Here is a 104,932-nt window from a genome sequence, read left to right as displayed (position 1 = left end):
TTACATTTAGATCTTTAATCCAGTTTGAGTTGATCTTTGTGTATGCTGTTAAGAAGTGTTCTAATTTCATTCTTTCACATGTAACTGTCCAGTTTTCCCAGCACCATTTATTGAAGAGGCTGTCTTTGCCCCATTGTATATTCTTGCCTCCTTTGTCAAAAATAAGGTATCCGTAGGTGCATGGGTTTATCTCTGGGCTTTCTGTCTTGTTCCATTGGTCTATATGTCTGTTGGTGTCCCAGTACCATACTGTCTTGATCACTGTAGCTTTGTAGTATAATCTGAAGTCAGGAAGGTTGCTTCCTCCAGCTCCATTCTTCTTTTTCAAGACTGCTTTGGCTGTTTGGGGTCTTTTGTGTTTCCGTGTGAATTGTGAAATTTTTTGTTCTAGGTCTGTGAAAAATGCCATTGGTAATTTCATAGGGATCGCATTGAATCTGTAGATTGCGTTTAGTAGTACAGTCATTTTCACAATATTGATTCTTCCTACCCAGGAACATGGAATATCTCTCCATCTGTTTATGTCATCTTTGATTTCTTTCATCAGTGTCTTATAATTTTCTGTGTACAGTTCTTTTGTCTTCTTAGGTAAGTTTATTCCTAGATATTTTATTCTTTTTGTTGTAATGGTGAATGGGATTGATTCCTTAATTTCCCTTTCTGATTTTTCATTGTTAGTGTATAGAAATGCGAGTGATTTCTGTGTATTGATTTTGTATCCTGTGACTGCTAAATTCACTGATTAGCTCTAGGAAATTTCTGATAGTATCCTTAGGGTTTTCTATGTACAGTATCATGTCATCTGCAAACAGAGCTTTACTTCTTTTCTGATCTGGATTCCTTTTATTTCTTTTTCTTCTCTGATTGCTGTAGCTAGGACTTCCAGAACTATGTTGAATAATAGTGGTGAGAGTGGACCCTCGTCTTCCTCCTGATCTTAGGGGGAATACTTTCAGTTTTTCATCATTGAGAAGAATGTTTGCTATAGGCTTATCATATATGGCCTTTACTATGTTGAGTTAGGTTCCTTCTGTGCCCATTTTTTGAAGAGTTTTAATCATAAATGGGTGCTGAGTTTTGTCAAAGGCTTTTTGTGCATCTATTAAGATTATCATATGGTTTTCATCTTTCAGTTTGTTAATATGGTGTATCACATTGATTGATTTGCACATATTGAAGAATCCTTGCATCCCTGGAGTAAATCCAACTTGATCATGGTGTATGAGCTTTTTAATGTGTTGTTGAATTCTGTTTGCTAAAGTTTTGTTGAGGATTTTTGCATCTATGTTCATCAGTGATGTTGGCCTGTAGTTTTTTTTGTGTTGTCTTTGTCTGATTTTGGTATCAGGGTGATGGTGGTCTTGTAGAGTGAGTTTAGAAGTACTCCTTCTGCAATTTTTTGGAAGAATTTTAGAAGGATAGGCATCAGCTCTTCTCTAAATGTTTGACAGAATTCTCCTGTGAAGCCATCTGCTCCTGGGCTTTTGTTTTTTTTGCAGGGGGAAGATTTTGGATCACAGCTTCAATTTCAGTGCTTGTAATTGGGTTGTTCATAATTTCAATTTCTTCCTGGTTCAGTCTTGGAAGATTGAACTTTTCTAAGAATCTGTCCATTTTATTGCCATGTAGTTGTTCATAATAGTCTCTTATAATCCTTTGTATTTTTCCATTGTCTATTGTAACCTCTCCTTTATCATTTCTAATTTTGTTGACTTGATTCTTTTTTTTCCTTGACTAGTCTGGCTAAAGGTTTGTCAATTTTATCTTTTCAAAGAAGCAGCTTTTAGTTTTATTAATCTTTACTATTGTTTCTTTCATTTCTTTTCATTTATTTCTGCTCTCCATGATTTCTTTCTTTCTGCTAATTCTGGAGTTTTTTTTTGTTATTGTTCTTTTCCCAATTGTTTTAGGTGTAAATTTAGGTTGTCTGTTTGAGGTTTTTCTTGTTTCTTGAGGGAGGATTGTATTGCTATAAACTTCCTTCTTGGAATTGCTTTTGCTGTGTCCCATAGGTTTTGATTTGTCGTGTTTTCATTGTCATTTCTTTCTAGAAATTTTTTGATTTCCCTTTTGATTCCTTCAGTAACCTCTTGGTTACTTGGAAATCTGTTGTTTCATCTGCATGTGTTTGTGTTTTTTACAGTTTTTTTCTTGTAATTGATACCTAGTCTCATAGCGTTGTGGCTGGAAAAGATGCCTGATACGATTTCAGTTTTCTTAAATTTACTGAGGTTTGATTTGTGACTCCAGATGTGGTCTGTCTTGGAGAATGTTCCATGTGCACTTGAGAAGAGGGTGTATTCTTCTGCATTTGGATGGAATGTCCTGAAGATTTCAGTGAGATCCATCTCATCTAATATATATCATTTAGGACTTGTGTTTCCTTATTAACTTTCTGTTTTGATGATCTGTCCATTGGTGTGAGTGGGGTGTTAGAGTCTCCTACCATTATTCAGGTTACTGTGAACTTCTCCTTTTATGTCTTATTAGTGTTTGTCTTATGTATTGAGGTGCTTCTATGTTGGGTGCATAGATATTTACAATTGTTATGTCTTCCTCTTGAATTGATCCTTTGATCATTATGTAGTGTCCTTGTCTCTTGTAATATTTTTATTTTAAGGTCTGTTTTGCCTGATATGAGGATTGCTTCTCCAGCTTCCTTTTGCTTTCCATTTGCGTGGAATCTATTTTTCCACCCTCTCACTTTTGGTCTATATGCATCTTTAGGTCTAAAGTGGGTTTCTTGTAGGTGGCATGTATTTTGGTCTTGTTTTTGTATCCCTTCAGCCAGTCTGTGTGTTTTGATTGGAGCATTTAATCCATTTACATTTAAAGTAATTGTTAATATATGTGTCCCTATTGCAGCTTTCTTAATGGTTTTGGGCTTGTTTTTGAGGGTCTTTCTCTTCTCTCGTGTCTCCTGACTGTATAAGTCCCTTTAACATTTGCTGTAAAGCTGATTTGGTGGTGCTGAACTCTCTTAACTTTTGCTTGTCTGAAAAGCTTTTGATTTCTCCATGAATTTTGAATGAAACCCTTGCCAGGTAGAGTAATCTTGGTTGTAGATTTTCCCCTTTCAGTATTTAAATATATCCTGCCGTTCCCTTCTGGCCTGCAGAGTTTCTGCTGAAAGGTCAGCTGTTAATTGTGTGGGGTTTCCCTTGCATGTTACTTGTTGCTTCTCCCTTGCTGCTTTCAGTATTCTTTCTTTGTGTTTAATTTTTGTTAGTTGATTAGTATAAGCCAGGGGTGAGCACAGGGTGAGGATGGAGAGCCAGCAAGTGGAGTAAGGGCCACACAACGGTCATTTTTCCCCTGGAGTCAAACACATCTGTCTGAGAAGCTGATGCTTCTGAACTATGGTGTGTTTCTCCTTGCGTTTATCCTGTATGGGACTCTCTGCACCTCTTGGACTTGATTGACTATTTCCTTTTCCCTATTGGGAAAATTTTCTACTATAATCTCTTCAAAATTTTTCTCATACCCTTTCTTTTTCTCTTCTTCTTCCGGGATCCCTATAACTCAAATGTTGGCACATTTAATTTTGTTCCAGAGGTCTCTGAGACTAGCCTCAGTTCTTTTCATTCTTTTTACTGTATTCTGCTCTTCAGCAGTTATTTCCACCATTTTATCTTCCAGCTCACTGATCTGTTCTTTGCTTCAGATATCCTGCTACGGATTCCTTCTAGAGTATGTTTAATTTCAGTAATTGTATGTTTGTCTCTCTACATTTATTCTTTAATTCTTCTGCGTCTTTGTTAATTAATTCTTGTGATTTCTTCATTCTGTTTGCAAGGTTTTGATCATCTTTACTATCATGCTTGTGAATTCTTCTTCAGGTGGTTCACCTATTTCCCCTTCATTTATTTGGACTTCTGTGTTTCTAGTTTTTTCCTTCATTTGTTCAATATTTCTCTGCCTGTTCATATGATTATTTTTAAAGCTTATTGTGTTTGAAGTCTCCTTTTCCCAGGCTTTAAGGTTGAAATCTTCCTTGCTTTTGGTTTCTGCCCTCATCAGGTTGGTCCAGTGGTTTGTGTAAGCCTCGCACAGGGTGGGATTTGTGCTGAGTTTCTTTGTTTTTCCTCTGATGGGCAGGGCTGAGTGAGGCGGTAATCCCGCCTGCTGATGATCAGGTGTGTATTTTTGTCTTATTTGTTGTTTGGATGAGGTGTCCTGCGCAGGGTACTACTGGTAGCTGTGTGATGCCGGGTCTTGTATTGAAGTGGTTTCCTTGGTGGGAGTGCTCACTATTTAATATTCCCTAGGGTTAGGAGTTCTCTGGTAGTCTCGGGTCCTGGAGTCAGTGTTCTCAGTCCAAAGGCTCACGGCTTGATCTCTGGTTTCCTGTTGCTAGCGGCTCCACATTTCATCTGGAAAGAACATAAATCTGGCAACCTCACTTCAGGCCTAGGCCATCCACCCAGTGTCCAACATTCCGATGTGCTTCTCTGTAAAAGCAGTGGGATCAGTCTTCTCCTGGGGTCCCTTTGAAGAGCCGTGGTTCCGGCCAAGATTAAGGCCGTAATCCTGGAAGACCGTCCTGGTGCTGGAATAGGGAACCCGCAGCCATGGGGCTTGTGGACAGCCAGCCAGAGCCAGGGGTGAGCACAGGGTGAGGATGGAGAGCCAGCAGGTGGAGTAAGGGGCCACACATCTGTCGTTTTTCCCCTGGTGTCAGACACATCTGTCTGAGAAGCTGATGCTTCTGAACTGTGGTGTTGGAGAAGATTCTTGGGAGTCCCCTGGACTGCAAGGAGATCAAACCACTCAATCCTAAAGGAAATCAGTCCTGAATATTCACTGGAAGGACTGATGCTGAAGCTGAAACTCCAAAACTTTGGCCACCTGATGTGAAGAACTGACTCATTAGAAAAGACCCTGAAGCTGGGAAAGATTGAAGGCAGAATGAGGCGATTGGATGGCATCACCGACTCAGTGGACATGACTTTGAGCAAGCTCCGAGAGTTGGTGATAGACAAGGAAGCATGGCGTGCTGCAGTCTATGGGGTCGCAAAGAGTTGGACACGACTGAACAACTGAACTGAACTGATAAGGAACCCTGTGGCCATTTAGCAGGCACTCCACATTTCCCCCTCCTCTCAGACCCTGACAACTTCAGATTAATCTGCTGGTTAATATCTCCATGGATTTGCCTATACTAATGATGTTGTTCACTCAGTGCTGTCGGACCCCATGGATCCCATGGACCTTGTAACCCCATGGACTGCAGCACACCAGGCTTCCGTGTCCTTCACCATCTCCCAGAACTTGTTTAAACTCGTGTCCATCGAGTTGGTGATGCCATCCAACCATCTCATCCTCTGTTGTCCCCTTCTCCTCCCGCCTTCGATCTTTCCCAGCATCACGGTCTTTTCTAGTGAGCTGGCTCTTCGCATCAGGTGGCCAAAGTATTGGAGCTTCAGCTTCAGCATCAGTCCTTCCAGTGAATATTCAGGACTGGTCTCCTTTAGAATGGACTGGTTAGATCTCCTTGCAGTCCAAGGGACTGTCAAGAGTCTTCTCCAACACCACAGTTCAAAAGCATCAGTTCTTCGGTGCTCAGCCTTCTTTATGTCCCAATAACCTAATATAGGCTATATGGCTTTCATGGCCTATTTAATAACGTATCTAAATGCAGTCATGCGATGCGTAGCTCTTTGTGTCTATTTTTTTCACTTAGCATAATGTGTTCAACGTTCATCCATGCTGTAGCATATGTCAGTGCATCATTCCTTTCTTGGCTGGATAAAATTCCATTCTATAGATACACATTTTGTTATCTTCCTCAGTTGATAGACATTTGAGTGGTCTCCACTTTTTTGGCTTATTTTATTAGAGAATTCAGTACACTTATGTTTAGTGTAATTACTGAGAAACAAGGACTTCCTTCCACCAACTTTGCTACTTGTTTTCTATTTGTCTTAAGTATTTTTGTTCTGGGGAGGAGGGAATATATACATATATTTTTTATTATCTTATTGGTTGTTCTGTGTATTACAAGTAACAATTTATAATAATCTATTCTGAATTAACATGCACAGTTTCCAAAGCTTACAAAACTTTGCTCCCACTTAGTCCCATCCCCACCCCCGTAAGTTGTTTTTGTCACAGATCACAAGTGTATGGACCATGGGGTCCTCCCAGGGCCAGGGTCAGGGTGCGGAAGGGGAGGAGGGGCCTCTCTGATGCACTTCCTTCATCTGACGTCAAATCTCAACCCCACACAGGGTCACACATGTCCATGGCAAACAGCCCAGCGCCAAAAAGAAGGCAGGACGAGGCCAGAGCTGTCAGCCCCCAGGACCGAAAGCCCTAAAGGTTGCTTGCTTCTTCCCTCCGGTGCCCAAGAGCGAAGACCTGGTTGTAATCAGGAGGCATTTATTGGGGGTTGGTTTGGGGTGTGCAGCCCAGATCCAAGCACTGGAACTGTGAGCTGCAGCCTACAAGGTGCGGGGCTAGAGAGGCAGCACGTGGCTTGCTGACAGAAAATGCTTCCCAAGGATCCGGATCGGAGCTGGAAGAAGCTAAGTGAGTATGAGTGGGGGACTTTGAAGCTGCAAGGTTGCAGATGGCCGCTGCTCACAGGTGTTGTTTTGAACAGGGCTGGTGGTGTCCTTGAGTTTGATGCAGTTCAGAGAATTGCAAGCTCTCAGCGATGCAGGAAGTGTCTGAACCACATCCACACTGGACTCCTGGCTGCACTGTGGGTGCCCGGACCCTGTGTGTGCTTGTGCTCAGTCGCTTCAGTCGTGTGTGACCCTTTGTGACCCCATGGGCTGCAGCCCGTCAGGCTCCTCTGTGCATGGGATTCTCCAGGCAAGAATACTGTAGCGGGTTGCCATTTCCTCCTCCAACCTGGACCATAGCTACTCCGTTTTTATTTTTTACAAAAATCATGCTAAATATGTCCCCTCCTCCCACCCCTCCTCCCCCTCTGCCTCCCGTCTTCCTGCCTCCCTTCTGCTCTCCCTCCCTCTGTGACAGGAGTTTGGGGTGTATGAGTGCCCCAGCACTGCGGCTCTGAAGACAGAGTGGACGGTCCTGCCTGCAGGGCGGAGGAGTGAGCACTGTCCCCACAGCAACAGCTGTGCCTCCTCCGGCAGGGCTCATCCAAAGGGAAGGAAAGACTGTGTTTCCTAGTGAGGTGGTGTTTGCAGAGAACTGGGTGGTGGCAGCCGAAGCAGGGGCCTCCTCAGAGCCCAGCCAACCTGAGTCACCAGGGCCTCGGCTCAGCGAGCAAAGCTCCTCTCCCAGCACAGGTGCCCCAGGAACCCCCAGACCCACCGGGGGCGGGAAGCCGGTTCTCCCCGGGGCCACAGGGTGGCCCTGCAGGCCTGGATCAGCTCAGGATCTCCAGGCCCAGGAGTCATCGGGAGCAGACTGTGGTGCAAACCCTCAGGCACAGAACCAAAGGCAGAGAGCTGCCACGCGGCGGGGGGGCGGCGCAGGCACAGGCAAAAGAGAAAGAGCGCAGACCGCAGGAGGGGGCGGGGGTGACGGGGCTCGGGGTGCGGGTTCCAGGCGGTGTGGAAGGCGCTGGCTCACACCAGAAACTCGCTCTGAGAGGGACCCAGAATGACTGGTGTGCGTGGACCTGTGTCCTGCCCAAAGGCATGTTCTACCTAACGCCATCTGGCGGGTGCAACCTGCTTTGGAAGCAGGGGTCTCTGCAGATGTCAAGTTAAAACGAGGTCCTTAGGTGGGCTTGAGCCAAGCTGACAGACGTCCTTATGAGCAGAAGGGAACGTGGACACAGACACAGAGAAGCCACATGGCGAGGGAGGCGGAGACAGGAAGGCCCTGGCTGCAAGCCCAGCACTGCCCCAGGCCGCCAGGCACCTGGAAGCCAAAGGACAGGAAGGGCCTGCCCCAGGGCCACTGGGGGCCGTGACCTCTGGGCTCGGGGCTGAATGAGCACCCCCGCTGCGTGGCTTTGCGCGGGGAGCCGGCCGAGAGCTCACCCCACTGTTGCCTTTCATCATCTTTATTCTTAATTTGGAGGGGCTTTGGGGAAACAAGTATCTCTTGTAGTAGAAAACCCACATCTGCCTTTCACCAGTCTGTTCCATTCTCCCTGCCTTTTTTCTTCTGTTACTTTGATGGAAAACGAAAATGAATGCTATGAAACTAGCGCCTGCCTTGCCACAGCCTTGTGATGGAGTCACTTCTGTTTTTATCTGCCCCTTCATCCTCCTGTTTCCTCAGCATTACTCGCCCCCTGAACATGGGCTCTCAGTTCAGTTCAGCTCAGTCGCTCAGTCGTGTCTGACTCTTTGTGACCCCATGAATCGCAGCACGCCAGGCCTCCCTGTCCATCACCAACTCTCGGAGTTCACCCAGACTCACGTCCATCGAGTCAGTGATGCCATCTGGCCATCTCATCCTCTGTCGTCCCCTTCTCCTCCTGCCCCCAATCCCTCCCAGCATCAGAGTCTTTTCCAATGAATCAACTTCACGTGAAATGGCCAAAGTATTGGAGTTTCAGCTTTAGCATCAGCCCTTCCAGTGAACACCCAGGACTGGCCTCCTTTAGGATGGACTGGTTGGATCTCCTTGCAGTCCAAGGGGCTCTCAAAAGTCTTCTCCAACAGTTCAAAAGCATCAATTCCTCGGCGCTCAGCTTTCTTCACAGTCCAATTCTCACATCCATACATGACCACTAGAAAAACCATAGCCTTGACTAGATGGACCTTTGTTGGCAAAGTAATGTCTCTGCTTTGGAATATGCTATCTAGGTTGGTCATAACTTTCCTTCCAAGGAGTAAGCGTCTTTTAATTTCATGGCTGCAATCACTCACCATCTGCTGTGATTTGGAGCCCCCTAAAATAAAGTCTGACACTGTTTTTCCACTGTTTCCCCATCTATTTCCCAGGAAGTGATGGGACCAGATGCCATGATCTTAGTTTTCTGAATGTTGAGCTTTAAGCAACTTTTTCACTCTCCCCTTTCACTTTCATCAAGAGGCTTTTTAGTTCGTCTTCACTTTCTGCCGTAAGGGTGGTGTCATCTTGATTCCAGCCTGGACTTCTTCCAGCCCCGCGTTTCTCATGATGGACTCTGCATAGAAGTTAAATAAGCAGGGTGACAATATACAGCCTTGACGTACTCCTTTCCCAATTTGAAACCAGTCCATTGTTCCATGTCTGGATCACAACACACTGTGGAAAATTCTTAAAGAAATGAGAGTACTAGACCACCTTACCTGCCTCCTGAGAAACGTATGAAGTTCAGGAAGCAACAGTTAGAACTGGATGGATGATACCACTCCAATGGCAGAAAGTGAGGAGGAACTAAAGAGCCTCTTGATGAGGGTGAAAGAGGAGAGTGAAAAAGCTGGTTTAAAACTCAACATTCAAAGAACTAAGATCATGGCATCTGGTCCTATTGCTTCATGGCAAATAGATGGAAGAAAAAGTGGAAACAGTAACAGAGTTTATGTTCGTGAACTCCAAAACAGACAGTGATTGGAGGCACAAAATTAAAGGGTGCTTGCTCCTTGGAAGAAGAGCTATGACAAACCTAGGCAGCATATTAAAAATCAGAGACATCACTGTGCTGACAAAGATCCATACAGTCAAAGCTATGGTTTTTCCAGTAGTCACATATAGATGTGAGAGCTGGACCGTAAAGAAGGCTGAGCACCAAAGAATTGATGCGTTTGAACTGTGGTGTTGGAGAAGACAACACCTTGGACTGCCAGGTGATCAAACTAGTCAATCCTAAAGGAAATCAGTCCTGAATATTCGTTGGAAGGACTGATGCTGAAGCTGAAGCACCAATACTTTGGTCACATTATGTGAATATCTGACTCATTGGAAAAAACCCTGATGCTGGAAAAGATTGAGGACAGGAGGAGAAGGGGACGACAGAGGATGAGATGGTTGAACGGCATAATTGATTCAATGGACATGAGTTTGAGCAAACTCCAGGAGATAATAAAGGACAGGGAAGCCCGGCGTGCTGCAGTCCATGGGGTCACAAACAGTCTGACATGAGTTAGTGATTGAACAACAACAGCAGTGGTAATGCCAACCTAAAAGAGAGATGGCCAGACATCTGTGCCTCCTGATCAAAAGCAGTGTCACCTAAAAAACCCAAGCTTAATCCAACTGCAGCAGGTGCTCTGTGCCTCACCCCACGCCCATGTGTCCACTGCTGACCACCCCCGTGAGCACCCTCAAGTGGGCAGCACAGTCTGTCCAGTCTCTGTCCCAGGTCGTCTCCAGCAAGGGGGAAGAGGAGCCCCCGTGAGCCCCTGAGAGGGAGCCAGGCCCCCAGTGGTGGGGCCTCAGTGGGTCTATATGTCTGGGAGCCAAGGTTTGAAGGGGGCAAAAGACCTGAACAAACACCTCACCAAGTGACTTACCGATGGCAAACAAGCACGAGAAAAGAGAGACCACGTCATACGTCACCAGGGAAGTGCAAACCAAAGCAGCGTTCTGGTAGCACTGCATACCCAATAGAACGGCCCAAACCCAGAACGCTGATGACACCAATCGCGGGTGAGTACACGGACTACCAGGAGCTCTCATCACTGCTGGTGGGAATGCAAAACGGTGCAGTCGTGTTGGAAGACAGTGTGACAATTTCTTAGAAAATAAAGATTTTCTTACCATTAGATTCAATAGTTGTGCTCCTTGGTATTTACCCAAAGAAGTTGAAAATTGCACAGAAATATTTATAGCAGTTTTAATGATAGTTGCCCAAACTGGAAGCAAGCAAAATGTCCTCAGTAAATGGATAAAGTGTGGTCCATCCAGACAATGGAATATTACTCAGCATTAAAAAGAAATGAGTTATCAAGCCATAAAAAGACATGCTGATTCTTTACCCTCTGAGCCACCCTGAAAAGACATGGAGAAACCTTAAATGTGTATTTCTAAGTAAAAGATGCCAGTGGGAAAGGCCACGTACTATATGATTACAACTTTATGACATTCTGAAAAAGGCAAAACTGTGGAGATAAAGGCAGGATGAGTGGTCGCCAGGGGTCTGGGTGGGGAGGGGTGAGCAGGTGGAGCACAGATGGCCTTCAGGGCAGTGAGACAGCTCTGTGTGAGGCTATGATGGTGGACACACGTCATCACACATTTGTCATACCCACAGAATGTAAGCTGTGTCAACTACGAACTTTGTGTAGTATCAATACATACCAGTACATACCAATGTATTGATATTGGTTCAGCAATTATAACAAACATACCAATGTTAATAATAGGGGACATAATGTGTAGGGGCTGGAAGACATGGGACATGTGGGAACTCTGTATTTTGTGACCAATTTTTCTGTAAACCTAAGTCTGCTCTAAAAAGTATAGTGTGTTAATTAAAAAACAAATTACTAATCAATGTAATGAAAGAGTATGATACTTACATTCCAAAAGCTAGGAAACATTTTTGAAGGAAATTGAAGACGACCTGAATGAATGGGGAGACATCCATGTTCAGGGATCAGAGACAAAGTTGTTAAGATGTGAATGTTCTCACAGCTAATCTACAACCCATATCAAAACCCAGATGGCTTCCTCACAGATACTCATAATGTGATCCTAAAATGTGTGTGGAAAATCACAAGACCCAGAATAGCCAAAACAATCTTGAAAAAGAACAAAGTTGGAGTACTCCCATTTCCTGATTTCAAAATTTACTACAAAGCTACAGTAATCAAGACAGTTAGTACTGGCGTAAGGACAGAAATTCAGATCAATGGACTAGAACTGAGAGTCCAAAAATGAACCCTCACGTTTATGATCAACTGGTTTTCAAAAAGGATGCCAAGACAGGTCAATGGAGAAAGCATAGTCTTTTTAAGAAATGGCGCTGGGAAAACTGAATATTCACATGCAAAAGAATGAAATTGGACTGTTATCGCATATGTATATAAAAAAGTAACTCAAAGGCACCAAAGGCCTAAATGTGAGAGCTCAAACTTTTAAACTCTTAGAAAAAGCATGGGTATAAATCCTGGATTAGGCGATGGTGCCTTAGACAGGATACAGGCACAAACCACACAGGAAGAATGGATAAGTTGAATATCGTCAAAGTGAAAGACACTTGCATTTCAGAGGACACCATCAGGAAAGCAAAGAGAAACTCAAATTTTTGCAAATCATAATCTGATCAGAGATCTGTACCTAGAACACATAAACGATATGTAAGAGGACTTCCCTGGTGGTACAGTGGATAGGAATCTGCCTGCCAATGCAGGGGACGCAGGTAGGTACCTGGTCTGGGAAGATCCCACATGCCATAGGGAACTAATCCCGTAGGCTGCGACCACCGGGCCGACCTGCCACAGCTACTAAAGCCCAGTAGCGCGTATGTTTCCTTCCTGTGCTCTGCAACAGGAAAAGCCCCCACGATGAGAAGCCCCCGTACTGCGAGGAAGAGTGGGCCCTGCTCCCTGCAACTACAGAAAGCCTGCACACAGCAACAAAGACCCAGCGCGACCAAAAAGAAATAACCCAAAATCTTCCTCGAGAAAAGAATATGTAAGAATACAAGCAATGCATAAACACTTATAACTCAACAATAAAAAGACAAACACTCAATTAAAAAAGTGAAAAATTATCTGAATAGATATTTCTCTAAAGATACACAATTGGCCAATAAGCCATTTCCCTATAGCTTTACATCATTAGCCTATAGGGAAATGCAGACCACAACCACAGATACCACTTCTCACCCGCTGGAATGGCTAGAGTCAGGGGGACAGGCAAGGGACGAACCTGGTGGTCTGGTGGTGAAGACTGCATGCCTCCACTGTAGGAAGAGGAGGGGTTCAATCCCCAGTCAGGGAACGAAGACCCCACATGCTGCGTGGTGAGGCCAAAAAGAGAAAGGCAAAAACAAGTGTTGCCAAGGATGTAAAGAAACTGGAATCCTCAGGCACTGTTGATGGGAATGTAAAACAGTGCAGCCACTTTGGAAAACAGTCTGGCAGTTACTCAAAAAAATTAAATGTGAAGTTAGCATATGACCCAGCAGTTCCACACCTAGGTACAGACCCAAGAGAAATGAAAACAAATGTCCGCCCCAAATTGACATATGTGTCTATTCTTGATAAAAGTCTCAAGGTGGAAACAGTCCAATTCCATCAGCTGGTGAATGGATAATGTGGTAAATCCATATAATGAATGAAATATCATTTGACAATAAAAAGAAAGGCAGAGCTAACGTGCAGAAACATAGATGGACCTTGACGACGTTGCTCTCAGTGAAGAGGGCAGTCACAAGAGACGCTCGTTGCTGTTGCTCAGTCCTGTCTGACTCTTGGGACCCCATGGACTGCAACACACTAGGCTTCCCTGTCCTCCACCATCTGGAGTTCACTCAAACTCATGTCCGTTGAGTTGACGATTCCAACCAACCATCTCTTCCTCTGTTGTCCCCTTCTCCTGCCCTCAATCTTTTCCAGCATCAGGGTCTTTGCCAATGAGTCAGTTCTTCGCATCAGGTGGCCATAGTATTGGAGCTTTGGCTTCAGCATCAGTCCTTCCAATAAGTACTCAGGGTTGATTTCCTTTAGGATGGGCTGGTTGGATCTCCTTACAGTCCAAGAGATCTTAAGAGTCTTCTCAGCACTACAGTTCAAAAGCATCAATTCTTTGGCACTCAGCTTTCTTTATGGTCCAGCTCTTACATCTATACATGACTACTGGAAAAAAATAGCTTTGACTAGACGGCCCTTTGTCAGCAGAGTGATGTCGCTGCTCTTTAATATGCTGTCTAGGTTGGTCATCGCTTTCCTTCCAAGAAGCAAGCATCCTTTAGTTTTGTGGCTGCAATCACCATCCACAGTCATTTTTGGAGCCAAAGAAAATATCTATCACTGTCTCCACTTTTCCTGCATCTATTTGCCATGAAGCAACGGGACCAGATGCCATGATCTTCGTTCTTTGAATGTTGAGTTGTAAGTCAGCGTTTTCACTCTCCTCTCTCACCCTCATCAAGAGGCTCTTTAGTTCCTCCTCACTTTCTGCCATTAGGGTGGTATCATCTGTATATCTGAAGTTGTTGACATTTCTCCTGGCAATCTGGATTCCAGTTTGTGATTCATCCAGCCTGGGGTATTTTGCATGATGTACCCTGAATGTAACTTAAATAAGCAGGGTGACAATATACAGCCTTGTCATACTTCCTTTCCGATTTTGAACCAGTCAGTTGTTACAAGTCTGGTTATAACTGTTGCTTCTTGACCTGAATACAGGTTTCTCAGAAGGCGGGTAAGGTGGTCTGGTACTCTTATCTCTTTAAGAATTTTCTACAGTTTGTTGTGATCCACACAGTCAAAAGCTTTAGCACAATCAATGAGGCAGAAATAGATGTTTTTCTGGAATTCCCTTGCTTTCTCTGTGACCCAACAAATGTTGGCAATTTGATTTCTGGTTCCTCTGCCTTTTCTAAATCCAGCTTGTATATCTGGAAGTTCTTGATTCAAGTACTGCTGAAGTCTAGCTTGAGAGATTTGGGGTATAACCTTGCTAGCATGTGAAATAAGCACAATTGGGCAGCAGTTTGAACATCTTTGGCATTGACCTTCTTTGGGATTGTAATGAAAACTGACCTTTTCCAGTCCTGTGGCCACTGCTGAGTTCTGAAAATTTGTTGACATACTGAATGCAGCACTTTAACAGCATCATCTTTTAGAATTTGAAACAACTCAGCCAGAATTTCATTGCATCCTCTAGCTTTACTTGTAGTAATGCTTGCTAAGGCTCACTTGTCTTCATATTACAGGATGTCTGGCTCTAGATGAGTGACCACAGCATTGTGGTTATCCAGGTCATTAAGACTTTTCTTGTACAGTTCTTCTGTGCACTCTTGCCACCTCTTCTTAATCTTTACTTCTTCTTTTAGGCCCTTACCATTTCTGTCCCTTACTGTGCCCATCCTTGCTTGGAATGTTCCCTTGATATCTCCAATTTTCTTGAATAGCTCTCTAGTCTTTCCCATTCTATTATTTTCCTCTCTTTCTTTGCATTGTTCATTTAAGAAGGTCTTCTTATGTCTCCTTGCTGTTTTCTGGAACTCTGCATTCAGTTGGGTGTATCTTTCCCTTTCCCCCTTACCTTTCACTTCTCTTCTTTCCTCAACTATTTGTCAAACCTCCTAAGACAACCACTTTGTCTTCTTGCCTTCTTTCTCTTTGCGATGGTTTTGTTCACTGCCTCCTGTACAATGTTAACAAACCTCCATCCATAGTTCTGCCAGCACTTTGTCTGCTAGATCTAATCCCTTGAATCTGTTCATCACCTCCACCATATAATCATGAGGGATTTGATTTAGGTCATACCTGAATGGCCTAATGGTTCTCCCTACTTTCTTCAATTTAAGTCTGAGTTTTGCAATAAGGAGTTCATGATCTGAGCCACAGTCAGCTCCAGGTCTTGTTTCTGCTGACTGTATAGAGCCTCTCCAACTTCAGCTGCAAAAAATATAATATAATCAGTCTGATTTCAGCGTTGACCATCTGGTGACGTCTGTATGAGGCTTGTCTCTTGTGTTGTTGGAAGGTGTTTGCTGTGACCAGTGCGTTCTCTTGACAAAACTCTGTTAACCTTTGCCCTACTTTGTTTTGTACTCCAAGGATAAACTTGCCTGTTACTCCAGGTATCTCTTGACTTCCTACTATTTGCATTCCAATCCCCTATGATGAAAAGGACATCTTTTTTTGGTGTTAATTCTAGAAGGTGTTGTAGAGCTTCATAGAAGTGGTCAACTTCAGCTTCTTCGGCATTAGTGATTGGAGTGTAGACTTGGATTACTGTAATGTTGAATGGTTTGCCTTGGAAATGAATTGAGATCATTCTGTCATTTTTGATGTTGTACCAACTACTGCATTTCAGATTCTTTTGTTTACTATGAAGTGAAGAAGACCTAAAGAGCCTCTTCATGAAAGTAAAAGAAGAGAGTGAAAAAGTTGGCTTAAAGCTCAACATTCAGAAAACTAAGATCATGGCATCCGGTCCCATCACTTAATGGCAAATAGATGGGGAAACAGTGGAAACAGTGGCTGACTTTATTTTTCTGGCCTCCAAAATCACTGCAGATGGTGATTGCAGCCATGAAATTAAAAAATGCTTACTCCTTGGAAGGAAAGTTATGACCAACCTAGACAGCATATTAAAAAGCAGAGACATTACTTTGCCAACACAGGTCCGTCTAGTCAAGGCTATGGTTTTTCCTGTGGTCATGTATGGATGTGAGAGTTGGACTGTGAAGAAGGCTGAGCACCGAAGAATTGATGCTTTAGAACTGTGGTGTTGGAGAAGACTCTTGAGCGTCCCTTGGACTGCAAGGAGATCCAACCAGTCCATTCTGAAGGAGATCAGCCCTGGGATTTCTTTCGAAGGAATGATGCTAAAGCTGAAATTCCAGTACTTTGGCCACCTGATGCGAAGAGTTGACTCATTGGAAAAGACCCTGATGCTGGGAGGGATTGGGGGCAGGAGGAGAAGGGGACGACAGAGGATGAAACAGTTGGATGGCATCACCAACTCAATGGACATGATTTTGGGTAAACTCTGGGAGTTGGTGAGGGACAGGGAGGCCTGGCGTGCTGCAGTTCATGGGGTCACAAAGAGTCAGACATGACTGAGCGACTGAACTGAACTGAACTGTTGACTATGAGGGCTACTCCATTTCTTCTAAGGGATACTTGCCCACAGTAGTAGATATAATGGTCATCTGAATTAAATTAGCCTGTTCCCATCAGTTTTAGTTAACTGATTCCTAAGATGTCGGTGTTCACTTTGGCCTTTTCCTGGTTGACCCCATCCAATTTACCTTATTTGATGGGCCTAACGTTCCAGGTTCCTATGCAATATTGTTCTTTACAGCACTGGACTGTACTTTCACCACCAGACACATACACAGCTGAGCCTCATTTCCACTTTGGCCCAGCTTCTTCATTCTTTCTGAAGCTATTGGTGGTTGCCCTCCGCTCTTCTCCAGTAGCGTACTGGACAGCCTTCTGCCCTGGGCTGGTCATCTTCTCGTGTCGTATCCTTTTGCCTTTTCATGCGCTTCTTGGGTTTCTTGCGGCAAGAATACTGGGGCAGTCCGTCATTCCCTCCTCCAGGGGACCGTGTTTCGTCAGAACTCTCCACCATGACCCGTCCGTCTCCGGTGGCCCTAGACAACATGGCTCAGAACTTCATTCAGTTACACAAGCCCCCTCACCACGACAAGGCTGTGATCCATGACAGGAGAATTGACATGGGGATTATATCTCAATACAGCTGTTATTTTAAAAAAGAGGATTACAAAAGAAAGTACTAAATACTTAGAACTGATAGAAATTAAAGTGCTACATATTTATCTCCATGGTAAAAATATTAAATTAGATAACATGCCACAAATACGCACACAGATTTACATAAATGACCATCTCACACGATACACAAAACAGTTATATATCCATCTCAGAAACACATATGAAAGGTTAGATACCCTGTCCCACCATATGTATAAAAAATGAGATCTTTATTTCATGTGAGTGTGTGTTAGTCACTCAGTCATGTCCGACTCTTTGCGACCCCATGGACTGTAGCCTGCCAGGCTCCTCTGACCATGAGCTTGCCCAGGCAAGAATTCTAGAGTGGGTTGCCAGTTCGTTCTCCATCTTTATTTCATATCATATACAAAATATTAAATATTCAATTACAGCACACACTCAAAAAGATACTGTTTCCAATGTATCAGAAAATTTGATAACTGTCTCATCCCATACACAAAACATCATGCCATACAATGGACAGAAATATGAGTATGAATTTCAGTCATATAGAGAAAAAAGTTAGACATCCACCTCACACTTTAAGCAAATAAATTAGTCACTCACACACACACATACACACACACACACCCCCCCCCCATACTTTTCCAACTCAGAACACCATGCTAAAATATTCATCACGCTATATCCACAGTAAGAAAATTAGATATCCATCTATAAGTATTAAAAAAAAAAAAGATCCTAGCAGCTCTCCATGAAAATCTCATGTTTCTGTTTCTGTGTGGTCCAGGCACTCCGAGCAAGGCCATTTACAGCCAAGTCAGGAAGGTCCATCTCAGAGACATTCCAGGGTAGACAGGAATGTCCCCTCCAGGGGAAGATCTGCTTACATTCCAGAGTAAATGAACATTTCTCTCTGTCTGGAAGGCAGGATGGGAGGTCCCCAAGCCATCCCATGTGAGATTAGTCTTCCTAATTTCAAGGTCCTTCTGAAACACACACCTCTGCATGCCGGTGGGGAGGAGCTGGAGGAGCTGGTCTGGGCGTTACCACTGCTGCGAGGAAATAACACTCTTTGCCTCTGACCCGGGTGTTGCTCCCAGAGATGGGCGACCTTGCTGGGCCACCTGTTAGCTGCAGGGAGAGCTGTCCCAGACCCTTCACCGTTGCTGATCTACCTGTTCATTTTACATCGAAGAATGAGATGCCCATTTTTCCCATTCAGGCAGAAAAATTAAGTGACCCTTTTACGTACTATATACACACAAAAGACAAAACCCGTCTCACATCTTGCATACCTTAGTAGCTGCTATCCATGCAGCCTTACATAACACACCGTGCACACACACTGGATACCATCTCAGACCAGACGCACGGAATAGATGGACATCGGCCACGCGTGGCATCACTTACCTACTTCCCTCTCTCCCTCTTCCTCTGCCCACTCCAACACGATACGACCTCACACCATGCATACACAAAAAGTTTCCCATCTTGTACAGACACACACAAAAGTGAGAAAACCAGCTCTTATTTCTTCAACAGGCTGAATGTTTCTGAGAAGCACAGGTAGGGGGCCCCAGGGTCCTCTGTGGGAAGGGCTGGCAAGCTGGGTCCCAGATACTTTTGCCAGGACTTTGGGGTGTATGTGACCCTGTGCTGACCTCCCCCAGCTACACTGGAGAGAGACGGGGGTAGATGGGGGGTGGCCCCTTAGGGCTTCTTTCTGGGCAGTCAGAGCCTTTCTGCATTTAAGTAAATAAGCCCATGTTCCAGGGCAGTTTTGTAAAAAGTTCTCAGCAGACAGACCCCTGCTCGGCCTCCCACATGGAAGTCACTGTCCTTTTGAAGAGCTGGAGAATCCGGATTCTGATTTGCTTACTCAGTCCCTGCCAGGGTGGTATGTAGGTGTGTGGTATTAGGGTGTGTGTGCAGCAGGGGCTCAGATTCCAGGAGAGGGGGTGCTGTGCTTCAGGACCAGATGGTCTGGCGGGTGCTGCCCCATTGGTGAGCTTGTGGACCCCCTTGGAGAACCTGCCAGGCAGGCTAGGGCCTGGAGACGCAGGGCCTGCCGGTGGGGGACACAGGGAGAAAATGCACCGCCCCCTCAGGGTTCTCAGTCCCAGCCGCCTGCTGGCCCCATCCCCTCCAGGGCTTTGGGTGTGGACAGACTGGTTCTCGCCCTCATATAGCTGGCAGTCTCCTGAGGGGAGAAGGTAAGAAGCAAGTAAACGCCCGACAAACAAGATGGGGAGCTCATCATGTGACATGAGGCCTCTTCCCTGACTGATTACGCGGCCTCTGCTCCAGGCTGGCAGAGACCCCCTTCAGTTGCCTAATTATGAGCAAGAGGCAGTTTAAGAAAGACACGCTGGCCTGGAGAAGCTTCAGTGAATGGCTGTGTGGGATGCTGATAGGAGTCTGTCTTTGATTCAGAAAAAAAGAAATGGAAACTCAGTTTTGGTCATAATCCTGTGTGTTGAATGTTATTTTAAATAAGCATTTCTACGTAATTTTCAGAAGCAGCATGCAGGGTGGGTTTGTGTGGAGATCAAAGGATGTGTGTTTCCAAGATGTGATGGCTCCAGCCCTGTGCACTGGGATTCCACGCACAGAGAGCCACGCGTTTGCATGCTGGTGCAGCGTGAGTCAAACCTGAACAGTGGGAGTGCTTACCCTAAGAAACTTGTCCAGAATTTAAACAAACTCTCTCATTAAATGTGAGTGGAAAAAGTCATTGTTTCCAAATGAATGTACTTTCCACATTATGGAAGTTTTAAAAGCTAAGCTGCTTATTTTGAGGTAATTATAGGTTCAGATGCAGTTGTGAGAAATAACACCAAGATTCCCGTACACTTTGCCCGGTTCCCCCAGTCTAACTCCTTGCAAAACACGATGTCCACAGTTACAGCCATGACACAGACATGCATGCAATCTGCGATCTTTGCCTCCAGTCTCACTCGCGTTCACTATAAGTGTGTGCCTGACATGAGCGTGTCCAGCCACAGCCAAGACGCACGTGTCCTTTTGTGTCTTCTGTCCATGTTCTAACTGCACTTTTTTTTCTGTTGAGTTTTGAAGCCTCTTTATATATTCTAGATACCAGTCCTTTGTTGGGTGCATGGCTTGCAAATATTTTCTCTCTATGTCTACAGAAATACCTTGGATGGGAATTGCATTAAGCCTACAGATCACTCTGAAAATATTTGACATATTTACTATGCTGAGTCCTCTGATCCACGAACATAGTATATGCTCCGTTTTTCCAGGACTTCACTGGTTTCTTTCCTCACCGTTGCATCATGTGTTTAGTGCACAGATTCTCTGTACACTCTGCCAAGCTTACACCCAAGTATCTACTTTTCTTTGGTGTAACTGCGGTGAGCAGTGGCTGCGTGGTGCTGGAGCAGCGAGCGGCTGAGAGGAGATACCCCACATCCAAGGTCAGGAGCAGTGGCTGTGAGGAGCTACCCCACGTCCAAGGTCAGGAGCGGCAGCTGTGAGGAGATACCCCACGTCCAAGGTCAGGAGCGGCGGCTGTGAGGAGATACCCCATGTCCAAGTTCAGGAACAGCGGCTGCACTTTGCTGGAGGACCCGTGAGGAGATACCCCATGTCCAAGGTAAGAGACACCCCAGTAAGACAGTAGGCGCTGAGAGAGAGCATCAGAGGGCAGACAGACTGAAACCACAATCACAGAGAACTAGCCAATCTGATCACAAGGACCACAGCCTTGTCTAACTCAATGAAACTAAGCCATGTGTGTAGGGCCACCCAAGACAGACTGGTCGTGGAGAGTTCTGACAAAGCGTGGTCCACTGGAGAAGGCAATGGCAAACCACTTCAGCATTCTTGCCTTGAGAACCCCATGAACAATATGAAAAGGCAAAAATATAGGACACTGAGAGATGACCTCCCCAGGTTGGTAGGTGCCCAATATGCTACTGGAGATCAGTGGAGAAGTAACCCCAGAAAGAATGAAGGGATGGAGCCAAAGCAAAAACAACACCCAGTTGTGGATGAGACTGGTGATAGAAGCAAGGTCCGATGCTGTAAAGAGCAATATTGCATAGGAACCTGGAATGTTAGGTCCATGAATCAAGGACCTAACGTCAAGGAATCTTAGGTCCAGCGAACTAAAATGGACTGGAATGGGTGAATTTATCTCAGATGACCATTACATATACTACTCTGGGCAAGAACCCCTTAGAAGAAATGAAGTAACCATCATAGTCAACAAAAGAATCTGAAATGCAGTACTTGGATGCAATCTCATAAACGACAGAATGATCTCTGTTCGGTTCCAAGGCAAACCATTCAATATCACAGTAATCCAAGTCTATACCCCAACCAGTAATGCTGAAGAAGCTGAAGTTGAACGGTTCTACAAAGACCTACAAGACCTTTTAGAACTAACACCCAAAAAAAATGTGCTTTTCATTATAGGGGACTGGAACGCAAAAGTAGGAAGTCAAGAAACACCTGGAGTAACAGGCAAATTTGGCCTTAGAGTACAGAATGAATAGGGCAAAGGCTAACAGAGTGTCACCAACAGAATGCACTGGTCATAGCAAACACCCTCTTCCAACAACAGGAGAAGACTCTACACATGGACATCACCAGATGGTCAACACCGAAATCAGATTGATTATATTCTTTGCAGCCAAAGATGGAGAAGCTCTATACAGTCAGCAAAAACAAGACCAGGAGCTGACTGGCTGGCTCAGATAATGAACTCCTTATTACCAAATTCAGATTTAAATTGAAGAAAGGGGGAAAACCACTAGACCATTCAGGTATGACCTATATCAAATCCTTTATGATTATACAGTGGAAGTGAGAAATAGACTTAAGGGGCTAGATCTGATAGAGTGCCTGATGAACTATGGACAGAGGTTCGTGACGTTGTACAGGAGGCAGGGATCAAGACCATCCCCAAGGAAAAGAAATGCAAAAAAGCAAAATGGCTGTCTGAGGAGGCCTTGCTGTGAAAAGAAGAGAAGCTAAAAGCAAAGGAGAAAAGGAATGATATACCAATTTGAATGCAGAGTTCCAAAGAATAGCAGGGAGAGATAAAAAAGCCTTCCTCAGTGATCAGTACAAAGAAATAGAGGAAAATAATAGAATGGGAAAGACTAGAGATCTCTTCAAGAAAATTAGAAATACCAAGGGAACATATCATGCAAAGATGGGCTCAATAAAGGACAGAAATGGTATGGATCTAACAGAAGCAGAAGATATTAAGAAGAGGTGGCAAGAATACACAGAAGAACTGTAAAAACATATCTTCATGACCCAGATAACCATGATGGTGTGATCGCTCACCTAGAGCCAGACATCCTGGAATATGAAGTCAAGTGGGCCTTAGGAAGCATCACTATGAACAAAGCTAGTGGGGGTGATGGAATTCCAGTTGACGTATTTCAATTTCTAAAAGATGATGCTGTGAAAGTGCTGCACTCAATATGCCAGCAAATTTGGAACACTCGGCAGTGGCCATGGGACTGGAAAAGGTCAGTTTTCATTTTAATCCCAAAGAAAGGCAATGCCAAAAAATGCTCAAACTACCACACAATTGCACTTATCTCACACGCTAGTAAAGTAATGCTCAATATTCTCCAAGCCAGGCTTCAGCAATACATGAACCGTGAACTTCCTGATGTTCAAGCTGGTTTTAGAAAAGGCAGAGGAACCAGAGATCAAATTGCCAACATCTGCTGGATCATCGAAAAAACAAGAGTTCCAGAAAAACATCTATTTCTGCTTTATTGACTATGCCAAAGCCTTTGACTGTGTGGATCACAATAAACTGTGGAAAATTCTTCAAAGATGGGAATACCAGACTACCTGACCTGCCTCTTGAGAAGCATATATGCAGGTCAGGAAGCAACAGTTAGAACTGGACATGGAACAACAGACTGGTTCCAAATAGGAAAAGGAGTTCGTCAAGGCTGCATATTGTCACCCTGTTTATTTAACTTATATGCAGAGTACATCATGCAAAATGCCAGGCTGGATGAAGCATAAGCTGGAATCAAGATTGCTGGGAGAAATATCAATAACTTAGATATGAAGATGACACCACCCTTATGGCAGAAAGTTAAGAAGAACTAAAGAGCCTCCTGATGAAAATGAAAGAGGGGAGTGAAAAGGTTGGTTTAAAGCCCCACATTCAGAAAACTAAGATCGTGGCATCCAGTCCCATCACTTCATGGTAAATAGATGGGGAAACAGTGGAAACAGTGGCTGACTTTTATATTTTTGGGGCTCCAAAATCACTGCAGATGGTGACTGCAGCCATGAAATTAAGAGACACTTACTCCTTGGAAGGAAAGTTATGACCAACCTAGATAGCATATTAAAAAGCAGAGATATTACTTTGCCAGCAAAGGTCTGTCTAGTCAAGGCTATGGTTTTTGCAGTGGTCACGTATGGATGTGAGAGTTGAACCGTAAAGAAGGCTGAGTGCTGAAAAACTGAAGCTTTCAAACTGTGGTGTTGGAGGAGATCTTGAGAGCCCCTTGGACTTCAAGGAGATCCAACCAGTCCATCCTAAAGGTGATCAGCCAGAGTGTTGATTGGAAGGACTGATGTGGAAGCGGAAACTCCAATACTTTGGCCACCTGATTCGATGAGCTGACTTACTGGAAAAGACTCTGATGCTGGGAAAGTTGAGGGCAGGTGGAGAAGGGGATGACAGAGGATGAGATGGTTGGATGGCATCATGGACTCAACGGACACAAGTTTGAGCAAACTCCGGGAGTGGTGATAGACAGGGAGGCCTGGAGTGCTGCAGTCCATGGTGTCGCAAAGAGCTGGACACGATCGAACGACTAAATTGAACTGATGTAACTGTAAAGCATGTGTCTTCAATTTTGGTTTCCACATGTTTAAAGTTGATGTATAGAAAGGTGATTGATGATTCTGTGCTTCCTACTCCACCAGAGCCCTCTGGAGAGGGAGGAGAGCCCTGCGGCAGTGCAGGGGGTCGAGAGGAGGAGAGGAGGGAGAGCACAAGCCAGCCTCCTGCCTGCAGGGGCCCTCAGGAGGAGGACTGCAGGGAGTCAGGAGAGGTGTGGCCCTCAGGGGAGGAAGGAAGCTGGACAGGAGACTGCCCGCCCACAGGAGAGCTCTTGTGGGAGAGAGGAGGTGGCTCTTCTCTCTTTCCGGCCTTCAGTTCAGTTCAGTTGCTCAGTTGTGTCTGACTCTTTGCGACCCCATGGGTTGTAGCACGCCAGGCCTCCCTGTCCATCACCAACTGCCGGAGTTTGCTCAAACTCATGTCCATTGAGTGGGTGATGCCATCCAACCATCTCATCCTCTGTTGTCCCCTTCTCCTCCTGCCTCCAATCTTTCCCAGCATCAGGGTCTTTTCAAATGAGTCAGCTCTTCACATCAGGTGGCCAAAGTATTAGCACTTCAGCTTCAGCACCAGTCCTTCTAATGATTATTCAGGGCTGATTTCCTTTAAGATTGACTTGTTTTCTCTCTTTGCAGTCCAAGGGACTCTCAAGAGTCTCCTCCAACACCACAGTTCAAAAGCTTCAATTTTTCAGCACTCAGCCTTCTTTATGGTCGAACTCTCACATCCATACATGACTACTGGAAAAACCATAGCTTTGACTATACAGGCATTTGTCAGCAAAGTGATGACTCTGCTGTCTAGGTTGGTCATAGCTTTTCTTCCAAGGAGCAATTGTCTTTAAATTTCATGGCAGTCACCATCTGTAGTGATTTTGGAGTCCAAGAAAATAAAATCTGTCACTGTTTCCATTGTTTCACCATGTATTCGTCATGAAGTAAGGGGACTGGATGCCATGATCTTAGTTTCTTGAGGGTTGAGTTTTAAGCCAGATTTTCACTCTCCTCTTTCACTTGCATCAAGAGGCTCTTTAGCTCTTCACTTTCTCCCATTAGGGTGGTGTCATCTGCATATCTGAGGTTATTGATATTTCTCCCAGCAATCTTGATTCCAGCTTGTGTTTCATCTAGCCTGGCATTTTATATGATGTACTCTGCATAGAAGTTAATAAGCAGGGTGACCATATACAGCCTTGACGTAGCCCTTTCCCAACTTTGAACAATCAGTTGTTCCATGTCCAGTTTGATCTGAATACATGTTTCTCAGAAGGCAGGTAATGTGGTGTGGTATTCCCATCTCTTTAAGAATTTTCTACAGTTTGTTTTTCTACAGTTTGATCCACACAGTCAACGGCTTTAGCACATTCAATGAAGCAGAAGTAGATGTTTTCCTGGAATTCCCTTGCTTTTTCTATGATCCAACAGATGTTGGCAATTCGATCTCTGGTTTCTCTACCTTTTTTAAATCCAGCTTGAACATCTGGAAGTTCATGGTTCACATACTGTTGAAGCCTGTGTTGAAGGATTTTGAGCATTACCTTGCTAGCATGTGAAATGAGTGCAATTGTTCAGTACTTTCAACATTCTTTGGCATTGCCTTTCTTTGAGATGGAATGAAAACTGACTTTTTCCAGTCCTGTGTCCACTGTTGAGTTTTCCAAATTTGCTGGCATACTGAGTGCAGCACTTTAACAGCATCATCTTTTAGGATTTGAAGTAGCTCAGCTGGAATTCCATTACCTCCACTAGCTTTGTTCATAGTAATGCTTCCTAAGGCGCACTTGACTTCACACTCCAGGATGTCTGGCTCTTAGGTGAGTGATCACACCATTATGTATATACAGATCATTAAGACATTTTCAATAGTTCCTCTGTGTATATCTGCCACTTCTCTGCATCTGCTAGGTTCTTAGCGTTTTTGCCCTTTATTTGCCCTTCTTTGCTTGAATTGTTCCCTTGGGATCCCTGTGTTCAAGCCCACAGAAATCTATATCTCGTGTTTTCTCAGCTGCAAACTGCAGATTCCCAGGTAGGGGGCGGTCACCTGCTCCTCCCTGGCCCACGGTCCCGTGCTCTGGCACAGCCCTTTTCCTGGGCATGAGGACAGGCTAGTCTCCACCTCCCCCTCTGCCCGTCCTGCCTCAGTCCTGCTTCTCTGCAGGGCAGACTCGAGTGGAGTCAAGAGCATCTAGTGCAGTCTAGAGCATTGATTGGAGGCGCTTTGCAAACTGACTCCAGCCTTCTCCTCGAGGTTGGCCTCCAGCCTACAGCTGTTACTTGTTTGGACCTCAGGAAATAGGTGGGTGGGGGTGGCGGAGGGGTTATTTCCACACCCCTTTCAGGAAGTGCGGCCTTTCCGCGAGGCAGTGACTTCCTGGAGCCGCTCCTGACCCACGTGCGTGAGCGCATCCATCGCAGGGCCTCGCGAGGGCATTTTGGTCCCCTTTCAGCCTGACCAGTGGTAACCCCTGCCTGTGGGGCGGGTTCTGACCCGACCCCACCTCCGAGGGCGGTGCTGGCCCATCAGCGCGGCTCCAAAAGTCGGCGGCCCGGGTGCAGCGGCAATGGCGGGGCCGGCGGGAGACTGGCCAGAGGCCGGCGCGGCGACCTCGGTCCGGAGCGCGCTGGGGGGCTACCGCGCCTACGCCCGCCGGTGGGTCTTCCTGCTGGTGATCAGCCTGCTCAGCTGCTCCAACGCCACGGTAGGGGCTGGGCCGGGGCCGGGCCGGCGGGGCAGGGCTGCAGGACAGGCCGGGACCTTGCCGAGCCCGGCCCGTCGACGTCCGGTGCGCGCCGAGCGCCGCTTCCCGTTGGAGAATCGGCCGCTGAGAACTCGCTCGGCCAGTCCCGGGACGCAGCCCTCCAGTTTCGCGACGGCGGAACCGCGGGGGAGGGCCGCCCGCGAGCTCAGCGCAGGCCGGGGGCGGAGAGCCCCTTCCTTGGCGGAGGCTGCGCAGGTAGAGCGGGTGTCCTGTCTGTCCTCGGGGGCCTGAGACCCGCGGTGGTTTCGACAGGATGCCGCTCCTGCCTCCGAAAGGGTCACTGTCCACGGCCACGGAGGGATCCTCCCGCAGTCTCCCTTCTCTGCCAAGTGCGCACCCACTGCAGCCTGGGCACCCGCTCTGCCCCCCTACCTGCCTCTCTTCCCTGGGCCCTGACCGCCCTCCCACGGTTTATGGCTCACTTCCAAGGTCCCTCACCAGAGGTCTTTCTTGCCTGCCCACTCAGTCCCTTTCTTCACAGCCACCCCGCTGGGGTCAGCAGAGACCCTTCAGCTGTTCTAGAACTGACCCCACTGCTGGCAGGGACAGTGCTCATCATCACAGCCCCTGAGACCAGAGAAGCCCCCGCGAGAACCAGGTCTGCCGGTTCCCGGGCCCCAACTCTCCCAACCTGCTGCTCCCCGAGACTCGCCCCTTGAGGGCCGAGGCCCTCTGCCGGCCCAGCACGTGCCACGGCTCAGCCAGCAGACCTTTTTCTGCTCCTCCAGCCCCGGGCTGTGCCATCCTGCGTGCCCTGGACTGCATGCTCTTCCCAACCTGAGGCTAGTGGCTGCCTGTCGAGCGGTCAGGCTGCAGAGCTATGGGGCCCCTGGGTCTCCTCCTGTAGGCTGCTTGAAAGAACACCGTTCAGCCTCACACTGGACCTCAGGGAGTTGGGCAGTGAGGGGTGGCCACAATCATGAAACGCAAAATGGCCGGGGGGGTGGGGAGTGGGGCCTGAAGCTCAGGGAAGCCCCGAGTGGCAGAGGGAGGTCAGATGTAGAGACTGTGACAAGGAGGGGCTGGCAGGTGAGGGCAGCCCTGAAAGGTACCACCTTGGAGAGGTTCTTGGGCGACAGCCCGTCTTGGACGTCACTGCAACCTGTTCGGGACCTCTTTCCTCCTCCTTGCGGGCCAGCCCTGTGCTGGGACAAGTGCCATGCCCAGCCTGGGACTTCAGAGACGGTTTCTCTGCAGCAGTCGGTGGTCTGCCTCTGAACACTGTGAAGCCAGGATGGGTTTGGGTGCAGTGGTTTGAGAGTGCAGAACGGGGGTCTCTCTCAGCCCCCTCCAGCTGCTTCAGTGTCTGGGGGTGGATGTTGGAGGCCGAGGCTGTGCTTCCGCATTTGTCTCGTCCGCAAGTCGTCATGGAGCAAACAGGAATCACACCAGGACTTGTCATGGTTCCCACGGGGGTCGCGGCAGGGAGCTCGGGTCAAGAGGTGCACCCTCGCTTACTCCTCCTGTGGCCAAGTGTGCAGGGCCCTTAGTCCTGGGCGGGGTGGGCAGCATGAAGGGCACGTGGGTGGCGGTTGCAATGAGGCCTCAGTGGCCCTGGAGTGGTCTGGGTGAGGGACAGCGTGGGGGACAGCCACCTACATTTTCAAAGGACGCACAGGGCCTCCCGGCAGGCTGGGAACACATGGAGGAAGTCCGCGTCCTGGGCACACAGTTCCCCCCACGTTGCTGTGTGTGTTTCAGACCTGTCTCCACCCTGCTGGCCACAGGTTCTGGGGGGGACCGAGGGGCGAGGCTGGCAAAGGTGGGCTGCGTTCAGAAGGCATAGCAGCCAGAGCCAGGCTTTCTCGCCGCTGGATCAGCTGGGCAGGAAGCAGGTGGTGGCACCAAGCTCTTTCTGAACCTAGAAGCTCTGTCCTGAGAAAAGGGAAGAAAAGGCAGCTGTTGCCCAAGGTCGCTGTCATGTGGGGCTCTGTGGTCAGAGCTCTGTTCGGGTTAGGAAGGCTGGATCCTGCGGCCTCTGCCGTGGGGGCAGGGTGTGAGGCCTGGGTGAGCTGTGCCCTCTCAGAGGTGGAGTCCGTGGGCTTTGATTTGTGACACCTTCATTTCTGCACCAGGCCAGGACGCCTCCCCACTCCCTCCTGCAGTAAGCCCTGGTGCACCGGCGTGTCCTCCATGGGCACCGAGTGTCCACGGAGTGGCCCCCACAATGTGCTCCTCGGCCTGTCCCATCCGGGCAAACTACACGCCCACGTGACAGGGAGCCGGGGGACCCTCTCCCACCCCCCGGCACTCCAGCTTTGGCCAGCACCCAGTCTAGGCTCCCCCCACCCCGGCATGGTGGCCATCTCTCTTCTGCTGTCAGCCCCAGGCCTTCTCCTCAGAGGGTCAGTCCTGGAGGCCTCGCTGTCCTGCAGGGTCCAGCCAGGTTGTCCGCCTCTGTCTGCCCCGGGAACATGCCTGCAAGGATGGTTCCGGTCCTCTGCCCCGACATGCTGTCTGAGCTCCCAGCTGGTGCCTCCTCTCTGGCCTGACCAAGTGAAGACCCCAGCCCTGACGGGACCCCTGGACCCTTTCTCTCCCTCAGACCAGCCAGCCATGCCCAGGGCAGCCAGCAGCCGCAGTGTCTGCGGTGCCTGCCCCGGGCTGACTCCAGCCTGTGTCTCGCAGCTGTGGCTCAGCTTCGCGCCCGTGGCTGACACGATCGCCCGGCACTTCCTCCTCTCCACCGAGCAGATCAACTGGCTGTCGCTGGTCTATCTCGTGGTGTCCATCCCGTTCGGTATGGTGGCCATCTGGGTTCTGGACTCCGTTGGACTCCGCAGGGCGGTGAGTCAGACCACACACCAGGGCCTGCTCTGGGACAGGCGGGTCCCCAAGCATGGGATCGAGAGCCACCCCCTCCTCCCAAGATCCGAGTCCTCAGGCAGAGCCACTGGGTGGTGAGTGGAGGCTGGGGCGGTGGAGGGCATTCCGGCTGCTGGGCAGCTCTTCTGACCCCACCCTTGCAGACCACCCTCGGCGCGTTCCTGAACTTCTGGGGGAGCATGATCCGCTCCATGCCCTGCATGGCCGTTGACATCCAGGACCCGTTTGTCTTCCTCCTGGGTGGGCAGACCTTCTGCGCCCTGGCCCAGACCCTGGTCATATTCTCTCCAGCCAAGCTGGCCGCCTTGTGGTTCCCTGAGCACCAGCGAGCCACAGCCAACATGATCGGCACCATGTGTGAGTCTCAGTGAGGCCGGCGTCTCCTCTGGTTCAGCGTGTGGCTGGGCGCTTCTGTGCACTCCCCGCTCTGGGGGCCGAGGGCTCCTCCGTGGATGGGGGCCCAGCCTACCTTCCTGAGCTGACGCACATCCCTGTCCATCTAGCAAATGCCCTGGGTATTCTGGTGGCCAACCTGCTGTCTCCCGCTCTGGTGAAGACGGAGGAGGACATCCCCTTGATGGTGAGGGAGCTCACAGGTGCACGCATGTGTGCGCCTCTGCGTATGACGTAGGCTGTGTGTTTGCATGTGTGTGTGTGCATGTTCCTGGGCTGTGTGTGCTAGTGCATGTGTGCGGGGTGGTGGGCTCGTGCACCCACGCTGCCCGTGTGAGTGTGCACTTGCATCTTCTGTGGACACGGCTGAGTGCACCCTGTGTACATGGGGCTTCCTCTGTTGCAAGTACTGGGCACCTTCCGAGCGTCAGGCACAACCCCAGGCTGCTGGGTGTTTTCCTTGGAGGGGAGAGAGCACCAGGGCGGCAAGAGGCTGGCTGCAGGAGGATGAGGCATTGCGAGGGTGGGGAGGAGGACGTGGGACCAGAGAGAAAGGCGCTGAGGTGGAGGCGAGACTGAGGGGTGCGGCTGCAGCCAGAAGTGTGTGTCTGCTGAGCAAGGGGAGGGCGGAGGGAAGCATCAATCCAGGTGGCATGCGGTTGGCTTGATGTGATGGACACCCTGGGGGGATCTGAAGGGAGAGTGATTCCATCTGGTCCAGAACAGCTCAGGGAACGAAAGGTGTGCCTGGAGTGTCCAGGGAGAGAGCCTGGGCTGTGATTCAGCTGGGGAGTGGGGTGCACTGAGGAGTGAGGGGCTTCTAGCTGGGGGATGGTTGGGGTCACTCACAGAGGTGGGAGAGGGGGTCCAGGTGACAGTTGGATAGAGCGCCCAGAGATGGTCGAGCTGAGGCCATCACTGTTGGAGTCACCCTTGGGTGAAATTTTCAAAGCCAGGTTTCTGAATGCAGCAAAGCAGAGGAGGCCCCGAACAGGCCCTGGGCTTGCTGGCGTCCACCTGGAACGACAGGCGAGGCGGGCAGTGAAGAGGCAGCAGCTCGTCTGGAGCCTAGGGAGCAGGCTTGAAGTGCCTGTGTGTGTGTGCGTGCATCCACGGGGACCTGTGCGTGTACACTCATGCCCACGTGCATGAGTGTGCATCCACGGGGACCTGTGTACGTGCATTCACGCCCGTGTGCATGCATCCACGGGGATGCACGTGCAGTCATGCCCGTGTGCGTGTATCCACGGGGACCTGTGTGTGCGTGCACTCACGCCCATGTGCATGTGCGTGCATCCAAGGCCACCTGTGTGAGTGCAATCACGCCCGTGTGCATGTGTTTGCATACACAGGGACCTGTGCACGTGCACTCACGCCAGTGTGCGTGTATCCACGGGGACCTGTGCGAGTGCAGTCACGCTCCTGTGTGTGTATCCACGGGGACCTGTGCGAGTGCAATCACGCCCGTGTGCGTGTATCCACGGGGACCTGTGCGAGTGCAGTCACGCTCCTGTGTGTGTATCCACGGGGACCTGTGCGAGTGCAATCACGCCAGTGTGCGTGTATCCATGGGGACCTGTGCGAGTGCAATCACGCTCGTGTGCGTGTATCCACGGGGACCTGTACGAGTGCAGTCATGCCCGGGTGCGTGCATCCACGGGGACCTGTGTGCGTGTACTCATGCACACTCTCCCCACAGCTAGGCACCTACATCCTCCCTGCTGGCCTCACATTCCTGTTGGCCATTGCATGCCTCTGGGAGAGTGTGCCCCCCACCCCGCCCTCTGTGGGGGCTGCCCAGTCCACCTCGCTGTCGTTCCTAGCTGGGCTGAAGCTGGTTAGTGCTGCGCGTGCTGTGGGCCTGGGGGGTGGGGGCGAAGAGGGGGAGGGGCAGGCCACCCCTGGAGCCTCCGCATGTGCTGCGAGGCTCTGGACTGAGCGGCCCCTCCCCTTTAGCTCACGAGGAACAAGGCCTACATGGTTCTGGCTGTGTGCTTTGGGGGCGGCATTGGCATCTTCTCCAACTTCTCAGCCCTCCTGGAGCAGGTCCTCTGCGTGAACGGCTACTCCAGCGTGAGTGCTGGCCCCGACCTGGGGGCCCCCCACCCGGACACAGCCTTGGGGGCCTGTTGACCTGCTGGTGGCTGTGGAGCGGCCCACGAACTTCCCAAGTGCTGTCCCCACACCTCCTGTCAGGGTGCTCCTGAGATGCTGTGAGTCTGGGTCTGCAGACAGTGGGTGGCAGCCACGGGCTGGGGTGCTGGCAGAGCCCGCCTGCTCCCACAGCCCTCCGCCAGCCCTGTGGGTCTGTCTGGTATCAGACTCACAGCATCTCGGCTGTGCCCGCTGTGGTCTGGCTTCAGCACTGGGCATGGGGTTCAGGCCCCGAGTGTTCCCAGTTTCTCAGAGGTGACAGGCGTCGAGGGCGTCTGCAGAAGCCAGGCCCTTTCTCTAGGACTTGTCCAGTTCCTGGGTGGAGGTGAGACAAGGCCGTGGCACACCCAGGGAGGACACCTCCCGTCCCCGAGCCTCCCACATGGTCCTCCTTGGGCCTCGGGTGCTGCTCGGTGACCCTGCCGTGGGTTCCCTGGTGGTGGGGTACACCTGGGAACAGATGGGTTCAGATAATGGACAAGGTGCCCCCTACCCTCCAGGAATTTGCGGGCCTCTGCGGGGCTCTCTTCATTGTGTTTGGAGTCTTGGGGGCAGTGGCTCTGGGCCTGTACGTGGACAGGACCAAGCACTTCACCGAGGCCATCAAGATCGGCCTCTGTCTGACGTCTCTGGCCTGTGTGGCCTTTGCTGTGGTAAGAGTCCTCTTGAGCTGAGACCACCTTGCAGAGGGTGAGAGTGGGGTGCCCCAGGGGTGGGGCAGCTGGCAGGTTGGCCATAACAGACACCCAGACCCACTCAGATCCAGGTGCCCCCGCCGGGGTGTCCCTGGAGTGGTGTGGGCGCTGTGGCCTCTCCAGCCCTGGCACTGCCCTGCCCCCGACAGGGCTCGGCAGGGCCTGGGGTTCAGGCTGGGGCACTTCTGACTCCTGCCCTGCCGGTCTGTGCGGCTTGCTGTCCAGGTGTCTCAGCTGCAGGGACAGACCATCGTGCTGGCCGCCATCTGCTCGCTGCTGGGGTTCTTTGGCTTCTCGGTGGCGCCCGTTGCCATGGAGCTGGCGGTCGAGTGCTCCTTCCCCGTGGGTGAGGGCGCGGCCGCAGGCCTGGTCTTTGTGCTGGGGTGAGTGCCCATTCCCATGGCTTTCCAGGGACCCAGGGACCCTCCCCTTGCCCCCACCCCCAGGACACACCATGGACGACCTGAATGCCTACTGCGTGCTGCCCTTGGGGTCCCTGGGGCAGCACTGGGGTAGGGCTGAGGGCTTCGTGGCTGTGTAGGCAGGCCGAGGGCGTTCTCATCATGGTGCTGCTGACTTCCCTGACCGTGCGCCACGCGGAGCCGTCTGTCTCCACCTGCCAGGATGGCCAGGGCCCGCTGGACTGGAAGGGTGAGGCCCAGGCCAGGAGGCTGACCCCACCCAGCCCTGGAGTCTCCCTTCCACTGGCCTCTTTCTCTTGGCAACCTCCACTGTCCTGGCGGGTGGGTGCAGGGCGCCCACTGAGGGGTGAGGTGGGTTGGGGCGGACCGAGGGCAGCAGGCAGAACCTGGAGCGCAGCCTGGTGGGAGCAGCCCTCACGGGAGCCCACCTGTGACCCCACATGAGCAGTTTTGAAGTGAGATCACAGACAGGAGAGACACAGTAAGAGACGCAGAGAAAGACAGAGATGGAGACAGAAAGCCAGAGAGACAGGAGTGCGGTCATGCTGCACGCCCACGTCCTCAGACCTGGTGGGTGACCCTGGGGCTCACGGCCCCTGGGTCTGCAAACCTGCCTCTTGGGGCCAGGCGGGGATCTGTGCCCAAGGCTGCTCTGGGGTCCCTTGCACCTAGGCGAGTGCCTCAGGCAGCGCTGGGCCGTCTCTCCCTAGCGCCCATGCTGCTGATGGCCGGCCTCTGCGTCCTCTTCAGCTGCCTCTTCGTGCTCCTCTTCCACACACCGTACCGGCGCCTGCAGGCTGAGGCCGACGCCAGCCCCTCCATTCAGGAGGATGAACGCCCAGCAACCGCAGCAGCCCTGGGCCACGCGCCCTACCTGGCAGCCACGCCCTGAGGCTCCACCGTAGCACCCTGGACCCCAGCAGCCCCTTCCTGGAACTGGTGCTCCTGGCCCTGGCTCCTTCCTCCTGGGAGCCCTCCAAGACATCTCAGGGGCCCTGTAGAGGGCCAGAGGCTGGAGAGCAGTTGGCATGAGAAAAAGAGGACCTGGGGATGTGAAGGGGAGGCAGGGACGTGGGCTCTGGTCCCTTTGGCTGGACCTGTTACGACTGAGGCTGGGATAATGCTGGCATCCTGGGGGGACCCAGGGTTGTGGCAGGGGGGCCCAGGGGATTCTCTCTGGCCGCAGCAAGAAGAGCTGCTGCTGTGCAGACAAGAGGCCACTGACCAGGGGTACCCCAGTGGCCACACCAGGCCCAGGGCGGCTACTGCAGGGGTTGGCCTGGCACTGGGGGGGCCAGGGCGAGGGGGAACTGAGTGGGTGTGGGACTCCGAAGGCCCCAGCGTGGCTGAGTGTGGGGTGGACAGGTGTGAGGAAGGCCCTCCTTGAAGGAGCCCGTGCTGGAGCCACCCGTGTCCACCTCTGCTGACCACTGAATGACCAGCCCTCCAGCCTGGTGCCGGCACAGATGGGCAGAGCAGGTGGGGCCAGGCTGGGCAGGAGATGGAGGGTGGGCCGCAGGCAGACGCTGCTACTCCCTGAAGACCCTCCTGCCCCCAGGGGGTTACCCCTACCCCAGACCTTCTCCACCCCATGGACACTCCCACCCCCAGGAGGACACCTCCGCCCAACAGAGACACTGTGGGCAGGAAGGTTTGTCGGTTCACATTTATTCAACTGGCCACAGCCCCGTGGGGTGGGGTGCCTCTCGCTCCTCTTCCCAGGGGCTAACATGTGGCCCAGCATCTTGTAGCCCAGGCTGCCTACAGTACCACTGGTGGAGAACTGGAACATCTGGTCGACCTGCAAGTTTGGTGCGGGGGGTGTCAGGCCCAGGACGGCATGGAGGGAGTGGAGGGTCCCCAAGGCTGCAGCCAGCAGGTGAATTACAGGAACTGGACTCCAGGCTCTGTCTTGTTTGTGTGTGGGGGTGGAAGGAAGCTGGGGGAGACCCTGCAGGGAAAGGGGTGGGGCTGGGGCTGGCGGCCCCCTTCCTGGACACTGGGCGTCCCACCCTCCTGATGCTGCAGCTACTAGGGGCTGAGGCACATCCCCCCGGAGCCCCGAGGGCCATGCTTGAGCCTCACAGAGGGCCTTGGGGAATGACGTAGGGCGCCAGGGGCCAAACCTCTTCAGCAGTCATGTTGTCGGCCTGGGATGCGAGCTGCCGCCTGCTGCTGAGGACAGCAGGGAGGGGCCAGGTTAGGCTGTTCTGGGGAAGCACTGGCCCTGAGCTGGAGCGCTGGCCCCAGAGGAGCCCTCTGATGGGTTCTCATGGGGGCACGTCTGCCCCCTTCAATCCCACCTGCTCACAGGGCAGGTACCTCTTGGGAGCCTGTCCCTGGGTGAGTCCTGGGCACTAGGGGGGACCGCAGGGAGCCATCCCTGACTCCCACATCCCTGGGGCACCTGTTCATGAGGCTGAAGTAGCCCCCAGAGGGGCTAAAAACCCAGTGATGGTCTGAATGGCAGTGACTGCGGGCCCCACGAGGGTATGGGTGATCGTGCCCTGGGTTTCCCTGAGGGACTCAGGATCCTGGGCAGGCTGATCAAGACCTGAAAGCTGGGGCAGGTGGGGGTGGGCCTGGCTTCCTCCCGCCCTGGTGCCCATGGTCATGCTCACTAGTCCTTGTTGGCGCTGCCCTTGCCATCGGGGTCCAGCATCTTCAATGCGCTGAGGACAGTCTCCTCGGGGTCAGTGCCTGCCCACAGGAAGCCTCGAGCCTTGGGCGTCTCAGGTGCTAGTCCTGCCCCTCACCACCCAGGGCTCCACGTCCTTGCCCACTTGATGCTCTCAGTGGCCTTCCCACTCTGAGCGCCTGAGAGACCCTCAGCTCCCACCCCAGGGTACTGTTCTTGGAGTCCCCTTGGTCCTGCCAGGCCCAGAGGTGAGCGATTTCTCAGTGAGGGACAGAGGCCCTACCAGCCGGTGGAGAGGTGGGCCTGGGCTGGGGGCCGTTCCCGGAATGCCAGGTCCTAGAGACTTTCAAGAGGTCTGCAAATTTGGGTTTTATGTGAGATATGCAGACATTAGGTGTCGAGTAAGTGCACACAGAGTGCTGGCAGGCCTGCAGCTGGCCTGGTGCTCACCCTCAGCTGCTCCCCAACACGTTCAGGAACACGGTGAAGTCGATGGGCCCCGAGGCCTCCTTGAACGTGGCATCCAGCTCGTCATCCTTGACTTTGATCTTGCCTGTTGCGGGAATGGGGGGTGGGGGTGGGGGTGGGGGTGTCACGGGGCAGGAGTATCAGCTGCCCTGGTGGCCTTGTGGTTGGTACAGGCACCCCGGGGCTGCCCCGCTCCGTCATTCTCCAGGTGTCCCCAACCCCCGTTGCCATGGGAACTGTGTGTAAGCACAGCAGGTTAAGTTGGGTGACTGGCCACCACTGCCCACCTCTGTGCAGCCTCTCTGCACACCTGGGCTGGGTGAGCTGTGTCTTCCCTTGCGCTGACCACAGAGCTGGGGGACAGAATACCCCACCAGCGTGACCCCTGCTTCTCATTTCCTCCCAGAAACGAGGGTGAGGGCCTCTCTGACGTGGACCTTGAAACGTGGGGCTGCAAGGTCCTGAGGGCTGGAGTCGGGATACCGAGGGAGCAGACTCTGCTAGGCCGGCCTTCTCGGGAGGACCTGTGCCCCTTTCTGCCGGGGAGGCTCCAGGGGTGAGGAAACCCTAGCTCTGCCGGGGGCTGGGAATGGGGCCGGTGGTGGGCAGAGGGGCACCCACGGCCGTGCCGCCCCAGGAAGGGGCTCGGGCCACACGGTAGACCTGGCCTGTGAGTCCAGAGGGGCCGGACATGGCCATCCCCTCCGCTGGGAGCCAGCCTGCACTCAGGCTACACTTTGTACCCGGACCCCGGATTCCCTGCCCAAGCCTCGAGCCCCTTCCCGGGCCGTCCCGGGGGCTGGTCTGGGGGGACCGCGGCCCGGACAGGCCTGGGTGTGGCTGCGGCCGCACTGGAGCCGCGGGCGGGGCGGGACAGGTAGGAGGGAGCTCGGTTTTTCACTTTGTACAGTGGACTCACAGTTTTCAAATATTTGTACCCGAGGTGTGCGGGCCTCGATTTGTGCTCAACCTGGTTCGCAGGAGGGTCGCACCTGCTGCAGGGAACGCGAACTCGCTGCCCGGCCACTGCCCATGCGGAAGCCGCCGCGCGCCGCGCCTGATGACGTCACCCGGGCGTGCGCGCGGGCCATTTGCCCTCCAGCCGCCAGGGGTCGGCACTCGGCGTCCTCGCCCTGTGGGCGGCGCATGCGCACGCCCGGCCGCGCCTCTGCGTCTGCGTCTCCGCGGTGTTCAGGGCCTTGCGGCACCCTCTTCGGTCCGAATTGTGCTTCCGGCGCGAGGGTCACGGACAGTATGGTTCCGCCGGTGCAGGTCTCTCCGCTCATCAAGGTGAACCAGGCTTCGCAGCCGCCGCCGCTGATCCGCTCTGCGTGGGCAAAGCGCGTGAGCGCCTTGGCGGGGCTTAAGGCCCCGGCCCGGCGCCCCCGACTCTCAGCACCCCCTGCCCTGACCCGGAGGCTGCGACCCCCCATCGGGCCGCGACGCCGCGGGTGTGACCCCCGCTCCCCCTACCCGGCTCCGCGCCCCGGACCCCGTCCCCCTACCCCGCTCCGCGACCGGGACCCCGACCCTGTGGGCTGAGACCCCCCCCCCCCCCCCGCCCAATCGGGCCCCGACGCCGCGGGCGTGACCTCCACCCCGTCCCCTCTCTCAGTGTCCCGGACCCCGACCCTGTGGGCTGAGACCCCCCAGGGGCGGTCCCCCCTGCCGCCCCTGACCGCTTTTTCCCACAGCTCGGCCGTTACTCCGCCCTGTTCCTCGGCATGGCCTACGGCGCCAAGCGCTACAGTGAGTGTCCGCGGGCGTCTGCGGCCCCCCGGCCGGGGCGGGAGAGGGGCGGCGTGGGAGGCCCCTGACCTGAGACCCGAAAGGGCCGGACCCCCGCGCGCGGCCGGTTGGAGGTTGGCCGGGCAGCACCTTGCAGCAGAGGACTGAGTGCGGGGCGGCTGGGTGCCTGGGGTGGCCGCGGGCGTCCTGTAGCTGCCCTCCGGGTCGGGCTCTCCGTTAGGAGGTGGGTATCAGGCCTTTACCTACATCCAGGTAAAGGAGAGTGGGAATCGGGCGCCCCTGGCACTCAGTGTACCTGAGGATGGCTTTGCCTGTGAACTGAATTCCCTTTAGAGCTTCAGTGGAAGCGTTCACTGGACGCCCCGCCCCCGCCTTCCCTTTGACAGATTACCTGAAACCTCGGGCGGAAGAGGAGAGAAGGCTTGCAGCCGAGGAGAAGAAGAAGCGGGATGAGCAGAAGCGCATCGAGCGGGAGCTGGCGGAAGGTGGTCATGCGTTTGGCTCTCCTAGATCTGTCCCCCGCCCCGCGGGGTTTTCAGAAACAGCTGCTGCTTCATACGGAGCAGCAAGTGGAGAGGAAAGGCTGCCTTCTCCATTTCCACTGGCCCCTGGGCCATCCTCTGCTGAGTGGGGTAGGGGTGGGGAAGGAGAGCCGTTGTTGGGGGCGGGTGCTAACCTGCCTTTAGTGAGGCTCGGCCCCTGGACCTTAGAGGTGAACTGTCTCAGCCTTAGAGGCCACACCACCGGAGCCAGGCTCCATCCTCCCTGACTGCGGCGACAGGTCCCAGGGAGGACCCGCAGGTCAAGGAAGGCTGAGGATATGGTGGAAACAGAGCATAGCCAGGCTCCATGAGATGAGACGCTGGATGGTTTAACCCCCAAAATCTAAGGTGGCCCTTTGGGGTGGTGGGCCTGTGTAATGGTGTGTTTTCCTTCTAACTTTCCAGCCCAAGAGGATACCATATTGAAGTGAGCCTGCCCTTCTCCTGAGCAGTGTGGCTGAATAAAGTTTTCTGTGCTCTGTGAGTCTGTGACTTTCCTTTATTGTCCCCAGTAGTTTGGTTTCTGGACTCAGACTCAGCTGTATGCCAGTCTTCTCAGATTATGTGCAGTGTGAGTGGAGAGGGATTCCAGAAAAACTAATCAATGATTCAGTGATGGGTGCATAAACACGGTGGAACACAGAGAAACTTGATCGTTTGCTCTGGGGGCTGGGGGTGGGAATGAGGTCGGGAGCCCCTAAGGATGCAGTTTGCAACAGAGGCGCAGCTCGCCCAAGCATCATGGGTGCTGCTGAGCTTCTCTGCTCATCCCTGGCTCAGACCCTTGGACGAGTAGGAAAGGGGGCAGGCTTCGCCACGTGGGAGGAGTGGGGGTGTCCTGATGCCCTTCGAGGTGGAACTTGGATTTCTCTTCTCCTTTTGCACATCCTCCTCCTGACCCCAGGTAGGGGATGTGGCCTCCTAAGGACTTTGCTGGGGTGCAGCTAGCTCTTCACTGGGCTTGGGCCTTTGTGCCTGAGAGGGCAGCAGACTCTGCCCCTGCTGGCTGTGCCTCTTCAAGCCTAGTGCGTGCGTGCCAAGTTGCTCCAGTCGTGTCCAACTCTGTGACACTAGGGACTGCAGCCTGCCAGGCTCCTCTGTCCATGGGATTCTCCAGGAAAAGAACACCAGGGTGGGTTGCTGTGCCCTCCCCCAAGGATCTTCCCGACCCCGGGAATGAACCCTTGTCTCTTAGAACTTCTGTGTTGGCAGGAGAGTTCTTTACCACTGACGCCACTTGGAAAGCCCACAAATGTTATGTATATAATAAGCGCGCGTGAGGCTTGGTGTCAAAAGTCGCTATTCCAGCTTTGTGCCTGGAGTGGACTTCCTAGGCTTCGAGCCCCAGTTCATTTGTTTTCCCTGTTTTCAGTAAAGGTGAGGCTGGAGTGCACACCCCCTAGGAGATCCTGAGGTTGGTGGGTGGCTGGCACTGGGTCTCTCTGGGAACTGGGGGGGACCCCAGTCCCATGCTCTTGTCCCCAGGTGTCATTGTGAGCTGAAGGTTGTGTGGGGCCTGTGGGTCCCCTGCACACTGCTGCCAGGAGCGCTGGGAGAACGCGGCATCTGAACCAGCCTTCACCCACGTGACCTTGCAGCACAGTTCATGGCTGTAGGCAAGGGGAGTTTCCAGTGTCTGGAAACAATTGCTTTGAAGCTAACATTGCAAGTTAAAGTCCTTTATTTCTATCAGATATTTAGCACCCATTTCAAGTGTGAGCTGTGTTTTCTGTCTGGGTCTGACTTGGCTTTTCTTCCCGGCTGAGAACCATTTGGTTCTTGGAGGCGTGTGGTTGCTTCCATGAAGGAAACCTCAGGGGTGCAGGTGGACTTGGGCAGGCCACAGGTGCGGGTCCCTCAGCAAGGTTCAGACCAGGTCCCGGCAGCATTTATTAACACATTATTTCTGCACAGATCACTGAGCTCTGATCACTGGTCTCACAACCTGGACCTTTCTGGCAGGATTTCTGGTTGGTCACAAATCAATGTCCTCTGCCACATAAAAAAGAGCAGCATGTTTTCTTTTGATTTTATTCTAAATTTCTATTCACATATTTGTTCCTAAACCAGATGAGAACTGGCATCCATGTATCCATTTCTCCACCTGTATACACATAAACACATGTGCAGTTGTGAACATATTCACCCAGTGCTCTCGGACACACAGCTCACAGATCTCCTGGTGGTGTGATTATGTATCCAAAAGTTGGATGAGGGTAAGGTAGGCTACACTGTTCAGATCATTCCTCATTGGCTTTAGTTCATAAAAACACAAGCCTTAAAAAAGTTCAAAGTATCCAAAATGGTCTTCAGTCATTTTCTCAGGCTCCCTAACCTCTTGTACCAGTGGTTAGAGGCGGGGTCCCAGGGTGGGGGTGGGGTGTGGGGCAGGGGGCCCGCGGACCGCCTCAGAGGATGCGGCAGGTAGAAGACCGGGGTGCCGGGCCGCCGTTGCAGATTTCTGTGCCCACTGCAAGAGAAGACAAGACAGTGAGCGAGGACCATGAGTGGCCCAGCGCCTCCATCCTCCCTGCAGGGGGAAGGGCAGGGCAGGGGCTGGTCTGCCTAAGCCGATTAGCCCGGCTGATCCTAATTTAGTTCTGGTGACGCTCCAGCAGTGGCCTCGCAGCTGGCTGGTTTCTGTTGGTTCTCTCCCCTGCGGACGTTTCAGAGAATGGTGATGACAGCTGCAGAGCACAAGCAAGGCTCGAGGACTCTGATGTGGGGGCACCGGCTGGTGCCAATGGAGCCGTGCTCCCACAGTGCTGGGGGTGGGGTGGGGAACAAGCTCTGCGCCCGGGGCGGGAGCACCATGCGTGCTGACCCCTAGCTTGCTTCTTAGGTTCCATGGGTCTGCTGTTTCAGCTCTGAGGCTGGCATGGGAGCGTAGATAGAGTTTATGAACTACTTAAGAGGGAACCGCTGATTGATGATGGGAACAGAGTTCCTGAGTTGGCTTTCCTCCCCTTTATAAAGGTGACGTCCCTCCAGAATCCCTTGACTCGGACCCCGAGCAGGCCCTTTCAGACTGGGCTCATCAGCCACCCTGAGTCAACCAGCCTGTTCCTAGGGGATGGGCCTCCCTCTGGAAGGGTGGCCGTCTGTGCAGCCCGGAGTCCAGGCACCCTGACCACAGGGCCACCCGAAGCCTGCCAGGGCCAGATGAGTGTCGCCTCACACCCGCCCCCTGCAGGCCAGGGCCAGGCTGCGTGGCCTTGGTTGAAGCTGGAGTGGAGCCCAGACCTTTCTTGGCCGTCGTCTCTTTCTTCTGGTCCTCCTCCAGGGCCTTCACCTTGGCTTCGTACTCATCGGCCAAGGCCTTCCACTCCTTCCTGTTGTTCTGCAGCCGGTCAAACATGGGCAGGATCTCCTCGTGGAAGCGGGAGAACTCCTGGAAAGGAAACAGAAGTCAGACCACATCCCTAGTGGTTCCTGGGTGGGCTGGGCCAGAGGTGGGGTGGTTAGAGATGCCACATCCCCAGCAAAGACCTAAAAAGGGAGAAGGCCTTGTGGTTTGTGTCCTTGAGGTTGGAACAGGAGCTACGGGGTGAGGTCCTGAAGAACAGAAAACATCCAAGCAGAAAGGACATTCCCTAGCAAGGGGGCTGAGAAGGCTGGGCAGAAGTGCGGGTCCTGGGGCTCCTTCACCCTCATGCAGACATCGCATGTCACACAGAGCACATGCTCACACATGCACACGTGTGGACACACAAGCTGTGCGGGTAGATGGAGGCGGGGAAGGCACAGGGGGGCAGTGCCTGGTGGGCCCCGGCAGTGAACCTGAGGACCAGCACGTGCGTCCTGGTCCCGCCTTCCTCCCAGCACTGACTCCAGCCCCTGGTGGAGGCAGAAAAGGGAGCTGGTGCTTCAGTAAAGGGAAGCACAAGGCCTTGGGGGCTGAGGTGGGGAGTGGGACAACGTGGTCAGAACCCAACACCCTTCTTGGAGTATGGGGCTACCCCTGAGACTGCAGCCAACAGTCATGGCGGCTGACCTTTGGGAGGGCTCTGCCCCCACCCCTGGCCAGTCCCCAGAGCCGAGGTCCAGCGCCTGCGCCAGGTCCTTGGCTCGCATCCCACTGCCCCCGGCTCTGCTCAGCTGTTTGCGGGGCCGGGCGCACCCAGCTGGAGGCTGGACCACCCCCATCTTCCCAGAGCTCAGATCCTGAATGGATGCACCGCACATACCCTGCAGTCGGTGCCTTGACAACACTGTGCAGGCTCTGCATGGGGGTGCCTTTAGATGGGGTTCGGGAAGGGATGTTTGGGGTGTGACATCAGGGTGTGCAGGAGGACGTTCTGGGAGGGAGAGATTGGGGTGGGAAATTTCATGATCCTTCTGAGGAACTGACAGGGAGGGGACCCCCTTGGGGTGAGGCTGACGGTTTTGAGTTTCAGTGCGGATTTGAGCGGGAAGGAGCCCCACAGCAGCCCCCGTCTCACCCTTCCCCTGCAAACCCAGCCAGGCCCTGGGCTGCCCTACTCACCTTGTACACAAACGTGCACACGAAGTCGATGAAGCCGACCTGTAGCTTGGGGAGCTCAGCTGCCTTGTTCCGGTCCATCATTGGCTTAAGGGGGAGCAGGGACACCGTGAGGCCTCCGACACCTCCCTGAGCCTCAGGACTCAGCTCCACCCCAACGTGATGAGCCTGTCCATGTAGGGCTCACCTTGGAAGGGAAACCCAGGAGCCCCCACTCCCCTCCAAGACACTGTGCCATTCTGGGGAGCTGCCCTAGGTGGTGCTGGGCCCCTGCCGCGCCAGCCCTGGTGTGGCGCTTGGAGCCAAGTTCCTCCAGCTCCCCCATGAGCTATCCATGGTCCTGACCCGAGACCTGGCCCCCAGCTCCTAAGGGGCAAAGCCCAGATACTCTGAAGGAGCTGATTTAGTGTCCAGCCTCTGGACTATCCCCCTGAGCTGCCTCCTGGCAGTCTCCTCCTCAAAGCTGCCCGTTGTCTGGAGCTCAGCGTGCTGGAGTGAGTCATGCAGGACCCTAGCGGTCTAGCCCAGGGAGACAGGCTGCCTGTCCTCCCATCAAGATGCCGGGTTGGTCAGGGCACCCTTTCCTGCAGTCTGCACCTGGCCCCCGGTCTTCGCAGCCCCATGCTCAGAGAGCTCGTCAGAGGCTGGAGTTGGCCTGTGAGACCAAACCTCCCTCCGTCTCTTCTGGTCATTGTTGGGCAGTGCTCGTGTCCTTATCCCCATGCAGGTACCAGTTCCGTCTAGCAACAGATTCCTGACCCCCACGTTGCTGACCCAAAGATCCTGGCATCCTGTGGGCCTGTGGGCAGATGGAGCTCCAGGTATACCAAGACTGCCTCCCTCTCTCACCTCCGCTCCTGTGAGGCCTGGTGACTGTGGGCGTGGGTCCAAGCCCCCGTGTCCTTCCAGTAGCGGGCAGTCCTGCTCCGCATACCACCCCAGCCCTGTTGCACACTCCCCACCTCGGCTACTCTCTCCACGGCCACAGCCATGCCCAGGTGAGCCCTGGACTCTGGCCACCACTCCCCCTCCCAGCACTCTTCCCATGGGCCAGGCCTGCCACACCCTGAGCCTCCCTGGAGCAGCTCGCAGCCACACAGGGGCTCACCCCAGAGCTGCCTGGGCCCACGGGGGCTTTCGGCCAGGAGCTGCAGCCTGGCTCTGCAGCTTTGGCAACAGCTTTCCACCTCTGCGGGGGATCACATCTTTACCCAATCCTTGTATTTCCACAACTTTACCCAGATCCAGGCTCACGTCACATGACCCCACAAAGTGAGAGTTAGGCCCCAGGATTCCAGAACCCCCGGGGGTCCCCAGTCTGGGCCCAGCCCCAAGGGCCCTGGGAGCTCCCAAGGGCCGGGACAGGTGTGGAGGATACTGGAGGCGACACTCACGATGGGCTGCTGATCCAGAACCGTCCTCTCCAAGTCCCCTTGCTCCCAGAACTCAGCTGCCACCAGCAGAGCAACCTGAAAGGCGCACAGAAGGCAAGCACCGGTGGGCTCAGCGCTTGCTCAGATACTGTCCTGAGATCCTGCCAGGACGGCCGGGGCCCTCAGCCTTCTGTGTCCCAGACTCTGGTGACCCAACTACTGAGGCTACACTGCTGTGGTGCCCAGGAGCGCAGCAGCCTCCTCCAGGGTGGCGGCTCTGGCTGGGCCCCAGAGCTGGGCAGCTGCCTTCGCCTCACCTTGCAGACAAGTGGGGCTGTTTCCCTCCCCCAGGCCCCACTTAGGTGCAACCCCATGGGGACTGGCAAGACGTCTGGGGACCCACATGACTCTGACCTTGCTCTGGACTTCCCAGGGCTTGGTGATGGCAGACAGGTCACACGCCGTCATCATCATGGCCCTGCGGGCAGATGGAGCTCCAGGTGCGCCCAGCCTGGCCTCCCTCCCTGCCCCACCCTGCAAGGCCTGGTGTCCCTGGGGGCACAGAGCCACGCGCCAGCGTCTGCAGTAGTGGGCGCCCCACCCTGTGCACCACTCCAGCCCTCCCCTGTCACCACAGGCCGCCAGGGATGAGTCAGCAAGCGTTTCCTGGGGGCCCATGATTTACACATAGCTCCTCATTGGGCCCGGAGAAGGCGAAGGCACCCCACTCCAGTACTCTTGCCTGGAAAATCCCATGGACGGAGGAGCCTGGTGGGCTGCAGTCCATGGGGTCACTAAGAGTTGGACACCGCTGAGCAACTTCACTTTCACTTTCACGCATTGGAGAAGGAAATGGCAACCCACTCCAGTGTTCTTGCCTGGAGAATCCCAGGGACAGGGGAGCCTGGTGGGCTGCCGTCTACGGGGTCGCACAGAGTCGGACACGACTGAAGCGACTCAGCAGCAGCAGCAGCGGCCACATTGGGCCACTGGGACAGGCCTGGGGCTGGACTAGTTCTGAATCTCCACTTTGCAGATGAAAGAGTGGAGGCTCATAACGTGAGCAAATTATTTAACGGTGGACTCGGGCTGTCTGGTCCCAAATCCTGCAGCCTCCCCGAAAGGAGAGCGGCTGGGGTGGGAGCATGGGCGCTGTCCGGAAGTGAGCTGCCCTGCTCTGGGCTCCCAGTCCCGCCCGCGGAGCTTTGCAGGAGGCGCTGCAATCGAGGGGCGGAGCCGCGCGCCTGCTCACATGACGATCTCCTTCCTTGTGGTCTCCAAGGACAGGTACTCCACCCAGCTCTTCCTGTCCTCGTAGTTCTTGGACTCATCCACAATCTTCTGGAACATCGTCCTTTTTCTGAACCCGAAGGACAAAGGGAGGGAGTCGACCCCTCCCCCCCACCCCCGCAGGACCCCGGCAACGTGTCCTCCTTGGTCTGAGCCCCACCCACCCTCCCAGAGAGGATCCGAGGCCAGAGTCCAGGCCTGGGGCGCCGGAGCGGGGCACGTCTGTCTGGAGCCCCAGGTACCCCTCTACCGGCTCCTTCCCAGCAGGGCCCCGGGGCGCCAGCGGGGCGGTGGGCGGCACCCACTTGAAGTAGAGCGCCAGGTCTGTGGCGATGATGGCGATGTCCATGAGGTGGATCACGTGCTCGTGCTGCCGCCGGTTCAGGTTCTGGTAGATGTTCAGGGTCTGCGGGGGTGCGGGGGGTGCTCCCGTCACAGCCGCGCCCCCTTCTGTGCCTGTCCCCCACTCCCTCCTGGAGGCCGTCCATCTGTCCTTCCCCATGTTGCTGGCCATCTTCTACCCAAGGGTCATGGGCCCCAGACACCGGTGGCCCCGTATTGCACTGGGGGGCATCTAACGCCCACCTTCCCTCAACACCCGGAATATGAGCCCCCGCCCTCAGGGGGCATTTCCAAACTGGAACCACCAGGGGTGCCATCGCCCCCATCGCTTCAAAGCCTGCCTCCCTTCTCCAGCCCAGAGCAATGTGGTGTGGTTGCTGGCGGTGGAGGTTCAGGGGAGTGGGCGCAGGTCAGCTGGCCAGGGCCTACGGGAGAGTGAGGGGAGGACACGGACCTCCTCGGAGAGCAGGAACTTCCCGAACTCCAGGTGGTGTCGCTCCAAAATCGAGGAGCCGTGGAGCTTGGCTAAAGGGTTCTGGGACCTGTCACAGAGGTTTGGCTAAGAACAAGCAGCGGGCAGAGGCCCCAGGGCAGCCTGTGTGCCCAGCACCCCAGGGAAGGGGCGGCACCCTCAGAGGGCCCAGGACCCACGCCTACTTCATCTGGTAGAGGTTGTTGGTGCCCCGATGGTCAATGTCATGGCACAGGCCGGCGGTCACCATGGCAAAGGCCTCCAGGTCCGTGTAGTAGCTCTTCAGCTTGCCTGTCTGCAGAGACAGGTGCCCAGATTCCTGCCCTGCCTGGCCCCCGGGGAGCTCAGTGGAGCCCGCCACCCCTCCCCAGCTTGGGTGCCTGCCACCCGCTTCCGGGCCCTTGAAGGCTGCACCTCCAGGCTCCTCCCAGCCCCGTCAAACAGGGTGCCCTCTCCCCACGCGCGCCCCGGCCACGCACCATGAGCAGCGTGAACATGGTCTGGGCCACGTTGAAGCCGTGGCGCCAGTTGTGGTAGGTGATTCTCCTGTAGCCCTTGCTCACGGAGAACAGGAACCGCACCAGGACCTGCGGGAGGTGAGACACGGGGTCCAGGCACCGCAGTGCCCGATCCCAGTGACGCATTTCCAGCTGACGGCAGTGTGAAAGGCTCACGTCCCTGCCCGTCCCACGGCCCTCCTGTCCACTGGCCTCCAGCTGCCTTCCTGGGTGGCACCTCGGGGTGGACGAGGGGTGGACGGGGCGGGGGGTGGAGGAGGGGTGGAAGGGGTGTGGACGGGAGGCATGGAAGAGGGGCGGGCAGGGGGCGGGCGGGGGGTGGAGGAGGGGCGCGTGGGGGGCGGGCCGGGGGGGTGCAGACGACCGTGGACACAGGGCGAATGAAGGGGGGACGAGGGGCGGATGTGGGTGGGCGGGGAGCGGACGGAAGCGGACGCGGGGCGGACGCGGGACGGACGCCGGGGGCAGGGAGCCGGAGGACCGGAGCTGAGGCCGAGAACACTTCCAACGTCCACAGGATGCCTGGGGCCTCCATCCTGTTGCCAAACCTCAGGTCGGGAAAGGACCCCAGGCGAGGGGCCTGGGATACTTTAGAAGAAAATGTCCATTTCAGCCGTGGGCGTCTGAGTGGGGCAGGATGTGTGGGCACCGGGGCACACAGTGGTGGAGAAAGAGGCGGTTGGTTGCTGAAGGTCCAGAGGCTTAGGGGCAGCAGGAGGGTGAGCCTTCTCCGGACGGGCAGTTGAGTTTGGATGATAGAACCCGGGCTCAACAACCGCTTCCACAGCCGTTTTTAGGGCCAGAAATTATCTGGAATTCTTGCGTTCTGTTAGTATTTTCTATAATGTGTTTATGTGTGTTTTCCCTTAGTTTTTACCCCTGCTGCTGCCCCGTGATGTGTGTGATCAGACTGCCTGCAGCCCCGTGGTATCACGCTCTCCGTCCGTCCGTCTGTCCAGCCACGTAGGCTCCACACACTTGCCGTGTGTGTTTTGCCAGCCTACACTGTCCATTCTGTGCAGACATGGCTTGCCCCCAGACTTCCTGCGGGAACTGGGATCCGGATCATCTCTCTGTGACCTCCTGGGAAATCTGGGACCCTGGATCACAAATGAGCCCTCACCTCCTGGGGGATCTGGAACTTTCGAACCACACCCAGCTCATAGTACATCTGGATACCGCATTTGACCAGCTCCAGTTCCGTGCACTCCAGGTCCGAGAAGTGGAACTCATAGATGTCGAACTTGGCAGGCCCCGGCAGCACTTCCTTCTGTGGGAGGGAAGGTGGGGCTGAGGGGCAGGCCCGCCGGAGCCCCGCCTGCTCCTCAGCTTCTCTCAGGGATCCTCTGTCCAGCCTCAGACACGCCAGGTGTCTCAACTTTGGCTGCAGCCTGAGGTGCTCTCAGCCCCTCCTGGTTCAACCCTTTCCTCTCCCCTTCTCCCGCCAGTGGCCCAGCAGCAAGAATTTGCCCGCTGGGCAAGTGAAGTTGTGAGGGAAATACAGATACACACATGCGTGGGCACACGCAGATATCGGCAAGGACCTGTGAATACACAGGCAGGTGGAAGGATACACGGACGCACACGATCACAGGGATGGGCGGGCGTATTCAGCACAGACACCGCAGGACCTCCCTCTGCCACCTGGGGTGGCACCTCCCCTCCCTCAGGGCTCCTCGGGCCCCCGGGGCGGGGCCAGACTCTGACCAGGATTTTCCCCAGCTCGTCCTCCTCGCAGTCGGCAGGCTCCTTCCCGAGGCGTTCTCTGGTTGGCTGGGAGAGAAGACGTGCTATGAGACGGTGATGGCGTCAACTGCACCCTTCGTGGCTGTGGGACTGAGTGATCCCTCGGGGAGCCCCAGCCGGAGCCTCTGGCCTCAGAAACGGTGGCGGCGGCCTCGGGCCGGCTCTTGTTCCCTCCACACCAGTCCAAGCTCTCTGCCTGGATGGTGATGGTGGAGCCCTCACACAGCACGACCAGAGGGGCTGGGGTCCCTGCTAGGGGCCTGCGGCCGGGCAGGGAGCCCCGGGCGGTGCGGTGTGTGCAGGTCTAGGCCACACCCCTGCTCCCCGTGGGAGAGCCGGACGCACCAGGATCAGCTGGATTTCCTCTCTGTCACATCTCACGTGGTACAGGACCATGTCTTGGGCGATGTCCTTGCGGTTCTCCAGCTTGTTCATCTTGTCGTAGGTGTCAGTGTTCAGCACCGACCAGCCCAGGAACTGTGTGAGAGACTGCAGGCACGCGTCACCCCCATGGGCGCCCCCGGGGCCGGCTCCCAGGCCTGGGTCCCACACCCCCCGGGGTCGTCTCCGGAACCCCGCCTGTGACAGGTGTTTACCTCCATCAGGACTTCATCCTGCTCATCGAAGGGCTTCCCGTCCTTCCTGTTGTAAAATGTCGCGACCCCCACGATCTCCTCCTTCTTGTTGACGATGGGCATGGAGAGGACGTTCTTGACGATCCACCCAGAGTCGTCCAGAGGCCCCTCCTGGTGGGAGAGTTGTTCAGAGCTGACCGCTGCCCTGGGTCTGACCCTGGCCTGGGCCTGCTTGTCACCCAGGGAGCATGAACCTCGCTTCTTCTGCCCTCAAAGGGCAGAGGCTGGGTCCCTGCTCCCATCTGGCGGCCCGCCATGCCCGCAAGCCAGCGGTGACCTCTTCCTGGAAGAGGGAAGACGTCCGCCAAGGTGCCTCACCGTGCGAGCGCTGCAGTCACATCGGTTCCCGCTCTTGGAGGCCGCCCCCACCCCGCCTGTCCCCGCGCTCGACTGAATGCTCTGCTGCTAAGTTCCCAATAATTGCCAAACAAGGGGCCTGGCGTTCCCCCGGGCCCCACAGACGGTGTGGTGGGTCCCCGCTCACATTCCGCTCATGGTTGGCCAGTGAAATATGGACCCTGGCCAGTTCCTGGAGGGGGCCCTGAAAGATAAAGCGCAGTTCCACCCGTCCACGTGACCTGGGCCTCCTCTGGAAAAGGGCCCACCCCGGTAGTGCGTCCCCAGAGGGAGCAGACGTGAACCCTCGCCGGGTGCAGCCGCAGCCACCCAAGCAGCAGACCTGTGTGCACGGAACATGCTGTGCTGCCCTTAGCCTGCGAGGTCTGAGGTTGTTTCTTAAGCAGCAAAAATGAATTCAGTCCATCATTTCTGAACCACAACACTTTTTTCCCTAAAGTACAGTACACATTCCATTAATGAATAGACAGATACCTGAAAATTGAACATTTCGTCGGCAGGGGCATTCATAATATTACAGATCTGAAAAAGGATCAGAAACACAATTTCACTTGAAGCGGCCAAATATAGAGTATGATTCTAAAATAGACTGTCCAGTCTGATGAGCTTCTACGTAGGCAAAGCTGGGGCACTTAGGCCTCTGGGAAGGGCTGGGGGACTCACAAAACCGCTTTCTGCCACGTAGGTTGGAAGGCCGCTGGCAAGGGCCCAGTGGTCAGCCGGGGGTGAGCTGTGGGGAGAGAAGCAAAGGGCGGTGGGCAGGCGCTCGGGTGTGTGTGCGCTGATTCCCTTCCCCGGGCTCTGGGTGGGTGTGGGAAGCTGGCAAAGACTTGAAGAAGGGGAGGGCAGGCCAGGGCTGGGTCTGGGGACACCTGAGCTGTGTTGTGCCTCCTTCTCTGCCCGTAAAGAGGCCCCCTCTTCCTGGGAGCCACAGGCTTCCCCCAGGCAGGCCTGGCTCTGGGTCCTGCTTGCTGCATGGGCCCCGCGGGGTGGGGTCCTGATGGGCTCTGGGGCTCGTACAGCTGTGCGGCTGTGGGGCTGGAAGTGGCCAGCTGCCGCCCCCTCTCTCCAGGCTGCCCTCAGCTCTGTTGGTTCTGCTGCCCGCTGGGCTGGTCCCTCCAGTCCCACCGCCCTCACCGCCCCCCGCACCCCCCGCCCCCGGCTGTGCAGTGTCAGGCCTCCCTGGAGACTCCGCCTGCGGGCTGGCCGGGTGAACCAAGATGAGACCCTAAGGGCCTCAAAGGCCAGTCGCTGCTGAGAGGGCCACCCGGACAGCTCTGCTGAGCCTTGAGTCCACATCAGTGTTCATGGGACGTCAGGCCTCCTCACAACCCCATGCATTTCCTCCCAGACCATTGAGTCAGTCTCTGTCCTGCCTCACCCCGCGGCACAGGGAGCGTCAAAGGGTGTGGGGGCGAGCCAGGGGCTGCGGACTCTGCCGTGACGGGCCCTCAGCTCCGTCCAGCCCGGGCCCTCGGGTAACACTTCTCAGAACCCTGACACTTACGGGATGACCTTGATGTCTTCCTTGCCGTGGAGGATGTAGTCTATGACTTTGTAGAAGAGGATTTCCTGAGAAGCAGACCGCAGAAGGCATGAGGGGCTCCCCGATGGGAACCCCACCACACACACCACACCCACACAAATGATACACCACATAAGCCCACATAACGACACGCAGGCACACGCGTGGACTGTGCACATGTGTGGACCATCACTGACTGTCCTGGGACACACGTTTTTCTTCCCTCCAGCCACGTCCCCCACGCACAGACTGGCCCATATCTGTCACACAAGTGCGTGCAGCTGAGCCAGGCCTGTGTGTCCATCTTTCACAAACACACACACACACACCTGTCTCTCTCATATAACTGGGACAAGTTGTGGTCACAGCCAGCCTCTGTGCAGAGATTCCCACATGTACTTGGCGCACAGAACCCTTGGAGTCCCTGAGACAGCCTGTTGCCACCCCACTTGACAAGAGGGGAGATTGGGTCACGGCTCTGACGTGTGACCCCGGTTGGATGCACAACGTGTGGCTGAGGTATCTGCACACATCCCTACCCGACTTGCACCCCTACGTGGCCCCGCTTGGGCAGATGTTAGAGCGATTTAAGACGAGGGCAGCAGGTCTGCTCAGCCAGAGCAGATGTTGCTCAGTAAACCAGGCTGACAGCCCTCATGAGGACCAGGCCTGGCCCTTGGCCCCAGAGCACTGCAGGGGGCTGGCGCTAGGGAGACGTCCTCAGGGGCCTGCCGTCTGGAGCGGTCAGAGGGCCAGGCAGCCCTCCACCCTGTCCTCGCCTCGCCACAGCCTCCCGAGCCTTCCCTCCCACCCGGGTCAGCTGGGGCGACCCCTCCCCATGGTGGAGCTGGGCCAGGAAGCCGGGTGCAGGGCAGGCCGGTCACCCTGCGACTTACTCGGCCGTCAGGTGTGCGGGGGCCCGAGTACGCCTGGGCCTCTCCCATCAGCACGGGCCACACATCAAAGAATTCCTGGAAGAGAAGAGAAGGGAGCGGGGCACCAACTCAGCGGCAGAGCAGGACGAGGCGGCCAGGGGCCTGTGGGCTCCAGGGCCTCACCTTCTCCTTGGTCATGTCCAGGAGGCCCACCGAGTACCGGTCACAGTTCAGATAGGCCCGCACAGTGTAGAAGGCCTTGTGAAACTGCCTCTCGATGTCTGTCAGCTCCTCAAACACCTTGTTGGCCGACCACAGCAGCACCTGGGGGGTGACACACCACTGCGTCCGTGGCCACACACCCCCGTCTGCACAGCAGCACCCGAGTGAGGTCTGCCACACCCGAGACACACACTTTCACACACGCACACGGAGCCCGGGACGCAGACAGTGGTGCCTCTCCTGGCGTCTCTGCAGGGTGCCAGCGCCCGAGGTTTGATCCAGCATGTGGCCCTCGGCTCCCTGCCTCAGGGTCCCCGGAAGCTTCCTGGCAGGTAAGTTCTCCAGGCTTTGGCCACAGCCCCGCCACTCACTCCTCGGTGTTGGCCTCAGGCTGTGGTGGTGAGTGAATGAAAATTTAGATCAATTGCCATGAGCTTGAAAGGCAGAGCTCTGACCAGCCAGCCTTCCATAACTAGCCTGTGAGAAGCTGGGGCTTGAGGACACGAATTTGTTGTTTTCGGGACGTCAGGCACTTTTGTGGTCTCTGCAAAGCAAGTTGAGAGCGAGAATGCACTGACACGCTCTAGGAGGGCCTAGCCAGACCCTGCCCGGGACATCAGCCCCCAACCAGGCCGGCTGCTGTGCAGGGTCAGCCTCCCGCCCCCCGCCCCCCACCCCCACCCCCGACCTCTTCAGCAGCGCCCCAGGCCGGACCCTCTAGGCCCCACCCCTTCACACACACTCACCGCCTCCCCGCCTTCTGATCTGTAAGGAGGGAGGCCTGGTGCCCGGTCCCTCCTCCTCCACCACGAGGAGCCAGCCTCCTTGCCTGGCTCCCTTCCTGCCAGTTTGTGAGCATGTGTGACAATGTGTGCATCTGAGAGTGACTGTGTGCACGTCAGTCACCTGTGCCTCTACCCCAGAGGCCTTCTGAGCTCTTTGGTACCAGTCCTGGTGAGAGCAGAACCCATGTCACAAATGTTGAGGGGTGGGCGGTCGGGTGCCCAGGTATGTCATGGACAGCTGAGTTGGGGGTGGGGGTGTCTGGGCTGCAAGCCTAATTTTTGAGCCATCTGAGTACTTCAGTCCCAAAACCTGTCCTCTAGGAGAGGGATGGAGTGAGGAGGAAAGGGCGCGGGCATCACAGTGCAGCCTCTAGGGGAGACCTCACTCCAACTCCACCTTGCCCCTCCAGTGCCACAGCCGGACCAAGGGTCAGTCCCCACACTGGACGCTGCTCTGAAGCAGGCTATCTTGGCCTCAAGGAAATGGATGCTCAGCGGATCAGGCAGCGTGTCCACAGTGGTTTGAAGCCAGGTGTGAGGCCCACCCCAGGCCTCTACCTTCCCCTTCTTCCTTTTTCTCTCTGACTTGAGTCTGGGGTACCGTCTGATGGGATGAAGGCATCTTATGGGTTACCTGGAGCCACTGCCATACCAGGTTTTAGAGCGTTCCAGCCCCCAGCCAACACCCCGATCCCCCAGCCAGAAGGTCCTCAGCCCCCAGCCAACACCCCGATCCCTTCTGGAACTGCCCCACTGACTGCTGAGTGTTCTAGAACTTTGTCTAAATGGATTCATGCAGTGCCTGTCCCACGCCCGCCCCCCTCTGCCTGTCCCACATCTGTCTGGGGCGGCTCTTCCCAGACCAGTCTACCCTCCTGCCTCTGTGGGCCCTTGGACTGCTTGTCTCGACTGCTGCAAACTGTGCTGTCTCGGTGGTGCCCCTGGAGCCCCTTCTCTGTCTGAGTGACCAGGAGCCTGTGGTTGGCAGGAGCTGCCGTGTAGCCCTTCACAGATTCATCAGGGGCGCTCCTCTTTAATGTTCCAAGATGAAATCTGGGAAGGGCCACTTGGTGACCCTGGAAGTGAGGGGCATCCAGCTGCATCTGGGGACAGATAATGCAGAGGCCTGTGCTGCCCCTGGGGTGGGGAGGCTGGCCTGTGAGGCCTAAGCTCATGCTCATACTATGGGGGGGATATCAGGCCGCTGGGAGGGCAGGGGGCAGATGGGAAAGGTGACCCAGAGGCCCTGGGCAGCTTGAGCTCCCAAGGCCCTTATTTAGGGGCAAGTTCTTGAATCTTAAAGAATTTTGAGAATCACTTGTTAAACACAGCCATTATTCAAGTTAAATAATGTTAACTTAAAAATTAAGAAAATTAGGGAATTCCCTAGCTGCTCACTGGTTGGGACTCTGTACTGTCAGTGCTGAGGGTTTGGGTTTGATCCCCGATCAGGGAACTAAGATCCCACAGGCCACATGGCCAAAGAACGGAAAGAAAAAAAAAAGAAATTACATTAAGGCAAAAATAAAAAATATGCAAATGCATGTTTCCCCGTTTCACTACAGGTGACTGTTATCCGTATGCTTATGGCTTCTGACAGTGGAAAGAAGGGTTACCCTATGATACTTCTCCCAGCCATGTGTCCAGCAACATCAGAGTGGGAGCTGCAGGGACAGGAATCAGCCTGCACTGCCCAGGGGGGGCGAGCCCGCCCCACCTTGCTGCTCCCACTCACATGTCCTGACTTCCAAACACTTCCGCATGTTCACAGATCAGGAATACGAGTAGCTCTGAGCCTGGGTGCTCTTTATGTAGCCTTGTGAGTTGGGGCACCTCCCACCTCATCCTGGGAGCGGCAGTGCACATGCTCTGTTTTTATACCAGCCAATGGGTTGTGGACAGAAGCATGGTCTGGGCAGCGTGGAGCCAAAGTTCTGTACCCCTGGGGCCTCTCGTCCAGCTGGTGCTGCAACATGGGCCGTGGGAACCGAAGCTACAGCTGGCCAGTCAGCCTCACGCAGCAGATCTGAAATTCCCACATCCCAGGGCCAAGTCTATGGTTTCTTTGTTGTTTCTCTTGCCTCCGACTAAAGTGGCCAAGACACCTTCAAAAAGGGGTTGATGGGAGCCCCTGAGGCAGAGTCCATGGGAAGAATGACCAGGGCTGATCGACAGTGATTCTTGACCAGGGAGGGGACCTAGGACCCAGGAGGATTGCTAAGATCTGTGCGAGGGAGGGGCAGGCCCTGTGCAGAGAAGCGCTTTAATTTGCAATTGGGGCTCCCCTACAGCGTGAGGAAGAAGTGGGCACCAGACTGAATCGCAGGCAATGCGGGAGCCAGGCTTTGTTCATTTCAGTCTTTTCTTTTCAAAGAGAGCTGTGAGGTAGAGCTGTGAAGTAATTAGAGTTCTTTAAAATGCTGTTCAGAGTGTAAGGTCTCAGAGGTGGCTTTCTACTGGGGTTAGGCGACATCTGAGTGGAAATCAAAGTATTTAATTGAGACATGAACACCCATTGTTGGAAGTCCCCTTTATAATTCTCACATCTGTACATGAATGTGGTCTGAAGAGCTGGAAACATCGGGTCTCTGGATGGTCGTGTTTCCTAAGTGTCAGGGATTCATTTGCTGGAATGATATTTATTGCCTGCCTTAGGACTGGTATAACTGGATGATAGAACAGACAAAAATCCTTGACTCTTAGATTCATCTTCTAATGCGGGGAGTGTAGGCTAGAACATAAACAAACAAAGCAACCAGATGGCTTGTCAGGGGGAAATGAGCAAATGCAGGGGGTCCAGCAGGTGGAGGTCGACGGAGGGGGGAGATGCAGGGCTAGAGTGAGGAGGTGCTCAGGTCAGGGGAGACCTGTCTACAAAGGAGCCATGGGATGTGTGGGGCAGTGTTCTTGGCAGAGGGACCAGCAAGTCCATAAGCCCTTGAGAGGAGCATGGCTGGGGCAGGGTGGTGCAGTACGGAGAGGTGGGCAGGGGCTGCAGGAGAGGCCCTGAGGGCCCCCCAGTGATAGGACCTAAGTTTTCAAAGTGTGGCTCTGACTGAGTTGAGTTGGGGTGGCTAATGAGAGAGGCAGAAGGAGCGGGACCCTGAGACAGTATGCAGGAAGAGGAGCTGAAAAGTGAGGGTATCCAAAGCAAGGGCTAGGGGCTCAGAACATGACAGGCAGAAAATTAGAAACTTGGCTTCTCCAGAGATCCAACTTCCCTGGAAGGAACACAGCCCCTGGGTGAGATCTGCTGGGGGAAGGTATGTGTGGTGGGGCAGAGTCCAGAAGATGCTCCCAGGCTTGCCTCCCATGCCCACACCTGGGCTGTGTGGGGTGGGTTTGAATCTTGGCCTGAGGCCACTGCTTGAAGCTGCAGATAAGAATCTGGGGAAATGTCCTCACAGCAGTTAGGTTAAGGGGCCTGGTTGAGAGGAAGCTGAGAGAAAGGCAGCCTCAAAGCCAGGGTAGGATGAAAGCCACTCAGAACCCCTCCCAGGGGGGACGGCCAGGCCTCACCAAGGGCAGAGGAGCATGTGGTGAGCATATGGGAAGAAATAAGGGCTGGAATTTAATGAAATACTTGAATACTACCATCCAGGAGGTTCAACACACACCAGATGGGATGAATTCAAAGACACCCAGACTATAATCAAGCTGTTGAAAGATGGAGAGACTCTTGAAAACAATGAGAGAAGAGAATCATCACACACAGGGGATCCTCACTAAGTGTATCAGCAGATTTCTCATCTGCTCTCATTTCAGCACAGAATCTGCTGAAACTTTGGGGACTAGAAGGCAGTGACCTGGTGTATGGTGGTTTAGTTGCTAAGTCATGTCCGACTCTTGCAACCCCATGGACTGTAGCCTGCCAGTCTCCTCTGTCCGCGGGATTCTCCAGGCAACTCCACTCCACTGGAGTGGGTTGCCATTTCCTTCTCCAGGGGATCTTCCCATCCCAGAAATCGAGCCTGGGTCTCCTGCATTGCAGGCAGATTATTTACTGATTGAGCTGGTCTTCCCAATCCAGGCATCAAACCCAGCTCTCCCATGTTGCAGGCGGATTCTTTACCAACTGGGCCACCAGGGAAGCCCAGTCTGGTGTATTCAAAGTGCTAAAATTAAAAAAAACAAAAACCTGTCAATTAAGAATCTTGTATCTGGGAAAACTGCCCTTTAAGAGTGAGGGAGAAATTAAGACATCTCCAGAAAAACAAACGTTGAGGGAATAAATGACCACTACAATTTCGCAGCAAGAAATGCCCTCCAGGTAAAATGAAAGGACCTCAGAACTAGAATTATTATAACAATGAAAACTAAAATATTGCTGAAATAAATTAGAGAAGACATAAATAGTTAGAAAGACATTCTTTGCTTATGAAGTAGAAGACTCAATGTTGTTACAATGTCAGTACTACCCAAAGTAACCTACAAGTTCAATTAATCCCTATCAAAATCTCAATGGTGCTTTTGCAGAAGTATAAAAACACATTCTGGAGTTATATAGCAGCTCAAGGGATCGTGAATAGTTAAAACAATCTTGAGAACAACTAAAGCTGGAGGACTCATATTACCTGATTTGAACACATACTACAAACCTACGTTAATCAAAACATGATACTGGCATAAAGACAGCCATATAGACCAATGGAAAGCTTACAGAGTCCAAAAATAAACCCTGGCATGTATTATTTTTGACAAAAATAATCCAAGACCATTCAATGGGGAAAGAGTTCAGTTCAGTTCAGTTCAGTCACTCAGTTGTGTCTGACTCTTCGCAACCCCATGAACTGCAGCACGCCAGGCCTCCCTATCCATCACCAACTCCCGGAGTTCACTCAAACTCATGTCCATTGAGTCGGTGATGCCATCCAGCCATCTCATCCTCTGTCGTCCCCTTTTCCTCCTGCCTCCGATCCCACCCAGCATCAGAGTCTTTTCCAATGAGTCAACTCTTCGCATGAGGTGGCCAAAGTTCTGGAGTTTCAGCTTTAGCATCATTCCTTCCAAAGAACACCCAGGGCTGATCTCCTTTAGAACGGACTGGTTGGATCTCCTTGCGAAAGAGTAGTCTTTTCAACAAATGGTGCCAGGAAAACTGGATATCCATAAGCAAAATGATGAAGTTGGACCCTTACCTCACATCATAAGCAAAAATAAACTCAAAATGGATTAAGACTTAAAAGTAAGATCTGAAACTATGAACTTAGAAGAAAATACAGAAAAAAAGCTTCCTGACATTGGATTTGGCAATGATTGCTTCAGTTCAGTCACTCAGTCGTGTCCGACTCTTTGAGACCCCATGAACCGCAGCACGCCAGGCCTCCCTGTCCATCACCAACTCTCAGAGTCCACCCAAACCCATGTCCATTGAGTTGGTGATGCCATTGAACCATTTCATCCTCTGTCATCCCCTTCTCCTCCTGCCCTCAATCTTTCCCAGCATCAGGGTCTTTTCAAATGAGTCAACTCTTCACATTTGGTGGCCAAAGTATTGGGGTTTCAGCTTCAACATCAGTCCTTCCAGTGAACACCCAGGACTGATCTCCTTTAGGATGGACTGGTTGGATCTCCTTGCAGTCCAAGGGACTCTCAAGAGTCTTCTTGCTTTTAACTGATTGCTTAGATATAACATTATGACTGACAACAAAAGAAAAAATAGGCAAACTGGACTTCCTGAAAATTAAAAACCTTTGTGCATTGAAAGACACCATTAACAGAGTCAAAAGGGAGGGAGAAAATATCTCCACAACAGGAGAAAATATTTGCAAATCACACATCTGGTAAGAGATTAATACAAAGATTATGTAGAGAACTACTAAAATTCAACAACAAAAACAAACAGCCAGATTAAAAAATGGGCAAAGAACCTGAATAGACATTTCTCCAAAGAAGAAATACAAATGGCCAATAAACATGAAAAGATGATCAATATCAGTAATCATTAGTTAGTTAGTTCAGTCACTCAGTCTTCTCCGACTCTTTGCGACCCCATGAACTGCAGCACGCCAGGCCTCCCTGTCCATCACCAACTCCTAGAGTTCATTCAGACTCACGTCCATTGAGTCAGTGATGCCATCCAGCCATCTCATCCTCTGCTGTCCCCTTCTCCTCCTGCCCCCGATCCCTCCCAGCATCAGAGTCTTTTCCAATGAGTCAACTCTTCGCTTGAGGTGGCCAAAGTACTGGAGTTTCAGCTTTAGCATCATTCCTTCCAAAGAACACCCAGGGCTGATCTCCTTCAGAATGGACTGGTTGGATCTCCTTGCAGTCCAAGGGACACTCAAGAGTCTTCTCCAACACCACAGTTCAAAAGCATCAATTCTTCGGTGCTCAGCTTTCTTCACAGTCCAACTCTCACATCCATACATGACTACTGGAAAAACCATAGCCTTGACTAGACAGACCTTTGTTGGCAAAGTAATGTCTCTGCTTTTGAATATGCTGTCTAGGTTGGTCATAACTTTCCTTCCAAGGAGTAAGCATCTTTTAATTTCATGGCTGCAGTCACCATCTCCAGTGATTTTGGAGTCCCCCAAAAATAAAGTCAGCCACTGTTTCCACTGTTTCCCCATCTATTTCCCATGAAGTGATGGGACCAGATGCCATGATCTTCGTTTTCTGAATGTTGAGCTTTAAGCCAACTTTTTCACTCTCCTCTTTCACTTTCATCAAGAGGCTTTTTAGTTCCTCTTCACTTTCTGCCATAAGGGTGGTGTCATCTGCATATCTGAGGTTATTGATATTTCTTCCGGCAATCTTGATTCTAGCTTGTGCTTCTTCCAGCCCAGCATTTTGCATGATGTACTCTGCATATAAGTTAAATAAGCAGGGTGACAATATACAGCCTTGACGTACTCCTTTTCCTATTTGGAACCAGTCTGTTGTTCCATGTCCAGTTCTAACTGTTGTTTCCTGACATGCATACAGGTTTCTCAAGAGGCAGGTCAGGTGGTCTGGTATTCCCATCTCTTTCAGAATTTTCCACAGTTTATTGTGATCCACACAGTCAAAGGCTTTGGCATAGTCAATAAAGCAGAAATAGATGTTTTTCTGGAACTCTCTTGTTTTTTCCATGTTCCAGCAGATGTTGGCAATTTGATCTCTGGTTCCTCTGCCTTTTCTAAAACCAGCTTGAACATCTGGAAGTTCATGGTTCACGTATTGCTGAAGCCTGGCTTGGAGAATTTTGAGCATTACTTTACTAGCGTGTGAGATGAGTGCAATTGTGTGGTAGTTTGAGCATTCTTTGGCATTGCCTTTCTTTGGGATTGGAATGAAAACTGCCCTTTTCCAGTCCTGTGGCCACTGCTGAGTTTTCCAAATTTGCTGGCATATTGAGTGCAGCACTTTCACAGCATCATCTTTCAGGATTTGAAATAGCTCAACTGGAATTATCACCTCCACTAGCTTTGTTCGTAGTGATGCTGTCTAAGGCCCACTTGACTTCACATTCCAGGATGTCTGGCTCTAGGTCAGTGATCACACCATTGTGATTATCTTGGTCGTGAAGATCTTTTTTGTACAGTTCTTCTGTGTATTCCTGCCACCTCTTCTTAATATCTACTGCTTCTGTTAGGTCCATACCATTTCTGTCCTTTATCGAGCCCATCTTTGCATGAAATGTTCCCTTGGTATCTCTAATTTTCTTGAAGAGATCTCTAGTCTTTCCCAGCCTGTTGTTTTCCTCTATTTCTTTGCATTGGTCGCTGAGGAAGGCTTTCTTATCTCTTCTTGCTATTTTTTGGAACTCTGCATTCAGATGCTTCTTTCTTTTTCTCCTTTGCTTTTCGCTTCTCTTTTCATAGCTATTTGTAAGGCCTCTCCAGACAGCCATTTTGCTTTTCTGCATTTGGGGAACGCGGATCAGAACCACAATCACAACCAACACCTGTGAGGATGACTACTGTTCAAACCAAAACAGAAAACGAGTGTTGGCAAGGAAGTGGGGAGACTGGGACCCTTTTGCACTGTTGGTGGGAACGGAAAATGGCACAGACACTTTGGAAAACAATATGGAGGTTTTTAAAAAAATTTATACGGAATTACCATAGGATACAACGTTTCCACTTCTGGTCATATACTTAAAAGCATCGGAAGCTGGATTTCAAAGAGGTACCTGTGCACCCATGTTCACAGCAGCATTATTCATAATAGCTAAAGTGCTGGAGCAACAGAAGTGTCCATCAACAGATGAACAGAGAAGCAAAATTGTGGTGTATACACACAACGGTATACTGCTGCTGCTAAGTCGCTTCGGTCGTGTCTGACTCTGTGCGACCCCATGGACCCCTGGTGGGCTCACCAGGCTCCCCGGTCCCTGGGATTCTCCAGGCAAGAACACTGGAGTGGGTCGCTGTTGCCTTCTCCAATGCGTGAAAGTGAAAAGTGAAAGGGAAGTCGCTCAGTCGTGTCTGACTCTTAGCAACCCCACGGACTGCAGCCTACCAGGCTCCTCCGTCCATGGGATTTTCCAGGCAAGAGTACTGGAGCCGGGTGCCATTGCCTTCTCCGACAATGGTATACTATTCAGCCCTAAAAAGGAATAAAAGTCTGAACATGCTCCACCATGGATGAACCTCGAGGACATTATGCTCGGTGCAATAAGCTAATCACAAAAAGACAAATACTATAGGATCCCACTTATATGAGCTAAAATCATAGAAACAGAGAACAGAATGTGGTTTCCAGGGGCTGGGATGGGGGATCTGGGGAGTTGGTGTTTAAAGAGGATAGAGTTCCAATTTGGGAATCTGTACAGAGTTCTGAAGATGGATGGTGGTGGTGGTTGCCTGATATGAATGTACTTAATGCCGCTGAACTGTCGATTAAAAATGATTAAGATAGTCGCACACACACCCTGCAGCCCTCACCCCAAATTTTGTCTTCCTTTTCTGGGGACTGGTGATGACTATTCTGTTAGGCCTCCTGTTTGGCCCCTGTTTCATCTCTGACAGGGTCGAGTAGTTTCAGATTAAATTGCTGTTACTACAAGGGTACAGCATACACAATTCTGATACAGAATTCAGATACAGAAACCTGTATACAGATACAGAATACCTCATCAAGTTAGATCGGGTAGAGAGAGACTTCTGCTCTGCTAGGCAGGACTATGCCCACACACAGCAGGAAGTCGTTACAGAAGGAAGAGACCTCCGCCCCAGTTCCCAAAAAGTATCTTGAGTATGAAGTCTCTCGGGGGGAACTGTTGAGGGAAGCACACTGACTGAAACCACCCACCCCGGCCAAGCACCACAGTCACCATGCACATGAGTTATTTTATGACAGGAGGTCCTGGTAATGAACACAGAACTAACAGGCCACAACTGGAATTCCACCATGTGTCTGAGCCCCTCTCAGAACCCTTCCTGCTGGCATCCGTCCTGGCTGAGCAATGCGCGCACCACCAGGGAGAACTCTAAGTCACAGTGATTGGCCAAAGACAACCTGGAAACTACCCCTCCCCACAGAACCCGAGACTGAGAGCCACGTGGTGGAGCAGTCCTCCTGCTTTCCCTTACCCTGCTGCTCTCTGCGGGTGCCCTTTCCCAACAAATTCTCTTGCTTTGTCAAAAAAAACGTGTAACAAATTGGCCCCATGCTGTCTTTACACGTTAAGTCCAAACATTCAAGAAGAGCATAACATTACTATGGGCATCCCGTCTGTTACCAAAACCAGTAACGTGATTGTAGAGAAATAATCATAATGTAATCCACTGTCACTCAAAAAACAGAACAAAACAAACAAACAAGCAAACTATGATTGAGGTAGTAATTTTTTTATGTGTATTTTATCACAAGGAAAATAATTGCGAAAAAAGTAAAAGAATGGAAAAATATATACCATGCTAACACCAATCAAAAGAAAACTGAGGGAGCTATGTTAAGTTTCTACAAAGCAGAAGATAAGATTTTTCTTCTGCAGAAGAAAAATTATCAGGAGTAAAGAGGGACAGCACAAGCTGGAATCAAGATTGCCTGAAGAAATATCAGTAACCTCAGATATGCAGATGACACCACCCTTATGGCAGAAAGTGAAGAGGAACTAAAAAGCCTCTTGATGAAAGTGAAAGAGGAGAGAGAAAAAGTTGGCTTAAAGCTCAACATTCAGAAAACGAAGATCATGGCATCTGGTCCCATCACTTCATGGGAAATAGATGGGGAAACAGTGGAAACAGTGGCTGACTTTATTTTTGGGGGACTCCAAAATCACTGGAGATGGTGACTGCAGCCATGAAATTAAAAGATGCTTACTCCTTGGAAGGAAAGTTATGACCAACCTAGATAGCATATTCAAAAGCAGAGACATTGCCAACAAAGGTCCGTCTAGTCAAGGCTATGGTTTTTCCAGTAGTCATGTATGGATGTGAGAGTTGGACTGTGAAGAAAGCTGAGCGCCAAAGAATTGATGCTTTTGAACTGTGGTTTGGAGGAGACTCTTGAGAGTCCCTTGGACTGCAAGGAGATCCAACCAGTCCATTCTGAAGGAGATCAGCCCTGGGATTTCTTTGGAAGGAATGATGCTAAAGCTGAAACTCCAGTACTTTGGCCACCTCAAGGGAAGTGTTGACTCATTGGAAAAGACTCTGATGCTGGGAGGGATTGGGGGCAGGAGGGGAAGGAGACGGCAGAGGATGAGATGGCTGGATGGCATCACTGACTGGATGGACATGAGTTTGAGTGAACTCCGGGAGTTGGTGATGGACAGGGAGGCCTGGCGTGCTGCGATTCATGGGGTTGTGAAGAGTCGGACACGACTGAGCGACTGAACTGAACTGAACTGAAAGAGGGGCATTACATAATGATAAAGCGGTCATTTCTCCAAGGAGTCATTAATCCTTAATGTGTATACACCTAACAGCAGGGCATCAGATTGCATAAAGCAAAAACTAATGGAACTGCAAGACACATGGATAAGTCCAGTATTATAGTTGGAGACTTCAGTGTTCTTTTTTCAGTTAATTGATAGATCCTGCAGGCAGAAACTCAGCAAGAAAATAGTTGAACTAAACAGCAATGGCTACAATGAATGTCTGCAGACAACTTCATCCGACAGGAGCAGAACACACATTTCTCTCAAGGTCACACGGAACAGTCACCAACATAAACCACATTCTGGGCCACAAAACACGTCTTAACACATTTAAGAGAATTAAAAATCATAAGAATACATTGTCATACCACAGGTGATAAACTAGAAATCATTAAGAGAAAGATAGTTGGAAAATTCCAAAACAGATTAAACAATACACTTCTAATTAATATATGGATAGAAAAAGAAGTCTCAAGAGAAATTTTGAAAGATTTTAAACTAAGTGAAGATACAACTTAACAAAGTTCGTGGGATACCATGAAAGCAGGGCTTGGAGTGAAATCTATAGCATTGATCGCATGTATTAGAGAAGAAAAACAGTCTAAAATCAGTAACTTAATCCTAGGAAACTAGAAAAAAAGATTATTTTAAGCCTAAAGCAAGCAGAAGGAAATGACTAATCAGTAACAAATATTAAAAACCACAGTATGCCCCCAAGTTTGATAATCTCGATTAAGTAGTTTAGATCAAATGAATGTTTCAGTGCTTCGAAAGACCCAAAGCACCAACACCAACGCAAGGAGAACAGAATGATCTGAATGGACCTGTAAGTATTAAAGATACTGGATCAATAATTAATAATCTTCCAAAAGAAAGCACCAGTCTCTGACAGTTTCTCTGGTGAATTGTACAAAACATTTAGGGATGAAATTATGCCAATTCACAGCAATCTTTTCCTGAATATAGAAGCAGAAGGAAAACCTCTAAAACTATTCTTTGAGGCCAGCATTACCCTAATATACAAACCAGATAAAGACATTACAAGAAGAAAACTATAGGCCAAAATTTCTCAAGAACATAGGTACAAAAATTCTTAATAAAATATTAGCGAAACCAACTCAATAGCACATGAAAATAACCATGCCCCAGAACTGAGTGACGGCATGCCTCCCAGGTGTGCACAGCTGGTCCAGCATTGGACAATCGGTTAATGTAGACCACCATATTACTGGGCGAGAGAGGAAAACATTAACGTGACCATATCAATTGGTGGAGAAAAGTATTGACAAAATCCAACCCTCATTCAGAATAAAATCTCTAAGCAAAGTGTAAATAGAGGGGAAATTTGTCAACTAGAAAAAATTCTACAAAAACCCTTCAGCGAATGTCATATCTGATGGTGAGAAACTGCTTCTTTCCCTAACATCAGGAGCAAGGCAAGGATGGCCATGTCACCACTCACGGCAGCATCGTACTGAAAGCCCTAGCAGGTACGCTAGGACAGAGAGAAAGAACAACGGAGAGAGATGGGGAAGGAAGGAATAAAACTGTCTTTACTTGCAGATGACATGATCATTCATGGGAAAACACCAAGGGATCAATTTTTAAAACTTCCTGGAACTAATTATTGTCTTAAGGTTATAAGATAATAAAGTTGACATGTAATGAAAGTCGGTTGCTTCCCTTTATATGAGCAGTGAACAGCTGGCACTTGAAATTAAAAACACAATACCACTTACATCAGCATAAAATTAAATACTTAGGCACAAAGTAACTCAATATGTACTGAATCCATATGCAACTTTGAGAAAACTCTGAAGAAATCAAGGACAATCTAAGTAAACAGATATTCTCCATTCATGAACTGGAAACTCCTTATTGTTAAGACGCCACTTCTCAACCTAATGTGCAGATCTAATCCAGAACCAGTTAAAATGTCAGCGAGCTATTTTGTGCATATGGACAAACTGATTTTAAAATTTATATGGAAAGGCAAAAACCACAAAATAGCCAGTACAATACTGCAGGAAAAAAAAAGTTGATATTCCCATCTTCAAGACTATGAAGCTATAGTGATCAGTACAGCATGGTATTGGTGAAAAGTAGGAACACAGATCAATGGAACTGAAAAGAAAGCCCAGAAATAGATGCACATGAACCAGTCAACTGCAGCCTGACAAAGAAACAAAGAAATTCAGTGGGAAAAGGCTGGCCTTTTCACTGACTGTTGCTGGAACAACTGGATAGCATATGCAAAAAATGGTATGTAGACACAAACCTTGCAGCCTTCTTGAGATTGACTCAGAGACCTGAGTGTGAAGTGCAGAGTATAAAGCTGCTAGAAGGTGGCATAGGACAGAAGCCAGATGACTCTGAGTTTGCTGAGGAGTTTTAAGGTGTAACGCTCAACTACAATCCATCCTAGTAAAGTTATTTAATATATTATGTTTATTAATACAATTAATTATATTGTAATTAACTTTATATTTAAATTAATATTATGATTATTAATATTTTACCATATATATTATACTTACTATATCAATCTATATTAAATAAATTTATTAAAATTAAAAACATGTTTTCAGACTCATGGACAGTGGTTACCAAGGGGAAGGGGGTTGCAGAGGGGTGGAGTGGGAGGGTGGGGTTAGCAGATGTAAGTCACTGTGTATAGGGTGGATAAACAGCAAGGTCCTCCTGTGTAGCACAGGGAACTATGGTCAATACCCTGCTGCTGCTGCTGCTAAGGCGCTTCAGTCGTGTCCGACTCTGTGCGACCCCATAGACGGCAGCCCACCAGGCTCCTCCGTCCCTGGGATTCTCTAGGCAAGACCATTGGAGTGGGCTGCCATTTCCTTCTCCAATGCAGGAAAGTGAAGAGTAAAAGTGAAGTCGCTCAGTAGTGTCCGACTCCTAGCGACCCCAAGGACTGCAGCCTACCAGGCTCCTCCGTCCATGGGATTTTCCAGGCAAGAGTACTGGAGTGGGGTGCCATTGCCTTCTCTGAGTCAATACCCTATGGTAAACTATAATGGGGAAGAGTATTTGAAAAAGAATGTATACATATATATAACTGAATAACTTGGTTATATAGCAGAAATTAACATAACATTGTAAATCAACTACACTTCAATTTAAAAAAAGAGAATATAAAACTTTTTTTCCAAATGTACTGGTAAGAGAATGAAAAGACAAGCTATACCACTGGAGAAAATATTTGCAAAATACATATCTGATAAAGGACTTAAAACCCAATGTTACAAAAAACTCTTGAAACTAAACAATAAGAAAAAAACAATCTGATTTCAAACAGGCAAAAGATCTGAACAGACACCTCACCAAAGAGTAGGAAATACAGTTGACAAATAAAGATGACATGAAAAGATGTCCAAAGTCACTTGTCATTAGAGCTGTGAATCAAAGCAGCGGTAAGAATGAGCAAAATCTGAAACACTGGCAGAGATGCAGACAGAGCCACAGGGACTTTCGTTCATTGTTGGTGGGGATGTAAAGCAGGACAGCCACTTCGGGACAGTTTCTCACAAACTCATACACAATTATATACCATATTATCCAGCAATCACACTCTTTGGTATTTACTCAATCGAATTGAAAATTCATGCCCACGCAAAAACCTGTCTACAAATGTTTATAGCAGTTTTATTCATGATTGCCCCAAACTGGAAGCAATCAAGATGTCCTTCTATGGGTGAATCGATAAATAAATTGTGATGCATCCAGTCTTTGGTATATTATTCAACAATGAAAAGAACTGGGCTACCAAGCCATGAAAAGACATGCAGGAACCCTAAATGCATATTACCAAGTGAAAGCAGCCAGTCCTGACACCCTCCATACTGTATGACTGCAAGTATATGACAGTCAGCAAAAGGCAAAACTAAGGAGACAGTGAAAATACTAGTTGTCAGGGCTTTGGTGGAGGTGGGGGTTTTTAGGGTGGTGAAATGATTCTTTATGACACCGTATGGGTAGATACATGCCATGATGCACTTGTCGAGATCTATAAAAAGCTACAGCACAAAGAATGAACTGTAATGTTTGCAAATAAAAAATCATTTAGTAGATTGGAGGATTCCAGGAAAGAATGCAGACTGTGACAAGGGAATGCAAGAGACCTCCTCACGGAAGGGGCAGGGAGAGGCGCCGCCCTCAGCATTTTGGAAATGATGGCGTCTGCAAGAGCAAAGACAGAGTGCACACGCTCTGGGCTCTGGTGATGGACTTGCCTCCTGTGGGTCCCAGGTTACAGCTGTGACCCTGCCGCACACGCGCACCGAGAAGGGACAGCCCAAACCAAGAGCAGAGCCGGGAGCCGGGGGAGGGGCCTGAATGACTCGCGAGGGGCGGCGGGAGACATCAGCAGGAGTGAAGATGCAGGTGGCAACGGCAGAAACCGGCTCAGCTGTGCGCACGCGCCCAGGCCTCTGTGCTCCGCCGACGGAGGGCTTGAAAGCCACGCCAAGGTCACACCTGGTGCTCTGGACATTGTTTCTAAGACTGTCTCCAACAAAAGGAGCCAGTCCCCTTGAGGAATGGGTAATTCCAGGACTGGGCAGAAAAATCAAAGGAGACAGGAGCATTTTGTAGAGAGTAAGGATGCGCGAGAGTAAGGAAGTTACGTGGGAAGCACTAAGATGCACAGAAGCCCGAAACGAAAAGCCCACCCAGCCGCCTACCAGCTGAACAAAAGCCACGCAGAGTGATGGGTCGGTGGGCATGCAGAGGGCACAGGAGCCACTGGGAAGAGGAGTTGAACAACATAATCAGTCTAGTCATGCTGGGTTACACTAAAGCATAAAGAATACCCGTGTCCAGACTGATGGACAAATGATAACAGAAAGAAGGAAGTAGGCATCAGCCTCTGGTGCAGCCCCGTCCCCACAGTGTGGAGCCCCCGTCCACCCAGCGGCCCTTCTAAGAGCACTTTGCAGCTCTCCGTGGGCTCTGCCGGCCCCACGCCCGGCCTTGCTCTCAGCCCCACACTGTAGTCCAGCCCTGCTGGCTGCCAGCCCTGCCGGGCCCCCTCTCACCCCCTCCCTCCCCTGAGCGTCCCCCCACCTCCCCCTCTGCACAGAGGAAGGTGGGCCGGACCCCGCTGAGGCCCCGAGGCCTCCTCGCTCAGGGACAAAGCAGACTCCAGTCCTGGAGGCAATTTCTTTCCTGTGTGGCTGGGGCAGAGTCCACCTACAGGCTTGGCTAAAGAGTGCCGGGACTCTCTGACCCTGCTGTACCTTCATGATCCGCCCCTGCTCCTTCTGGAGAAGGCTGGAGGTGGCTTCTAAGGCGCAGTGGTGACGCCAGGTTTGCAGGTGGTCACAGCCCTGGGCCCGAGGGCAAGGCCACCGGCCTCCCACAGGGTCCTGGCTTCCGTGCCCTCAGCTCCGCATACTCACAGCTCTGACCCACAAGCACAAATCCCTGGGCCCTCTCCCTCAAGGTACCCAGGTGCCCATGGCACCTCGTGCCTCTGTTCTGAGAGACGCCTGGGCGCGTGCGGTACCTGGCCACGGCGAGTCTCGCAGTTGTGCAGGTAGCTCAAGTGGTAGATCTTCAGGTTTAATGTCCCGAAGTTCAGGTATTTCAGGAAAACCTGAAACAGAGGTTGTGGCAGCAGCAGTGAAAAACCCCGGCTTTCAGACGCTCGCCCAGGTATGTGTTTGCAGAGGAGACGCCCAGCGGCTGAGAGCGGGGACCTCACGCCCTGCAGCGACCTCGCCTGTGGGCTGACTTGCAGCAGGTGAGCCCCCGGGGCCATGCGAGGAGAGCGGCCATGCAGATACCGCCCCCAGGCACAGGCGTGCGCACCTGGAGGGTCCCCAGACACTCACGTCTTCGTCTTCACTTGTGAAACATGGGCCATCCAGCTTGTTCACAGCCATGATCACAGCCACAACATCTTTGCCGTTCATGATGGGTGTGGCCAGGATGTTCCTCGTCACATAGTCGGTCAGCTCATCCGCGAAGGAGCTGAAGTGGGGGCACTACGAGATGAGAGGAGAGAAGGGAGAGGCCATCGCTCTGTGGACCCGGAGTCCTGGTCCCCCTTGTCTCTGGGGGTCACGGCTAAGCTGCCCAGGCCAGTGCTAAGACCCAGGGGGCCACGCCCTGGGTATCAGGAGCCTGGGAAGCATATGCAGACACAGCCCATGGCCTGTGCTGGAGGTTCCAGCTTGGCTCAGTCCTTATCACCCCATCTCAGAGCCAGCGACCCCCAGCTCTCGAACCTCAGACTGCAGAGCTTGGCTACGAGCAGGCCCAGCACCTCCACAGCTGCTAACTGGCCTTCCAGATGCCTCCTGAGTCTGTCTAGTCCCTGTGTCCCCAAGCTCCTCCTGGTCCAGGCTGCAGTCTCCTCCTGCCCTCAGCCGCCCTGAGCCCGCTTCCATGCTCAGGACCTGTCTGCCAGCCCCGCGGACCTCCTGGGCCCCTGCTCCAGCAGGCATCTGCTCCACGGGGTTTCATGCCCCAACGATGAGACCTCTGTCCATGTCTGGCCCCCAGGGCAGGTTCCCCTGGTCTCGGAGTTGCTCTTCAGGGCCTCTCCCTGGTCAGGGGCCAGTTGAAGAAAATAGCTCATCTGAGCTTTGTCCTGGTCCAGTTGCCCCTTGCAACCTGGACCTCATGCCCAGAAACACCTGCCCGCCTGTACCCTTTCCAAGGATTGGCATCCACACACCACCCCAGAGAGGGAACCTGGGCCTTGTCTCCCTGTCCCTCAGACCCAGGCAAGCCCTGTGACTTCTTTAAAGTGCCCCCAACCCTGTGCCTACTGCCCAGGCCTGGGCCTGCCTGCCTCCTGGTCCGCCTGCACACAGCAACTGCTCCCCATGACAGTCTACATGCCTCAGTGACGCGGGTTCAGAGCCCCTGGCCTTGCCGGGCACCACCACTCTCCTCTGTGTTCGACCTCCGCCCGCTGTCTCCCCACGAGCCCTCGGTTCTCAGCGGCCACCTGGCGGCACCCCCTCCAGCCCCTTGGACCAGAACCTCAGAACCAACAGCACAGGTTTGGGTCGGGGGGTGGGGGGTGGAGGCTCACAGAGGGGAGGGGTGGGATGAAGTGGGGGAGGGGGAGGGAGGGGCGGGGGGGCTCTCGGTGCAGCCCCCCAACTTCTGCAGGATGTTTTCCTGGTAATTTACGCTCTGGACCCTCCGATTCTTGGGTGACCCATTTCCTAAAAAGGAAGTGAAGATGAAGCTAATCCCAGAGATTAGCATATTCAGGTCGCTGGACCGAGGCTTGTTTGAGGAGATAAGTTTAAGAGGATTGCAGTCCGGAGTCAGGGGCCTGGGGGTCTGTCCAAAAGTCTGTTTTTGTCTCGAGGGACAAGGGGTTGCGGCTGCTGTGGCAGCGGCCTGTCCCTGTGGGTGCCTCCCTCTGGACCCGTTGCAGCAGGGAGGGGGTGGAGCCGCTCTCAGGCGAGACCTGTGACTCTCCCGAGGGGTTGGGGAGGACGGAAGAGGCAGCCAGCCCTGCCTGTGCCCATCGTGGGCCCCTACCCACATGCCCCGCAGGTGTTGACCCCAGTCCCGCCCCTCGGCCCCTGGGCGCCCTGGGCCAGCTTCTTTATTTTTTATATATTCATTTTTTTTCTGGCGGAGACACTTTTGGATCTCCTCCCCTACCAGGGACTGAATCTCAGGCCACGGCAGAGAAAGCGCAGCGTCCTAACCACTAGGCCAGCAGGGAACCTGGACCAACTTCTGAACCTCCAAGCTTGCCCAGCCCGGCAGGCGGTGCGGTCTCTGACGAGGCTGTGAGCTCAGGGCTCTGGGGTCCAGCAGCCCCGCCTTTCTGGGCCTCTGCACTAGTCTCTGCCCAGAGATCTTCCTGCCCTAACCCTGCCCCGGGGGTCATGCCTCAAGGGGCAGCAGGAGTCCTCCCTGCCACCTCAGGCCTCCCCCGGCAAGCTCTGAGCTGGCTCTGCTCCGCTCGCTGCCCCCGCTCCGCTCGCTACCCCCTAAAACCTGAGCACCCCTGGGGCCTGCGGACCCCACCTCCATCACGTCCTGGACGTTCACCATCTTCTTGGTCTGAGCCACGTGGCCCACGACCCCGATGTCCAGCGGGAAGACGATCTCGGAGTCAGGAGGCACCAGGCAGTCCTCCAGGACGCTGTCGGGCTGCACGCTGAAGAGGCGGGTGGCGAGCTCGGCCACACCGTTGCGCTGGCGGTACATGAAGAGGCTGCAGCGGTCGGCATGCAGGATGGAGCAGAGGCGCCGCAGGATCTTGAAGACCACGCGCTCCATGTTCACGTTCTCCTGCATGTCCTGCACCAGCTCGAACAGGGCCGCGCTCTCCTCCACCTGGCACAGCTCTCGGAAGCTGGTGCAGCCCTCGGGGCACCCGTCCTCGCAGGCACTGGCCACATCCTCCGGGCTCAGCTTCCTCCCAAAGTACTGGTCCGCGAAGCCGGGGTTCTGGTCCAGGAACCTGTGCACCTGCCCCTCACTGAGGCTCATGGTGTCCGGCTGCCCGTCCGAGAGCAGCACCCGCCCCTGCGCACAGGGCCCTCCAGCAAACACTGCCATCAGCAAAGCCTGTCTTAGTGGAGATTACCACGCCAGCTGACCTGCCCACACCTGCCCTCCCTCCCCGTGGGGCCCGGACCGCCTGCTTCCTGGGAACATCAGACCACCTGGGCTGGGGGCTGCGGGGTAATAGCTCAGGGCCTTCTGCCTGTGGCAGAGGTCCTGGCATGGGGGCAGGCCCTCCCACCCACCCCCAGGGAGAGGTGATGGCACAAATGCCATGAGGGGCCACCCAAGGATCGGGGATGGTCCAGCAGCAGCCCCAGGTCTCCTGGGCCCCCAGACCCGGGCTCAGGTGTGCTGGGCGGCGGGGCAGAGCTCTGCTCAGGGGGTGGGGGTGGACCCCTGACTGCGCTGCCCACCTTGGGGAGGGAAGTGGGGAGAGGGGAGGAGGGGTGGAGGCGGGGCCCCAATAGGGGGCTATTCTCTGTCAAGAGCCTGCATCTCTAGTTAGGAGTGGTCTCCACGAGTGCCCACCACACTCCTCTCTTCTCGGCCCAGCCCCTACTTGCTGGGACCCTTACTCAGGCTGCCAGGCCCTCTGCTCACACAGAGCCCAGGGTGGCTCTGCCAGCAGTACCCAGTGTTACGGACAAGATCACACCTGAGCGAGCATCTGGGCCTCACACAGGGACCCGTGGGCCCAGACAGCAGCGGGGGCCTCCGGCTGAGCGCCTTGCCACCCTCCCTCCTCAAGGTCCGATCCCAACCTCCTTGTGAGCTGAGACGAGATGAAAAAGCTTGGGTTACAGCTGGAGGACTCACCCCAGGTCTGCCTGACTCTCCAGTTGCAGGAGTTCCTTTCACTTCCCTTCACACAAGAAACCATGTGCAGATATGTGTACATGCCTGTGAGTGCACATGCTGGGTGTGCACGAGGATGCATGCATGTGAGTGTGCATGTGTGCTCGGGGACCACAGCGCAGTTAAGGGTAGGAGCTCTGCCCACCAGCGTGCACATCACTCAGCAAAGTCGGGGGGCTGGTGTTCTGGGCTCGCCTTCTGCAGCAGCCAGAGGGGTGCTGAGCACCCTGGCCAGAGGCGGAAGCAGGGAGGTTTAGCTAGAGACCAAGTCATGGAGGGCCGGGAGAAGGGCCTCGTCTCTTTGTCTTTCTTATGCTACCGTGTCTATGTCGTCATCACGCTCATAACTAGGAGGCAGGGCTGTGTGACTGAGCTGGTGGAAATGTGTGGACGTGACATGCATGTGTGGGCGTCCATCTGTGCGCATGCGTGTGGGAGTGTGGCGCTAGCACCTCCGCGGTTGCACAAGCTTGCTCAGCACCAGTCTCCATTTGGGGGGCCTTCCGTGTGGGCCCTGGGCGGGTGCCCGGCAGCTGCATCAGCCACAAAGGCCCAGCTGGCCGAGCTTAGGGTGCTGGCCTGGAGCCGCTCTGTCCCGCCTCCGCTTCTTCACGCAGCAGAGGCCTTTCAGGGCTGCACTGAGGGCCCCGCTCTCCCAGATTAGGGAGCGTGGCCACGGCCGGGGGCAGCGAGAGGTGGGGCGGGGGCACAGGTGCCGTGGGCCAGAGCTGCAGAGCTTGGACTGGGGCCCAGGCTGAGGGTCACCTCGCTCTAAATCCAGCCCCGGGAAGCTTCCAGGGCCCCCTCCCACCATGAGCCGGAGTCCAGCCCGCGCTGGATGTGAGGGCCGTGCCCGTGACGAGGTGGCCATCCGGCCAAATGGCCCAGAAGAGCCAGATCTCTGGGGGTGCGTTTCCCAGGCCCTGTGCTCACCCTGCCGGGGGCCACCTTCCCTGTTTCTGCTTTTCCTCTCTCTGCCTCTGCAGGGCTGAGGGAAGGAGGAGTGATTCTCCCCTGTGTGGGGGCAGAGGGCCTGGCCCTGGGCTCGGGGCAGAGCACCCGTGCAAGACCCGTGGTGGCCGTGGGTGGGCATGAAGGGGGCCCACAGTGACTTGCTGGTGGGTTTTGCTGCCCCCTGAAGTGCTCATAGGTATGGGAACTGAGGTGTTAGTGCCCTGAGGAGCCCTGGGCACATGGTGTAAACACCTGCCACCTCACCTGCAGGGGGGCTCCTCCCCGGTCACTTCTCAACGTGCCCACTGGTGGGTCCCAGGCTCTTGAGCAGCCCCAGGGGTGGACTCGATGCAATTAGATGTTCCATTTAGGGGTGCCTTTAAAGTGTGCAGAGAGGGGTGTCCGAGAGGCTCCTGTGGGGTGCACCTGTGAGCTTCACCTTTGAGAGGCAGCTGTGCAGTGCACACGTTGCTGTTCAGTCGCTCAGTCGTGTCCGACTCTGCGACCCCACGGACTGCAGCACGCCAGGCCTCCCTGTCCTCCACCATCTCCTGGAGCTTGCTCAGACTCATGTCCGTTGAGTCAACGATGCCATCCAACCATCTCATCTTCTGTCCTGCCCTTCTCCTCCTGCCCTCAATCTTTCCCAGCATCAGGGTCTTTTCCAGTGAGTTGGCTCTTCACATCAGGTGGCCAAAGTATTGGAGCTTCAGCTTCAGCATCAGTCCTTCCAATGGATACTCAGGACTGATCTCCTTTAGGATGGACTGGTTGGATCTCCTTGTTGTCTAAGGGACTCTCGAGAGTCTTCTCCAACAACACAGTTCAGAAGCATCAGTTCTTTGGTGCTCAGCCTCCTTTACGGTCCACCTCTCACATCTGTACATGACCACTGGAAAAACCAGAGCTTTGACTAGATGGACCTCTGTCAGCAAAGTGATGTCTCTGCTTTTTAATATGCTGTCTGGGTTGGTCATGGTTTTTCTTCCAAGGAGCGAGCGTCTTTTAGTGTCATGGCTGCCGCCACCGCCTGCAGTGACTTTGGAGCCAAGAAAAGAAGTCCCTCACTGTTTGCCTTTTTCCATCCATTTTCCAAGAAGTGAGGGGACTTGATGCCATGATCTTCAATTTTTTTGGTGTTCAAGCGTCCATCAGGCACAGCAGGTAACTTCTCCAGGTGAACTTGGAAAGTGTTTGAGGAAATGTGAGGTTCCTGCTAATTTTACCTCATCACAGTGTGGGATTTTATCAGCAAGTCCGCCCGGGGAGCTGTTGACAAGGCGTGTCTGGATAGCTATCACATGGAGAGAGTTCTAGGTCCCTGTCCCAAACTGTGGAGAGGATGCAGTTTCATAAGGAGCAAGTGCCCTGAAATTAAAATGAACCAGGCAAGAGGCTGGAAAGGGTGAGGAAATCGGAGTTCGCGTTCCAAAATATCATTTACTCTGTGGTGCAGAAAACGGACACGTCCATTAGGACCTTGTCCTTCCACAAGATGTGTCACTGGAGGGATGAGGGGGAGGTGGTAATGTGGGGGGCAGAGGGGAGCTTCAGGGGCTCGGACCCAGGCTGGGGTGGACATGCACCCCTGCCCCCACCCACTGCCCGACACCAGGGCAGACTCTGGCCAGCAAGCCTCTTGGAAATGGAACCAGGAGGTGTGTGGCTCAGCTGTGGTGCACAGGGCAGGGGAGGTGGGGACATGGAGAGAACAGAGGTCACCCTCGGGGGCCTGGAGGGAGCGGATGCGGAGCTGGAAGAGTGGGCCGGGTGAGGGAGCCCCTCTGAGTCTGTGCTGGTCTGGGCAGTGGTGTCAGGAGCTGAAACCTCTTCCCTCCCTGCTGCCATAATCTTCAGAGTAGCGTAGACTTGGGTCTCGATGCCTGGAGCCTGCAGCATGGAGTGAGGACCTACAACCTTCCAGGGGGGTGGCTGCAGGGCAGTAGCATGAGCTGCGGGGTGCGCAGAGGGCAGGCACAGCAGCAGGAGGCAGGATTGCTTCCTCCGAAGACGATCGGAACACCCCGGGCCCCGCCCTGCAGGGTCTGCAGAGGCCCCAGGGAGACTAAGGATGACTGCGGTCCTTTGTGAGCCCACCCGCAGCGGCAGGGGCAGTGGTGGTGCCCATGGAGTGGCTGAGTCTCCCGGCTGGGCCAGGGGCTGGCCTTCCAGCCTCAGTCACCTGCCAGCTGACCATGGCTGCAATGTGACCACGGGCAAGACTGGCAGAAGTGCCCAGCTCAGCCCAGCCCAAATGACTGACCCACAGACTATGAGACACGAAGCTGTTTAGGCCACCAAGATCTGGGGCACCTGGTCCTGTCCTGTGTGGCTGATCGCTGAGGAGAGCCCGGGGCAAACACCTCACAGGAGAGTCGCAGTCCTGGGTCAGCATGCTGGGCAGAGAGCACACCCTCGTTCACCAGGAGCCAGAGACGCAGCTAGTCAGGCAGCAGGTGCGACCACTTGGCCCCGGGCCCTGGCACAGCTGAGGAAGGAGGGAGGAGAGGAACGGAGATGCAGTTGTGGTCTCCCCTCCAACCTCCCCTCCCCACTGGCTACGGATTGCCCCACGGGGCATGGGCGCCCCAGCCTGCAGGCGTGTCCCAGCCTGCAGGGGCGGCCACTCAGAAACCTGGGTGGCCTCCCGCCCACCAGGGTGGCAGAAGTGGCAGGGGAAGCAGCCAAGGGGGACTGTGCCTGCCCCCAGCACCAGGCGGGTGGTCGGGGGGCTGAGGTGGACGGGAGGCAGGGCCTGGGGAACAACCCTGGGGCCACAGCGGGGTCTGAGGCAATGATCCCATGGGTCAGCACCGAACAGGAGGCAGCTCTCCAACTGACACTGAGCATGTAAGAAGTGACATCGTTGGAGAGCCAGCAATGCCGAGAATCATGCCGCCACCTCCCTGGAGGGGCTGGTGGGTCTAGTGGAGATGCGGCTGCACTCGCTAGAGCCATACTGTGCCAGGAGCTTTGCCCTTGCTGGCGATGTCGCTCCCTCCAGACTGCCTCCTCTCTGCACTCATGTCCAAGGCAGCGATTCTGTACCCAGACCCAGGGCATGGGTCATCTCTGGCCTTCCATCACTTTTTAGGGGCTGCACACAATTCCATTTTGTGGAGCTTCCCTGATTTACTTACTTAGTCTCCTGTTCACAGACACTTAGGATGTTTCTGTTTGGGTTTTGAGGGGAGGTAAATGCTGCAGACGGTGATTGCAGCCATGAACCTAAAAGATGCTTGCTCCTTGGAAGAAGAGCTATAACCAACCTAGACAGCATATTAAAAAGCAGAGACATTACTTTGCCAACAAAGGTCCATCAAGTCAAAGCTATGGTTTTTCCAGGACTCATGTATGGATGTGAGAGTTGGACTATAAAGACAGCTGAGCGCCGAAGAATTGATGCTTCTGAACTGTGGTGTTGGAGAAGACTCTTGAGAGTCCCTTGGACAGCAAGGAGATCAAACCAGTTCATCCTAAAGGAAATCAATCCTGAATATTCATTGGAAGGACTGATGCTGAAGCTGAAACTCCAATACTTTGACCACCTGATGTGAAGAACTGGCTCATTTGAAAAGCCCCTGATGCTGGTAAAGATTGAGGGCAGGAAGAGAAGGGACAACAGAGGATGAGATGGTTGGATGGCATCACCAACTCTATGGACATGAGTTTGAGTAAACTTTAGAAGCGACAGGGAGGCCTGGCGTGCTGCGGTCCATGGGGTCACAGAGTAGGACACGACTGAGTGACTGAACTGAACTGATCGAAACACTGTCAGTTCTCCACCCCAGTCCTGGAACAGCAGAGAGCTCAGATGGAGGGAGCGTCACCTTTGCTGCCAGCCCTACAGAGAAGGCGTGACTTCGGGTGCTGGCAGGAGGCCTTGCTAACACTGCCTGCCTCCCTGGCCAGAGCTGGGAGCAGCCCACACTCACTCAGGCCGTTACCTACATGGATCCAGGGGCAGAGGGCAGAAGAGATGGAATCCTTCAAGCTTGCAGAATTTTAATAGCTTCGCTTAACTCAATCAGAAAAGGACCTGTGGCTATGACTGCAACCAAGTGGCATTCCGCCTCCATGGGGTGGGTTAGGGGGTCATAGGAGAGCTTTGGGGGCAGGGAAGTAGGGGCAGGCATCCCCATGGCACCACGGGGCTTGATCTTTTTTAAAACTGTAAAGAAGGTCCTGGTGGATCAACTTCTGCCTTTTGTTTTTTTAGCCTGGAATCTGTGAAAGGGAATCTATTTGGAAATAGTCTTCACAGTGGTAATTGCTCAGTTGTGTCTGACTCTTTGTGACCCCATGAACTGTGGCCTGCCAGGCTCCTGTGTCCATAGAATTCTCCAGGCAAGAATACTGGAGTGGGTTGCCATTTCCTCCTCCAGGGGATCTTCCCAACCTAGGGATTGAACCTGGGTCTCTTGCATTGGCAGAAAATTCTTTACTGTCTGAGTCATCAGCGAAGCCCCCTACAGTCTTTGCAGATGTAACCCAGTTAAGATGAGCTCTACTGGATTCAGTTCAGTTCAGTTCAGTCGCTCAGTCATGTCTGACTCTTTGTGACCCCATGGACTGCAGCACGCCAGGCCTCCCTGTCCATCACCAACTCCTGGAGTTCACTCAAACTCATGTCCATTGAGTCAGTGATGCCATCTAACCATCTCATCATCTGTCATCTGCTTCTCCTCCCACCCTTGATCTTTCCCAGCATCAGGATCTTTTCAAATGAGTCAGCTCTTTGCATCAGGTGGCCAAAGTATTGGAGTTTCAGCTTCAACATCAGTCCTTCCAATGAATATTCAGGACTTATTTCCTTTAGGATGGACTGGTTGGATCTCCTTGCCATCCAAGGGTCTCTCAAGAGTCTTCTCCAACACCACAGTTCAAAAGCATCCATTCTTTGGTGCTCAGCTTTCTTTATAGTCCACCTCTCATATCCATACCTGACTACTGGAAAAACCATAGCCTTGACTAGATGGACCTTTGTTGGCAAAATGATGTCTCTGCTTTTTAATATGCTGTCTAGGTTGGTCATCGGAGAAGGCAATGGCACCCCACTCCAGTACTCTTGCTTGGAAAACCCCATGGACGGAGGAGCCTATTAGGCTGCAGTCCATGGGGTCGCTAAGAGTCGGACAGGACTGAGCGACTTCACTTTTCACTTTTCACTTTCATGCATTGGAGAAGGAAATGGCAGCCCACTCCAGTGTTCTTGCCTGGAGAATCCCAGGGACGGGGGAGCCTGGTGGGCTGCCGTCTATGGGGTCGCAGAGTCAGACACGACTGAAGTGACTTAGCATAGTATAGGTTGGTCATAGCTTTTCTTCCAAGGAGCAAGCAACTTTTAATTTCATGGCTGCAGTCACCATCTGCAGCAATTTTGGAGCCCCCCAAAAACATAAAGTCTGCCATTCTTTCCTCATCTATTTGCCATAAAGTGATGGGACCAGATGCCATGATCTTAGTTTTCTGAATGTTGAGCTTTAAGCCAACTTTTTGTCTCTCCTCTTTTACGTTCATCAAAAGGCTCTTTAATTCCTCTTCACTTTCTGCCATAAGGGTGGTGTCATCTACATATCTGAGGTTATTGATATTTCTCCTGGCAATCTTGATTCCAGCTTTTGCTTCGTCCGGCCCAGCATTTCTCATGATGTACTCTGCATAGAAGTTAAATAAGCAGGGTGACAATACACAGCCTTGCTGTACTCCTTTTCTACTGGATTAGGTGTTGTCTTTATAAGAAAAGGTACAGAGGAGAAGGACATTCGTGGATGGAGCTGGTCTAAACCAGCCACAGCCTCATCCTAGGGCCAGAGGCTGGCAGGGATCAGCTTGGAGCCACTGACGGCTGCCGCTGGTGAGAGGGAGGCAGCCGGGCCATGCCGGTCAGTCGCGACTCCCTCCTCTAGGGCATGTACAGTGGCTGCCCGGACCTGGCTGTCCTGGGACAGGCAAGTGTGAGGGCAGGGTCAAGGCCGCAGGAGGAAAGAGCCGAGAATGTGAAGGGAAGCTGGAGCCCACCCTCCTCAACAGGTGTTGGCGCAGCCCTTTGACAGCTTTTCTGAGCCTATAGGGGATGTTCAACTGTTATTGTATGAACCAGGGCTCCCCAGAGAAACAGACCAGTGGGTTCTGGGGCCGGAGTGTGACTCTCAGAGTGGGGCCACCATGGGCAATGTCCGCATGAACAGAGAACAAGCTAAAAGGATGGGCCCTAACTTCAGAGGGGATATAAGACTGACTGAGACAGAAAACTCAGGTGATGACCACAGACACAAGGGCCAAGAGGATACTGAAAAGTCCTGTGACCAAATATTCTGGTTCAAAGGATTTGTCTGCCCAGAAGAAACTGTGACCGCAAGTTAGATAACAAGTACGAAGTTGGGATAAAATACTACTGCCAGCGGGGGTCATAAAGCAGTGGCTGACGGTCTGGTAAGAGGATTAAACTTCATCAGCTCCATCCCTGCAATTGACCTCAGGCAACTGACCTGTGGCTTTGGCTAATGGAATGTGGGAGTGATACCAGGGTGCTTGGCCTTCTCCTATCAACAGAGGCCAGACAAGAAATTCAGGCAAGGCTTTATTGGGGTCCTTGCTGCAGCAGAGGGCAGTGAAGACAAATAAGTTCCCAAGAAAAAGAAGTGCAAAAAAGAAAAATGGCTGTCTGAGGACATCTTACAAATAGCTGAGAAAAGAAGAAACGCTAAAGGCAAAGGAGAGAAGGAAAGATAAACCCATCCGAATGCAGAGTTCCAAAGAATAGTAAGGGTACATAAGAAAGCCTTCCTAAGTGATCAATGCAAAGAAATAGAGGAAGACAATAGAAAGGGAAAGACTAGAGATCTCTTCAGGAAAATTAGAGATGCCAAGGGAACATTTTATGCAAAGATGGGCACAATAAAGGACAGAAATGGTATGGACCTAACAGAAGCAGAAGATATGAAGAAGAGGTGGCAAGAATACACATAAGAACTGCACAAAAAAGATTTTAATGACCCAGATAACCATGATGGTATGATCACTCACCTAGAGCCAGACATTCTGGATTCTGAGGGGAAGTGGGCCTTAGGAAGCATCACTATGAACAAAGCTAGTGGAGGTGATGGAATTCCAGTTGAGCTATTTCAAATCCTGAAAGATGATGCTGTTAAAGTGCTGCACTCAATATGCCAGCAAATTTGGAAAACTCAGCAGTGGCCACAGGACTGGAAAAGGTCCGTTTTCATTCCAATCCCAAAGAAAGGCAATGCCAGAGAATGCTCAAACTACCACATAATTGCACTCATCTCAAATGTTAGCAAAGTAATGATCAAAATTCTCCAAGTGAGGCTTCAACAGTACATGAACTGAGAACTTCCAGATGTTCAAGTTGGATTTAGAAAAGGCAGAGGAACCAGAGTTCAAATTGCCAACATCCATTGGATCATTCAAAAAGTGAGAGAGTTTCAGAAAAACATTTACTTCTGTTTTATTGACTATGCCAAAGCTTTTGGCTGTGTGGATCACAACAAACTGGAAAATTCTTAAAGAGATGGGAATACCAGACCACCTTACCTACCTCTTGAAAAATGTGTATGCAGGTCAAGAGCAACAGTTAGAACCGGACATGGAACAATGGACTTGTTCCAAATTGGGAAAACAAGGCTGTATATTGTTTCCTTTCTATGTAGAATACATCACGTGAAATGCCTGGCTGGATGAAGTAGAAGCTGGAATCAAGATTGCTGGGAGAAATATCAAGAACCTCAGATATGCAGATGATACCACCCTTATGGCAGAAAGTGAAGAGGAATTAAAGAGCCTCTTGATGAATGTGAAAGAGGAGAGCGAAAAATCTGGCTTAAAACTCAACACTCAGAAAACTAAGATCATGGCATCTGGTCCCATCACTTCATGGCAAATAGATGGGGAAACAGTGGAAACAGTGGCTGACTTTATTTTTTTGAGCTCCAAAATCACTGCAGATGGTGAATGCAGCCATGAAAGTAAAAGATGCTGTTCCTTGGAAGAAAAGCTATGACCAACCTAGACAGCATATTAAAAAGCAGAGATATCACTTTGTTGACAAACATCCATCTAGTCAAAGCTGTGGTTTTTCCAGTGGTCATGTATGGATGTGAGAGTTGGACCACAAAAAAGGCTGAGCACCAAAGAATTGATGCTTTTGAACTGTGGTGTTGGAGAAGACTCTTGAGAGTCTCTTGGACAGCAAGGAGATCCAACCAGTCCATCCTAAAGGAAATCAGTCCTGAATATTCATTGGAAGGACTGATGCTGGAGCTGAAGCTCTACTACTTTGGCCACATGATGCGAATAACTGACTTATTGGGAAAGCCCCTGATGCTGGGAAAGATTGAGGGCAGAAGGAGAAGGGGATGACAGAGGATGAGATGGCTGGATGGCATCACCGACTTGATGGACATGAGTTTGGGTAAAATCCGGGAGTTGGTGATGGACAGGGAGGCCTGGCGTGCTGCAATTCATGGGGTCGCAGAGTCGGACGCCACTGGGCGACTGAACTGACTGACTGACTGCTCAGAATTTGGCCCAATTGAGCAGGTACGCGGTTATTTTTGGTCCTATGAGTTTGTTTGTATTTTGTTGCTGGAGGAGAGGTGTGCACGTGCGGAAGCGAAGGGGCCCAGGTCCCAGCCTGTCTCAGGAGGAAGCAAGAAAGGCCCTTCTAAACAGCCATGGGACTCCACTGCCTTTTATCCCTCTTTGCTGAACACATCACATCCCCAAAGGGGCTGTTGGGTCCTAGAATGAAGAAGACAGACCTGCGACGGGTGAAGTATGAATGAAGGATACTTTGACTGTTGTAAGCCACACTCATCTGAATCTGATTATTACCGCAGCACAGCACAGGAAGTTAACTTCTTTTTTAACCACAGATCAGAGTTGGGTTAGTCTTGTTCCCCAGTTCATGACACACCATCACCATTGGTCTAATCCCTCTTGTATTTTATCTTATCCACATGTCCTATTTATCCACCTATCTACCCACCCACCACCCATCTGCTCCCTCAGCTCCTGTCCTCCAGTTTGAGTACTATCTTCTAGTATCTTCCATCAGGTAGCACCTTAAAAAGTTATGGGGGCATATAAAGAAAAAATGAATTTTTTTAATGAATTCAAGTTCAAATTAAGGGAATCAATTCACTCATTGTCAATGTAAGCCACTTATCAATGTTTAAAGGGAAATTAATGCATTAAAAGATTGTATAAGGGCTCCCCCGTCCCTGGGAGTCTCCAGGCAAGAACACTGGAGTGGGTTGCCATTTCCTTCTCCAATGCATGAAAGTGAAAAGTGAAAGTGAAGTCGCTCAGTCATGTCCAAGTCTTCGCAACCCCATGGACTGCAGCCTCCTCCGTCCATAGGATTTTCCAGGCAAGAGTACTGGATTGGGTTGCCATTGCTTTCTCTGATAAGAAAATAAGAAAGGTCTCAAATCAGAACTAGAAAAGAAAGAGCAAACTAAAGCCAAAGTAAGCAGAAAAAAGAGGGGAAAATAAAAGAGCAGAATCAATGAATATAAAACCAAAAATAAAGAAAATAAATTAGAATGTAGTTTCTGGAAATGACCAAAAACTGACAAACCTCTAGCCAAACTGATCAAGAAAAAAAAAAAATGCAGTGAAGGCTGGGCGATGGCAGTCTTGGAAGGCCCGCTTGCAGAAAGACCTGAGCCCGCGGTATCCCCGCGGTAGACTGGATCGGGGTGGTGGGCTCCGGGTCCTGAGGGATGGAGCACCATGCAGGTGACCCTCATGTGTCAGTGCTGCAGTCAGCCTCTGAAACTGGACACGAGCTTCAAGATCCTGGACCATGTCACCATCCAGGAGCTCCTGCCACAGCCCAGCTGAAACCAGGAGAGACCCAGGAGGAAGAGGCTAACTCAGGAGAAGAGCCATTTATTGAAACTCGCCAGGATGGTGTCTCTTGCAGATTCATCCCCCCGGCTAGGATGACGTCCACAGAAAGTGCCAAAAGCTTCAGTCTGATTGGGGAGGCATCCGATGGCGGCACCATGGAGAACCTCAGCTGAAGACTAAAGGTCACTGGGGACCTTTTTGACATTATGTCAGGCCAGACGGATGTGGATCACCCCCTGTGTGAGGAACGCACAGACACTCTCTTAGACCAGCTGGACACTCAGCTCAACGTCACTGAAAATGAGTGTCAGAACTACAAACGCTGTTTGGAGATCTTAGAGCAAGTGAATGAAGATGACAGCGAACAGCTTGGGTTGGAGCTAAAGGAGTTGGCATTAGAGGAGGCGAGGCTGATCCAAGAGCTGGAAGATGTGGAAAAGAACCAGAAGATAGTGGCGGAAAATCTCAAGAAGGTCCAGGCTGAGGCTGAGAGATTGGATCAGGAGGAAGCTCAGTATCAAAGGGAATACAGTGAATTAAAAGACAACAGCTAGAACTGGATAATGAGCTGAAGAGTGTAGAAAACCAGATGTGTTATACCCAGATGCAGCTGGACAAGCTGAAGAGAACTAATGTCTTTAATGCAACCTTCCACATTTGGCATAGTGGACAGTTTGGTACAATCAATAACTTCAGACTGGGTCGGTGGCCCAGTGTTCCTGTGTAATGGAATGAGATTAATGCTGCTTGGGGCCAGACAGTGTTGCTGCTCCACGCCCTGGCCAATAAGGTGGGGCTGAAATCTCAGAGGTGTCGACTTGTTCCCTCTGGAAACCATTCATATCTGGAGTCTCTGACAGACAAATCTGAGGTCAGTATTCCCCAGTGCTGAATGAACCTGAAGTAGGACCAAAGTGAGCAGAATGGAAGGGATGGGAAGAAGGAAGCAAAACTAGTGTGCAGGTGGGAAAGCTGAACATGGAGCAAGACCCACGACACTGATGGGCAGGGGGGACCCAGCACTGCAAGCAAGACAGAGGGACCACCTGCTCCCTGGAGAAAACGCTGACTCTGATGGTGTGGGGGACTTTCTTGGTGCAGAGCTCAAGCCTGCTCTCCAGTCTCAGGGAGGTTTTCCCTTATGTCCTTGGAAAGAAATAGGAATGCTTTCTTTGATCAAATTTTGTAGGAGCCCAGAGACAGATGGGCACCTTACTTAAGAGAGTAAGGCTGAGCTGCTTCCATCACCCCAAAACAAAGCGTTTCCTTTCTTCTGCCTGCCTCCCCTCCCCACGAGTGAGGCGTGCCTAGGAAAACAGTGCAGAGTGCTGCCGCCCTCACTTACCCTCTGCTCCAGGCTTCTCATCTGTTAGGGTGTGTCTCCTGTCCCTGTACTCCGCAATGACAATGAGGCTCTTGTGACAGCCTTCTTGATGCTGGGCTTTCAAGCACATCCAAAATACACTGCTGTCCCTTGCCAAGAGTTAATAGATAAAATGACGTGAATGGTCCCATGATCAAGTCCCTGCCCATTTGCCTGAACTGACTTAACTTAGATCTCAGTTACTAATGAGTTCTGGTGTGTTCACCTGCAGGATAGATGTGGAGAAAGGCAAAATTGAAGATATAGGAGGCAGTGGTGGCTCCTATTACATCGAAACTCAGTTTAACTCTGAGGAACAGTAAAGCTCTCAAGTTCATGCTGATGAATCTTAAGTAGGATCTTGCTTGGGTATTCTCACAGTTTTATAACAAATGACTTTCTTTTTTCCTTAGGAGTTCATTTGCCTTAAAGGCTTTCAATTTTATTTTGTTTGCAAAAAAAGAAACTTTTAAATTCAGGTACTATTAAACAGCATATGTTTACAATACCAAAAGAGAAAAAAAATCCACAAAAGCCACTTTATTTAAAAATATCATATAACAGGTAGTTTCCAGAACCACGACATGCCGTGTGTAGCGTCTGGTCTTTGTCCCAGTTTTTACTCTTAGCCCCATGCCTTCCTTTCCCTTTGTCTCCTCAAAACAAATAATTTAAGTTTGCCTTTTTTTTTTTAACTGAGTTGAATTGAGATTGATGTGTTTTCACTGGAGTTTGTCTCTCTCAACTTCCTGCGCTTAGAACATGAACTAGAAACTTTTGTCTCCACTCAGAGGATAAACAGTGTGAGATACACAGTTGGATAACATGAGAAAATGACCCAGGCTTTGATCACCATGTGATGTGATCAGAAGCTTGAAATTGAACACTTCTTACTTGGTTCCAGTACTGAATGCCTGGTCTGCTCTGTGTTAAGAGATATGAAATGGTGTTTGATACTGTTTAAGACCTTGTGGGGAGATTTAATTATTTATAATAAAAGATCGACTGCAGTCTGGTAACTGCCTAGAAAAAAAAAATGCAGACTATCAATATTAGGAATGAAAGAGGGAATTTCACTACAGATCCTACAGACATAAAAAAAAACCTTAAAAAAATTGAAAACTTTTACTCTTTCAGCTTTATTGAGATATATTTTACATACAATAAAAATCACAACTTTTAAGGGAATATTGTAGACAACTTTATGCCAACAAATCTGAAAATTTTATTGTAATAGACAAAAGACACAAATTACTAATGCTTATTCAAGAAAATTATATAACCTGAATAGCCCTACAACCGCTTTTAAAAATTGAACTTACAGTTAAAATCATCCCAGAAAGAAAACCTTAACCCCACATGGCTTCACAAGTGAATTCTACCAAACACACTGGAGCTCCAGCACTGGTGCGGCTGCCACCTTGCACTGTCACGCCCTGTGTGAGTAAAGCTTGTTCCACCCGGTGCTTGACTGCTTCACGTTTTCCCTGCTGCTGCTGCTGCTGCTGCTGCATCGCCTCAGTCGTGTCTGACTCTGTGCGACCCCATAGACGGCAGCCCACCAGGCCCCGCAGTCACTGGGGTTCTCTAGGCAAGAACACTGGAGTGGGTTGCCATTTCCTCCTCCAATGCATGAAAGTGAAAAGTGAAAGTGAAGTCGCTCAGTCGTGCCTGACTCTTAGCGACCCCATGGACTGCAGCCTACCAGGCTCCTCCATCCATGGGATTTTCCCGGCAAGAGAACTGGAGTGGGGTGCCATCATGTTTTCCCTGGTGATGCCTAAACCAAGATATAGTGAGCAAAAGTATTTGTATTCCTGATAATAGGTACCAGATGCTACTTGCGTGAGAAAAGCCAAGTGGAATTTAGCTCAGGAATACAATGAATGTAATTTACCATACTAACAGACTGAAAAGGAAAAACCATATAATAATCTCAGCAAATACAACAGCAGCAACAACAAAAAGTTGAGAAAACTCATTACTTGTTCATGATTAAAAAAAAAACTCTCAGAAAGCTAGAAATAGATTTCAACCCAGTGAAAATTTTCTCCTCAGAAGCTAGAGCATACATCATACTTAAGGATGAAAGATAAAAATGATTTCCCACTGAAATCAGGAACAATAGGAACTTCCCTGGCTGTCTAGTGATTAGGACCCCAAGCTGCCCCTGGTCAGAGAACTAAGACCCCACATGCCATGGCGCAGCTAAAAAAATCAGGAACAAGGCAAGGATTTTTACTCCTGTAACTTCCATTTGCTACTATGCATAGGAAATAGGGTCTAGCCCATATAATAAAGTAAGAAATAGAAATAAAAGGCATGCAGGTGGGGAAGGAAACATTAAAATTGTTTCTGCTTACCTGTGATATGATTGTTTATATAGAAAATGTTAAGAAATCTAAAATAGCTGGTAGTATAAGTCAATCTAGCAAGGTTGCAGGTTTAAAAGGCAACTTAAAAGTCAAATATATCTCCATATCCTTGTAACAAACAATTGGACAACAAAAGGTTATTTAAAGTAATAATTAAAGAAGGATTAAGTATATAAAATACTTAAAGGTAGATTTAACAAAACGTGTGCAAGTCCTTTATACTGAAAACTATAAAATATTGAGAGAAATTAATGAAGATCTAAGTAAATGTAGAGATAAACTGTGTTCCTGGAGCAGAAGATTCAATATTGCTAACATATCAGTTATGCTCAAATTAATCTACAGGTTGAATATGATTCCAATCAAAATCATACGGTTAACATTACTAAGAAGACTGCTGGTAACACCAAGGTTTGGTGAAGGGATGGCGTTTGGGAAACTTTCATACACAGCGCAGGGGAATGCAGGACGGCACAGCCACTGTGGAAAACAACTGGTCAGTTTCTTATAAAATTAATATAAACTTAAGACAAAACCTAGAAATTCCACTCCAAGAAAAATTAAAACACACCTTCACAAAAGACTTGTGCATGAAGGTTATTAATTACCGTGTTGATTAACTTGTGATTAACATGTTGATTAACATGTTGATTTGTTAATTAATATTAACTTGTGCATGCACGTTATTAATTAACATGCATTAACATATTAATTCATAATAACTCCATATGGACAAAGTCCATCATTTTATGAATTATAAACAAATTTTGGTGGAATTCTTCTCAACAATAAAAACGAAGCATTGTCAAGTGAAAGAAACCAAACATGAAAGACAATATATTTTATGACTGCAAGTATCTGAAATTTTATACCAAAACTATAGCACGAGAAAGCAGATGAGCAGTTCTGTAGCGCCTTGAGTGGAGCAGAGCATTGCCGGAAAGGGGAACTTTGGGGGTGTTTGGACTATTCCTGTGTCGTGCTGTGGTGGAGACTCACACCAACGTGTACAGTTGTCTAAAGTCACTGAGTCAAACACTTAAAATCAGTGATTGTTATTGCACATAAATTGTATCTCAATAAAAATGGGCACAAAAAGCTGAGCATATACATTATATTACTCATGATCAAATAAAATCCACCCTCAAGTGCATCAGTGCACAAGCATAAGAAAGTTCACAACAGCTTTATTCATAATCTCCCAAACTAGAAACAATCAAATGCTCATCAACAGTAACGTGGATAAACTCTGGCACATTTACACAATGGCTTAGTACCAGCTTTGACAGAGATAAACTAGAGACACAACAGGAGGCATCAAGCTGGATGAAAGAAACAAGATGTGCAACAGTCAGGCTCTATGATTTCACTTGTATAATAAAAAAAAAACGGGCAAAGCCAAACTAAAATGTTCAGGGATGTATACTTAGGTGATTAAAGTACAAATAAACAGAAGGAAGCGGTTCGATGAGGTCAGCAGGACCTCTGGGGGAGGCTGAGGTGAGCTGCACCCTTGAGTCTGCAGTGTTCTGTTTCCTGATTTGGTGGCAAGGACACAGATGCTGGTTTATGTCAGTAAACTGTTACATGCATGTTTTATGGGTTTTTCTGTGGCTCTATTATAAGACAAAAACTTATAAAATAATAAGGTAGATTCTGTGTCTCCAGAATTCACAGGCTCTGATTTGTGAGACTGAGGTCTTCAGATTAACCATCACCTGTGCGGAGGTGGCCGCACTTGTACAGGAAGATCTATACTGACCATTCCCTAAAAAAGGGGCTTAGAATTAATAATGAAAGAAAAATCTGAGCACTTAGCCAGTTAAAAAGATAAAGGAGGAAATACTGAAAAGTAAAATGAAAAACAAATTAGAAAAAATAATTAGAATCAGCCAAATTAATTGAAGTAAACACTGCAGGAAATTGGATTTTACATGCTAATAAATAGGTAAATATTGAAATTTAACATTAATAGGAAAAACATTCTTCACTTGACGCATGATTACTGCTATAATAAAAAAAAAAACCACACATGACATTTTAAACCCGTTGTCCTCTCTGGTTCTCTGTTCTTAGACTGCGACAGTTATGTGTCCCGCACAGAGATGCCACGAGGGTCCCTGCGAGCTCGCTTGGTATGTGGTAGGCTTTGTGATTCTTAAAATCACTACTTGCCACCCACCCCTCCCCACGTAGAGTCATTTCTCATGAGGGTGCTGCTTCTTTCTGGCATGAGCTCCCTGCTTCAGAGTTCACCACGGCCCTCAAGTCACCCCCTGGACCCCACTGTGCCAGGGGCTGTCGGGGGGACAAGCTTCACAGGTGAGCCTGTTGGGGGCTGGGGGAAAGGACTCTGCCAGAAAGCAGGGGAGGGCCTCCCTGGTGGCTCAGCGGTAAAGAATCCACCTGCCAATGCAGGGGACGTGGGTTCGAGTCCTGGTCTGGGAAGATCCTACACACCTCGGGACAACACAGCCCATGAGCCACAACTACCAAGCCTGAGCCGCAACTGCTGAAGCCTGTGAGCGCTAGGGCCCATGCTCTGCACCCTGAAAACCATGGCAGTGAGCCCCGAACACCACACCTAGAGAGTAGGCCCCACTTGCCACAACTGGAGAAAGCCCACGAGCAGCAACAAAGATCCAGCACAGCCATTAAAAAAAAAGCAGTGGAATTAATGTCCAAACTATGCATGGGTTGTAGAGCTGAGAGTGGCGCGGTGACAGGGTCCCTGAGAGCTTTGTGTGGCAGGGCCTGCAGACTGCTGTCCCTTCCTCCTGCAGACACAGAGGGGAGACAGACACATTCATCAAGATAGCTGACCACTGTCCGCGTTCCAGCGGAGCAGCCAAAAGAGATGGCCAGTCGGCCATCTGCCAGGCTGTGGGGCAGGAGCCCGAGAGTATGTTCTATGAGCACCGTGATGGGGGCAGGACGCTCCACCTGCCCCGACCCCTACATGCTTCCAGCCCCCAGCCCAGTTTTTTCACAGCAGTGCGTCTAGAACACCCCACAGTACCGGGCCCTTCTAAGGTCTCCTCACCCTCAGGACAAAGTCCGAACTTGCACAGCTCAAGGCCCTTCATGACAGGACACCTGCTGGTCACTGCCTGCAGGGCTCCACACGCTCTGCTTCTGGCTCCTGGCCAGAGAGCCCTCCCTCACTGCAGCAGGGAGGTGGGTCCTCGCCGTCCTGCGGGCCTGGTCTGCATTACTTGGCCCTGTTCTCCTCGTGAGCAAAACTGGACTGACATGAGATGCGTCACAGGACAGCAACCCCAGGTTGGCAGCAGCTTACCCATTCATTCATCTGCTCACTTGTCCACTCCACACGGCCAGGACGGGGCCTGATGGGGAGTCCTGATGGGGAGGGGGTGGGGACAAGCTGGACATGGACCCTGCTTGCACTGAGCCCCCAATATGGTTGGGAAGACAGACATTTAGACCACTGGGAGATCCTGCCTGTGATGGGGAACTTTGGCCAGGAGCTGAGGGGCAGGGAGGCAGGGGTGCAGGGAGGAGGGGTGCAGGAAGGAGGGGGTGCAGGGAGGTGGGGACCAGGGAGGTGGGCAGAGTCTGGGTTTGGGATGGAACACCTCTGTGAGGAGAGCAGAGCCACCTGCCTCAGGGTTCGTTGCCAGGACTAAACTAGAAAGTCTTTGGGAGCACTCTTTTCACTGTTCAAAGGACAGTGGGCACCCAACAGAAGAGAGGGCAATTAAGGGAGCTGAAGCTAAGGTCTAAGAAAGGGGACAGCAGAAGCTAGGTGAGGATGTGGCCCGGGGAACATAAAGCAGAAACGGGAACAGCATATGCCAAGGGCTTGCTTTGGTAAGAGGCACCACTCATTTAAGGAACAGTGGTCAGGGGTCGAGTGAAGGGCTGGCAGAAGCAGGCTCTGGAGGAGAGAGGAGGCCAGATCCTGGAGAAATCCTAAACCACGAGCCAGCCTGGGTCCTCGGACTTGAGAGGCTGCTGCACGGCAGCCCCCAGCGTGCGCAGGCCGACTCAGGCCTCCATCCAGGCCGGGCTCAGGACCAGGCAAGGCAGCTCACTTCCTCCAGCAAAGCCTCATCAATCTGGTTGCCGCAGCACAGCGTAGGGAATGGAGAAGCTGCTCCATCCTCCACGGAGGTGGCTGCAAACCTCGTCTCCCTGGAAACAGAAATAATCATTGGAAGTCAGCTCATGGCAACTCCGCTCACACGCGTGGGTGCCACGATTATTATACAAGCTGATTTACACACTGTCCTTTAAAACCTATACCCCATAAATGTGAAAGAAAGCTCACTATCCCTACTTTTCTGGCAAGTCGTCCTGCATGAGGAGAGGACTGAACGAGAAGGTTCAGCTGACGCTCTAAAATCTGCACTCCCTGCTAAAAATACAGCGAAACCTGCTCCTTCTCCGCGCAGCCACCGCCGTTCACGTCCGTCCCACGCAAATGTCCAGAGAGACGCACGAAAGGCCTTCACATATATTCACTGGGCAGATGGTTTCCGTGAAACGTGGGCGAGGGTCCCCTTGCGCAGGCTGCCTGGCGAATGTGGATGAGGCTTCCTCCAGACGGGAGGGCCCTCTGGGGGCTGGTGCCCCTGCCCACCGGCCACCGCCGGACATTGTGTAGGAAAGGGCCCGACGCTGTGAGCTCTGGGGGAGCCTCCACGGGCCAGAACTTGCCGAGCGGGCGGCAGGAACGGGGGTGTGTTCTCAAAGCACCCCTGCATCTCCCCCGGCCCCTCCTCCCGCATCGCGTTCCCTAGCTGCTGCGCCGCCCGCTTCCCCGGGATCCAGCGCGAAGTTATTTAACGCTGTAATTAGCGGGTAGGGTGAGTCATCGGTCCCCGGGTCTCGCTGCAGAAGCGGCAGAGCCGGTGTAGAAAGAACCGAGGGCGCTCGGCGCGGTGGGACCTCAGAGGGCTTGCAGGAGACGTGTTCCCAGGCCTCGTTTCAGCAGGCTGGGTGCCCGAGAGGCCCGGGCAAGGCCATCTCCACGCTGTGCTCGGCCCCACGCCTTCCTCTCCCACCGAGAGCGCCGCGTCGGTCGGAAGGAGGCGATTTACCCTCCCCACCGCGGCACCCCCCCCCCCCACCCCCGCCCCGCGCCCAGTCTCCCGCGTTGCTCTCAGGCCGTGAGCCGCCTTCCGATGAATTAACTCACTCGCACCCGCATCTGCGGGGAAGTCCCGCATGATCCCTGAGAATCCCTGAGGGCTCGGACGAGACTCCTCCAGGGCTCCCCGAGGCCTCACTCCCCCGCCCCCGCACTGGGCCCCGCGCTCCCCGCCGGCGCCCTAGGGTCCCGGCACCCGAGCGCCTCCTCCGAGCCCTCCCCTCCACCCCGCAGCCGAACTCCCGCCCTCCTCCCGCGAGTAGCCGGCTCACCCCTGCCCGGGCTCCTCTCTTCCCTTCCGTCCCGCCCGCCACCCCCGCACGCAAACCCCTGCTCCGGGGTCTTCTTTCTTCCCTTCGCCCCGGACTCGCCCCTCCCCGCCCACACTCAGGCGTTCCCCGTAGCCCTCAGCGCGAGGGTCCTCTGTTCCCGCACTCCAAGCCAACTTCCTCAGGCTTCCTGATCTCTGACAGGCGGGGGGCGAGGAGTGAGACCCCAGCCCTGTGGCCTGCGGAGCGCGCCCGCAGGGGCCCGAGAGGTGGGAGGCGCAGGGGGTGGGGCCTGGGGGCGTCAGGGGCGGGCGCCCAGGGGTGGGGAGCGGCGTGCCCAGAGAGGCCGGGGCGCTACTCGGGGGAAGAAGGCGGAGAGACGCGGCGCGGGGGGCTTCTCCTTGCGGGGGTGTCCGAGGGGTGTCCTACGGGCGACGCGGGTTGGGGGGGCGGGGGAGGGCGGTGCCTGGGCCGGGCGCGCCGGGCCGCGGGCGGTGGGGGGAGCTGAGCGTCCTGGGAGGGGCGCCGCGGGCTGGGGAGGGGGCGCGCGCGCCCTGCGGTCCTCCGCGCCGCATCGGTTCCCTGCGCGGGGCCGCGGCGGCGGCGGCGGGAGGCGGAGGATGCGGGCTCCGACTGCGGCGGCGGCGGCGGCGGCGGCGCGGGCCCGGGAGGACGCGGGAGGATGAGGAGGAGGCCGGCGGTCCGGCCGCGCGGCGCCGGGAGGAGGCGCAGGCGGCGGGGGCGGCGGCGGGCGGCGGCGGGCGCGCGGGGTGCGGGCCGGCTCGGGCGCGGAGGATGAAGTGGAGCGTCCGCGGGGCCTGCGCCGCGCTCTCCTCCTGCCTCCTGCTCGCCTGCGCGCTCAGCGCCGCCGCCGTCGGCCTCAAGTGCTTCTCGCTGGGCTCGGAGCTGCGCGGGGAGCCTTTCCGGCTAGGGGCGGCCGCCGGCGCCTTCTATTCGGGGCTGCTGCTGGCCGCCGGCCTCTCGCTGCTCGGCGCCGCCCTGCTCTGCTGCGGGCCCCGGGACGCGCCCCTCGCGGGGCCGGGCCCGGGCCCGGGGCTAGGGGTCGCCGCCGGCTCCGCGGGGGCTGCGGAGGCCGCGCCGGGCGACCCGGGGGGCGCCGCCGGTCCCTCGGGGCCGGTGAGCAGCCAGAACCTGCTCCTGCTCGGCGTCCTCGTCTTCATGCTCGGGGTCCTCAGCGCCTTCGCGGGCGCCGTGATCGACGGCGACACCGTGTCCCTGGTGGAGCGCAAGTATTCCCACTACTGCCTGCCGCCGCGCGCGCCGGCCGCGGCCCCCGGCCCGGCCCCGGGCCCTGCAGCCGCCGGCCCCGGCCCGGCACCCGGCGCGCCGCGCACCCGCGGCACCCTGGACAGCGCCACCTCCGCCAAGTGCCGCCAGCTGAAGGACTACCAGCGCGGCCTGGTGCTCTCCACCGTCTTCAACTCGCTCGAGTGCCTCCTGGGCCTGCTCAGCCTCCTGCTGGTCAAGAACTACAAGTCGTCGCAGGCCCGGCGAGGCCGGCGCGGCCGGCGGAAGGGAGGACGGGCCCTGGCGCGGCCCCGCGGCGGCCCGGGGCTCCGCGCGCAGCCGCCCGCCTCCCGGGCGCGGCGGGGCCGGCGGGGCCGGCGGGGGCGGAGGCTGCAGCCGCGGCCCAGCGAGGCTTCCATCCTGTCTCCGGAGGAGTCGGACTTCGCCGCCCCGGGGGACTGCGCGGGCTTCGCGACGCACCACGCGGTCTCCTACATCAACGTGGGCGTCTTCCACGCGTTTGACGAGGCGGGCGTGGAGGTGTGCTGCGGGGGGCACCCGTCTGTGGAGCTGCCGGGGTACGCGCCCTCGGACCCCGACCTCAACGCCTCCTACCCCTACTGCTGCCGCCCGCCCTGCGAGGCGGCGCGCCCCTGGGAGCCGGGCCGGGCCTGCTGAGCCCCTGGGCCTGTGCGGACGGCCGTGCCCGTCTCCCTGCCCTGCCGCGGCGGCGAGGGAGGTGGGGGGCTGGCGGGGCGCAAAGCCAAGCCTCTCCGTGGCGCCGCAGCTTCAGGGCGGTCTGGCCCAGCGCCTCTGGGGGCTCCCCGCCGCGAGACTGGCCCTCCAGTACTATTATTTCTGTGTTTGGGAGGTTTCTCTTCTTTTCTGTGTCTGCTCGTATCCGGACTCCATTTTAAAGTTTACAACAAATGTTTTGGGGTTGGCTCGCCCCCACCGCACTTCTCTTTGGCAAGTCCGTTCCCTGGGCGCCCCCGAGGCCCAGGCCCGGGTGAAAGCTCACCCAGCGAGCGGGAAGAACGCTGACTGAGAGGACAGAAAGACGGAGCGGCTGATACTGTCGGAATGGAAGACGTGAAGAAGCACCCACAGCAACACTTTGTACACGGATGTGCCTGCTTTTGTTGATAACTTTCTTACTGTAAAGCTCTCCATAAACAGTGAAAATGTTTGGTAAATTTATTGCAATTTAAAATTGGTGAGTTCCTTTATTAAATTAATTGCTATGTTATTGGAGATATTCATCAAATTGGGGTTAGAGAATGTCAACACACAAATCAATTTGGGGGGAAAATGATTGAATTTGGTTGACAGATATGAGTTTGAACAGTTGTATTATGCTAGATGGTTGGCTAAGTCCAACCTCTTTCTGAGGCTAAATTTCTGTCTGTATATCAGGTCCCATACATTTCTTTTTCTGGAAACTGGAGATTGGGTTTTTACGGCAAAACTGAGCTTATTTTGGTTAATACATATGAACAATCCAATCCTATTTTGGAAATCACAGTCATAGTTTTTCTGGCAAAGATTATTATCCTGTTGGTTAATTCAGTAATCTGGTAATTTTGGACATTATAGCATTTCATTTGAAATATACCCCTTAAATAGCCTTAATTGATGTGAAGGTCATACTTTTAAATCATTAGGATAAACTTGTGTGTGCCTATTTAAACACAACGTGAAACGTGTTCCGAACAGTGGTGAAATGTGTTTCTGCCCAGTCCTGTGGTTCTGACTGGGATCCAGGTAGGCTCTGGGTCTTGGGGAAAGGTGATCCAACTACCGTGTGCTGGAATTGTGGCGCCAGGCAGGTGTGCTGCTAATTCTGAACATGCTGTAAGCAGAGTCCCACTTTGGCCCAAATGGTGTGACCCTCCTGCAAAAAGAGTTGAGGATTCACCCTGTGCTCTGCTAGGGTGAGCACAGCACAGGACACTTGAAGTGAGAAAAGCTAAGGAAATAATGTGTAATCTCTCTAAAGTGTATAGGGGTCCACTTCTAATTGTGGAAAAACAGCCAGACTTGGTGTTGGAGATGTGGTTTCCAGGTGTGGGCTCTGGGATGAGACCAGCTGCCCTGCCCAAGGCCAGAGTTCCTCTGTACCCCAGGTGACCGAGTCCAGCATCTAACCATGACCGGCAGGGCTGCCCAGCTGCAGCAGAGGCTGCTAGAGAGGAGAGGCCCGCTATCCACGCAGAGAAGTGGAGACCTGCCGCTGTTCAGTGGAGGTGGCAAAGCTGTTATGCTGATGCTTGGACAATTACTTAGAAACTTGGGGATTCTGATCAAAGGGGCCTTGGGCAGTGACTTCTCCTTGTTATGTTGATGCCATCCGAGAAAAAAGAATCATTCCGGGCCAATCTCCCAGGTCCTCGTACCCAGACCTCTTCACATAGTGTCCATACTAGGCCTTGAGATTCAGCCAGGCTGAGGGCTCAGCCCAACTAGTTCCCCTGAGGGTCCTTATCACCTGATCCCCTGCCCCGGCCCCCACACCACCAGCCCACTGGCCATCAACCTAAGCAGAAAAAGTGATAAGTGGCAGCAAAAGAGACTTTTGAAAAGCTTTTCCCCATCTACCTAGATCAAATCAATAAGGCAGGGCTGCTCGCCACTCATGGAGCACAGACCTCAGGGGCAGCTGCAAGGCTGACTTCCCAGAACCACATGAGGAGGCAGCCAAGCCAGGGTGTGCCCAGTGAGTGGGCACATGGTGAGCTCTTGCGGAAGGCTGCTGGGCAGGGACCACTGGAACGGAGCAAACTCTTGAACAGCGCGGACATCTGATGTCAGACCTTCCTGTATCCTTCCTGTTTCCTGAGGTTCTGTCTCACACGATTTGTCTTTCAAACATGCAGGCAAAATCAATGACCTCTCTCAAGTTTCAGACTTTCATTGGGATGGGACAGAAGGCAGAATGGGATGGGGCAACTGAGGGCATCTAGGGGTACAGACAGTGGCTTCCCCCTGTCAAATGTACGTGTGACCAAGAAGCTAGATTGGATTTTTAAAGATGTGTTTCTAACTCCAGAATATGGTTAAGTCCACTTTATAGAGGCTGATATAATGATATGGGATCCCAGCGTTTTATTTTTTAAAGTTTGCTAAAGAAATAAAATCTTCAATATCCCTTCACTCAAATTGTTCTGAAGACTAGCACTCAGGGAGGCAGTGGAGAGTCACCACCTTGCTTCCTTCTAATTGCTTGTGATGGCTCCAGAGTCCTGGGAGGTTAGCCAGCTCATTCATGCTTTTTCTCCTTTTTGAAAATTTATATTAGTTGTTTAGAATTGATTCTTATGCTCCTTGGAAAATAATGCCAGCTCTTGGAGCGTTTTTGAAATATGGGTCTTATTCTACTTTTCAGAATAATAATAAACTCTTGGCCTGGTGGAAGCCAAACCAAGAGTTTATATCATGGTGAAATACCAAACTTAAATAAACACATTTTTGTGTTTTTACTTTGTTTAATGCTCTTTGTAAGTTATTTTAAACATAAAGTTTGTTTACATTTAAAAGAATGACTTAATTAACAACACATGACACAGTCACCAGACAAACCTGTGTTTTCTTAGTGTTGATGAACAAGTGCTCCTAGGGTGCCCGGGCTCACGTGCCTTCCTCAGGCAGAGGAGGTGCTCCTGGCCACACAAATCTCGACTTCAAAACTGAATTTTTGACTGATATAATTAAGCAATCATTTCACTTAAAAAGTTAGTAAATGGTGCTTGTGGTGAAGATCAAACTGCTGGTTATCAATGTTTTTACTCTTGGCTAGTGTCATGATGCCATACAGGTGGGAACCTCAAATATGTGCAAATGCACACACATGCACACACGTGTGCATGCATACATGTGCATGCAGTGTACACAAAACCACACGTGCACAGGTGTGCATATGCGTGGGTATGAGTATATGCACATACATATGATTGTACATGCAGGAATACATTTGTGACAGATGCATGGACATATGATCATGTGCACATATTACATGAGTGTGCCAGCACATAGGAATGCACACATGCATCTGTGCACACATATACCTGTGTTTACACTCCCAGACATAACATTTGCAAACACATGCACCAGTGCATGAACACACACACACACACACACACACACTGACTCCTGGTGTCTGAGGGCCAGGCCAGTGGCCTGCCTGGGACACCAGGAGCTCTAGGTGCCGTGTCTCGGTGGAGTGGCCTGGCTGTGGGCTGGTACCCCTGGCTGAGGCATCGTGGAGCATGCTCGTGGGGAGCACTCCTTGGACAATTCTGTGGGTGCTGAGGTGCATGTCAGCCTGCACACTCTGTCATATCCAGGTGGGATACGCTGGTGGGATGGCTCGTCACCCAGATGCCAGCACAGCACAGCCAGCCACACCAGGGCAGCGTTGAGGTTGGGGCCAGTGTTGGTGGGAGTGTGCAGGTCAAGTTCCCAGGCTCCAGGGCAGCAGTGTTGCAGAGACCTCTGAGTGACCTCCAGGGAGCCCTGCTCTGGGCACAGGCCCCTTGCAAGCCCTCAATGTTATTGCCTCAAAGCACCATTTTCTCACCAAAATATGAATGAAAATAAATAAAAGACTCTAAGCAAAATGAATTCTGGCACATAAATAAGTAGAAATTCTTTATATACCTGTGAACTTCTTTTTATAGGAGAGGGAGCCAGCAGCCTAATGTTAGGTGGTTCATTTTCTGGATGATATGATATCTTTGTTTAATTTGCCACTTTTCAGCACAGTAATTACAGGAAAAAACTCACCAAAATGGAAAATAAAAATCTAACTTTGAAAAGTAGTGCCCATACATCCTTACATCCCCAGTTTGAATTCTAAGGACTTCCTGGGGATGGTGGGAGAAAGCCTGGGGGTTCCTGTCACTGTTTTTAATGGTTTTCTCAAAATCTCCACATCTGGAGGGTCATCCTCACACAGGTGAGTTTCATCTAGAGAAATTCTGTCTCTACCTTTTCATCTACTGTCGCTCCTCTGCAGAATGCCAACAGAAATCCTGTTCCTTTTGAATTGATGAAGTCTGTGTTAGAGCAAAACACTTTCCACACAACGGTCACTTCCTCTCTGTCTCTGGGTGACTCTGGTCCTGGTCCAGCAGACTGTGTGGTCAAGCCACCTGGGCTACATCAAGGGCAGGAGTGCCAAACAGGCCGGTCAGGGATGGAGGCCACTGTGGCCCTTCCCTGTGCCACCTGTGGCTGCAGGAGGGGGCCCTGCTCCCGACACTCAGGCCCAGCTTTGACCTGTGCACCTGCTGTGTGCTCACACTATTCCTACAACACCAGCCTGGGTCCTTTATCAGCTCCACTCCTGATAAAACTTTCTTCTAAAACATGTGTCAGATTGTTGTCCTTCCCAGGAACTTTCAAGAACTACCTTTTCTGAAGAAAAAGTAAAACCTCATGGACCTGACCCAGTCTGACCTTTCAGCCTTCTCTGTGGGGCACAGGGGGCTCTTGTCTGGGGCCCAGAGAATAAGTAGGTGTGGAGACTGAAGCTGGTGTGCACTATGGACATGTCAGGAGGAGGGTGTACAGTGGGGAGGCAAACCCACTGGTGTCGCTGAGCACGGAAGATGATATGGAGTACCAGGATGTAGGCCAGGAACATTTCAGAGGCCTGGACTATCACAGAAGCCTGGACCACCTCAGGGGCCTGGATCGTCTCAGGGGCTGGGACCATCGCATGGACCTGGACCATCTCAGGGTCTGGATCAATTCAGGGGCCTGGACCATATCAGGGCATAGACCACCTCAGGTGCCTGGACCATCTCAATGATGGGACCGTCTCAGGGGCTTGGACCATCTCAGTAACCTGGACCATCTCAGGGCCTCGACCATCTCAGGGACCTGGGACATCTCAGGGAACTGGACCATCTCAGGGGATGGGACCATCTCAGAGGCCTGGACCATCTCCGGGGCGTGGACCATCTCAGAGGCCAGGACCATCTCAGGGGCCTGGATCATCTCAGGGACCAGGACCATCTCAGGGGCCTGGACCAGCTCAGGGCCTGGATGATCTCAGGGACATGGACCATCTCAGGGCATGTAACATCTCAGGGGCCTGGACCATCTCAGAGGCCTGGACATCTCAGGGGCCTGGACCATCTCAGAGGCCTGGACCATTTAAGGGGCCTAGACCATCTCCGGGGCGTGGACCATTTCAGAGGCCAGGACCATCTCAGGGGCCTGGATCATCTCAGGGACCAGGACCATCTCAGGGGCCTGGACCATCTCAGGGCCTGGATGATCTCAGGGACATGGACCATCTCAGGGCATGTAACATCTCAGGGGCCTGGACCATCTCAGAGGCTGGGACCGTCTCAGGGCCTGGACCATCTCGGTGACCTGGACCATCTCAGGGCCTGGACCATCTCAGGGGCATGGACCATCTCAGGGTCCTGGACCATCTCAGAGGCTGGGACCATCTCAGGGGCCTGGACCATCTTGGTGACCTGGACCATCTCAGAGGCCTGGACCATCTCAGAGGCCTGGACCATCTCAGGGGGTGGACCACCTCAGGGTGTGAACCATCTCAGGGGCCTGGACCATCTCAGAGGTCGGGACCATCTCAGGGGCCTGGACCATCTTGGTGACCTGGACCATCTCAGAGGCTGTGACCATGTCAGGGGCCTGGACCATCTCAGGAACTGGACCATCTCAGGGACCTGGACCATCTCAGGGCAAGGACCATCTCATGGGCCAGGACCATCTCAGGGGCCTGGACCATCTCAGAGGCCTGGACATCTCAGGGGCCTGGACCATCTCAGAGGCCTGGACCATTTAAGGGGCCTGGAACATCTCAGGGGCCTGGACCATCTCAGGAACTGGACCATCTCAGGGACCTGGACCATCTCAGGGCAAGGACCATCTCATGGGCCAGGACCATCTCAGGGGCCTGGACCATCTCAGAGGCCTGGACATCTCAGGGGCCTAGACCATCTCAGAGGCCTGGACCATTTAAGGGGCCTAGACCATTTCCGGGGCGTGGACCATTTCAGAGGCCAGGACCATCTCAGGGGCCTGGATCATCTCAGGGACCAGGACCATCTCAGGGGCCTGGACCATCTCAGGGCCTGGATGATCTCAGGGACATGGACCATCTCAGGGCATGTAACATCTCAGGGGCCTGGACCATCTCAGAGGCTGGGACCGTCTCAGGGCCTGGACCATCTCGGTGACCTGGACCATCTCAGGGCCTGGACCATCTCAGGGGCATGGACCATCTCAGGGTCCTGGACCATCTCAGAGGCTGGGACCATGTCAGGGGCCTGGACCATCTTGGTGACCTGGACCATCTCAGGGGCCTGGACCATCTCAGGGACCTGGACCATCTCAGGGGCCTGGACCATCTCAGGGTCTGGACCATCTCAGGGGCCTGGACCATCTCAGGGTCTGGACCATCTCAGGGGCCTGGATCATCTCAGGGGCCTGGACCATCTCAGGGACTTGGACCATCTCAGGGACCTGGACCATCTCAGGGTTTGGACCATCTCAGGGGCCTGGACCATCTCAGGGCGTGGACCATCTCAGTGACCTGGACCATATCAGGGACCTGGACCGTCTCAGGGTCTGGACCATCTCAGGGGCCTGGACCATCTCAGAGGCTGGGACCATATCAGGGACCTGGACCATCTCAGAGGCCTGGACCATCTCAGAGGCCTGGACCATCTCAGGGGGTGGACCACCTCAGGGGCCTGGACCATCTCAGAGGTCGGGACCATCTCAGAGGCTGGGACCATGTCAGGGGCCTGGACCATCTCAGAGGCCTGGACATCTCAGGGGCCTGGACCATCTCAGGAGCCTGGAGCATATCACCACCTGGACCATCTCAGGGCGTGGACCATCTCATGGGCCAGGACCATCTCAGGGGCCTGGACCATCTCAGAGGCCTGGACATCTCAGGGGCCTGGACCATCTCAGGAGCCTGGAGCATATCACCACCTGGACCATCTCAGGGCGTGGACCATATCATGGGCCTGGACCATCTCAGAGGCTGTGACCATATCAGGGGCCTGGACCATCTTGGTGACCTGGACCATCTCAGGGACCTGGACAATCTCAGGGCCCTGGACCAGCTTAGGGACCTGGACCATCTCAGTGACTTGGACCAGCTCAGGGCCTGGACCATCTCAGGGGCATGGACCATCTCAGGGCAAGGACCATCTCAGGGGCCAGGACCATCTCAGAGGCTGGGACCATATCAGGGACCTGGACCATCTCAGAGGCCTGGACCATCTCAGAGGCGTGGACCATCTCAGGGGGTGGACCACCTCAGGGGCCTGGACCATCTCAGAGGTCGGGACCATCTCAGAGGCTGGGACCATGTCAGGGGCCTGGACCATCTCAGGAACTGGACCATCTCAGGGACCTGGACCATCTCAGGGCAAGGACCATCTCATGGGCCAGGACCATCTCAGGGGCCTGGACCATCTCAGAGGCCTGGACATCTCAGGGGCCTGGACCATCTCAGAGGCCTGTACCATCTCAGGAGCCTGGAGCATATCACCACCTGGACCATCTCAGGACCTGGATCATCTCAGGACCTGGACCATCTCAGGGGCCTGGACCATCTCGGTGACCTGGATCATCTCAGGTGCCTGGACCATCTCAGAGGCCTAGACATCTCAGGGACCTGGACCATCTCAGAGGCAGGGGCCATCTCAGGAGCCTGGACCATCTCAGGGGTCTGGACCATCTCGGTGACCTGGACCATCTCAGGGGCCTGGTCCATCTCAGACGCCGGGAACATGTCAGAGGCCGGGACCATCTCAGGGGCCGGGATCATGTCAGGGGCTGGGACCATCTCAAGAGCCTGGACCATGTCAGAACCTGGACCATCTCAGGGACCTGGAGCATCTCAGAGATCTGGACGATCTCAGGGGCCTGGACTATCTCAGGGCGTGGACCATCTCAGGCGGCTGGACCATCTCAGAGGGCTGGAACATCTCAGGGGCCTGGACCATACAGGGGCCTAGACCATCTTGGTGACCTGGATGATCTCATGGGCCTGGACCATCAGGGACCTGGACCATTTCAGGGGCCAGGACCATCTCAGTGACCTGGACCATCTCAGGGGCATGGATCATCTCAAGGCATGGACCATCTCAGGGGCCAGGACCATCTCAGAGGCTGTGACCATCTCAGGGGCCTGGACCATCTTACCTGGACCATCTCAGTGACCTGGACCATCTCAGGGCCTGGACCATCTCAGGGATATGGACAATCTCAGGGCAAGGAGCATCTCACGGGCCAGGACCATCTCAGGGGCCTGGACCATCTCAGAGGCCTGGACCATCTAAGGGGCCTGGATCGTCTCAGGGGCCTAGACCATCTCAGAGGCCTGGACATCTCAGGGACCTGGACCATCTCAGAGGCCAGGACCATCTCAGGAGCCTGGACCATCTCAGGACCTGGACCATCTCAGGACCTGGATCATCTCAGGACCTGGACCACCTCAGGGGCCTGGACCATCTTGGTGACCTGGACCATCTCAGGGGCCTCGACCATCTCAGAAGCCAGAGGCATGTCAGAGGCCAGAACCATCGCAGAGTCGGGACCATCTCATGGACCTGGACCATCTCAGGGACCTGGACCATCTCAGGGTCTGGACCATCTCTGGCGCCTGGACCATCTCAGGGACCTGGCCATCTCAGGGTCTGGACCATCTCAGGGGCCTGGACCATCTCAGCAGCCGGGACCATCTCAGAGGCTGGGCCCATCTCAGGAGTGTGGACCATCTCAGTGACCTGGACCATCTCAGAGTCTGGAACAATCTCAGAGGCTGGGACCATCTCAGGAGCATGGACCATCTCAGAGGCCTGGACCATTTCAAGGGCCTGGACCATCTCAGGGACCTGGACCATCTCAGGGACCTGGACCATCTCAGGGGCCTGGAACATCTCAGCGACCTAGACCATCGCAAGGGCCTGGAACATCTCAGGGACCTGGACCATCTCAGGGTCTGGACCATCTCAGGGGCCTGGACCATCTCAGTGACCGGGACCATCTCAGGGGCCTGGACCATCTCAGAGACCGGGACCATCTCAGGGGCCGGGACCTTCTCAGAGGCCGGGGCCATCTCAGGCACCTGGACCATCTTGGTGACCTGGACCATCTCAGGGGCGTGGACCATCTCCGAGACCG

The 104,932-nt window shown here is 52.7% G+C and overlaps 5 protein-coding genes and 1 pseudogene across 24 annotated transcripts; 4 read left to right on the top strand and 2 right to left on the bottom strand.

Annotated features, from left to right (window-relative positions):
* The first annotated feature begins 26,632 nt into the window (after nt 1-26,632).
* Nucleotides 26,633-35,259, top strand: SLC49A3 (solute carrier family 49 member 3). Of its 19 annotated transcripts, none has more exons than XR_015165036.1 (10): nt 26,633-26,806; nt 29,495-29,653; nt 29,836-30,049; nt 30,196-30,272; nt 31,785-31,922; nt 32,042-32,158; nt 32,740-32,892; nt 33,160-33,280; nt 33,476-33,585; nt 34,067-35,259. XR_015165036.1 is itself a non-coding variant. In XM_086404384.1 (10 exons), exons 1-10 carry the CDS (start codon nt 26,669-26,671, stop codon nt 34,259-34,261), a joined length of 1,419 nt encoding a protein of 472 aa, XP_086260510.1. In that variant the 5' UTR covers nt 26,633-26,668; the 3' UTR covers nt 34,262-35,259. The 19 variants fall into 19 exon arrangements, 12 of the variants coding, with proteins under 12 accessions (XP_086260510.1, XP_086260509.1, XP_086260505.1 ...); XR_015165035.1 differs by having other exon boundaries at nt 33,381-33,585; XM_086404384.1 differs by having other exon boundaries at nt 33,160-33,317; nt 34,107-35,259.
* Nucleotides 35,008-37,161, bottom strand: MYL5 (myosin light chain 5). The gene is made up of 4 exons (XM_086407821.1): nt 37,080-37,161; nt 36,465-36,547; nt 35,978-36,078; nt 35,008-35,307 (listed from the first exon to the last, which is right to left on the bottom strand). Coding segments are annotated over exons 1-4 (267 nt in total). The 3' UTR covers nt 35,008-35,306.
* On the bottom strand, nt 35,008-72,748 carry PDE6B (phosphodiesterase 6B). Its single transcript, XM_086404376.1, has 24 exons — nt 72,212-72,748; nt 70,042-70,194; nt 69,714-69,803; nt 52,553-52,693; nt 52,391-52,465; nt 51,477-51,541; nt 50,633-50,699; nt 50,444-50,491; nt 49,574-49,723; nt 49,323-49,466; nt 48,939-49,004; nt 48,355-48,501; nt 47,193-47,300; nt 46,899-47,008; nt 46,696-46,783; nt 46,205-46,305; nt 45,862-45,969; nt 45,024-45,087; nt 44,631-44,705; nt 43,240-43,323; nt 41,997-42,144; nt 37,382-41,223; nt 36,445-36,547; nt 35,008-35,157 (listed from the first exon to the last, which is right to left on the bottom strand). Exons 1-22 carry the CDS (start codon nt 72,746-72,748, stop codon nt 41,162-41,164), a joined length of 2,631 nt encoding a protein of 876 aa, XP_086260502.1. The 3' UTR covers nt 35,008-35,157; nt 36,445-36,547; nt 37,382-41,161.
* ATP5ME (ATP synthase membrane subunit e) lies at nt 37,495-39,237 on the top strand. Of its 2 annotated transcripts, none has more exons than XM_086404389.1 (4): nt 37,495-37,752; nt 38,157-38,211; nt 38,598-38,696; nt 39,159-39,237. In XM_086404389.1, exons 1-4 carry the CDS (start codon nt 37,495-37,497, stop codon nt 39,182-39,184), a joined length of 438 nt encoding a protein of 145 aa, XP_086260515.1. In that variant the 3' UTR covers nt 39,185-39,237. The 2 variants fall into 2 exon arrangements, 1 of the variants encoding a protein (XP_086260515.1); XR_015165038.1 differs by having other exon boundaries at nt 37,690-37,913.
* Nucleotides 72,749-84,365: 11,617 nt separating the features above from the next.
* Nucleotides 84,366-85,201, top strand: LOC147370119 (beclin-1 pseudogene; annotated as a pseudogene).
* Nucleotides 85,202-93,543: 8,342 nt separating this feature from the next.
* TMEM271 (transmembrane protein 271) lies at nt 93,544-96,385 on the top strand. The gene has a single exon (XM_086407362.1). The coding sequence runs from the start codon at nt 94,301-94,303 to the stop codon at nt 95,429-95,431; it is 1,131 nt and encodes a 376-aa protein (XP_086263488.1). The 5' UTR covers nt 93,544-94,300; the 3' UTR covers nt 95,432-96,385.
* Nucleotides 96,386-104,932: the final 8,547 nt, after the last annotated feature.

The sequence above is a fragment of the Bos grunniens genome, chromosome 6 (assembly GCF_055505025.1).
Source record: "Bos grunniens cultivar Pamir isolate PY7600 chromosome 6, Bosgru_T2T1.0, whole genome shotgun sequence".
Taxonomy (NCBI): Eukaryota; Metazoa; Chordata; class Mammalia; order Artiodactyla; family Bovidae; genus Bos; species Bos grunniens.
Note: the sequence above shows the minus strand (reverse complement) of the source record. Positions and strands in the feature narration are given on the sequence as shown.

Coding starts and splice junctions, on each gene's coding strand:
- SLC49A3 (XM_086404377.1), top strand. CDS start 29,000: ATGGGCACCGAGTGTCCACGGAGTGGCCCCCACAATGTGCTCCTCGGC. Junction 33,318..33,475: donor GGCCTGGTCTTTGTGCTGGG/GTGAGTGCCCAT, acceptor GTGGCTGTGTAG/GCAGGCCGAGGGCGTTCTCA. Junction 33,586..34,066: donor GGGCCCGCTGGACTGGAAGG/GTGAGGCCCAGG, acceptor GTCTCTCCCTAG/CGCCCATGCTGCTGATGGCC.
- MYL5 (XM_086407821.1), bottom strand. CDS start 37,161: ATGGCCATGTCCGGCCCCTCTGGACTCACAGGCCAGGTCTACCGTGTG. Junction 36,548..37,079: donor CTGGGGCGGCACGGCCGTGG/GTGCCCCTCTGC, acceptor TTCCCGCAACAG/GCAAGATCAAAGTCAAGGAT. Junction 36,079..36,464: donor ACTTCACCGTGTTCCTGAAC/GTGTTGGGGAGC, acceptor GAGACGCCCAAG/GCTCGAGGCTTCCTGTGGGC.
- ATP5ME (XM_086404389.1), top strand. CDS start 37,495: ATGCGGAAGCCGCCGCGCGCCGCGCCTGATGACGTCACCCGGGCGTGC. Junction 38,212..38,597: donor CTACGGCGCCAAGCGCTACA/GTGAGTGTCCGC, acceptor TCCCTTTGACAG/ATTACCTGAAACCTCGGGCG. Junction 38,697..39,158: donor CGAGCGGGAGCTGGCGGAAG/GTGGTCATGCGT, acceptor CTAACTTTCCAG/CCCAAGAGGATACCATATTG.
- PDE6B (XM_086404376.1), bottom strand. CDS start 72,748: ATGGCAGTGTTTGCTGGAGGGCCCTGTGCGCAGGGGCGGGTGCTGCTC. Junction 49,467..49,573: donor AGGATGAAGTCCTGATGGAG/GTAAACACCTGT, acceptor GCGTGCCTGCAG/TCTCTCACACAGTTCCTGGG. Junction 43,324..44,630: donor TTCTGGATCAGCAGCCCATC/GTGAGTGTCGCC, acceptor CTCCCCCTTAAG/CCAATGATGGACCGGAACAA.
- TMEM271 (XM_086407362.1), top strand. CDS start 94,301: ATGAAGTGGAGCGTCCGCGGGGCCTGCGCCGCGCTCTCCTCCTGCCTC.